Source organism: Mobula hypostoma, chromosome 9 (assembly GCF_963921235.1).
Source record: "Mobula hypostoma chromosome 9, sMobHyp1.1, whole genome shotgun sequence".
Lineage (NCBI taxonomy): Eukaryota > Metazoa > Chordata > Chondrichthyes > Myliobatiformes > Myliobatidae > Mobula > Mobula hypostoma.
This window is the reverse complement of record NC_086105.1, coordinates 3,669,568-3,813,746: the sequence shown is the minus strand read 5'-3', so window position 1 is coordinate 3,813,746 and position 144,179 is coordinate 3,669,568. Positions and strand designations below refer to the sequence as shown.

The following is a 144,179-nucleotide window of genomic DNA, read 5'->3' as shown; positions in this document are numbered from 1 at the left end:
TCACACAGAGAGTGGTGGGAGTATGGAATGAGCTGCCAGACGGGGTGGTAAATGCGGGTTCTTTTTTATCATTTACGAATAAATTGGACAGATACATGGATGGGAGGTGTATGGAGGGATATGGTCCGTGCGCAGGTCAGTGGGACTAGGCGGAAAATGGTTCAGCACAGCCAAGAAGGGCCAAAAGGCCTGTTTCTGTGCTGTAGTTTCTAAGGTTTCTATGGAACCTTTAGGAAGCAGAGATCACAATATGATTGAGTTCAACTTGAAATTTGATAGGGAGAAAGGAAAGTCTGACATAGCAGTATTTCAGTGGAGCAAAGGAAATTATAGTGACGTGAGAGAGGTGTTGGCCAAAGCAGACGGAACAGAGATGCTGGCATGGTAGAGCAGCAATGGTGTGAGTTTCTGGGAAAAAATGAGGAAGGTACAGGATAGATGTATTCCAAAAACAAAGGAATACTCAAATGGCAAAAGAGTACAACCACGGCTGACAAGGGAAGTTAAAGCTAATGTAAAAGCAAAAAAGAGGGCATATAACAAAGCAAAAAATTAGCGGGAAGATACAGGATAGGGAAGCTTTTAAAAACCTACAGAAAGCAACTGAAAGAATCATTAGGAGGGAGAAGATGAAATATGAAAGCAAGTGAGCAAACAATATCAAGATAGATAGAAAAAGCCTTTTCAAGTATATAAAAATGAAAGAGAGAGGAGAGTGGATATAGGACTGCTAGAAAATGAGGATGGAGAAATAATAATGGGGGACAAGGAGATTGCAGATGAACTAAATAAGTATTTTGCATCAGGCCTCACTGCGGAAGACACTAGCAGTGTGACAGGTGTTGAAGGCAAGTGAGTACAGTTACTATTACAAGGGAGAAGGTACTCAAAAAGCTGAAAAACCTAAAGGTATGCAAGTCACCTGGACCAGATGAATTGCACACTGGGGTTCTGAAACAGTTAGTGGTAGGCAGTGTGGAGGCATTAGAAATGGTCTGTCAAGAATCATTGGATCTGGCATGGTTCCGGAGGACTGGAAAATTGCAAATGTCACCCCACTCTTTAAGGAGGGAGGGAGGCAGCAGGAAGGAAATTATAAACCAGTTAGCCTGACCTCAGTGGTTGGGAAGATGTTGGCGTCAATTGTTAAAGGTTACGGAGTACTTGGTGTCACAGGACAACAAAGGACAAAGTCAGCATGGTTTCCTCAAGGGAAACTCTTGCCTGACGAACCTGTTGGAATTCTTCAAGGAGACTACAAGTGAGCTAGATAAAGGGGATGCAGTGGATGTTGTATACTTGGACTTTCAGAAGGCCTTTGACAAGGTGCCACAAGAGGCTGCTTACCAAGTTAAGAGCCCATGATATTACAGGAAAGTTACTGGTATGGTTAGGGCATTGGCTGATTGATAGGAGGCAGCGGGCGGGAAAAAAAGGATCCTTTTCTAGTTGGCTGCCAGTTACTAGTGGCGTTCCACAGGGGCTGGTGTTGGGACAGCTTCTTTTTATACTGTATATCAATGATTTAGATGATGAAACAATAGTAATAAATAGTAATAGAACCATAAATAGTTAAATAGTAATATGTAAATTATGCCAGTAAATTATGAAATAAGTCCAGGACCAGCCTATTGGCTCAGGGTGTCTGACCCTCCAAGGGAGGAGTTGTAAAGTTTGATGGCCACAGGCAGGAATGACTTCCTATGACACTCTGTGTTGCATCTCGGTGGAATGAGTCTCTGGCTGAATGTACTCCTGTGCCCAACCAGTACATTATGTAGTGGATGGGAGACATTGTCCAAGATGGCATGCAACTTGGACAGCATCCTCTTTTCAGACACCACCGTGAGAGAGTCCAGTTCCATCCCCACAACATCACTGGCGTAACGAATGAGTTTGTTGATTCTGTTGGTGTCTGCTGCCCTCAGCCTGCTGCCCCAGCACACAATAGCAAACATGATCGCACTGGCCACCACAGACTCGTAGAACATCCTCAGCATCATCCGGCAGATGTTAAAGGACCTCAGTCTCCTCAGGAAATAGAGACGGCTCTGACCCTTCTTGTAGACAGCCTCAGTGTTCTTTGACCAGTCCAGTTTATTGTCAATTCGTATCCCCAGGTATTTGTAATCCTCCACCATGTCCACACTGACCCCCTGGATGGAAACAGGGGTCACCGGTACCTCAGCTTTCCTCAGGTCTAGCACCAGCTCCTTAGTCTTTTTCACATTAAGCTGCAGATAATTCTGCTCACACCATGTGACAAAGTTTCCTACCATAGCCCTGTACTCAGCCTCATCTCCCTTGCTGATGCATCCAACTATGGCAGAGTCATCCGAAAACTTCTGAAGATGACAAGACTCTGTGCAGTAGTTGAAGGTACGATGATTGGTGGCGGGGCAGGTAGTGTTGAGGAAACAGGTAGGCTGCAGAAGGGCTTAGATTAGGAGAATGGGCAAGAAAGTGGCAAATGAAATACAATGTTGGAAAATGCAAGGTAATGCACTTTGCTAGTAGAAATAAATGTGCAGACTATTTTCGACAATGGAGAGAAAATCCAAAAATCTGAGATGCAAAGGGACTTGGGAGTCCTTGTGCTAAACATCCTAAAGTTTAACCTGCAGGTGGAGTCGGCAGTGAGGAAGACAACTGCACTGTTAAATTGGACAGCTATATGGACAGGAAAGGAATGGAGGGTTATGGGCTGAGTGCAGGTCAGTGGGATTAGGTGAGAGTAAGAGTTCGGCACGAACTAGAAGGGCCAAGATGGCCTGTTTCCATGCTGTAATTGTTATATGTCAGATGGTTAATGTAAGCATTTAATTCAAGAGGTCTAGAATATAAGAGCAAGGATGCGATGCTGAGGCTTTATAAGGTACTGGTGAGGCCTCACCTTGAGAACTGCTAACAGTCTTGAGTTCCTCATCTAAGAAAAGATGTGCTGGCATTGGAAAGGGTTCAGAGGAGGTTCACAATGACAACTCCGGGAATGAAAGGGTTATCATACGAGGAATGGTTGATGGTTCTGGGGTTGTACTTGCTGGAATTTAGAAGGATGAGGTGGCATCTTATTGAAACCTTTTGAATGTTAAAAGACCTAGACAGGGTAGATGTGGAAAGGATGTTTCTCATGGTGGGATAGTCTAGGAACAAGAGGGCACAGCTTCAGGAGAGAGGGGCGTCCATTTAGATCAGAGATATGACGACATTTCTTTAGTCAGAGAGTGGTGAATTTGTGGAACTTGTTACCACAGGCAGCTGTGGTGGCCAGGTTGTTGGGTGTACTTAAGGCAGAGATTGATAGGTTCTTGATTGGACACGACATCAGAGGTTACGGGGACAAACCTGTGGAGTGGAGTTGAGGAGGGGAAAATAACTATCAGCCATGATTGAATGGCAGAGCAGACTCGATGGGCCAAATGGCCTAATTCTGTTTCCATGTCTTCTGGTCTTTGAACAAATCCCTGACACCCTCACTCACAGAAAAGAATAGTAGCACCAAATCCCCAATCTCTCCTCTTACACACAAAAATTAAGAGATTACCCACCTGCCAGTCGGTCAGAAGAAATAAAACATGGAAAAACTGAAGGAAACCAATATAAGAGTACAGTCCAATAATCACATAAACCTCAGAAACATCATTTCGTCTGCATATGAAGAGAGCAGCTGCACGAACTCAGTCCTTCCATAAAAAGCGACAGCCGACACAGGGCAGAATGCGTCGACTCAGGTCGAACACGTTGATCCAGCTGCTGACAATGTCTGTTGGGAGTCATCTCTGCACGCGCCCCCCCCCCCGCCCGCATTCACCTCAATGCTTAAATGTTGCTTGCCGCTTCAAGACCCCACACCTTGTCTCTTCGTCTCTGGTCTTTTCCAGCCTGGCGGAACCATTTCTTCTGACAGGAGAAGAGGCCAAGGCAGGTTACCGGCACCTTAAAACCCATCACACTGGGGAGATGGGGCTCGTCAGTCACGGTTGGCAGTCCACCTCGGAGAAGGAAAACTCTGATCTCAAACCTCGGCTGCACTGTGCTATACCCACTCATGGGGAAGGCTTTGGGGGTAAATTCCAAGGGAAATATCTGGAGCTGGAGTCCCCAACGCAGTCCTATACTGAGTTCAACACTGACTGGCAACTCCTGCGACACCACTGGTGCCAAACTGTATCGGTCTCTGTAGTTCTGTAGGACTCACCAATGGTGTGGAGGGGGGAACTGCTACATGAGCAACAGCCTTTCCTCCATATCGTACAGCCCTGGCCTGCGTGGGACAGCTGGGACCAAGGTCCCTGGATGATGACCCAAGCTCCAGGCTGTGAATGCCAGACTCAGTGATGACGAGACCCCGAATGTCCTCGCTGGTCTGTCGGCCCAATATTCTTCCATGTCCTTGTCGATGGTCTTCAAATGTGGAGTGGAAGCTTAGATTCTGGCCTGTCATTCAGATCCCCCGCATCGCTAACCTGACCACTAACTTCCCTCTTTGTCAGCAAAACCATCCGTACAAACCTAAAAGAAATCTTAAAAAATAACTAAGTCTCCAGAGATATTATTATTCCTGTCACAGGATGATAGCAAATGGAACCTACATTCACCATTAATCGCACGCTTGGATCTATCAGTACTTTATCCTTGTTCTTGTACAGCTGAAAATGCACTTCAGGAATTAAATGCACTCAGGATGAGAGGTTTATCACGTTGGCTGAAGGGAAACAGTCTGAACATTTTAAATGATAACCTTTGTTTTTTGATGATATCCTAGCAACAGCCTCCTAACTCTACCAATCTGCACGGTTTAATTTGTGCGTGGAGGCTGATGTAAAGAGCCAATTCTACATTCAAACTGGCTTATATAACACAGTTCTATTCTTGCATTGCATTGTGGGTGCTTGCCAACCCTTCACTTTCACATTCTAAACATTCACAGAAGAAAGAACAATGCAGCTCAGTACAGGCCCTTTGGCCCACAACGTTCTGCCGACATCTTAACCTACTCAAGATCAACTTAACTATTCCTTCCTACATGGCCCTCCATTTTTCTGTCACCCATGTGACTATAACTCACCTCAACTCTGAGCTGATTCCACAACCTATGGACTCACTCAAGGACTCTGCAGCTCTGGTCCAGCTGGAATGGGCTGCCTGGGGTGGTGTCAGAGGCAGATACATTCCAGACTTTAAAGAGATGCTTAGAGCCAGCTGGTGGCACAATGACATCAACGCCGGACCTGGGAGCAGAGGTTCCCAGGTTCAAAACCAGTCGGGTCCGCTCCCGAGTACACTCTCCATCCGTGCCGGGTTGAGTGGCGAGATTGCAACTTGACCTCATAAAATAAAGGGGAAAATACTGCGATGGTGTCTGTGTGAGGAGTGGTGTGCCACACAGTCTCTCTCTCTCTTGCTCCGTGCCTTGTAAAAAGAAAAGCCATGAAATAGACATCATCACGGACGCATGCACATGCCAAAAAAATAAATAAATAAATGAGATGCTTAGATAGGCACATGAATGTGAGGAAAATGGAAGGACTTGGCCATTGAGTTGGCAGACGGAGTAGTTTAGTTGGGCATTTGATCACTAATTTAATTGGATCAGCACAACATTGGGCCTGTTCCTGTATTGTACTGTTCTACGTCCTCAGAATTCATTTTTTGCTATTTATTTATGATTATTATTAACTGTTCGTTTTGTATTTGCACAATTGGCATTCTTTTGCACAATGGTTGTTTGTAAGTCTTTGTGTCTGCGTGTTTTTTCATTGATCCGACTACTTTAGTTCCCTGTGAATGACTGCAAGGAAATGAATCTCATGGTAGTTTATGGTAACATATATGGATAATAAATTTAATTTTATCTGAGACTATCTTAAATGTCCCCAACTGCCATCCCCAGCAGTGCATTCCATGCACCCACCACTTAAAATTATGCCCCCTTTTACTGTACAATAAAACAATTGCATTCATTATGTAATGGTGCAGTAAAGTTAGTTTTTAAGAGCTAACATTTTAAGATTAGCTTTACTTGTCACATGTACATTGATATATGGGAGAGCCTGGGACCAAAGTGCATAGCCTCAGTATTCAAGGACATCCCTTTAGAATTGAGATGAGGAGGGATTTCTTCAGCTGAAGGGTGGTGAATCTGTGGAATTCATTGCCACAGACAGCTGTGGAAGCCAAGTTATTTGGTATGTTTAAAGCAGAGGTTGACAGGTTCTCGATTAGTCAAGGCATCAAAGGAAGGCAGGAGAATGGGGTTGGGAGGGATAATAAATCAGCCATGATGAAATGATGGAGCAGACTTGAAAGGCAGAATGGTCTTATTCTGCTCCTATAATGAAACATCGAAACAGACAGGGAAATCCATCATTTGTGTCAACAACCACACAGCCTGAATCTGTGCTGGGGGCAGCCCGCAAGGGTCACCATAGCTCTGGCACCAACATATCATGCCCACAACCTGCAACCTCTCACTTGTACGTCTTTGGAATGTGGGAGGAAACATCAGCACACAGAGGAACCCCACGCAGTCACGGGGAGAACAGACAGCAGCAGGAATTAAGCCTGATCACTAATCAATGGCACGGTAAAACATTACACTAACTACTATAATACTATGCTGCCCCCTTTTTAAAAAAAGCCTTGCAAACAAAGTGTAAAAGAGGTGACAGTGGATATCAGACCGCCGGAAAACAATGCTGGAAAGGTAGTAATGGGGAAAAAGGAAACAGTGGACAAATTGAAGTATTTTGCATCAGTCTTCACGGTGGAAGACACTAGCAGAATGAGGGAAGTTACCATAACTAGTGAGAAGGTTCTTGGGAAGCTAAATGTTTGCTGTTGTGTGCTGGGCAGCAGGCTGAGGGTAGCAGACACCAACAGAATCACCAAACTCATCCGTCAGGCCAGTGATGTTGTGGGGATGGAACTGGACTCTCTCACGGTGGTGTCTGAAAAGAGGATGCTGTCTAAGTTGCATGCCATCTTGGACAATGTCTCCCATCCACTACATAATGTACTGGGTGGGCACAGGAGTACATTCAGCCAGAGACTCATTCCACCGAGATGCAACACAGAGCGTCATAGGAAGTCATTCCTGCCTGTGGCCATCACACTTTACAACTCCTCCCTTGGAGGGTCAGACACCCTGAGCCAATTGGCTGGTCCTGGACTTATTTCATAATTTACTGGCATAATTTACATATTACTATTTAACTATTTATGGTTTTATTACTATTTATTATTTATGGTGCAACTGTAACAAAAACCAATTTCCCCCCGGATCAATAAAGTATGACTATGACTAAGAAACTAGTGGCACTGCCATGTCTTCCTCATAATGGCCCAGAACAGATCCTATGAAATGATAACACAGAGGAATTTAAAGTTGCTGACCCTCTCCACCTCTGATTCCCCGATGAAGACTGGCTAATGGACTTCTGTCTTCCTCTTGCTGAAGTCAATATTCAGCTCCTTGGTCTTGCTGACATTGAGTGAGAGGTTGCTGTGTGGCACCACTCAGCCAGATTTTCAATCTCCTTCCTATATGCTGATTCATCACCACCTTTGATTTGGCTCACCACAGTGGTGTGCTAGCAAACTTAAATACAAGATTGGAGCTGTGCTTAGCCACACAGTCATAAGTATAAAGCGAGGTGGAAACTGGGGCTGAGCACACAGCCTTTTGGTGCACCTGATCTGATGGAGTTTGTGGAGGAGATGTTGTTGCCAATCTGAACGGACTGGGATCTGCAACTGAGGAAATCAGAATCCAGTGGCACACAGAGGAACTGAGCCCTAGGGCTTGAAGCTTACTGATTAGTATTGAAGGAAGGATAGTATTGGAAGGAGATGCTGGCAGGGACGTCAGCAGAGCAGCAATGGCGTGTGTTTCTGGGGAAAATGAGAAAGATGCAGGACATGTGTTTTCCAAAAGTAAAGTAATACTCAAATGGCAAAATAGTACAACCATGGCTGACAAGGGAAGTCAAAGCTAATATAAAAACAAAAGAGAGGGCATACAAAGCAAAAATTGATGGGAAGATAGAGGATTGGGAATTTTTAAAAAACCTACAGAGAGCAACTAAAAGAATCATTAGAAGGGAAAAGATGAAATACGAAAGCAAGCTAGCAAATAATATCAATGTGGATAGTAAAAACTTTTTCAGGTATGTAAAAAAATAAAAGAGAGATGAGAATGGATATAGGACCACCAGAAAATGAGGCAGGAAAAATAATAACGATGGAACAAGGAGATAGCAGATGAACTAAATGAGTATTTTGCATCAGTCTTCACTGTGGAAGACACTAGCAGTGTGCCAGATGTTGTACTGTGTGAAGGAAGAGTTCCTTTTACAAGGGAGAAAGTGCTCAAAAAGCTCAAAGACCTATAAGTACGCAAGTCCCCCAGACCAGATGAAATGCACCCTAGGGTTCTGAAAGAGGTGGCGTCAGAGATTGTGGCGGCATTAGCAATGATCTTTCAAAAATCATTGGACTCGGGCATGGTGCCAGAGGACTGGAAAATTGCAAATATCACCCCACTCTTTAAGAAAGGAGGAAGGCAGCAGAAAGGAAATTATAGACCAGTTAGCCTGACCTCAGTGGTTGGAAAGATGTTAGAGTCAATTATTAAGGATGAGGTGATGGAGTACTTGGTGACACTGGACAAGACAAAGACAAAGTCAGCATGGTTTCCTTAAGGGAAAATCCTGCCTGATGAACCTGTTGGAATTCTTTGAGGAGATTACAAGTAGGATATAGGAAGGGGATGCAGTGGATGTTGTATATTTGGACTTACAGAAGGCATTTGACATGGTGCCAAACATGAGGCTGCTTACCAAGTTAAGAGCCCATGGTACTACAGGAAAGTTACTAACATGGTTAGAGCGTTGGCTGATTGGTAGGAGACAACAACTGGGAATAAAAGGATCCTTGTCTGGTTGGCTGCCAGTGACTAGTGGTGTTCCACAGGGGTCAGTGTTGGGACCACTTCTTTTTATGTTGTATATTAATGATTTAGATGATGAAATAGATGGCTTTGTAGCCAGGTTTACAGATGATATGAAGATTGGTGGAGGGGGCAGCTAGTGTTGAGGAAACAGAGGATGCAGAAGGACATAGATTAGGCGAACGAGCAAGAAAGTGGCAAGTGAAATATAATAATGCAAACACGAAGAAATCTGCAGATGCTGGAATTTCACGCAACACACACAAAAAATGCTGGTAAACACAGCAGGCCAGGCAGCATCTATAGGAAGAGGTACAGTCAACGTTTCGGGCCAAGGCCCTTCGTCAGGACTACAGTCGACGTTTCGGGGTCCTGATGAAGGGTCTTGGCCCGAAACGTCGACTGTACCTCTTCCTATAGATGCTGCCTGGCCTGCTGCGTTCACCAGCATTTTTTGAGTGAAATATAAAGTTGGAAAATGCATGTTCACGCACTTTGATAGTAGAAATAAATGTGCCGACTATTTTCTAGACGGGGAAAAATCCAAAAATCCGAGATGCAAAGGGACTTGGGAGTCCTTGCGCAGAATGCTAAAGGTTAACTTGCAGGCTAAGTCAGTGGTGAGGAGAGCAAATGCCATGTTAGCATTCATTTCAATAGGTCTAGAATACAAGAGCAGGGATGTGATGCTGAGGCACTGGTGAGGCCTCACCTTGAGTATTGTGAACAGTTTTGGGTCCCTCATCTTAGAAGAGATGTGCTGGGATTGGAGAGGGTCCAGAGGAGGTTCACAAGGATGATTCCAGGATTGAATGGGTTTTCATACGAGGAACGTTTGAGGGTTCTGGGTCTGTACTCGCTGAAATTTAGAAGGAGAAGGGGGATCTCATTTCGAAAGTTGAAAGACCTAGACAGGATAGATGTGGAAAGGATGTTTCCCATGGCGGAAGAGTCTAGGAGAGGAGGGCACAGCTTCAGTATAAAGGGGCGTCCATTCAAAACAGAGATGCTGAGAAATTTCTTTAGCCAGAGGGTGGTGAATTTGTGGAATTTGTTGCCCCGTGCAGCTGTGGAGGCCAGGTTATTCAGTGTATTTAAGGCAGAGATTGATAGGTTCTTGATTGGACGTGACATCAAAGGTTACGGGGAGAAGGCCGGGAAATGGGGTTGAGAGGAGAAAAAAAAAGGATCAGGCATGATTAAATGGCAGAGCAGACTCATTGGGCCGAATGGCCTAATTCCACTCCTATGTCTTATGGTATTAAATGTCGAGTTCTAGTCGATGAAGAGCATCCTGATGACCACAGCTCAGCATTCAATACTATCATCCCCTCAGGCTTGATAAGATTATGACAGGTATAGATAGAGTGGACAGACAGCATCTTTTTCCCAGGGTTGAAATGTCTACTATCAGAGGGCATGCATTTAAGGTGAGAAGGGGGAATTTCAAAGGGGATGTGAGGGGCAAGTTTATTTTTAAAACATAGAAAGTGGTGGGTGCCTGGAATGTGTTGCCTGGGGTGGTGGTAGAGGTAGATACATTGGACTTTTAAGAGAAGTTTAGATAGGCACATGAATGGGAAGAAAATAGAAGGACATGGACATTGTGTAAGCAGAGGGGATTAGTTTAGTTGGCCATTTGAACGTTACTTTATTTGGTTCCGTGCAATAATGTGGGCTGAAGGGCCTGGTCTGTACTGTATTGTATGCTCTAATTATACTCGGGGAATGGAGGGACTACTGAGAACTTCAAAGCCTCAAACCTCCAATAATTCACTTCTATTTAAGAATATAACCACTGCTAAGTGAGAAATCTAAATATGTGGAGTAAACCACAATGGTGTGGAAAGGGGATGTTCAATGAGTTCTGATTCCTGTGACATTTTCAACACTGCAGACTGTGTATTGCAGTGTGTTTACAGAGCAGGCACGTCCGAGGGCTGAGAGCCTCACCGTGTCCTAAAGGCTAGAGATTAGAGAGATTAGTGCCATTTGTCACATGCACATTAAAACACAGTGAAATGTGTTGCTTGTGTTAAAAGATGTGCTGGGGACATTTATAAATGACCTGGCTGAGGAAGTGGAGGGATGGGTTAGTAAATTTGCTGATGACACAAAGGTTGGGGGTGTTGTGGATAGTGTGGAGGGCTGTCAAAGGTTACAGTGGGACATTGATAGGATGCAAAACTGGGCTGAAAAGTGGCAGAATATAGCATTAATGGCAAGACTCTTGGCAGTGTGGAGGATCAGAGGGATCTTAGGGTCCGAGTCCATAGGACACTCAAAGCTGCTACGCAGATTGACTCTGTGGTTAAAAAGGCATACGGTGCACTGACCTTCAACATTATCCTAAGAGCCGAGAGGTAATGTTGCAGCTATATAGGACCCTGGTCAGACCCCACTTGGAGTACTGTGCTCAGTTCTGGTTGCCTCACTACAGGAAGGACCTGGAAACCATAGAAAGAATGCAGAGGAGATTTACAAGGATGTTGCCTGGATTGGGGAGCATGCCTTATGAGAATAGGTTGAGTTAACTCGGCCTTTTCTCCTTGGAGCGATGGAGGATGAGAGGTGACCTGATAGAGGTGTACAAGACAATGAGAGGCATTGATCGTATGGATAGTCAGAGGCTTTTTCCCAGGGCTGAAATGGCTAGCACGAGAGGGCATAATTTTAAGGTGCTTGGAAGTAGGTACAGAGGGGATGTCAAGGGTAAGTTTTTTACGCAGAGGGTGGTGAATGTGTGGAATGGGCTGCCGGCGGCGGTGGAGGCGGAAACGATAGGGTCTTTTAAGAGACTCCTGAATGGAGCTTAGAAAAATAGAGGGCTATGGTTAAGCCTAGGTAGTTCTAAGGTAAGGGCATGTTCGGCACAGCTTTGCGAGCCGAAGGGCCTGTATCGTGCTGTAGGTTTTCTATGTCAACCCGCAAGTATTACCATGCTTCCTTTGCCAATGTATAATGCCCAGAATTTACTAACACTGACCCGTATACCTTTGGGATGAGGGAGGAAACACACAGAGTCAAAGGGAGAATGTATAAACGTTGTAGAGGACGACAAGAGTTGAACACAGATCACTGATCGCGGTGCTGTAAAGTGTTACGCTTACTGCAACGCTACCCCACCAGAGATTCCCATGAACTGCCTTCATACCGTGACCACAGAGTGTACCACTAAAATCCAACATTCAAGCCCCACGTAACACAGAGGAAAGGCAACATTATCCTGAGAGTTTTATTACCACCGAGTTACCACGCTCATGGATTTCACATTCATTTATCACATGTCCATCGATACAGTAAATGAAATGCACTATTTGCGTTAACAACGAACACAACCCAACAATGTGCTGGGGACAGCCCACAAGTGTCACCAACGTAGTATGCTGACAATTCTCAGCAGAACAACACAAGCAGCAACAGAAACAGCACAAGCCCCTTTCCTCCTTTCCGCACACACAGACTCTCTCTGGTCTTCAACCTCCAGGCTTCGATCTTCGGTATTGACCAGAGGACTCAACACAGGCTCTCAAACCAGTGGGGATAACTTCACTTGGCCCAGGACCCTTCACATCATGTTCTCGATATCTATTGATTATTTATTTAGTTTTCTTTTGTTTTACTTTCTATATTTGCAGTTTGTTGCCTTTTGCACATAGGTTGTTTGTCCGTATTGCTTTGTGCAGTCTTTCATTGATTCTATTGTGTTTCTTTGTATTTACTGTGAATGCCCACAAAAAATGAATCTCAGGCTGTTTATGGTGACGTCTATGTACTTGGATCATAAATTAAGCTTGAACTCTGAATTTTCTGAACTCGTTGAAGATGGAACCCCAACCTCCAGGCCTTGAATGGACCTCTGACCCTGGAAATTGCTGAGCTGGGGAACTAGCAGCCCTTGTGCCTTCTGCCCACATGTAAATCCAAACCCAGGACTCACCACCTGGATCAGGTCCTGATGAATGGACTTGCCCCAAAATGTCAACTGTGTATTCATTTCCACAGATGCTGCCTGACTTGCTGCATTCCTCCAGCATTTTGTGTGTGCTTCTTTTTCTTCAGGTTTTATTACAGAAAATGATTTATTCAAGAATTTTTATTCACTGATTATAACACAGCAATATAGTATAGAATAATCAGGGATTCAAACTAATTGTTTCAAATTAAAATACAATTACTATCATGATTTGGGGCGGCACAGTGGGGTAGCAGTTAGTGTAACACCACCATAGCGCCCAGATTCAAATCCTGCCGCAGTCTGTAATGAGTTTCTACGTTCCCGTGACTCAGCTCCTCCCAATTTCCAAAAACATACAGGTCCGTAGGTTAATTGGTCACATGGTGTTAATTGGGCAGAGTGGGCTTATTTGGCTGGAAGGGGCTTTTTATTGTGTTGTATCTTTAAATAAAATTAAATATTTCCATCTACAACACACTGAGTCCCAAGGGCCTTTAGGCATAGGAGCAGAAATAGACTATTTGGCCCATCAAGCTGAACTATTATCCCTCACAACCCTATTCTCCTGTCTTCCCCCCATAACTTTTGATGCACTGACTAATCAATCAACCTATCAACCTCTGATTTAAATATACCCAATGACTTGGGCTCCACACATATCTGTGGCAATGAATTCCATAGATTTATTCCTCTCTGGTTAAAGAAATTCATCTTCAATTCTGTTCTGAATGGATATCCCTCTATTCTTTCAAGAACTTTCTCACTTTCAAGGACTCTTCATTTCATGTTCTTGATATTTATTATAATTAGTTTCTTTTATTGTCCCTTTTTGTTTGAAATGAAAGAGGAAATTGGTAGCTCGTGTTGGCTGCTTGTTTGTAGGGTTGTTCGCTCAGCCTGGAGGTTAGGCCATAAAGCATTTCATTATCAGTCAAGGTAACATCATTAGTGCACATCTAAGTGTTGTTTCTACTGAGTGCTCACAGTTCAACTCACTGTTCTGATTCGTTGGCTGTCGTGCTGGCTGCTAGTCTCCACTGGGTCTCAACCAACCAGATCTCCTTGGCCCGTATCCCTGTTTATTGGTCGTTGTGAGCGTTGGTTCCTTGGGTGCCCAGGGCTCACCCCTCAGCCCTGATCCCGCAGATACCTAGGTTTGTAAATTGTGTCCAGATCAATATTCTTGTTAATAGAGCCTTCTGTTGAGAAGCAAGCTTCTAAGAATTCTCTTAATTTATTGTTTTGTGTTTCTGCCAGGATTTTTGTAGTTTCTCAGACGAACTTGTGTCCTTCTTGTCCTTCACGGACTGAGACAGGTGCAGAGAATCATGTCCTCTTGCGGCTAGCTGATGTTCATGTAGTCTATGTGTATAGTTTTCTCCCCGTCTACCCTACATAATGTTTGGGCAGTCTCCACATCAGATTTGGTACATTATGTCTGTTCTCTCCATGTGGGCTTTTGGATCTTTGGGTCTCGAGAAGAACATTCTGATGATTGTGCTGGGTTTGTGTGCTACCGTTATTCTGTGTGGCTGGAGCAGTCTAGCCATCATTTTGGAAATATTTCCGTTGTTCGGTAGGGTCAGCCTCTTGCTGACTGTTCAGTAGGAGTTAAAAGGTTATTTCTCCAGACAAGACATCTTCTGGTGAAGTTTTTTGGAAGACCATTGGAATACTTTGAAAAGATGATTTCCTTCTTTCTTCTTAAGGTCCCCACTACTGCAGTGCGTTTCCACTTGATTGAATAGGTGTTCAGACACAACTTCATTTGTGGCAGTTTCGTTTCATATTTGCAGTTTGTTGTCTTTTGCTCACTGGTTATTTGCCCTGTTGGTGCAGTCTTTCATTGATTCTATTATGGTTATTGTAGTTATTGAGTATGCCCACAAGAAAATGGTGATATATATGTACTTTGATAATAAAATTTACTTTGACTCTATTTTGATTCTGTTGCCACTGGCCCTAGACTACTGGAAACATCCTCTCCACAGCCATTGTTTCTAGGCCTTTCAATATTTGAATATTTTTGTTTCTAAGTTCTATTGCAACACAGTTTGGAAGGTGACTTTCACAACAGAATAATCAGCAGACCCCACCCACCTGCTTCATGGCTTCCACCCGCTTGTTAAGAGCAGTGGTTTGCTCGATGAGGGCCTCCGCTGCATTATCGTGTTCTTTCAGGCGCTCGACCAGTGCTTTTGCATCAGCCAGAACCTTCTCTATGGTACAACTCATTTCTGCAAGAGAATAGACCGTGTTACTTTATACCTGATGATATAACTCAGAAATATCCCAAAAATAGCACATCTCCCACACAATAGATTACTGTGCTGCACTTAGCCCAACGTTCCTCTGCTGGCTTTTTGGAATTACTGAACTAGTCGTTCCTCTCTTTCCCAACAGTGTATAAATTCCTCCGTTTCTTCGGTACAAGAGAAAGGCCCATCTAGTCCATACCAAACTGTTATTTTGTCTAGTTCCATCGATTCACACCCGAATCATAGCACTCCATACCCCCCCCCCATCCATATGTCTATCCAAATTTCTCTTAAATGTTGAAATCAAACCTCCATCCATCACTTCCTCTGGTAATTCATTTGACACTCTCACCATGCTGAATGAAGAAGCTCCCCCCTCACATATTTCACCTTTTACCCTTAACCTATGGATTCTAGTTTTAGTCTCAGCCAAGTATAGTGAAACAAGCCAGTTTGCATTTACCCTATCTATACCCCTCTGTACTGTCCTCACAGAGGTGTTGTAACATCAACCAGACAGTCTATTTCTACCTTTAATATCTTTCTATTTCCCTTTCAGGGTTCTTTTGAAGACCCTGACCAGGAGTTACATGCAGGCTTCGGTTCTTTGTAGGAATGGGACCCGTTCTCAGGGTTCCATGACTGGTCGCTATTCGACATACCAAGGATTTGTATAAATCTCGATGGTGTTCGGAAGCCTAAGATCTCAGGGCTCTGGAGACGGGTGGATCAAGGGTCAGTGTCACGGCAGGAGACTCATTTGTTGTCGGAGAGGCTGGAAAATCTTTCGTTGTGGGCCCGAAGACCCGAGGTCTTTGCGATCTTCGGACACAGAGCTCGAAAAAAGCAACAATACAGACTTTTAAGATCGTAAGCCAGCGGGTTGTTGTTATGTCTCCCGCTCGCTGTGAAAATGGGGGACACCTACCCCTCCCTTGTCAGGGAGAGGGAGAATCCGCGGGTTGTCGAATTCGGATGAAATGAGAAGCTTTTGGGGTAACTTTGGTCTGTGTCTTTGCTATTGCTTAGCACACACTTGGGCTCGGTGATGGTACCGATGTGCATTTATTTTTGCTGGTGGGGGGAGGGGGGATCATTGTTTGCTGCCACTTACGCGTGGGAGGGGTGAGCTGGGGGGGGACTTTGGGGTTCACATGTCTAACTGTTGTTCATTCTTTGGGGCACTTCTCTGTTTTCATGGATGTTTCGCGACGAAAAAGCATTTCTCTGACATTAAACTTGACCTTTGACCCTTTGAACAATCAGCCAAACTCCATTCAAAAATGACATGAGTCAGGATATAGCATTCCCTAGCTCCTTGAGTTTATTGCAGACTCAATGGCATGACAGAGCGAAAAACAACAAAATAAGTGCAATCCACACAAGTAAACATACACAGATAAGTAAAAAAACTTCGTTAAGTTTCCTGTAGGTAAGTATTATAGGATTCCAATAGGTAAGTACTACAGGCAAGTAGTATGTGTAAACCATTAGCATCCAGGTTAGTAACTAATAAACTCAAGAATAACATTCTTTTTCATAAAAATCTTACTGACACCTTTAGATTAATTTCCAAACAATATGACACCAATTTACAAGCAATGCTTCTGCTGAGGAAACAACAGGATGGCTTTAGATGCTAATTTATTTAGCTCCTGACATAAACCTCTAACCTTCTGCCACCAAAATGCTTTCCTTCTTCCAGATGAGGAGGAAGATGGATAGGGTGGACCATTCACCAAAACTCACATATGTTGTGAAATTTGACTGCCCAGGAAGTGTCCTAATACAGATCTGAGACTGCTCATTTCAACATAAAAGCTGAATGTGCTTAATCACATAGAAAAACATAGATCAACTGCCTGAAGGGCAGATTGCCCTCATAGTTTTGCATACTTCTCTCAAATCTCCCCTCATTCTCCTAAACTCTAGGGAATAAAGTTCAAAGTACTTTTTTAATCAAACTACCCGTATGTTGCCATATATTACCTTGAGATTCATTTGCTTGCAGGCATTCACAGCAGCACAGAATACAATAGAATCAATGAAAAACTGCACACAAAGACTGACAAACAACCAACATGCAAATGAAGGCAAACTGTGCAGATAGATATATAAGAATGAGAATTTAAGTTGTAGAGACCTTGAAAGGGAGTCCATTTAAGTTGTGGGATCAGTTCAGTTTGATGTTGTGGTGTGCACCGAGCCTGGCAATTAGCTTGCAGACATTCCATCACCAGTCAAGGTGACATCCTCAGCGTCACTGACTTCGGAACACGAAGACCGAGAAGTGCAACACTTTAACTGGGACGCCATGGAGGTTCTGGTGCAGGCAAGAGAAATTTTAGGTGTGGTTTCTTCTGATTACTTTGCAAACATATTGAAATAGACACTATCTATGAACACCTAACAGCCGAAGAGCTGCGAGCCAATAGAATTCAAAGGCCAACTGAAAGGGGTGGCCAATTAGGTTCAAGGCAAGAGAACAGGGTGGCTATATAAATGTGAGCACTCCCAGAGAGAAACACCAACAACTGCGCATTGACAATGTCACCTTGACTGGTGATGAAACGTTAGCAAGCTAATTGCCAAGCTTGACGAATACCACAACATTAAACCTCTCAACCAGAGCTCCCAATATTCTCCACCACCCTGAATCAGTTCAGAGCTGAGCTGAGTGAAGTTCAGAAGCTTGATGGTTGTAGGGTAATAACTTTTTGAGCCTGGTGGTGTCAGACCTGAGGCTCCTGTACCTCCTTCTCTATTCAATTAAATGCTATTCAACCTTTCTCTAGAACTCAGGTCTGCAAGTCCTGACAACATTTGGTCACAGTCCATACCAAGCATGGGGCCAGTGATGGGCTCTGCCTGCTTCTATTAACAGACTGACTTTGTCAGTTGGTTTACACTACAAACAGCTGATTGAGAAATGATGGTTGAGCAACTAGACATTTGGTAAGTTCCGGAACCACAAGAAAAGCTGCAGATGCCAGAAACATCACTGAGAATCAACATAGACTGGGTGACTGTTTCGTCGAACACCTTTGCCTCATCAGCCACAAAAGGTGGGATATTTCAGTGGCCACCCATTTCAACTGAACTCCCCATCTCCATTCCGTGTCTGTCCATGGGCTCCTCTACTGCTATGATGAAGCCACTCTCAGGTTGGAGGAGTAACTCATATTCAGGATGGTGGTAGCTCAGGATGAGGTTTTTTCATGCTGCAGTGTTCATCGAGCTTGGCAATTAGCTTGCAAGTGTTTCGTCACCGGTCAAGGTGACACCCTCAGTGCGCAATTGTTTGTATTTCTCACTGGGAGTACTCATGTTTATATAGGCCCCCGTTCTCTTGCTTTGATCTTGATTGGCTGTACCTTCAGTGACCTTTGAATTCTATTGGCTCGTGTTTCTTTGGCTCTTAGGGGTGTGTAGATGGCATCTATTTCGATGTTTGTTTACAGAGTTATCAGAAGAGAACCACACCTCTAAAATTTATCATGCTCACTTTGTTTGCCTGCACCAGAGCCTCCTCAACGTCCAGTTAAAGTAGTGCCCTAGGACTTCATGTACTGAGGTTAGCGATCCTGGATACCGGATCAAGCACATTCTGGATATACTTGTCACAAGGAGGACAGGTGGTACATTAGAGACATTCATCTACCAGAAGAGTACACACACAGACCAGGTATTGAACTACCAACAGCAACCACCCAGTTTGCCACTAGAAAAGTGCATTTGCACCTTATTTAAGAGAGCACAAACACAATGTAGCACCACCGAACTTTGGGTCATGGAAGAGAAGCACTTATTCAAAGTGCTCGATTGGCACTTTACTCAATGTACAACCTTGCACTACACTAAGAACATCTCAGAAACGACAGCTCAACAGCTGAAACCTCACCACATCACAATCGCAATCCCTCTCAAAACAACTGCAACTTTAAGGAAACTTGTCTCAAGAACCAAGGAACCAGTAAAGACAATGGACAAAAGCAAAGTGGTGTACAGGATCACTTAAGAACATAAAACATAGAATAGTACAGCACATTACAGGCCCTTTGGCCCACAATGTTGTGCTGACCCTTAAACCCTGCCTCCCATATAAGCCCCCACCTTAAATTCCTCCATATACCTGTCTAGTAGTCTCTTAAACTTCACGAGTGTATCTGCCTCCACCACTGACTCAGGCAGTGCATTCCACACACCAACCACTCTCTGATTAAAAAACCTTCCTCTAATATCCCCCTTGAACTTCCCACCCTTTACCTTAAAGCCATGTCCTCTTGTATTGAGCAGTGGTGCCCTGGGGAAGAGGCGCTGGCTATCCACTCTATCTATTCCTCTTATTATCTTGTATACTTCTATCATGTCTCCTCTTATCCTCCTTCTCTCCAAAGAGTAAAGCCCTAGCTCCCTTAATCTCTGATCGTAATGCATACTCTCTAAACCAGGCAGCATCCTGGTAAATCTCCTCTGTACCCTTTCCAATGCTTCCACATCCTTCCTATTGTGAGGCGACCAGAAATGGACACAGTACTCCAAGTGTGGCCTAACCAGAGTTTTACAGAGCTGCATCATTACCTCGCGACTCTTAAACTCTATCACTCGACTTATGAAAGCTAACATCCCATTAGCTTTCTTGACTACCCTATCTACCTGTGAGGCAACTTTCAGGGATTTGTGGACATGTACCCCCAGATCCCTCTGCTCCTCCACACTACCAAGTATCCTGCCATTTACTTTGTACTCTGCCTTGGAGTTTGTCCCTCCAAACCACCTCACACTTCTCCGGGTTGAACGCCATCTGCCACTTCTCAGCCCACTTCCGCATCCTACCAATGTCTCTCTGCAATCTTCGACAATCCTCTACACTATCTACAACACCACCAACCTTTGTGTCGTCTGCAAACTTGCCCCACCCTTCTACCCCACATCCGGGTCATTAATAAAAATCACGAAAAGTAGAGGTCCCAGAACCGATCCTTGTGGGACACCACTAGTCACACCCCTTCAATGTGAATGTACTCCCTCCACCAAGACCCCCCGCTTTCTGCAGGCAAGCCAATTCTGAATCCACCTGTCCAAACTTCCCTGGATCCCATGCCTTCTGACTTTCTGAATAAGCCTACTGTGTGGAACCTTGTCAAATGTCTTATTAAAATCCATGTAGATCACATCCACTGCACTATCCTCATCTATATGCCTGGTCACCTCCTCAAAGAACTCTATCAGGCTTGTTAGACACGATCTGCCCTTCACAAAGCCATGCCGACTGTCCCTGATCAGACCATGATTCTCTAAATGCCTATAGATCCTATCTCTAAGAATCTTTTCCAACAGCTTTCCCACCACAGATGTAAGGCTCACTAGTCTATAATTATCCGGACTATCCCCACTACCTTTTTTGAACAAGGGGACAACATTCGCCTCCCTCCAATCCTCCGGTACCATTCCCGTGGACAACGAGGACATAAAGATCCTAGCCAGAGGCTCAGCAATCTCTTCCCTCGCCTCCTGGAGCAACTTGTGGAGACTGCAACAAGAACTACATTGGCCAGATAAAGATGCAAACTCTCAATTCTATAAACAAACACATTGACCTCGATCCTATTTATCAGCCAATGTGGGCAAAATTCCAGAAGTTTGCCACACAACCAATCATCAGTGAGATTTCTTCCCCACATCAAAATTGAGTTTCCATAATGACCAATCAGCTAGTTGAAAGGTAAATATAGCCAGGCATTTGAAGGACACACAATTAACAGAGCACTGATGATGTCTTCTCGTATGGTGATGAAATGTTTGCGAGTAAATAGCCAAGACTGGAGAAAAACTCAATCTAACCACCAATCACCTGAGATACCCATTTTCCAAATTATTGCCAACATCACTCACATACATTGTGAAATTTGCAGTTTTGCAGCAGCACATAAAAAATTAGTAAAGGTTATAATAAAAAATATAAGTTGTGCAAAAAGAGAGGAAAACAGTGAGATAATGTTCATGGACCATCTCTTGTTTTCAAATCCATCCATTAAAGGGAGCTGAGGGGAAGTTTTTCCACACAAAGGCAGGTGAAATAGAATCTGGTCTTATCATTGTTGTATACCATGAAATTTGTTGTTTTGTGGCAGAAGGACAGAAAAAACCCTTATAAATTAAAATATATATTAAATAATGAATACACAGTATAAAAAGTGAGCAAAATAGTGACTTGATGCTGTTGTGTCATATCATCCCGTACCTGAAAGTGATTTATGTTGTTCCGTGGAGACTGCATCAATTGCTCAGTGAAGGATTTTGGTTTAGATTGGGTCCTGGCCAAGCACTGGACTGATTTAAGGCCTGAAGTTTAAATTGTGACCACAGCCTCTGGTATGGAGGAATCTTCAGAGTAACCACGATACAGGCAGAAGGAATCAGGATCAGGTTTAATATCAAAGGCACATGTTGTCAAATTTAATGTTTTGCAGCAATAAATAAAAACAGAAATGACAGTAAGAATATATATAGCATGCAATACACACACATACATACACATATAAATAGTGCAGGGAGAGTAAAATAGTGAACAAAATAGCATTGCACTAGTCCCAGTGAGGGATTGACATGGAAGCAGGAGTCTTGACTGCTGAGATTGCTATGTAAAGGAAATCCTCCACCTACTTCAGAGAAACATTTAATCAAAGACAATAATATTCTGTTGGAATTGCAGAACCCGCTTGTCACACTAATCACTCTGGGAGTTCCATTAAGTGGGCTGCGCTTCACTATTTACATTAGATCTCAAACCAGCAGCAAGTGGTTCAGAGGCAGAGAGTTCTTTTTTAATGAAGACTGGCTATACCCCCCCCCCCCCCGCAAAGAAAGGTATTCCCCATTCACACTGTATTCTCTCTCAGCTTTGAGGGACTGGTCAAAGCCTACATTTACGATGTATATGAGGGGGCATGTTTTAAAATATTTATTGAGATATAGCATGAAATAGGCCATTCAAGCTACATCACCCAGCAATCCCAATTTAATCCAAGCTTAATCACAGGACAATTTACAATGACCAACCAGCATGTCTTTGGACTGTGGGAGGAAACCAGAGCACCCAGAGGAAACCTACGCAGTCACAAGGAGACTCAAACTCCTTACAGACAGTGAACCCGGGTCTCCTGTACTGTAACCACTAACCACTACGCTACCATGCTGCCCCAAATTTTAGGCTGACCGGAGGAAACTATGGCGGTGGGGTGGGGGGGGGGGAGAATGTTAGAGGTAGTTTTATTTTCACACAGTGGTGTAAAAAACACAATGCCGGGGTGGTGGTACAGGCAGATACATTAGGGACAATTAAGAAGCTCTTAGATAAGCACATTGATGATTAAGAAATGGAGGGAAGGGTTAAATTCAATTTGGAGTGGGTTAAATGGTTCGCTGAAGTCCTGTGTTGTACTGCTCTATGTTCTACAACCAACTAGCTAGGTTGTTAAGTCAGCTACAGCTCTGTGAAGCCAGAGTGTGCACAGCTCAGAGAGGGGAAGGATAGTAGATTTATATCCCTAAAGGAGATTAGAGACAGATGGGTTTTGTGCTTTGCTGGCTTACACAACAGCTCAGGACGAAAGACACGGAACCAACTTAGCACTGATTCTACACAGACCGCTAAACTCACAGTTTCACAAAGCTTTTGTGAAAACATTTCGCCTGCTCATTGTGCATTAACCTTGTATCCACAGTGCAGTATTCTAGACTTCTTTAATTCCCCACTCTGGACTCCCACCTCTTCTCAAACAAGAAAAAATCTGCAGATGCTGGAAATCCAAGCAACACACACAAATGCTGGAGGAACTCAGCAGGCCAGGCCAGGCCTCGCCTGCCTATCATCTACCCCAGTGCCCCTCCTCCTCATTCTCCCACGGTCCACTCTATATCAGATTCCTTCCTCTCCAACCTTAAACTTTTCCACCGCTCCCCCACATACCTGGCTTCACCTATCTACTCCTCAGTTTTTTTTCCTCTACTCCTGCCGAAGGGTCTTGGCCCAAAACGCTGACTGTGCTTTTTTCCATAGATGCTGCCTAGACTGCTGAGTTCCTCCAGCATTTTGTGTGTGTTGCTCAGATTTTGAGCATCTGCAGATTTTTTCTTAATTGTCACCTATCCCCTTCCAGCTTGTTCTCCTTCCCCTCCCCCCACCTTCTTATTCTGGCATATCCTCCCTTCTTTTCCAGTCCTGAAGAGCCTACCCAAAATGTCGACTGTTTATTCATTTTCATAGACGCTGCCTGACCTGCTGACTTCTTCCAGCATTCTGTGTGTGTTGCTTTGAAACTATGTAGTAGCAGCTGCAGCAGGAAAGGCCAGCAATTGTTCGGAGAGTCTCACTTACACTGAAAGTTGACTAAGATTAAACCACATATAGTATTAATGGTAAGACTCTTGGCAGTGTGGAGGATCAGAGGGATCTTGGGGTCCGAGTCCATAGGACGCTCAAAGTAGCTGCGCAGGTTGACTCTGTGGTTAAGAAGGCATACGGTGTATTGGCCTCCAACAATCGTGGAATTGAATTTAGGAGCCGAGAAGTAATGTTGCAGCTATATAGGACCCTGGTCAGACCCCACTTGGAGTACTGTGCTCAGTTCTGGTCGCCTCACTACAGGAAGGACGTGGAAACCATAGAAAGGATGCAGTGGAGATTTACAAGGATTTTGCCTGGATTGGGGATCATGCCTTATGAAAACAGGTTGAGTGAACTCGGCCTTTTCTCCTTGGAACGACGGAGGATCAGAGGTGACCTGATAGAGGTGTACAAGATGATGAGAGGCATTGATCGTGTGGATAGTCAGAGGCTTTTTCCCAGGGCTGAAATGGTTGCCACAAGAGGACACAGGTTTAAGGTGCTGGGGTGTAGGTACAGAGGAGATGTCAGGGGTAAGTTTTTTACTCAGAGAGTGGTGAGTGTGTGGACTGGGGGGCTGGCAATGATGGTGGAGGCGGATACAATAGGGTCTTTTAAGAGATTTTTGGATAGATACATGGAGCTTAGAAAAATAGAGGGCTATGGGTAAGCCTAGTAATTTCTAAGAAAAAAAAGAAAGTTAGAAGATGGTGGGGGGGGGAGGGGTGGAGGGAGGAAGAAACACAAGGTGGTAGGTAAAACAGGGGCCGGGAGTAAAGAACTGGCAAGTTAATTAGTGAAAGAGATACACAGCTGGAGAAGGGGGATTGTAAAAGGAGAGGACGGAAGGCCATGGAAGAAAGAAAACCAGAAGCACCATCAGAGGGAGGTAATGGGCAGGTAAGAAGGTGAGAAAGGGAAAAGGGAATGGTGAGGGGGGAGGGGGGCATTACCGGAAGTTCAAGAAATTGATGTTCATGCCATCAGGTTGGAGGCTACCCAGGCAGAATATAAGGTGTTGCTCCTCCAACCTGGTGTGGCCTCATTGCAACAGTAGAGGCGGCCATGGACAGACATATTGGAATGGTAATGGGAGGTGGAATTAAAATGGGTGGCCACTGGGAGATTCTGCTTTTTCTGGTGGACAGAGCATAGATGCTTGGCGAAGCGGTCTCTCAACCTACTTTGGGTTTCACCAATACACAGGAGGAGCACAACAGGTTCACAGGTGAAGTGTCGCCTCACCTGGAAGGACTGCTTAGGGCCCTGAACGATAGTGAGGGAGGAGGTGTAGCCCTTGTTCTACCTGCAAGGACAAATGCCAGGAGGGAGATCAGCTGGCGCCAAACTATCATACCCACAACACACTAACCCTAACCTATACGTTTTTGGAATATCGATGGAAACTGCAGCACCCGGGAGAAACCCACACAGTCATGGAGAGAATGACAAATACCTTACAGATGGTGGCGGGAATTGAACCCCAAACCAGTGATTGCATGCAGCATCAAGCGATTGCGCTAACTTTTTGGATGGTGCAGCAGACTCAAAGGACTGATTAGTCTTCTGCTTTTGAACTTGTGTAACTGCTCAGTCTTGATCAATGGCTCATGCAGTGAGATGTCAGTTTAATCAGCTTAAACTTGCCCATCATCCAATGTTGGCAACCAGACACTAGCTAACAAAATCTGGCATGTGGACAGCGTAGCAAACACACAAAATGCTGGAGGAACTCAGCACATCAGGTAGTGTTTATCAGGGGAATGGACAATCCATATTTTGGGCACAGATCTTTCATTGGGACTGGAAGTACAGAGGAGAGTTAGTTGGAATGACAAAGTGGGCGGAAGGGGTAGAAACAATGGAATGGTGGGTGATAGACAAGTGATCAATGGGGATGAAATGTGAAGCTGAGAGGTAATAGGTGGAAGTGACATAGGACTGAAGGAGGAGGAATCTGATAAAAGAGGGCAATGGACCAAAGGATAGAGGGAGGGAGATGAGGAGGGGAACTTGTGAAGAAGTGTATGAGTGATGGGCAAATCAGGAGGGTTGGGGAAAGGAAGAGGTGAGGGCTGAGGGTGGGTGGTAGGGTAGAAAGGAATGAGGAGCAGAGGGGAGAAGGGTTACCAGTAGTTAAAGAAATTGATGTTCGTACCAACAAGGCAAATTATGAAGTGTTACTCCTCCTATCTGCATCTAGCTTCCCTCGATGTGGGAATGGGAAGTGGACTTAAATGGTTCAGTGAGCAGAGAGGTGGTGTTCAATCAGGAACTGGATCTCACCAATGTAGAGGAGGCCACACCGGGTGTACCTGATGCAATAAATGACTCATGGGAAGAAATGGAAGACATGGAAGGACTGTTTAGTGCCCTGGATAGTGGTGAGAAAGGAGGTGTAGTGGCAGGCGGTAACACTTCGAATGGTTGCAGGCATAGTGCCTAGAGGAAGCATTTATCCCTGCATCCTTCCAAACCATGCTCTCTTCTCACTGTCCACATGAAGACACCTTGGTGGTGGCAGGGTATTCATTAGTCTCACAGCCTGAGGTAAGAAGCTATTACCCAGTCTGACAGTCCTAGTCCTGATGTTCCTGTACCTCCTTCCTGATGGTAAGGAGTCAAAGAGATTGTGGGACGGGTGATGAGGATCCTCAACAATGCTTTGGGCCCTTCATCTGCAACATTCCCAGTAAATGTGACAAAGAGGGGGGAGGCAGACCCTGATGAACCTCTCTGCGGAGTTTGCTATCCTTTGTAGGGTCTTTTGTCCAATGCCTTGCAGCTTCTGTACCACACAATGATGCAGCTAGACAGGACAGTCTCAGTGGTGCTCCTGGAGACAGTTGTTAGAATGGGGGCAAGCAGCCTTGCACGTCTCAATCTCCTCATAAAGTGTAGGAGGTCTTGTATCCCCACATGATTAGTGTAATTGGTTTGAATCAACTGGTTATTAAATTTACAACCAACATTTAATTTAGATTGTGGACAGCATCAAATGACCATCTCTTTGTTGCAGCAACAGAATTTTGCAAAGGAAACTAGAGCATAAATATTAGCAAATAACACAAAATGTTTCACATGGAAATGGCTTGAAGATGAGATTCAAAGTGTCTTAAAGAACATGTATAGACTGTACAATACACAATAAGGAATCTTGCCAAGAATTCTTGGCAGAATCTTTCAAATTCACAAACTCTGCCACCAAAAAAGACAAAGGCTACCACCTGCTATTTCCCCAGTGTTAAATTTAATGGCCAACTGTTTTGAACTAATTACATGTTCATTCCCTAAGGTACTGTCTGGATGCCAATGTTGAACAGTGGGCAAAGTTAAGATCATTTGCTCCTCCCTTCCACAGCTCTCAAAATACATCAGCACCACTTATTATTTTTATTTAGAGAGTAGCACAGTAAGCACCAACAACCCCATGCCGTCCAAATACACACATGACCCATTAACCTATTAACCCCCATGTCTTTGGAAACTGGGAGGAAACCAGAGCACCCGGAAGGCCGTGGGATATAGGAGCAGAATTAGGCCATTTGGCCCATCCAGTCTATTCTGCTGTATGATCATAGCCGATTTATTTTTCCTCTCAACTCCATTCTCCTGACTTCTCTCCGTAACTTTTGATACTCTGACTAATCAAAAACCTACCAACCTCTGCCTTAAATATACCCAATGACTTGGCCTCCACAGCCGTCTGTGGCGATGAATTCCAGATTCATCATCCTCTAGCTAAAGAAATTCCTCATCTCTGTTCTTTTAAACGGAGGCTACAACCTTTGGTCCTAGACTCCCCCACTATAAAAATATCCTCTCCACATCTACTCTACCTAGGCTTTTAACTATTTGATAGGTTACAATGAGATCCCCTCTGCCCCACGCATCACCAGCACCAGCTACCCGCCATTAAGGACAGATATATATATATATATATATATATATATACACACACACAGAAAAGTGCCAGTAACATCATGAAGGGTCACACCCACCCTGCTCATAGACTGTTCGTCTCACTCCTGATAGGCAGCAGGCTAAGTAGCATCCACGCCAGGACCATCAGAATCAAAAACAGTTACTTTACCCGAGCAGCAAGACCGATTAACACTTCCACCCACAACCACCACTACTTTTTCATTTCCAGTCAGTCACCCTACGCACTGACACTCTTGTGCCTAGTGTCACTTTATGGGCATAGAAGCAATCTTATATTTATTGTATATATTTAATTGTGCTTTTATCTTATTACATTTTTTGTGCTACATCAGATCTGGAGTAAGAATTATTTTGTTCTCCTTTACACGTGTGTACTGGAAATGACATTAAACAATCTTCTATCTTAATACTGTAACAGTTCACTCTGGTGCTCAATTACTTGATTTCAGCTCTCTCCCTCAGACAATATGCCTCCGTCACAGTACGTAAGCAGCACAGAAACAGGCTCTTTGGTCCATCTAGTTCATGCCAAACTGTTATTCTGCCTAGTCTCATCGACCAGCACCTGGACCATAGTCCTCCATACATCTCCCGTCCATGTACCCATCCAAATTTCTCTTAAATGTTGCAATCAAACCCACACAAAGCATTTAGGTCGATACTAAAATGTCTGAAAATGTTTTACTGGTAAGTAATCACACCAATTTTAGCAGTTTTGAGGGAGGGAATCGCATTGAAACTTATTGAATATTGAAGGACCTAGATAGAATGGATGTGGAGAGGATGGTTTCTATGGTGGAGTCTAGGACCAGAGAGCACAGCCTCAGAACAGAGATGAGGAGGAACTTCTTTTGCCAGAGGGTGGTGACTCTGGAATTCATTACCATAGACAGCCGTGGAGCCCAAGTCATTGGGTATATTTAAAGCAGAGGTTGACAGGTTCTTTATTAGTCAGGATGTCAAAGGTTATGGGCAAAAAGCATGAGAATGGGATTGAGAGGAATAATAAATCAGCCACGATGGAATCAGCAGACTAGATGGCCGAATGACCTAATTCTGCTCCCATGTCTCATGGTCAAATTTGATGAAAAGCCTCCAAAGCACTCTCAGATCAGACAACCAAAAACTTTAAGAAGAAGATTGAGTAGTAAAGTACATGGACTAGTGCAAAGGAGGAATTCACAATCAGTGAGTTCAGAGAGATCTCTGAAGATCTCTCCTGGGCCCAACATATTGAAGCAGGCAATGTGAGCAGCTATAATTCACTGGGAACTTGAGGAGATTCGATATGTCACCAATGACTCAATCAAATTTCTATACATGGTCGGGAGCACTGTAATTTATAGCAATTTCTTTATATGAATTGGACTGTACTGCTGTCACAAAACAACAAATGTCATGACATATACCAGTGACAATAAACCTGATTCTGATTCACCACAGCCCCTAGAAATGTTTATGAGTCAGGAGGTGATCTCCTGTAGCAATTCTCACAAGATAATAAACAATGCGGATGCAATTCGGTGCTCATTTTAAACCCATGCACTCTACTTCTATTTTTAAATGTTACACCAATGACAAGTAGAACAAGGGGTTTACCAATGTAGTTGTGGAGAAGGCGGCTCCAACAGAGTACACATACCAGCCATTCAGTTTTGTGGAGTCAAAGAGACCATAGACGATAAGACTATAATATATAACAGCAGAGTCCGTTTGGCCCATCGTGTCTGTTCCACCATGGCTGATCCATTTTCCCTCTCAGACCCAGTCTCCTGTCTTCACCCCTTCATGAACCTAATCCAGAATCTATACTCAAAGACTTGGCCTCCACAACCATTCGTGGTAACAAATTCCACAGATTCACCACGCTCTGGCTGAAGAAATTAGACATCTCCATTCTAAAAGGATTCCCCTCTACTCTGAGACCGCATCCTCTGGTCCTAGACACTCATGCCGTAGGAAATCCTCTCCACATCCACTCTATTGAGGCCTTTCAACACTCAATATCCCACCCCCACCCTGACTTTTCACCTCTTCTCACCTACCTATCATTTCATCCTGGGTCCCCTCCTCCTTCCCTTTCTCACAGTCCAGGCTCGAAAAAGTATGCAAACCCTTGAATTTAATAACTGGTAGAACCTCCTTTAGCACCAATAACCTCCCTCAAACTTCTCCTGTAACTGCTGATCAGGCTTGCCAATGGTGAGGAGAAACTTTAGACCATTCCTCCATACAAAACTGTTTCAGTTGATAAATATTTCTGGGATACCTTGCATGAACAGCCCTCATCAGGTCATGCCACAGCATCTCAATTGGGTTAAAGTCTGGACTCCGAGTTGGCCATTCCATAAAAAGAATTTTCTTCTTTTTAAACTATTCTGCTGTTTATTTACTCTTGTGTTTCAGATTATTGTCATCCAACTTCTTTTAAGCTTCAGGTGATGGACCGCTACCCTGACATTCTCCTGTAAAATTTCTTGACACAATTTTGAATTCATTGTTCCCTCAATGATTGCAAGCTGTCCAGGCCCTGAGACAACAAAGCAGCCCCAAATCATGATGCTCCTTCCACCATGCTTCACAGATGGGATGAGGTTTTGGTGTTGGTACCCTTTTTCTGCCAAACATAGCAGTGAGCATTTCTGCCAAACAGTTCAACTTTTGTCTCATCTGTCTATGGAACATTGTCCCAGAAGTGTTGTGGAATATTCAGGTGGTCTTTTGCCAAACTTGAGATGTGCAACACTGTATTTTTTTTTTTGGCGAGCAGTGGTTTCCTGCATGGTGACCTTCCATGAACACCATCCTTGTTTAGTGTTTTACTGATAGTGGACACATGAACAGAGACTTGAGCAAGTTCCAGAGATTTCTGCAGGTCTTTTGCTGTTACCCTTGTGTTCTTTGTCACCTCCGTCAGTATTGCACGTTGTGCTCTTGGTGTGATCTTTGCAGGATGCCCACTCCTAGGGACAGTAGCAACAGTACTGAATTTCCTCTATTTGTAGACAATTTCTCTTACTTGAACTGATGAAGACTCGGGTCATTAGAAATGCTTTTGCAGCCTTTTCCAGCTTCATGTATCTCTGCAAATTCTTCCAAGGTCCTCTAAAAGTTGTTTTGACTGAGGCATGGCACACATAAATAGATCTTTCTTGAGAAGAGCAGGCTCTGCCAGTAACCCAACTTCTGTCTGTGTTTTTTTTATATAGGGCAGGGCACCTCTACAACTCACACATCCAATCTCATCTCATTGATTGACACCTGACTCCAAATAGCTTTTGTAAAAGGTATTACCCCAAAGGTTCACATACTTCTTTGAGCACAGACTATGATGCAATATTGATGAGAAGTACAATTGTTTGTGCGTTATTAGTTCAGGCAAATTGTATCTGTCTATAACTGTGACTTAGATGAAAATCATACCACATTTTAAGAGTAATTAATGCAGAATCCAGTAGATTCCAGTTAATCAGGGAAGCCACTTATTTGGGGTAATTCTTAAAGAACAAAGCTAATTGAGAAAATCTCCTTTGTTTATTTGGGACACTATGCCACTGAATTGGGGCAGCAGGCTGTTGCCAAACAGGTTCTAACTGGCGTCAATTGCGTGTGTTGTGTTCAAAACTCAGTGATTCTTGTCACTAATAGTTGGAGAGAAATAAGCCGTAAGACAATTCAGAATTGTTTTGCTCACTGTGGTTTCAAGTATTCAGGTTCGGAGATGCCAAAAGCAGCCAGGAATGGGAAGGGGTTGAGAGGGGTAGAGGGTTGGGCAATGTCAAAGAAAGGAGGTTTGCTGAGGTGGAAGCATAAAGGAGTGAGATAAGATCATCTGGCTGAGTGGTGTCACAGCAAAACCTTTGCACTCAACGTCAGTAAGACCAAAGAATTGATTGTAGACTTCAGAGGAAGTCTAGTGAACACACACCAGTCCTCATCGAGGGATCAGCAGTGGAAAGGGTGAGCAGTTTCAAGCTCCTGGGTGTCAACGTATCAATGCAATTCAAAAGAAGGCATGACAGCGGCTATACTTCATTAGGACTTTGAGGAGCATTGTCACCAAAGACACTTGCAAATTCCTGCAGATGTACCGCGGAGAGCATTCTAACTGGCTGCATCACCACATCTAGTGTGGAGGGGGTCACTGAAAAGTTGCATACCAGCCAGCTCCATCATGGACACTAACCCCCACATCGTTGATGACACCTTCAAAAGGCGGCAGCTGTCATTCAGGACGTGCCCTTTTCTCATTGCTGCCATCAAAGAGGGACAAGAGCCTGAAGACACACACTCAACATTTCAGGAACAGCTTCTTCCCCTCCACCATCAGATTTCTGAACGGACAATGAACCCACTATTTTTTTGTTCTCTTTTTGCACCACTTACTTAACTTAATTTTCTAGATATATTAGTTATTATAATTGCAAATTACAGCTTTTTATTATGTATTGCAATGTACTGCTGCTGTAAAACAACACATTTCATGACCAATGCCAGTGATATTAAACCTGATTCTGAGGTCAGTAGAGTGGAGGACAGTTCAGAGAAATGATTTGACGGGGTGATTGGTAAGGGGAATGCAGTGGGGGAGACAGGAAGAGGGTTGTTGAAAGGGACAGGGGATGTTGGGGAAAAATTGGCTTTGTTGGGGGCAGGTGCTGGAGGGATGGGAAAGGGGTGTGGTGAGATGCCAAGAGGAGAGAACGGGGGAAAGGGGTGTTGGAGAGAGAGAAGATGGGGGTCTTCAGGGATGGGGACTCTGGACCTCGCACCAATCCCTCTCTCACTACCATGGAGACCAACAACCCTCCCACTACCCCCAAGAAATATTGCTAGACATGAACCTGTCCCCACGTTTGACCGCATGGGTTTCCACCGGGTGCTACGGTTTCCTCCCACAGTCCAAAGATGTACCAGTTGGTAGGTTAATTGGTCATTGGAAATTGTTCCCTGATTAGGCTCTGGTTAAACTGGGTGATTGCTGGGCGGCAAGGCTTGGGGGGCCAGAAGGGCCCACACTGTGCTGTATGTCAATAAACTTCTAAAAACCAGCGTGGCAGTTTAAATTAACATATTATAAAAAACAATTTCAGCTGCGCGACGACAAAGGCTACGTGCACAGGAACAGTTCAGTTAGTGCGGCCACGCACCTGCACATCTTAGCGGGATCAGTGGCAAATTTTCAGTATCTCCTCTCTCATCCGGTCCCTTCTCCCCGTGCTCCCCTCCCCATTCTCCCTTCTGTCTCCGATCTCTCCTCTCTCCACCCACTTTTCCCCTCGACCCCCAATTCCTTTTCTCTACTCTCTCCCCTCAACCAATTCCTTTCCTTCCCCACAGCCCCAGTTCCATTCCTCCTCCCTCACTCCCAACTCCCAGTTCCTTTCCTCCCCTCTCTCTTCCTACCCTCGTTTCCTTTCCTCCTCCCTCACCCCCAAACCTCGCTTCCATTCCTCCCCTCTCCCCCCTCTGACCCCCGGTTCCTTTCCTCTCCTCTCTCCCTGACCCCCAATTCCTTTCCTCCCCGCTCACCCCGAACCCAGGTTCCTCTCCTCCCCTCTTTCTCCCTGACTCCCAGTTCCTTTCCTCTCCTCTCACCCCCTGACCCCAGGTTCCTCTCCTCCCCTCTTTCTCCCTGACTCCCAGTTCCTTTCCTCCCCTCTCTCTCCCAGCCCTCGTTTTCTTTCCTCCTCCCTCACCCCCCAACCCTGCTTCCATTCCTCCCCTCTCTCTCCCCCGCCTCTGACACCCGGTTCTTTCCTGCCCTCACTCCCCGACCCCCGATTCCTTTCCTCCCCTCTCTCTCTGACTCCCAGTTCCTTTACTCCTCTCTCCCCCAGACCCCCGATTCCTTTCCTCCCCTTTCTCCCTGACCCCTGGTTCCTTTCCTCCCCTCTCTCCCCGACTCCCAGTTCCTTTTTCCCCGCTCACCCCCAACCCCAGGTTCCTTTCCTCCCCTCACCTCTGATTCAAACATAAGAACATAAGAAATAGGAGCAGAAGTAGGCCATCCGGCCCATTGAGCCTGCCCCGCCATTCAATAAAATTATGGCTGATCTGTCCGTAAGCTCAGCTCCATCTACCTGCCTTTTCCCCATAACCCTTAATTCCTTTACTATGTAAAAACCTATCTAATTGTTTCTTACATATATTTAGTGAAGAAGCCTCAACTGCTTCCCTGGCCAGAGAATTCCACAGATTCACCACTCTCTGAGAAAAACAGCTTCTCCTCATCTCCGTCCTAAATCTTTTCCCCTGAATCTTGAGTCCCCTAGTTCTAGTCTCACCTACCAATGGAAACAACTTTTCTACTTCTATCTTATCTGTCCCTCTCAAAATTTTGTATGTTTCTATAAGATCCCCTCTCATTCTTCTGAACTCCAGACAGTATAGTCCCAGGTAACTCAACCTCTCCTCATAAGTTAACCCCTTCATCTCTGGAATCAACCTGGTGAACCTCCTCTGCACTGCCTCCAAAGCCAGTATATCCTTCCTCAAGTATGGAGACCAGAACTGCACACAGTACTCCAGGTGCGGCCTCACCAGTACCCTGTACAGTTGCAGCATAACCTCCCTGCTCTTGAATTCAATCCCTCTAGCAATGAAGGCCAACATTCCGTTTGCCTTCTTAATAACCTGTTGTACCTGCAAGCCAACTTTTTGCGATTCATGCACAAACACTCCCAAGTCCCTCTGCACAACAGCATGCTACAATGTTTCACCATTTAAATAATAATCTGCTCTTCTATTATTCCTTCCAAAGTGGATGATCTTGCATTTACCAACATTGTAATCCATCTGCCAGACCTTGGCCCACTCACTTAACCTATCTATATCCTTCTGCAGACTCTTCACATCCTCCGTACAATTTGCTTTTCCACTCAGTTTAGTGTCATCAGGAAATTTTGCTATGCTACGCTCAGACCCCTCTTCCAAATCATCAATGTAAATGGTAAACAGCTGCAGGCCCAGCACCAACCCCTGCGGCATCCCACTCACCACTGACTGCCAACTGGAGAAACACCCATATATACCAGCTCTGCCTTCTATCAGTTAACCAATCCACTATCCATGCCAATACACTTCCTCCGACTCCATGCATCCGTATCTTCTCTTGTGCAGCACCTTATCGAACGCCTTCCGGAAATCCAAGTATACGACATCCACCTGTTCCCCCCTATCCTTTCCTCCCCTCTCCCCCCACCGACCCCCAGTTTCTTTCCTTTCCTCTGCCCCCCCAACCCCCGGTTCCTTTCCTCCTCCTCTCTCTCCCCCGACCCCCAGTTCTTTTCCTCCTCTCTCCCCCCAACCCCCGGTTCCTTTCCTCCTCCTCTCTCTCCTCCGACCCCTGGTTCTTTTCCTCCTCTCTCCCCTGACCCCCGGTTCTTTTCCTCCTCTCTCCCCCGACCCCTGGTTCTTTTCCTCCTCTCTCCCCCCAACCCCCGGTTCCTTTCCTCCTCCTCTCTCCTCCCCCCCCCACGACCCCTGGTTCCTTTCTTCCTCTCCCCCCTGACCCCCAGTTCCTTTCTTCCTCTCCCCCCGACCCGCACTTTCTTTCTTCCTCTCCCCCCGACTCCCAGTTCCTTTCCTCCTCCCCTCTCTCCCCCCGACCCCCGGTTCTTTTCCTCCTCCCTTCTCTCCCCCCTGACCCCTGGTCCTTTCCTCCCCTCCCTCCCCGACTCCCAGTTCCTTTCCTCCCCGCTCACTCCCTGACCCCAGATTCCTTTCCTCCCCTCTCTTTCCCCGATCCCCGGTTCCTTTCCTCCTCTCTCTCCCCCGACCCCCGGTTCTTTTCCTCCTCTCTCCCCCCCGACCCCCGGTTCTTTTCCTCCTCTCTCCCCCCCGACCCCCGGTTCTTTTCCTCCTCTCTCCCCCCCGACCCCCGGTTCTTTTCCTCCTCTCTCCCCCGATCCCTTTCCTCCCCTCTCCCCCCAGACCCCCGTTTCCTTTCCACCGCCGCTCTCACCTCATCTGACCGCCGTTGCCATGAACTTCCCGGCACTCAAAGCGCCGAACGGAACGACCGGCGCCTGCGCGCAGTGCCTGCTGGGGATTGGAGTTCAATGGGTTCGCCGCTGCGAGTGCGCGATGCTCCAGCTCCAGTGATAGGGACCTCCAGAGCAGAGGGGGCGCTGTAAGGCTGACGACCACGTTCAGTATCGTTTATTTCAGCGTGAATCCTTCTGGGGAGGCTCAGGTCCTATGTAAACCAGGCTGGGAGACCAGATGGATGTTTAATGTAACCCAGTAACATTAAAATGGGAATGGAACTCACATTCCTGGAGTGCGGATCTACTAATCTGACCACTGAATTAACCTTAGTCCGATCACAGGACAAATTACAACGACCAATCGGTAGTTAGTACCAGTATGTACGATTTTAGAATGTGGGAGGAAACCAGAGTACCTGGACGGGACGAAATCTACGTGATCATGGGGAGAACGTACAAACTTCTTACAGATGGCATCGGAATTGAACTCTGAACTCTGACGCCCTGCTCTGTCATAGTTCACACCAACCATTACGCTCCTATGGCACCCACAATATGTGTTACTATGGATTTCCAGCATCTGCTGAATCTCTTGTATTTAAAATATCCTCGTCATCTTATCAAGCTGTGCTGCCACCTTCAGGGCTTGTAAGACTTGTGTACCAAGGACCTTCAGCACCACATAACGACTAATCTTTCATTGTGCATTAAATCCTCCCAATGTGTACTGTTTCTCACTCATCAGAATTAAATTCCATCTGTCACTGCTCTGCCCACCTTAACACTGATCATTTATCCATCTATCTATCTGTCTGTTTAACTATCTATCTGTCTGTCTATCTGTATCTATCCATCTATCTGTCTATATCTATCAGTCTATCTATATGTATCTCTCTGCTTGTCTGTCTATCTATGTATACCTATTTGTTTACTTATCTATCTATTTACCTGACCCCCATTTCCTTTCCTCCTCTCTCTCTCCCCCGACCCCTGGTTCCTATCATCCCCTCACTCTCTCCCAGACCCCCAGTTCCTTTCCTCCTCTTTCTCTCTCTTCCCCCCCCCAACTCCCACTTCCTTTCCTCCTCTCTCCCCCACCGACCCCCGGTTCCTTTCCTTTCCTCCCCTGTCTCTCCCCATGATTCCCAGTTCCTTTCCTCCCCACTCTCCCCCGACCCCCAGTTCCTTTCTTCCTCTTCCCCTTGACCCCTGGTTCCTTTCCTCCCCTCTCTCTCCCTGACCCGCTTCCTTTCCTCCTCTCTCTATCAGAATCAGAATGAGAATCAGGTTTAATATCACTGACATACGCCATGAAATTTGTTCTTTCACAACAGCACTACAATGCAATACATCATTTAAAAACTATAGATTGGGATAAGAAAGATATACAGTGCATTCCGGTTAATTGGGCCAACAGTTAATCAGGACATCTTATTTGGGACAACTCTTAAGGAACAAAAATTAATTGAGAAAATAGCTGGGATTCCCCCATTTATTTGGGACACTATGCTGCTTAACTGGGACAGCTGACTGTTGCCAAACAGTTTCTATCCAGTGTCAGTCACATGAACTTGTGTGGTCATTAGAAACTACACCATGCTCAAAGCAAACAGTTTTTAAATAGCGTCAGTCGTATGTATTTGTATTCAAAAAGCAGTGATTTTTGTCACTGATAGTTGGTGAGAAATAAGCAGTAAGATAATTTGCTCACTGTGAGTTCAAGTTTTCAGGCTTGGAGATGCCAGAAATGGCCAGGAGTGAAAATTGGTGACTTCACTACTTCAACACATTAGTAACTATGAGGAATTTGAAGGTATCGATAATCATCTTGAATGTTATAATGAATATGAAGATTTGAAGGATGCAATTGTTGAGAGCATTGTATGAAGGCAGTCCATTATCCGCACGGGTGTCTGCGCTAATTTTGCATCCTGTGGAAGAGTCTCAGCCTGAAACATCGACTGTGCTCTTTGCCATAGAAGCTGCCTGGCCTGTCGAGTTCCTCCAGCCCTTTGTGTGTGTTACTCGGATTTCCAGCATCTGCATTAATTTTGTTCAGTTACAGTCAATTAAAAAGCATGGTTGTCCGTCATTTCCAACAATGACAGTGAAACTATGAGGGAGAATTGACAATGTGGAAAAGCCACTGCAGGGGAGCCGTTCTATTCTCTTAACGTTGACAGTCCGTGTAAGGGAAATCATCACAAACTGGGTTCTCCTTGGCTGCAGCAGATGACCATAACTTCTCCTGTGCCTTGTCGTGCCTTTGTTCTGCTTGAACTGCTTTTTTTGGATGTTAGATTTTGCTGGCGATCTCATCTATCCAGTCTGCCATTGTTGGCTTTGCATGCTAGGACAGTCATATCCCTATCTCAGTGGGGTATGGGGCCCATTGGCTACCCTCACCTGGTTTAACCCGCCTGTTCAAAGTGTTGTTCCGGGGTGTGGCTGCTGTCACATGCAAACGGCTACTTGGAGCCACAGGTGAGAACCGAGTGTCCGGTGGGGACCCAGGGTGAGTGAGTCACCCTGGAATGGACAGGGAAAGCCCCTTCACCAGTGGTGCTGGACACCCCATACACAGCAGCGTACACAGGATGAATTCCTCCATCAATAAATTATAGGAACGAATACACAGTTTTATAGTGCTGTAATAGCATTTGTATAGTTCCAGTTGCTCTCTATTTCATTTAAGTACATAATTTGTTACTCAGTTAAATAGTAGTTTGTCTTTTTTAACCATTGTCATGAAACGTCAGCCAATTGGGCCAAAATGTACTGGTTCTGATGTATCCCAATTAACCGCAAACCACTATATACAGTAAATATAAAAATTAAATTAAATAATAGTGCAAAAAGAAAAACATCAAACTGAGATACTGCTCATGAGTTCACTGTATCTCCAGTAATCTGATGGCAGTGGGGAAGAAGCTGTTCCTAAAATGTTTTATTTATTTACGGTATTTATCTATCTATCTCTCTCTACCAATCTATCTCTTATTAAAATCTTTATTTTATTTTAAAATTATTATCCTGTATCCCATTGCTGCCCTTCTGTAGAAGGAGTGGCACAATAAGATAGTGCTTCACAGTGCCAGCAACCCAGGTTCAATTCCCACTGCTGTCTATAAGGAGTATGTATGTTCTTCCAGCAACTGTATGGCTTCCCTCCCAAAGTCCGTAGACAGACATCTTGGGTTAGTAAGTTGTGGACACGCTATGTTGACACTGAAAGCATAGTGACACTTGCTGGCAGCCCCAAGCACATCCCACAGATAGACTTTTCCTTGGGATTTGCTCCCGAAGCCTTCCCCGTGAGTGGGTATAGTCGTAAGTCAGCAGAGGCTTGAGCTCAGAGTTTTCCTGCTCTTAGATGAGCTACCAACCACGGTTGACGAGTCCCATTTGTTCCTTTTCCTGTCAGTAGAAACAGTTCTGCCGGGTTTAGTTGTCAGGGGCTATTTGAGACGCATGTCGTTGGGATCATTTAGTCATAGTCATAGTCATACTTTATTGATCCGGGGGGAAATTGGTTTTCATTACAGTTGCACCATAAATAATTAATAGTAATAAAACCATAAATAATTAAATAGTAATATGTAAATTATTCCAGGAAATAAGTCCAGGACCAGTCTATTGGCTCAGGGTGTCTGACCCTCCAAGGGAGGAGTTGTAAAGTTTGATGGCCATAGGCAGGAATGACTTCCTATGACGCTCTGTGTTGCATCTCGGTGGAATGAGTCTCTGGCTGAATGTACTCCTGTGCCCACCCAGTACATTATGTAGAGGATGGGAGACATTGACCAAGATGGCATGCAACTTGGACAGCATCCTCTTTTCAGACACCACCGTCAGAGAGTCCAGATCCATCCCCACAACATCACTGGCCTTACGAATGAGTTTGTTGATTCTGTTGGTGTCTGCTACCCTCAACCTGCTGCCCCAGCACACAACAGCAAACATGATAGCACTGGCCACCACAGACTCGTAGAACATCCTCAGCATCGTCCGGCAGATGTTAAAGGACCTCAGTCTCCTCAGGAAATAGAGACGGCTCTGACCCTTCTTGTAGACAGCCTCAGTGTTCTTTGACCAGTCCAGTTTATTGTCAATTCGTACCCCCAGGTATTTGTAATCCTCCACCATGTCCACACTGACCCCACTGGATGGAAACAGGGGTCACCGGTACCTTAGCTCTCCTCAGGTCTACCACCAGCTTCTTAGTCTTTTTCACATTAACTGCAGATAATTCTGCTCACACCATGTGACAAAGTTTCCTACCGTAGCCCTGTACTCAGCCTCATCTCCCTTGCTGATGCATCCAACTATGGCAGGGTCATCAGAAAACTTCTGAAGGTGACAAGATGGGTAGTGGGAGCTCATTCTCACTACAGCCCCGTTATGACAACTTTAAGAGAAAAGACCCCATCTGTGCTGCTCATGGTCATTGCTCCGTCTAAGGTGTGTGCCTGTGTGCGTGCACTCACCTTAGCTACTAGTGCACAGAAGGTTGTCACCCCCTACCTCATTGGCATGTTGAGTATATTTCACGATCGTACACAATCACATTTCCTTTTCCAGTTTCTGATGCAGACAGTGTTGACAAAGTGGAGTCTGCGATAATTTGTCTGCAGATTTTAGAACTGGCCTATTTATATAGTTTTTATTGACTAAATTATTTAGTCAATTTGTCGAATTCTAAAGAGGCAAAGGGCGTGAAGTGTGAAGGAATTGCTAATTCGTTTAAAGCGGTATGGCTTATTATCCTTAGAACAGCTTCAGGTTTACTTCCGCTTGAATACTCAGAGCGCGCATGTTGTTGTCACTGGGCAAAGATTTGACAGCACGAGGTTTTTGTGCACACTGGTCATTACAAATTACAGGGAAGAGTGCTCATCATTCTGTACAGCTGAATTAAGGTCACCCCTCACCATCTAGGGAATAAAGCTCTAACTTGTCTCACCTTTTCCCGTAGCACAGCCCCTCAACTCCTTCCAGCATCCTTGTAAATCTTTTCTGCACACTCCGCGAGTCCACTGGGGAAGTCCTAGCCCCAGTGCCGTCAAATCCACCAGTGTGCCGGAGGCTGGAGGCCAAAGACGGCCTGCCTGGGGGTGAATGACTGTATGTGTGTGGGTGGGTAGGTGGGTGAGTGGGAGGAAAGGGGCTTGTTTCGCTGTTGTTGTTTTGTTACTTGTGTTCTATATTGTTCGGCCAAGCATTGTGGGGACGCTATGTTGGCGCTGAAATGTGTGGCGACGCCTGCAGGCTTCCCCCAGCACATCATTAGACTGTGTTGACTGTTAACGCAAACAACACATTTCACTGTAAGTTTTGATGTTACGTGATAAATAAATGCATCTGAATCACTTCCCAGTTTAGTAACACTGCTGAGACGTGGGCCAAATGCAGGAAGATGGGACTATCTCACATAGGCATCCTGGTCAGCATGAGATGGGTCAAAAGTTCCCAGGTTGTATAACTCTATGACCCTATGGTAACACTGGCGTGTTGAACAGTCACTTGTGGCATTCGGGCTGTGACATCATGTCTATTTACAAATGGCGAGACTTCAAAGTCAAAATATATTTATTATCAAAGTACATATATGTCACCATTAACAACTCTGAGATTAATTTTACTTACAGGCAATTACAAGAAAATAAAGATATACAATAGATATTTTGAATTGAATTGACTTTATTACTTACATCCTTCATATACATGAGAAGTGAAAATCTTTACATTACGTCTCCATCTAAATGTGCAATGTACAATTTATAGTAATTTGTAATAAATAGTACATAGAACAAGACAGTATAACATAGAAATACAATTGTATCAGCGTGAGTTAATCAGTCTGATGGCCTGGTGGAAGAAGCTGTCCCGGAGCCTGTTGGTCTGGTTTTTATGCTGCTGTACCATTTCCCAGATGGTAGCAGCTGGAATAGATTGTGGTTGGGGTGACTCGGGTCTCCAATGATCCTTCAGGCCCCTCTTACACTCCTGTCTTTGTAAATGTCCTGAATAGTGGGAAGTTCACAACTACAGATGCACTGGGCTGTCCACACCACTCTGTGCAGAGCCCTGCGATTGAGGGAAGTACAGTTCCCATACCAGGCAGTGATGCAGCCAGTCAGGATGCTCTCAGTTGTGCCCCTGTAGAAAGTTCTTAGGATCTGGGGGCCCATACCAAACTTCCTCAACCGTCTGAGGTGAAAGACGCTGTTGTACACACAGCTGGTGTGTACAGACCACGTGAGATCCTCGGTGATGTGTATGCTGAGGAACTTAAAGCTGTTCACTCTCTCAACCCCAGATCCATTGATGTCAGTAGGGATTAGCCCATCTCCATTCCTCCTGTCATCCACAACCAGCTCCTTTGTTTTTGCGAAGTTGAGGGAGAGGTTGTTTTCTTCACACCACTGTGTCGAGGTGATGACTTCTTCTTTGTAGGCTGCCTCATTATTATTTGAGATTAGGCCAATCAGTGTAATGTCGTCAGCAAATTTAATTAGCAAATTAGAGCTGTGGGTGATGACACAGTCATGGGTATACAGAGTGTAAAGGAGGGGCTTAGTACACAGCCCTGAGGAGCACCTGTGTTGAGAGTCAGAGGGGTGGAGGTGAAGGAGCCCACTCTTGCCACCTGCCGGTGATCTGACAGGAAATCCAGGATCCAGCTGCACAAGGCAGGGGGAAGGCCGAGGTCTTTGAGTTTCTTGTTGAGCCTGGATGGAATTATGGTGTTGAATGCTGAACTGCAGTCCAAGAACAGCATTCTCACATAAGTACCTTTCTTCGCCAGATGCGTAAGGACGGTGTCTATTGCGTCATCTGTCGATCGGATGTGTCGGTCGGTGATTTGTAGGGATCCAGTGTGGGTGGCAGCAAGCTGCAGATGTAGTCTTGACCAGCCTCTCAAAGCATTTGATTATTATTGAGGTGAGTGCGACAGGACACCAGTCGTTCAGATATGTTACCTTGGTCTTTTTAGGTACCGGAACAATGGTGGATATTTTGAAGCAGGAGGGCTCTACAAATTATACTCAAACGAAGTCTGACAAACAACTAATGCACAGAAGAAGAAAGTCATGCAATTACAGTAATATATGAAGAATGTTGAGAAGATGAGTTGTAGAGTCCTTGAAAGTGAGTCTATAGGTCGTGCAATCCATTCAGAGTTGAGGTGAGTGAAGTTATCCATTCTGGCTCAGGAGCCTGATGGTTGTAGGGTAATAACTGTTCCTGAGCTGATAGTGTGGAACCTAAGGCTCCTCGACCTCCTGCCTGATAGTCAAAGTGGGATAAGAGCATGCCCTGAGTGGAGGAGGTCCTTGATGATGTGCTCAATAGTGAGGAGGGATTTGCCTGTGGTGGACTGGGCTGTATCCATCACCTTTTGTAAAAAATGTATTTAATTTATGTTTTTCGAGTAAATGTTACTCATCTGATGTCATGTGCTGTCAGCCTTGCTCCTGCTGACACCTCCCAACCTGAACACGCCGACATCTGTCAGCCTCCACCCAGCTGACAGGATTCACCTGCCACTCATTCCAGACTTGTCACCGGCAGCCTATTTAACCCCGGTTCTCACCCACAGACCCTGTTCACTCATCGAACAAAGTGACCACAACCAGTTGCTCCGAACTTTCCCTCTCACTGCCTAAAGTTTAACTTGTTGCCTGTTGTGTTGAGTTTCTCTTCTCCCTTGTTTTGTGGCCCCTTGTGGCTTGGTATTTTGTTGTTTATTGTTAAGGTTATCATTTATCGCTGAATCATTTCCTCTGCTCTGCTTTTGGGTCAAGCCTCCTCTACATTCCCTGACAGATGCACCACAGCAGAAATATACTTGTACATAAGGCAGTAAACTCAATTTGAGATTTGATATACTGGTGTAAAGAGCACTGTCATCAGAAGAGGGCACCAGACAGGAGAGGAGGCGGACTGACCCAGAGAAGTTCGGCCTATCCACCAGGGTGGTTCCCAGTGGAAGTCCATTGGCAAGGATGCTCTCCCCTTGCACATTGGGACCTGGGTGCAGTGTGCCGTGTAGAGCAGTGCCCTATAACAAGCTTTTAAGTTTGTCCACGGATCTCCCAGCTACTGTCACTCTGCGGGCTGGAGGAGACCATATACCATATCTATGTGGAGTGTATGAGGCTGCAACCCCTGTTTGAATTCATGAGGTGGGCTACTCCTCACCTTCTGGCTGCATTCAAGAACAGTGTATTGAGGATGTTACCATAACGAACCTCATCTGGCTGAGGGCAAATCAGACGCTATGGTTTACTGCAGAGGTCAGTGCCAGGCGGCGGGATTGTGATGCTGTCTTTGGATCAGAGGATGCAACAACTCTCAGGGAAGCAGGAATTGTGCTTTACAGCTCCATCAAGGAGGTAAAATGGGAGGATTCTCAGAGAATTTACAGTCACTTCTGCGATACCAGAGGCACAAAGCGCATGTGGCAGGGAATTCAGAGGATTACAGACTACAGGTCTACCCTGCGCGTCAGTAACCAAGTCGCCTCACTCCCCGACAGGCTGACTGTCTTTTGTGCCTGGTTTGGTGCGCAGAACAAAGTGCTGGTGAGGAAGGTACCCCTCTCCCCTGGGGAGCAGACACTCCGTCTGGCTGAAGCTGAGCTGAGGAAAACCCTGGTCAGAGTCAACCCACACAAAGCTGTGGGCTCGATAACATACCAGGTGGGTTCTAAAGACTGCGCAGCCCAGCTGACGGAAGTGATGACAGAAATACGTAACATCTCTCTGGAACAATCCACTGTCCCCTCGGATTTCAAAGCAGCAACATCATTCCAGTGCCATAGAAGACGACAGTAACCTGCCTAAATGACTATCGTCCAGTAGCATTAACATCAAATGCTTTGAGCAGCTGGTCATGGAGCACATTAAAGCCTTTCTCCCGGTTACACTGGACCCTTTCCAGTTCGCTTATCACTCAAATTGATCCACTGATGATACAATAGCCTCTGCCCTGCACTCTGTCCTGTCCCCCGTGGAAAATGGGGTCTCATATGCCAGACTGCTGTTCATAGACTTCAGTTCAGCGTTCAACACCATCATACCCCAGAAACTGGTGGGAAACTGTCCTCGCTGGTCTCAACACCTCCCTCTACAATTGGATACTGGACTTCTTCACAGTAAGGCCACAGTCAGTCCGTGTGGGCAGCAACATCTCTGGCCCCATTATGCTGAGCACCGGCACTCCCCAAGGCTGTGTGTTCAGCCCACTGCTGTTCACACTGGCGAAGCGTGACTGTATCACAGGATCCCGCTCAAACCGTGTCATCGAGCTTGTGGATGACGCAACAGTGGTTGGCCTTATCAAGAATGATGACAAGACGGAGCATGGAGGGAAAGTGGAGCGGCTGGTGGATTGGTGTGAGAAAACAACCTAAGCCTGATTGTGGAGAAGACAAATGAAATCATTGTGGACTCAGGACGGGTCAGACAAACCGTCCCCTCTGCAAGTACGTGGCTCCTCGTAGAGAGAGTTAAGTGCACCAAGTTCCTGGGAGTTTACATCATGAATGACTTCGACTGGTCCCTTAATATCACCTCCCTGAACAAGAAGGCACAAAAATGCCTTCACTTCCTAAGAAGATTGAGGCGTGCAAGGCTCTGTTCTCCTATATTACCTGTGTTTTATGGGAGCACCATTGACAGCATCCTGACAAGTTGCATCTCCATCTAGTATGGGAGTAGTCGAGCAGAAGTCCCTACCAAGGACCGAGAACAGCTGAGAGGATCATGGGGGTCTCCCCAAAATCCATGGGGGTCATTTATCAGGAGTGCTGTGTACACAGGGCCCTTAGTATTATTAAGGATCCCACCCATCCATCCAGCATCCTCTTCGACTTTCTACCATCAGGCAGGAGACTACAATGCATAAAGACAAGACCGGTCAGGATGAGAAACAGTTTCTTCGTCAGACATGATTTTCCTTTCACAAATCCATGCTGACTTTGTCTGAGGATTTCACCGCTTTCCAAATGTGCTGTTATCACATCTTTGATAACTGACTCTAGCAGTTTCCCCACCACCGATGTTAGGCTAACCGGTCTATAATTCCCTGGTTTCTCTCTCTCTCCTTTTTTAAAAAGTGGGGTTACATTAGCCACCCTCCAATCCTCAAGAACTAGTCTAGAATCTAAAGAGTTTTGAAAAATTATCACTAATGCATCCACTATTTCTTGGGCCACTTCCTTAAGCACTCTGGGATGCAGACCATCTGGCCCTGGGGATTTATCCACCTTTAATCCCTTCAATTTACCTAACACCACTTCCCTACTAACATGTATTTCCCTCAGTTCCTCCATCTCACTGGACCCTCTGTCCCCTACTATTTCTGGAAGATTATTTATGTCCTCCTTAGAGAAGAGAGAACCAAAGTAATTATTCAATTGGTCTGCCATGTCCTTGCTCCCCATAATCAATTCACCTGTTTCTGTCTGTAGGGGACCTACATTTGTCTTAACCAATCTTTTTCTTTTCACATATCTATAAAAGCTTTTACAGTCAGTTTTTATGTTCTCTGCCAATTTTCTCTCATAATCTTTTTTCCCCTTCCTAATTAAGCCCTTTGTCCTCCTCTGCTGGACTCTGAATTTCTCCCAGTCCTCAGGTGAGCCACTTTTTCTGGCTAATTTGTATGCTTCTTCTTTGGAATTGATACTATCCCTAATTTCCCTTGTCAGCCACGGGTGCACTACCTTCCTTGATTTATTCTTTTGCCAAACTGGGATGAACAATTGTTGTAGTTCATTCATGCGATCTTTAAATGCTTGCCATTGCATATCCACCGTCAACACTTTAAGTGTCATTTGCCAGTCTATCTTAGCTAACTCACGTCTCATACCTTCAAAGTTACCCTTCTTTAAGTTCAGAACCCTTGTTTCTGAATTAACTATGTCACTCTCCATCTTAATGAAAAATTCCACCATATTATGGTCACTCTTACCCAAGGGGCCTCTCACGACAAGATTGCTAATTAACCCTTCCTCATTGCTCAAAACCCAGTCTAGAATAGCCTGCTCTCTAGTTGGTTCCTCGACATGTTGGTTCAAAAAACCATCCCGCATAGATTCCAAGAAATCCTCTTCCTCAGCACCTTTACCAATTTGGTTCACCCATATATGTAAATTGAAGTCACCCATTATAACTGCTGTTCCTTTATTGCACGCATTTCTAATTTCCTGTTTAATACCATCCCCAACCTCACTACTATTGTTAGGTGGCCTGTACACAACTCCCACCAGCGTTTTCTGCCCCTTAGTGTTATGCAGCTCTACCCATATCAATTCCACATCCTCCCGGCTAATGTCCTTCCTTTCTATTGCGTTAATCTCCTCTCTAACCAGCAGTGCTACCCCACCTCCTTTCCTTTCATGTCTATCCCTCCTGAATATTGAATATCCCTGAATGTTGAGCTCCCATCCTTGGTCATCCTGGAGCCATGTCTCTGTGATCCCAACTATATCATATTCGTTAATAACAATCTGCACTTTTAATTCATCCACCTTGTTACGAATGCTCCTTGCATTGACACACAAAGCCTTCAGGCTCGCTTTTACAACTTTCTTAGCCCTTATACGATAATGTTGAAAAGTGGCCCTTTTTGATTTTTGCCCTGGATTTGCCAGCCTCCCCCCCATCTCCCCTTCCCCCTTTCCCCACCTCCCCCACTCCCCCTCCATTCTCCCCCTCCTTCTCCCTCCCCCTCTCCCCCTTCTCTCTCTCCCCTGCCCCTCCCTTTCCCTCTACCCCTCCCTCCCCTCTCCCCTCTCCCTCCCCTCCTCCTTACAGGATAACCAAAGAGATAGAGGATGGAGCTAAAATCAAGTCAAATTCAATGTCTTTTAACTATTTGCATGTATATAATACATGTAACCAAGTAATGTATATAAAAATGAGATAACCTTTCTCTGAACCAGGGTGTAAATCACAGTAGTACACATAACACACAATAACTTATGAAGCTAAGGATAAACTCTGGAGATGAATCACATATAAATAATAAACTAAAGTGCATTAATATTATATATTGTAAGGCACGGAACAAATTAACCGGTGACACTTCAAATACGATTCACCAGGGAGTTCAGAATTTAATGTGGATAAATGTGAGGTTATCCACTTTGGTGGCAAAAACAGGAAAACAGATTATTATCTGAATGGTGGCCAATTAGGAAAAGGGGAGGTGCAACGAGACCTGGGTGTCATTATACACCAGTCATTGAAAGTGGGCATGCAGGTACAGCAGGCGGTGAAAAAGGCGAATGGTATGCTGGCATTTATAGCAAGAGGATTCGAGTACAGGAGCAGGGAGGTACTACTGCAGTTGTACAAGGCCTTGGTGAGACCACACCTGGAGTATTGTGTGCAGTTTTGGTCCCCTAATCTGAGGAAAGACATCCTTGCCATAGAAGGAGTACCAAGAAGGTTCACCAGATTGATTCCTGGGATGGCAGGACTTTCATATGATGAAAGACTGGATGAACTAGGCTTGTACTCATTGGAATTTAGAAGATTGAGGGGGAATCTTATTGAAATGTATAAAATCCTAAAGGGATTGGACAGGCTAGATGCAGGAAGATTGTTCCCGATGTTGGGGAAGTCCAGGATATGTCCTAGTTAACCCAGTGATCTTGGAAGTCACCTGTCCTCCAATGTTGACCTCAATGACGAGATCCAATATCGTCTTAAATGCGCTGGAACAGCTTTTGGACATCTCCGAGCGAGAGTCTTTCATGATCGTGACATCCGAACAGACACCAAAATGTTAGTGTGCAAAGCAGTGGTAATCCCAACGCTCCTGTATGCATCAGAAACCTGGACAACATACCGACGACATCTGAAGGCACTTGAAATGTTCCATCAACGCTGTCTTTGAAACATCTTAAATATCAGCTGGGAAGATAGCAGAACCAATGTCAGTGTGCTAAATGAAGCAAAAACAATAAGCATTGAAGTCTATGTCATCAAGAACCAACTAAGATGGAGCGGTCATGTTGTTTGGATGAAAGACGAACGTCTGCCGAAACAAATCTTCTACTCCCAGCTTAAGAAGGCAAACGTAAAAGAGGTGGACAACAGAAGAGATTCAAAGACGTCTTAAAAGCCAACATGAAGAAATGTAACATTGACATCAACAATTGGGAAACCAATGCCAAGGACAGGAAACTCTGGCAAGCCATCATCCGAGAAGGAACAGCAACTTTCAAAGCCGACAGATGTGCAGAATTAGAAGAAAAGAGAAGAAAATGGAAAGAGGCAGCAACAACCAAAGCCCGATCTGCCATCTGGAACTACCTGTCCTGAATGCGGAAGAACTTTCAAAGCCAAGATTGGACACATAAGCCACTTGAGAGCCCATAAGTAGATCAACGGAACGAAGACCATCATCCTCGAACTCGAGGGATAGCCATGATCATGAGCTAACCTGCTCCTGGGCTGGCTATAACAGCTATCCATGGGTCCTGGAGATGGACAACGGAGGGTTCATCCAGGCTGACTGACTGGCAATGTACAGGGCGCAGGTAGTTGTAGGAAAATAATACCTGGCATCCATGGGCAGCATAGAGGTGTCTCAGAATTGTTGGACACCGTGAGTGTAACAAGGGGTGGTTCCCAAGCTGAGTAGAACTGGGGTAGTTATCTTTAACCCACAGACAATCAGGAAAGACATACACCAGGTGGACCCAGGTGTAGAGGAGACTAAAGACGAGGATGAAGAATGAAGAGTCTTTACTTGTGGATTGGTTTGTAGAGAACTCGAGAACCAGCACTCATACAGAGTAGGTAAACTCAAGACTGGTCAAAGGCCAACTAAACAGAGGGAACTTAAAAAGAGAAACAATTCAGAGTCACAGGTGCACTGTAACTAAAACAAAATACTGATGAAAATAATCAATTAATAATCAGGGGAGGAGGAATATTGGAACCTGAAGGACTCCATCCCCTCCTGGTGCTCAGACCAAAGTATGACAGCAGGGATAAGTGCCACCATCGATAAGGATGGAAATGTGTTAGCTTAGTCTGTGTTAGTCATGATTTTGTCACAATGGGGGGGCATTGGGAGCAAGGGTGGACCCAAATGCAAGACACATCTTGTGAGGTTAATTAAATTGAGTTTATTGTCTGATACCAGGAGAGTAAAACAGAAGCAGGAATAGTGAACTGGACAAGGACTCTGGACTATGACTAGGGTGGGTCTAGGGGTCTGGGCTAGGACTCGGAATTGGATCCCAGAACTAGCGGCCACATGAAGAGGCTACGGTATGGACTCCGAGCCAGAGACTGGACAAGGACCCAGTACCTGGGTCTTGCCCTGGGCTTGGACCCCAGAACCAGCCATGGACATGACATGGGCTAGGGAGAGGAGGAGCATGGAAAAACAGAGTCTCGGTCTCGGGAGAGCAGGTACATGGAACCATGGACTCACACACAGAACAGAGAGCCGGGACCCCTCCTTGGGTACAGGACATAGGGCCGGGACTCACACACAGAACAGAGAGCCAGGACCCCTCCTTGGGTACAGGACATAGGGCCGGGACTCATGTCCCCCCGCAGGGCAACGGCAAGATGGCCTGACTTACCCCACGGAAGTGAGGACAAGACACGACAAGACATGACCCCCCATGGGGCAACGGCAAGATGGCTAGACTTACTCCACGGAGGTGAGGACAAGACAAGACCAACATGAAAGAACACCAGACAGTACCTATCTAGCTCCGGCGATAGAATAGACCAAGGTGCAGGCGAGGGCTGCAGACGAGGGCTAAAGGTGAAAGGGGCAGAGAAGGGATTCAGACAGGGGGGTAGGACAGGAATCACAGACCGCCAGGGCCAGGACTTGACTCGGTACTTGGATGCCACCAGGGCCAGGACTTGACTCAGAACTTGGGTGCTGCCAGGGCCAGGAATTGACTCGGTACTTGGATGCCACCAGGACCGGGAATTGGCTTGGAACTTGGATGCCACCAGGACCGGGACTTGACTCAGAACTTGGATGCTGCCAGGGCCAGGACTTTGACTTGGTACTTGAATGCCCCCGGAGCCAGGACTTGACTTGGAGTATCCAGGTAGTGGCGAGCTCTCGACTCGGCCCGGGAACAGTAGACAGTGGTTCTTGATTCCCTCCGGTGGGTTAACTGACGGACGCACCTCAGTGAGGAAACTTTGCAGGCTCGCTTTGGCGAGGTAACTTGACAGGGGTGCTCCGGTGAGGAAAGGCGAATTACCGGCACTCGCTTCGGGTGGAGACTAGGCTTGCTCCGGCCAGATGACACTGGCACGCCGTACCTTGGTGACTTTGCAGACGCTCTCACGCAGAACGGCTGAAAGCCGGAGACTATAAACTACCGGTTCAGCCGAGAGTAAATTGCCTCTAATCACCAAGGCCGAGGGACACAGGAAACAGGGAACCAAAGGGAAACAGGGAGTCAATGGTCCGGATCGTAACATAAACAAAGTAAATTTAAAGAGACCCCAATCCGGACTATGACAGATTTGTTTTTGTTTGTAATGTGATTGTACAATAGTACTGTAGTGGTTTGAATTTATAATAAATGTATTTTTAAAAAAAATCTGGTCCTGAAGAACATCCGAGAGACAAGAGGCGAGATGCTCTGGAGCATCACACAAAGTGCCAGAGGAACTTAGCGAGCAGGCAGCATCTGTGGAGGCAAATGGACAGCTGAACGGTCTCAGCCCAAAAAAAATTGACTGTTCATTTCCCTCCACAGATGCTGGCCGACCTGCTGAGTGTCAAGAAGCATAGAGTATCAGAGACCATTCAGCGATGAAAGATAACTTTAATAGTAGACTTTAATAAGCCACAAGAGGGCACAAAACAAGAGAGAACAGAAACTAAACACAACAGACAACAAGGTCAACTTTAGGCAGGGAGAGGGAAAGTTCGGAGCAACTGATTGAGTCTGGCTGGTTCAATGAGTGAACAAGGACAGTGGATGAGAATGGGTTTAAATAGGCTGCAGGTGATGAGTCTGGAATGAGCGGCTGGTGAATCCTATCAGCTAGGTGGAGACTGAGATGTCGGTATGTGCATATTGGGAGGTATCAGCAGGAACAGACTGGGACATGTCAGCAGGAGCAGATTGAGAGGTGTCTGCATGTGCAGATTGGGAGCCGTCTGCATGTGCAGATTGGGAGGTGTCTGCATGTGCAGACTGGGTAATGTCTGCATGTGCAGATTGGGAGGTGTCTGCATGTGCAGACTGGGTAATGTCTGTATGTGCAGATTGGGAGCCGTCTGCATGTGCAGATTGGGAGGTGTCTGCATGTGCAGACTGGGAGGTGTCAGCGGAAGCAGATTGGGAGGTGTCTGCATGTGCAGATTGGGAGGTGTCTGCATGTGCAGACTGGGTAATGTCTGTATGTGCAGATTAAGAGGTGTCTGCGGGAGCAGATAGGGAGGTGTCAGCGGGAGCAGATTGGGAGGTGTCTGCATGTGCAGATTGGGAGGTGTCAGCATGTGTAGATTGGGAGGTGTCAGCATGTGCAGATTGGGAGGTGTCAGCGGGAGCAGATTGGGAGGTGTCTGTATGTGCAGATTGGGAGGTGTGGGAGGTGTCAGCGGGAGCAGATTGGGAGGTGTCTGCATGTGCAGACTGGGAGGTGTCTGCGGGAGCAGTCTGGGAGGTGTCTGTATGTGCAGATTGGGAGGTGTCTGCATGTGCAGACTGGGAGGTGTCAGCGGGAGCAGTCTGGGAGGTGTCAGCGGGAGCAGATTGGGAGGTGTCTGCATGTGCAGTCTGGGAGGTGTCTGTATGTGCAGATTGGGAGGTGTCTGCATGTGCAGACTGGGAGGTGTCAGCGGGAGCAGATTGGGAGGTGTCTGCAGGTGCAGACTGGATTGTATCAACGGGAGCTGGCCTGACACTAAGCGTTGTGTGTTGGTTCCAAACACAATTACCGGTAGTGCTTCAACAGTTTCATTACCGAACTAATTTCCGAGATGTCTCCTAACCATCACACCTTGTAATTTTGCGGGGGCGGGAATTGCCGTTTGTTGATTTGGATCGAGAGGGGAAAATGTTTTTTTCTTGACAAAAATCTGATTCAATGTCTATGAAAGAATCGAACGCAGAAAGAGAATGTCTTCGCTCTGTGTGGTATGGAACTCTTGTATCTCAGTTCCACATCTTGGGGAATTATTCACACACACTCAGAAACTAATAAGACTCGCATTATTAAATGATTCCGCCATCTAGACTACCGCTAAGAGATGTTACCCGAATCAACGTGCGAATTTTAAAAATACGTATTCGTTTAAATAAACTGTCCGAAGTCATAATTATAACGTATAGTTTCAGTACATATTGGAGTTCCTGCTTGAGCTCTCAGGTCCTCTTCCGCTGGTCTCTTAAATTTAAACAATCTTCCTCAAAAGAGAATGAGGGGCGGCATTGCAGTGTAGTTGTTGGCCTAACGCTTTACAGTACAGGAGAGGGGGTTCAATTCCCGTCGCTGTAAGGATTTTGTACATTCTCCCCGTGATGGCGTGGGTTTCCTCTGGGTGCTCCGGTTTCCTCCCAAAGTCCAAAGGCGTACCGGTTGGTAGGTTAATTGGTCATTGTAAACTGTCCTGCGGTTAGGCTAGTTGCTGGGCGGCACAGCTCGAAGGGCCGGAAAGGCCTGTCCGCTCTATATCTTAATAAATAAATAACTGGCAGATCTGCTGTTTCAACTACACTCCTAAACTGTGGAATTCAATACCTAAAATCATAAAAGATACAGACTCACTTGACACTTTTAAACACCAGCTCAGAACCTACTGATTTAACTTTGCTTTTAACTAACATCTCTTTGTCATTTATTTTCACGTTTGCACTTTATCCCAATGTAAAGACAATTATCTCGTTTGTATGAAACTGGTTTGTATAAAGTGCTCTATAAGTGAGTTATTATTTTAATATATTTTTTCTCAGGTCAAGCTGATAAAACCTGAGATTAGGGCACAGCCAAGCACACCCATTTCTCAAATGTTAGGAACTTCCAGACTGTTCTAGTGGTGTTTAGTATTGTGGCTTTCTGGAGATTTACATAAATATTGCTGTGTAGGCCTAATTGTTTAATGCTTTTGTGTAGTGAGTTCGGGATGACATCGGTTATAGATTAACGTTGTTGTTGTTGATGTTGTTGGTGTTATTACATTGACACGGCGCAGCCGAGGGAAGTGATGGGGCGGGATGGCTGATAGGACTCGGCTGCGAAATAATTTATTGTCGGGAGGAGTGTCTGGGTGTGTCTGAGAGACCGATGAGATGTTCTATCAATACTTGGTCTTAAAAGATTCATGCACGTTCCACTTCAGGGCTGTGGGATTTCACAACGCGTTTCCATTCTGGGTGTCAGTTACACGGACACCAGAGATACAAGCCAGGGTTGCTATCACACCGGACCCGCCTCAATGAGAAGAGCTGCATCACCGTCAATTTTTAATGAAGGTCCCGTCCACCTCCGCTCTCCCGCATCTTGCGTTCTAACAAGGATTTAGGAGGTAGACAAGATCTCCGGCGGTGAAGTTCTTCTGAACCACTTGGCTTATTTTTTTTTTGTAGAGGCGGTGGGAGGGCTTTGGCGATCTGCTAATTCTCTTTGCTCAGTCTCTCCCCGGAGAGTCTCAACAGTCCACACAGCCGTTTGCTGTAGAAACTGTAACTTTGTCTGGATTCCCACTGTAAACTTCCCAAAGCAACTGGTTGGACAGGGAAAGAGAGAGGAAGAGAGGGACGGATAGACGGAGAGGGGGAGGGAGAGAGAGAGAGGGAGAGACTGAGGGGGGAGAGAGAGAGCGAGAGAGAGAGAGGGGGGACTATCTCACTGAGAACAGTATTCACACAGCAGCTCTAACAAAAGGACCATGGACAGCGCCTTTGTCGAGCATCACTACTAGTGGAGGATAAGAGGAGAGGCTCCTTCCGCGTCAAGCAGCAACGATGTCGTTCGATGGATTTGCAACTCTCAAGGAGAAAGTCAAGTACACGGTGGGAGATTCCTTGGGCCATCTCCGAAGGTACTGAGAGAGAGAGAGTTTAAAACTAAGTTTATAATGTTGCAACTGTTATAAATCCCGCAGATCCATATCGTCCGGTCATAATTCGCGTTTTATTTATTTGAACAACGCCTTTCTTTAGACAGATGATCTTCACAGAAGTTTGTACAATTGCATCGGTGTGATCATAAAACGAACAGACATTCGTAGGAGCAGAATTAAACCGTTTAGTTAATCGAGGCTGTTCGGCTAATTTACTATCCTTCTCAATCCCATTCTCCGGCCCTCTCCCCGTAACCTTTGATACCCTGACTAATCAATAACCTATCAATCTGCGCTTTAAATACACCCAATGACTTGGTCTGATCTCCACGATTGTCTGTGACAAATAATTCCACAGAATCAACACCCTCTGGCTAAATAAACTCCTCCTCATCTCTGTTCTAAAGGCTCGTCCCTCTATTTTGAGGCTGTGCCCTCTAGTCCTGGACTCTCCCACTATAGGAAACATCCTCTCCACATCCACTGTATCTCTGTCCTGCAATATTTGATAGGTTTCAATGAGATCCCCTCTCATTCTTCTAAATTCCAGCCAGTACAGGCTCTGAGCTGTCAAACGTCCCTCATACATTTACCCTTTCATTCCCAGAATCATCATCTTGGTAGAAATCTGTACAAACGAACCGGTGTGTTCACGGTCCCACTGCAAGCGTACATAAACACCAAGACAAAAAGGTAGAAAATGACCCCGGGCACTGCACAAGTTCTCCTACATTTTAACTGATTTATTCACGTGTTTTACCTCAAAAGACAAATATTAATCCTACTCTATTTCTGCTTAAAATAAAAATGATCTAATCTGTAGTCGTTTCCTGTAAAGGAAATGCTTGTAATTGAATGCATTTGAAGTCTAAGCATTTAACCTAGACCATAAAACCATTAGACACGGGAGTAGAATAAGACCATTCGGCACATCTAGTCTAATCCGCCATTCCATCATGGCTGATTTATTATCCCTCTCAACCCCATTCTCCTGTTTCCCTGTGACCTTTGATACCCTTACTAATCAAGAACCTGTCAACCTCCACTTTAAATATCCCCAAAAACTCGGCCTCCTCCTCATCTCTGTTCTAAATGGATGTCCCTCTAAGGCTGTGCCTTCCGGTCCTAGACTCTCCCAATCAACACCAAGAATAATCAAAAATCTATCAACCTCCACTTTAAGTGCACCTAATGACTTGGACAGTCAAAGTTTCAGTTCAAGACCCATCATCTGGACTAAGAGATGGTTGAGTAAGACCCAGTATTAAACCTGGACTAGATTTTATTTTTAAATTAACAGATAATTTAACCAGATAGTTCATCCTTTGAATTTTTGAATGGGCACTGAACCCAAGTACACTACCTCACTTTTTTTTCTTTTTCTTTGCTGTCTGATTGCACTATTCATTGAATTTAATTATAGGATCACAGAAAGGTACAGCACAGAAACAGGCTCTTCAATGCATCTAGTCCATGCCGAACCATTTAAACTGCTGACTCCCAATGACCTGCACCTGGACCCTAGCCCTTCATAGCCCTACCATCCATGTACCTATCCAAACTTCTCTTAAATGTTGAAATCGAGCTTGCATGCACCACTTGTGCTTTGTAGCTCATTCCACACTCTCACTACCCTCTGAGTGAAGAAGTTTCTCCTCATGTTCCCTTTAAACTTTTCACCTTCACACTTAACCCATGATCTATATACTAATATATAATCAACTTTAATAAACAGTGCAAAAAAGAGAACAATGATTGTAGTTAGTAGTTTTTTTTATTATTATGTATTGCAATGTACTGCTGCCACAAAGACAACAAATTTTATGACAAATGCCAGTGGTATTAAACCTGATTCTGATATTACTTACAGGCTGCTGACATGTGTGAGTAGAAGTGTTTGAATGCAAGTTTATAATTAGATCAATACTAACTGAATAGATTTAGAGTGACAGGGTTATAAAACAGGTAAACAGGCCCTTCAGTCCATCTCACCCATTCTGACCAAAGGTCATCCTGTTTGTCCACGTTGGTCCATATCCCTCTAAATTTTTCCTATTCCATGTACCTGTCCAATTGTCTTTTAAATGTTGTTACTTGTGACAAAAGGTCCTTTTTTGTGCTATAGTTTTCTGTGACTCTATGACTCTCTGGCTTTTAAAGTTCTTGTCCTTGTTTTTATTAAACTCATCCATGATTTCTGTCCCTCCTTTTCTGAAATCTCCTCCACCCTACTAAGCTTTCATGAACTCTGAGTTCCCCCAATTCCAATCTCTGATCATTTCTGAACTAAACCAGTGGTGACTTTGCCCTCAGCTGGCTTCAGTCTGTAACATCTCCCCCAGCACTCTCTTCCTTTGAGATTCTCCAGCTTGCTGCCAAGTTGGAGCATTCTGTGAAGCTCCTTGGGACATCTCTCCAGCAGCAGCATGTGAAGTTGCTGTTACTGTATTAATGATATTTGGAGTTGGATATTTAAAATGAAATTGATATGCCAATTTGTCCAGTTGAAATAAAGTTGCAGCAGTTCTCCAATGCCATCCAAACCCTGGAGTGTCTTATGCTCCTGAAACCTGCACCTACTGGTGCTATTTATAATTCATAAGTGTTCAGGATGGGTTTCTTAAGGTTGTCATAGCTGGGCAGGTTATTTAATTAACTATTAAATAATCCCAATGGCACACATCTCAAGTAGCCTCTGACAAACAGGCACGAGTCTTCAGGTGTGGCTTAGCTACTAAGCCTGGTGAAACCATTGCTGCTGACAGAAGAAGACCATAAGACCGTAAAACACAGGAGGGATTAGGCCTTTTGGCCCATCAAGTCTGCTCTGCCATTCAATCAAGTCTGATCCTTTTATTCCCTCCTCAGCCCCACTCCCCGGCCTTCTCCCCATAACCTTTGATGCCATGTCCAATCAAGAACCTATCAATCTGTACCTTAAATACGCCCAATGACCTGGTCTCCACAGCTACATGTGGCAACGAATTCCACAAATTCACCACCTTCTGGCTAAAGAGATGTCTCTGCATCTGTTTTAAATCAACATCCTAAGGCTGTGCCCTCTTGTCCTAGACTCTCCCACCATGGGAAACATCCTTTCCACATCTACTCTGTCTAGGCCTTTCAATATTTGAAAGGTTTCGATGAGATCCCTCCTCATCCTCCTAAATTCCAACAAGTATAGACCCAGAGTCATCAAACGTTCCTTATATGATCACCCTTTCATTCCCAGAATCGTCCTTGTGTACCTCTCTGAATTCTCTCCAATGCCAGAACATCTTTTCTTAGATGAGGAGCCCAAAACAGTTTACAATAGTCAAGGTGAGGCCTCACCAATGCCTTATAAAGCCTCAGCATCACATCCCTGCTCTTGTATTCTGGACCTCTTGAAATAAATGCTAACATGGCATTTGCCTTCCTCACCACCGACTCTACCTGCAAGTTAACCTTCAGGGTGTTCTGTACAAGGACTCCGAAGTCCCTTTGCCTCTCAGATTTTTGGATTTTCTCCCCATTTAGAAAATAGTCTGCACATTTATTTCTTCTACCAGAGCGCATGACCATGCATTTCCCAACACTGTATTTCATTTGCCATTTTCTTCCCCATTCTCCTAATCTGTCAAGTCCTTCTGCAGCCTACCTGCATCTGTAAAGGTGGGTTACTGGCACTTTAAAACCAGTCATTTCAGGCAGAAGGGGCTTATCAGTTGTGGTTGGCAGCTCATCTGGGAGAAGGAAAACTCTCATCTCAAATACCTAGTACCTTGCAGCTACACTCATGGCGAAGGCTTCGGGAGTAAACCCCATGGGAAAAATCCGGAGCTGGAGTCCCTACATTGAACTGAACACTGACTGGCAACTCCTGCAATGCCGCTGGTGCCAAACTGTTTCGGTTTCTGCTGTTCGTTTGGATTCAGCAGCTGTATGGAGAGTGTGAGCCTGCTACGGGGCAACAGCTTGCTCTGCATATTGTGCTGCCCTGGCTTGTGTATCGACTGCGTGGACAGTAAGGACACAACATCGGTGGTCAACCCTGTTTAGGACGGTTGTTATATCCCATCCCATGGGAACCCCAGTTGTTTCCTTGCAGCAGTGTCTGTTCAGGTCTCAGAGCCAGCAGTTCCAAACCATGTAAATGACACCCCTGGATCAGAACAGTCAGTATAGCCCCCCACCCCCCTGTCAACACCTAGTGACAACACAGACACAGGAGACCACAGGTGCCGACATCTGGAGCAGAAAAGACAAACTGCTGGAGGAACTTGGAACAGCTGGACTATAGAGGTGTACAAGATGGAGGTATAGAAGACAGTTACCAGGATGCTGCCTGGATTAGAGGGCATGAGCTATTATGAGAGGCTGGACAAACTTGGGTTGTTTTCTCTGGAGTGGCGGAGGCTGGGGGGTAGCTGATGGAGGTTTACAAGATTATGAGGGGTATAGATATAACAGTATCTTCTCCGCAGGCTTGAGATGTCTAATACCGGAGGGTATCTTTTGAAGGTGAGGGCGGTAATTTTAAAGGAGATATGAGAGGCAGGTTTTTTCTTACATATAGAACATAGAACATAGAATAGTACAGCACAGTACAGGCTCTTCGGCCCACAATGTTGTGCTGACCCTCAAACCCTCCCATATAAGCCCCCCATCTTAAATTCCTCCATATACCTGTCTAGTAGTCTCTTAAACTTCACTGGTGTATCTGCCTCCACCACTGACTCAGGCTGTGCATTCCACGCACCAACCACTCTCTGAGTAAAAAACCTTCCTCTAATATCCCCCTTGAACTTCCCACCCCTTACCTTAAAGCCATGTCCTCTTGTATTGAGCAGTGGTGCCCTGGGGAAGAGGCGCTGGCTATCCACTCTATCTATTCCTCTTATTATCTTGTACACCTCTATCATGTCTCCTCTCATCCTCCTTCTCTCCAAAGAGTAAAGCCCTAGCTCCCTTAATCTCTGATCATACGGAGACTCGTGGGTATCTGGGATGGTGGTAAAGGCAGATACAGTAGGGGTTTTTAGGAGCCATTTAAACAAACACCTGAATGTGAGGAAAATGGAAGGAGATGGACATTGTGTAGGCAGAAGGAATTAGCTCAGTTAGCCATTTGATTATTAACTTAATTGGTCCAGCACAACAGCCAAAGGGCCCTTTCCTGTGCTGTACTGTGCCCTATGTTCTATTTTCCTAAGATGATAAGAGGCATCGATCGAGCAGACAGAGTGGAAATGGCTAATATGAGAGGGCATAATATAAAGTTGATTGCAGGGAAGTTTCGGGGGGGATGTCAGGTGTAGGTATTTCACTGAGAGTGGAATGAACTGCCAGGGCTGCTGGTGGTAGATTCATTTCAGAGACTCTTAGATAAACACATGGATGATAGAAAATTGGAGGGCCATGTGTGAGGGTAGGATTAGATTAACCCTAGAGTAGTTTAAAAGGTGGGCATAACATTGTGGGCTGAAGTGCTGTAACGTTCTATGTTCTATGAAAGTGTTTGGAAACAGAATTAATAGTTGTCTATAATAGTTGGATGATATAATTGTAGATGAAGGAAAGGATGAGGAACTAATTGGAAGAGGGCCAGTCTGAATGTTATACTCTCTCAGCTCTTCCACTCTGTTAAGAATCTCACAATTCTCTCCTTCCCCTTGCCTCTTGTATTTGTAGACATAGAGTCATAGAATGCTACAGCACAGAAACAGGTCCTTTGGTCCATCTAGTCCATGCTGAACTGTTTTCCTGGCTACTCCCATCAGTCCGCACCTGGACCATAGCCCTCCAAACTCCTCCCATCCATGTACCTAATGAAACTTCTCGTAAATGTTGAAATCAAATCACATCCACCGCTTCCACTGGCAGCTCATTCAACCCTTTCACCACCCTCTGAGTGAAGAAGTTCCCCCTCATGTTCCCCTTATACATTTCACCTTTCACTTGTGACCAGTAGATGTAGTCTCATCCAATCTCAGTGGAAAAAGCTGTTTGCATTTACCCTACGTATACTCCTCATAATTTTGTATACCTCTGTCAAATCTCCTCGCAATCTTCTACACCCCGGGGAATAAAGTTCTAACCGATTCAACCTTTCCCTATATTATAAGTCCCAAGATCTGCAACATCCTTGTAAATTTTCTCTGCACTTTTTCAATCTTATTTACATCTTTCCTGTAGGTAGGTGACCAAAACTACACACAATACCCCAAATTAGGCCTCACCAATGTCTTATACAACTTCAACATAACATCCCGTCTCCTGTATTCAATACTTTGGATTATGAAGGACAATGTTCCTTTGCAGTTAAAGGGCTCTCTTCTAGGGGTCCTAGTCAAGATGTCATATGTCAAAGTTCTGGAATTACTGAAGTAACAACTGAAATTCCATTAGGATTTTCGAAAGGACAGGTGCTTGTGAAGTATGGAGGAACAAGAAAGGAAATGGGATTCATTTCAAAGAGCCGGTATGACCACGATGCTGTGTGACCTTCTTCTGTGCTGTCAGATAATAGTTGAGTGGAATGAGTCCAATTGGGATCGGCAGTTGTAGAAAGTCCCTCTGTGCTTGTCTTACTGTCCATACTGGTGGGGATATGGAATGAGCTTTCAGAAGAGGTGTTTGAGGTGTGTGCAGCTACAAATGCTTAGTGGTTAGCATTGCACTATTACAGCGCCAGTGACCCTGGTTCAATTCCACCGCTGTCTGTAAGGAATATATACATTCTCCCTGTGACTGTGTGAGTTTCCTCCGGGTGCTCCGATTTCCTCCCACATTCCAAATGTACGGATTAGTAAGCTAATTTGTCACATGGGTGTAATAGCACTGGGCGGGCTTGTTTTATTTCTAAATAACTAAAATAGAAGACAGTTTGGACAGGTACATGGAAAGGAATGGTTTAGAGGCATGTTGGCAGATTTGGGCCCTTTAGGGTGTGCTGTCTGGCATTGGAGAGGGTCCAGAGGAGATTCACCAGAATGTTCCCGGGAATGAAAGAATGAAAGGGTTAACATGCGAGGAGTGTTTGATGTCTCTGGGCTTGTTCTTGCCGGAGCTTAGAAGAATGAGGGGGGATCTCATCGAAACCTATCGAATATTGGAAGGCCTAGATAGAGTGGATGTTTCCTATAGTGGCCTAGTCTAGCACCAGAGGCACAGATAGAGTAGATGTGGGGAAGATGTTTCTTATCGTGGGGAGTTCAGGACCAGAGGGCACAGTTTCAGAATAGATGGGCATCCAGTTAGATGGGGAGAAATGTCTTTAGCTAGAGGGTGATGAATATGTGGAATTCATTACCACAGATGGATGTGGAGGCCAAGTCATTGGATATATTTAAAGTGGAGGTTGATAGATTCTTGATTAGTAAAGGCATCAAAGGTTGTGGGAGAGGGCAGAAGAATGGAGTTGAGAGGGATAATAAATTAGTATTGATGGAATGGTGGAGCAGACTCAATGGGCTGAATGGACTAATTCTTCTCCTATGTCTAATGGTTTTATATGGGCCAAAAAGTGACAAACAAGGCTTGTTCAAGTAGAAAACCTGATCAGCATGGACGAGATGGACAAAAGGGCTATAGACATCAGAGATATTGTAGATGTTGGAAATCCAGAGCAACGCACACAAAATGCTGGAGGAACTCAGCAGGTCAGGCAGCATCTATAAACCGTTGATGTTTCAGGCCCAGACCCTTCTTCAGGACTGGAAAGGAAGGGGGAAGATGCCAGAATAAGAAGGTGGGTGGAGGGGAAAGGAGGACAAACACGAAGCCAGGTGGGTGAGGGAGTGGGGATGAAGTAAGAAGCTGGGAGGTGATATGTGGCAAACGTAAAGGGCTGAAGAAGGAACCCGATAGGAGAGGAGAGTGGACAATGGAAGAAAGGGAAGGAGGAGAGGCACCAAGGAAAGGTGACAGGTAGGTGGGGGTAAAAGGGCAGGTAAGAGAAGGACCAGAGTGGGGAATTGAAGAAGAGGGAAGGGGGAGGGAGAAGGTTACTAGAAGTTGGACTTATACTGCAGCTTCAATAACTTCTGCAGCAAGTCCCAGAGCTCTACATAATCAATTGATTAGTTCTGTTTTGGAACTGTGGTTGATGACAGAAAGTGGGAATGTGTCAGGTGACTTTCACTCATGTACAAGTGGTAAAAGCCATCACTGGCTATTGTTAATGTGCTTTCATAAATGCCCACTGATTTGTGACAGCACCACCAATGGAAAGAGTTGACTCTACTTAAGCCCAGAAGACCATTCAGCCCATCCAACCTGCTCTGCCATTCCATCAAAGCTGATTTAATTTCCCTCTCAACCACATTCTCCTACTTTCTCCCCATTTTCTTTGTTACCCCGACTAGTCAGAAACCCATCAACTTCTGCTTTAAATTTATTCAATGATTTGGCTGCCACAGCCATCGAAGGCAATGAATTCCACAGAGCGGGGTTACCATCCTATGGGTCCATGGCATAAAAAAAGGCTGGGATCCCTCACCATGGATTCACCATTTTCTGTCTAAAGAAATTCCTTCTCATTTCTACTATAAAAGAACTTCCTTGTATTCTGGGGCTGTGCCCTCTGACCCTAGACTCCCCCACTAGAAGAAACATCCTCTTCTCATCCACCTTATCTACGTCTTTTAATATTTGATAGATTTCAATGAGGTCTCTGCTCATTCTTCTAAACTCCAGTGAGTACCCTCTATGCCTTTTCTTATCTTAAATTCCTTCAGCAGGTTCCCTCACCAACTTCCCCTATTCCAAGGCAAACATTCCCAGTTACTCTATTCCATCCACAGAACTAAAGTCCCTCAAACCTGGAATCACTTCAGTAAATTATTTCTGCAACCTTTCCAAAATTTTACATCCTTCTTAAACTGTGGTGGCCAGAATTGGATCTAATACTCCAGATGTGACTGAACCATTTGGCGTATTGGGTGCAGTTTTGCTCACCTACAGAGAGCAAAGATATCAATAAGATTGAAAGAATGTACAGGAAATTTACAAGGATGCTGCCAGCACCTGAGGAGCTGAGTTATAGGGAAAGGTTGAACAGGTTTGGACTTTACTCCCTGGAGTGGAGGAGAATGAAGGGAGATTGGATGCAGGTATACAAAATTATGAGGGATATAGATAGGGTAAATGCAAGCAGGCTTTTTCCACTGAGGTTGGGTAAGACCAGAACTAGAAGCCACGGGTTAAAGGTGAAAGGTGAAATGTTTCAGGGCAACAGGAGGGGGAATGTTTTTGCTCAGAGGGTAGTGAGAACGTGGAATGAGCTGCCAGCAGAAGTGGTGGTTGCTGGTTTGATTTCAACATTTAAGGGAGGTTTGATTAGGTACACGGATGGGAGGGATATGGAGGGCTATGGTCCCAGGTGTGAGAGTGAGAATAACAGTTTGGCATGGATTAGGTGGGCTGAGGGGCCTATTTCTGTGCTGTAGTGCATTAGGGTTTCTTAAAGGATATTCAAGACTTCATTGCTCTTCTATAAAGCCCAGGATCTGCTACTTACTTCTAACGACTTTCTCCATCTGCCCCACCCCTTTTAAAGTACTGCAGACACATGCCCATAGATCTTTCTGTTCTATTACCCATCATTGACCCTCACCATCCGGGACATGTCCCCTTCCCATTATTACCATCATGGAGGAGGTACAGGAGCCTGAAGACGCATTTCAGGGACAGCTTCTTCCCCTCCACCGTCAGATTTCTGAACGGTCCATGAACACATGAACATTACCTTACTATTCCTCGTTCACACCACTCATTTGCTTTTGGAACTTAACAGTAATTTTTTGTCTTGTACTACTGCTACCAAACAACAAATGCCATAACAGTGATGATAAACCTGATTTTGTTGCCATTACAGGAATCTGCCTTCTGGTTTATATCGCCTTCTTCATGCGTCTGACCGGAATGCACACTCAGTGACTACCATTTCATGTCACCTGGTGACATCTGCCTCCTGTCCGCCCATCTCACCAGCCTGTCTAAGTCTCCTTCGAATATCGGACCATCCTCCTCACCTTCTGTCAGACCTCTACACCCAAGCTCTAATCAATAACACAAAGCTTGAGGGTGGTAACTACTCTCTGCTTCCTGACAGTTCATCAATTTTCCTTCTATGTCATTATAAGTTTCATAAAACCATAAGACAAAGGAGCAGAATTAGGCCATTCAGCCCATCGAATCTGCTCTGCCATGGCTGATTTATTATCCCTCTCAACCCCATTCTCCTGCCTTCTCCCCATAACCCTTGACACTGTGACTAATCAAGAACCTATCAGCCTCCAATTTAAGTATATCCAATGACTCGGCCTCCACAGTTGTCCGTGGCAATGAATTCCACAGATTCACCACCCTCTGGCTAAAGAAATTCCTTCTCATCTCTGACCTAAAGGGACATTCTTCAATTCTGAGGCTCACATGCTGGAAACATCCACTCTATCTAGGTCTTTCAATATTTGATAGATTTCAATGAGATCCCTCTCCCCTCATTCTAAACTCCAGCAGCTACAGGCTCGGAGCCATCAAAAAGATGACATATGTTAACCCTTTCATTCCTGGAATCATTCTTGTCAACCTGCTCTGAATGCCCTCCAATGCCATCACATCCTTTCTTAGGTAAGGGGCCCAAAACTGCTCACAGTACTCAGTGCTGTCTGACCTGTGCCTTATACCTTTTACCTCGGTGTCTTTACTGCTGATTTTCCTGGAACTCAGTTAGGTATGAACTCTCCTAGGTGAGCTGCCAAGTACGGCTGACGAGCCTCATCTGTCTGGATTGAAGACTCCGAGAACATAGAACATTGGACATAGATCACAGGGCACAGGGCACAGAAGACAGAAGAGAGAACATAGTAGAGTATCAGATGGGTCCTCCAGCCACAATGTGTTGATTCATATAAACCTACTCCACAACATCGACTGTTGATTTCCTGCCATGGATGCTGCCTGATCTGCTGAGTTCCTCCAGCAGTTTGTGGATTCCCAGCATCTGCAGAATCTCTTGTTTCTGAGAGTCTATATATGTGTCCACTCCAGACTGTGTCATAGAAACATAGAAACATAGAAAACCTACGTCACAATACAGGCCCTTCGGCCCACAAAGTTGTTCCGAACATGACCCTACCTTAGAAATTACTAGGCTTACCTATAACCTCTGATTATCCACATGATCAATGCCTCTCATCATCTTATACACCTCTATCAGGTCACCTCTCATCCTCCGTCGTTCCAAGGAGTAAAGGCCGAGTTCACTCAACCTGTTTTCATAAGGCATGCTCCCCAATCCAGGCAACATCCTTGTAGATCTCCTCTGCACCCTTTCTATGGTTTCCACGTCCTTCCTGTAGTGAGGCGACCAGAACTGAGCACAGTACTCCAAGTGGGGTCTGACCAGGGTCCTATACAGCTGCAACATTACCTCTCGGCTCCTAAACTCAATCCCACAATTGATGAAGGCCAGTACACCGTATGCCGCCTTAACCACAGAGTCAATCTGCGCAGCTGCTTTGAGCCCTGAATCTCTCTTGAGAAACAGATTGTGTGCATTTACTCTCTCTATGCCCTTCAGGATTTTATACACCTCCGCAAGGTGCTCCTTAAAGCGTCCCAACCTGCTCACCCTCTCTCCATGATTTCAGACCATAAGATATTTAGCCGGCTGATGTTGCAGTGGCATCAGCACCGGACTCCCAAATTCAAACTCGGGCAGTCCCTTGCACGCTTCTCTTCCGTGCTGGGTTGAGCATCAAGCCAGCAACTTGGCCTTGTAAAAACCTGATAAATGCTAAAGAAATGGTAAGGTTGCCGTCCGATGCACCACAAGGCATGGAAAGGAATAACAGCTATAAGACATAGGAGCAGAATTGGGCCATTCAGTCCATCCAGTCAGATCTACCATTCCATCCTGGCTGATTTACTATCACTCTCAACCCCATTCTCCTGCCTTCTCCCTGTAACCTTTCACACCCTGACTCTCCTAAACAAATTCCTCCACATCTCTGTTCTATTGGACGTCTGTCTATTCTGTGGCTATGCCCTGTTGCTCTGGACTACCTCACTATAGGAAACATTTTCTCCACATCCACTCTATCTAGGCCTTTCAATATTTGGTAGTTTCAATGAGATGCTCCCTCAAATCCTGACAACATCTTAATATATCTTTGTACCTGCCTCAACCACTTCGTTCCACACACTGGCCACCCTCTGGGTGACAAAGTTGTCCTCAAATAATGTTGATCTTTATTGCTGGTGGATCAAAGTTTAAGAGTAGAGAGGTCCTACTGCAATAACACAGAGCTCTGGTCAGATTACAGTGGAATATTGTGTACTGGACTGGTCTCCCCACCTGCATAAGGATATACTTGGAGCAGAGAGGGGATACAGCAAAGGTTCACCCCACTGATTCCTGTATTTGCCCTCTGAGGAGAGCTTCAGCAGATTGGCCAAAGAGTCTCTTGAATTTAGAGGAATGAAAACTAGAAATGTAAGTGGCTTGACAGGAGAGATGGACCAAGGATTGGGGTTTTCACAATCAGACACCACAAAGATAAAGAGCAACACACACAAAATGCTGGAGGAACTCAGCAGGTTGGGCAGCATCTATGGAGAGGAATAGAGTGATGTTTCACATTGAGTCCCTTCATCTGGACTGGAAAGGAAGGGAGAGGAAGATAAAGGGATGGTGATTTGGAACTGAGATAAAAAGAGGATCCTTCACCCTGGGGTGGTAAATTTCTGGAATTCTGCACCCAAGAAGATTGGGGAGTCTCTGAGTCTGAGCATCGTAGGGCTCATTGGGCTGGAAGAGTTTGTTATCGTGCTGTATCTCTAAATAAAAATCCTCCACCATTTTGTGTGTGTTGCTGCTGATTCCGGCCTCCTGTACCTCGAGATTTCATGTAACATTGTACTGTAATTGAGGGTACGATGCTTCACACACAGACTGATGCCGATATTGTAATCCCTCAAGGGTCGTAGACGGCACCAACGTGGAGGAGGAGGAGGAGATGGAGCTGAACGAGGACGGTCAGCCGGTGAAGGCGGGTGCATTGAAGCGTCAGCCACTGTGTGATTGCGATTGCTTTGGAATGCCCAAGCGTTACATCATTGCCATCATGAGCGGGCTGGGTTTCTGCATCTCCTTCGGCATCAGATGCAACCTGGGTGTGGCGATCGTGGAAATGGTCAACAACAACACCGTCTACATGAACGGCAAAGCAGAGATCGAGGTGGGTGCCACATTTCTGGGCAAGGGTTGCCAACCAAAGGGGAAAGGGGGTAAAAAGAGATATGAAATCCACAGTTACATCAGCGTGGATATCTTCACTCATCTCAATGCTGAATTACTCTCTCCTCACGACTACCATCAGGAAGGAGGTAGAGGAGCCTCTGATCCCAGACCACCAGGTTCAGGAACAGTTATTACCCTTCAATTATCAGGCTCCTGAACCAGTGGGATAACTTCACTCACCTCAACACTGAACTGATTCCACAACCTACACACTCACTTTCAAGGACTCTATACCTCATGTTGTCAGTATTATTTATTTACTTATTTTTATTTGAATGGTTTGTCCTCTTTTGCACATTAGCTGTTGGTCTTTGCTATGTCTAGCTTTTCATAAATTCTATTATATTTCTGTATTTTCCTGTAAATGTAAGAAAATGAATCTCCAGGTACAATGTGGTTACATACACTCAGTGGTGTCTTTATTAGGCACGCCTGTACACCTGTTCGTTAATACGCATATCTAATCAGCCAATCGTGTGGCAGCAACTCAATGCATAAAAGCATGCAGACATGGTCAAGAGGTTCAGTTGTTGTTCAGACCAAACATCAGAATGTGAGTGTATGGTTGGAGCCTAGGAAGTACTGTCTAAGCAGGTGGTGGAGACAGTGACCTCAGAACACTTGAGAAGCATGCATACAGGCACTTGAATCACCAAGGCACACAGGGCTGGGGTCTTAACACACTTTTCGTCCCTCTTCCCTCCGGGAGAAGGTTCAGGAGCTTGAAGACTCGTACGGCCAGATTTGGGAACAGCTTCTTTCCAACTGTGATAAGACTGCTGAACGGATCCTGACCCGGATCTGGGCCGTACCCTCCAAATATCCGGACCTGCCTCTCGGTTTTTTTGCACTACTTTTCTTCCCATTTTTCTATTTTCTATTTATGATTTATAATTTAAATTTTTAATGTTTACTAATTTTAACTATCGTTAGTATTTTTAACATTTAATATTTGTAATCCAGGGAGTGTGAAGCGCAGAATCAAATATCACTGTGATGATTGTACATTCTAGTAACAATTGTTTGGCGACAATAAAGTATAAAGTATAAGGTATAAGTATAAAGTATAATGTGGGTAAGTGGGAGCAGTGTAGTTAGGTACGATGGCTGGTATAGACGTGTTGGACCCAAAGACCAGTTTTCATGCTATACAAGTTTATGATATTTTCAAAAAGACTCGTGTGACTTTTGATGCTTTTAAGGCCATGTTGAATAGACACAGGGTGGAAAGAATAAGAGGTGACGTTGATAGGGTGGAAGCTCCAGGGACTTTGTAAACACGAGCACACAGTGTTCAAGTTAACATATAAGGGGTGTTTGTCGGCTCTGGGCCTGTCCTCGCTGGGGTTTAGAAAAATGAGGGTTACTCTCATTGAAATATTGAAAGGTCTAGATAGAGTTGATGTGGAGAGGATGATTCCTATAGCGGGGAAAGTCTAGGACCCCAGGGGACAGCCTTGAAATAGAGTGATGTCCATTTACAACAGAGACGAGGAGGAATTTCTTTAGTTTGAGAATAGTGAATCTGTGGAATTCATTGTCACAGACAGCTGTGGTGGCCAAGTCATTGAGTATATTTAAAGCAGAGATTGATAGTTCTTGATTAGTCAGGGTGTCAAAGATTATGGACAGAAATAGGGTTGGGAAGGATATCAAATTAGCCATGATGGAATGCTGGAGCAGACTCGGTTGGCCGAGTGGCCTAATTATGCATCTCTGTCTTGTGGTAGGGTTCCCAACCTGCAGTCCATGGACCCCTTGCTTAATGGTATTACTTTGTGAGATAAAAGAAGTTGGGAACCCCGTCTTATAGCCTTAAGTTGAATAGTCTATTTATACTGGGATGTTACGTGGTCTGCTGGACACTTAAGAAGTAGCTGGACAATACTTGAATCGCCAAGGTAAAAGGAGGATGTGGATGAAGTGCTGGAAAATAGGATCAGTGCAGATTGCATTTTGAGGTTAGCATAGATGCTGTGGGACGAAGGGCCTGTTTTGTGCTGAATGCCTGTATGACTCTGTGAATTTTCAGAGTGTCAGGAAATCCCCAATAGTATCCTCACCCCCGCACCGCAAGGCCATCAGTGGTGTGACGAGTGAGCAAAGAATGAAGTCAAAGTTTAGTTTATTGTGATCTCCCCAATGCCCGTCTGCACAGGTGCAATGAAAAGCTTACCTGTAGCAGCATCACAGGCACTCAACATTTCCAAGAAGAATAGAAACAAAAATTATACAAGAAAGCACACAATTTGAACAAAAAAACTGCGAAGTCCATTGCAGTACAAAGTGGCCACAGGACTTCTATACTGAGGTATTGATGAGGGTTGTGCTGGTTCAAGAACTGAATGATTGACAGCCAGTAATTGTTCCTGAACCTGGTGGCATGTGGCTTCAGGCTTCTGTACCTCCTGCGTGATGGTGGTTGTGAGAAGATGGCAAGGCCTGAGTGGTGGGGATCTTTGGTGAGGAATCTTGAGGCAGTGCCTCCTGTAGATACTACTGATGGTGAGGAGAAATATGTCTGTGATGTGTTGGGCAGAGTCCATTACTATCTGCAGTGTCAAATTATTTTAGCTGTTCAGGTCTCAGTTTTGAAATAAATCCTGCAGACTTTTATTTTGTTAGTGTTACTGCCTTTAATTTTGATATTCAGTTGGACTATGTCAGGAGGGCAGCCATTTTGTCTTTCGGTAGAGTTTCTCGCTCAGATTAAAGTACATGTACACAATCCTCTTTGTTTACACCATTGAAATCATCATCTTTTTACTCTTACTCAATAGTATGTGTGAGTCCTTTCATTATTCCTATCTCCTCTGTCTCCGGCACTCTCTACAGTAAATAGGGGTGCTACATATTGTTTATTTATTTACTTTATTGAGATACAAGGTGGAACAGTCTCTTCCGGCCCTTCGAGCCACATCACTCAGCAATCCCCAAATTAACTCGAGCCTGATCACAGGACAATTTACAATGACAATTTAACCTACCAACATGAATATCTTTGGAATGTGAAAGGAAACCAGAGCACCCGGAGGAAACCCATGCAGTCATGGGGAGAATGTACAAATTCCTTACAGGCAGTGGAGGGAATCGAACCCGGGTCACTGGTACTGTAAAGCGTTGTGCTAACCACTACACTACCGTGTGATGGGAATCGAACCCGGGTCACTGGTACTGTAAACCGTTGTGCTAACCACTACACTACCGTGTGATGGGAATTGAACCCGGGTCACTGGTACTGTAAACCGTTGTGCTAACCACTACACTACCGTGTGATGGGAATTGAACCCGGGTCACTGGTACTGTAAACCGTTGTGCTAACCACTACACTACCGTGCTGCCCTATTTTTAGGAAGATCTTTCTGGAAAAGTCTCACCATAGAGGCCTCACTCATCTGGCTTGAGTACACCTCGCCAGGGTCACCCCAGCCCATCTCATCTGCAGTAAGCAGAGGTGTCTCTGACTGCTTCACTTCAAAGATCTCACTTGACCATTACTGCCCCAGGCTATTCTTGCCTGGACGTTGTCTTCAAACCTTGCCTTACCACAGCCTCCACACCATCGTACCAAATACAAATACAAATACGATTTCCCAGGTGGACGTAACTTTCCCTGGGTATATTTGTGCTTCTGCACACTTCAACATTCATTTCCACACAGCTCTATCTCCCTCGTTTCCACCCTCTTTGGGAATTTCTTCTTCACGCCCCCCTCTTAGTTCTGAAGTCATGCATCTAGATGTCTGAGATGGGGGTCAAATCCAGAACCTTATGGTGGCTGAGTGTCACAAGTCACGTAATTCTACAGATGCACGGTAGAGAGCATCCTAACAAACTGCATCACTGCATGGCACGGAAACTGCAGTGTGGCAGACGGGAAGGCTCTAGAACGGGTAGTCAAAACTGCCCAACCCATCACCAGCACCAACCTAGCCACCATTAAAGAAAGGTGCTGGAGAAAGCAGCCAGTAACATCATGAAGGATCCCACCTACTCTGCTCATGGACTGTGTGTCCCACTCCCATCCGGGAGGAGGCTACATAACATCCACATCAGGGCCACCAGACTCAAAACCAGTTACTTTGCTGATCAACACCTCCACCCACTAACCCACCCCTCCACACCCCAGCCACAACTACTATATCATTTCCTGTCAGTCACCTTATGTACAGACACTCCTGCGCCTAGCATTACTTTATGGACATACAATCAACGTATATAAGCTATCTCATGTATTTATATTATTGTGTTCTTTATCTTACTGTGTTTTTTGTGCTGTATTGGATCTGGAGTAACAATTATTTAATTCCCCTTTACACTTGTGTTCTTGAAGTAACATTAGTTACAGCTATTGTAACATTCCATCTACAGAAATTGTGCCGTGCAGGTAAGCAGTGAAGTGCAGGGTCACGACAAGGCAGATTGTTAGGTCAAGAGTCCATCTTAATGTACTAGAGAGCCATTGAATAATCTTATAACAGTGGGGTAGAAGCTGTCCTTGAGCCTCGTGGGACGTGCTTTCAGGCTTTTGCCTCTTCTGCCTGAAGGGAGAATGTCTGGGGTGGGTGGGGTCTGTGGTTACGCTGGCTGTTTTACTGAGGCAGAGAGAAGTGTAGACAGAGTCCATGGAGGGGAGGCTAGTTTCCATGATGTGCTGAGCTGTGTCCACGACGCCTTGCAGCACTGTCCCCTCTGAGCTGTGTGGGTGTGCAGCCATGCAGTTACTGAAATGCTCCCGTGCACATAGCCTTTGTTGCCTTTTTACATAATGTTAATATAATTGTGAAATACCCTGTAATTAAATATGTGTTAACGAATATATTCTATAATTTTTCTAAATAATTAAGCTTTACTTTGAAACACTTTAGACCTTCAATGTACTTACATTGCCAGTGTTTAAGTTACAGCACTGTTACAAATTGTAATAACAAACAGAATGGAAGTCGGTAGCTCATTGTTAACAAACTGCCAATCCACTGAATGCTGACCAAAAACTACTCAACTACTATTACGAGCTACACTGTGGGTGTTACACAGCAATACTGAGATTTCAAATTGGTCATTTCTGAAAGTTAAGACTGGTTCAATTAAGACGCTCACTGATATGTTGAACTATGTGCTTAGAAATGAAGAATTTGAAGAACTAACAATTCCTGTTAACATTGTTGGAACATTTCAAACTTCTAGTGCTGATTGCAAACATGGATTCAGTCTTATGAATTCAATAAAATGTAAATCCAGAAACAGACTAGAGGTGGAACATTTGGATGTTCCAGTGAGGATTAAGACATATCTTCATCTGGATGTGAAATTAGTCTGGACAGTGCTTATAAACAATGCATTTGTAATAAAGACAGAAGAGAAAAAAATTACAAAATGTGAAAGATTTTCTTTGTCATACTAGCTTTCATTATATCCTCCAAAAAAAATCAATCAAAGGTATGCAATTTTTCAATTTTTAGTATGCTTGTTACAAAAGATAAACATTTAAAGAGTTCATGCTGTGTAAACATTTCCTGCTCAGAGCAATATTTGCTCCACAGCTGTAAAAAAATGTAGTGGGAACATTGCCTGCAGTTTGTTGTGGTCAAGGGCAGAGCAGTTGTCGTCAGGGTCCATAAGGCCAGAAGCATAGGAGCAAAATTAGGCCAATCGGACTATTGGCTCTGCTGTGCTCCACATTTGATTAGGGCTGATTTATTATCCCTCTCAACCCCATTCTCCTGCCTTCTCCCCGTAACCTTTGACAACCTTACTAATCAAGAACCCATCAATGCCCACTTTAAATAAACCCAATGACCTGGCCTCCACAGCCGTCTGTGGCAATGAATTCCACAGATTCACCCCCCCCCCTTCGGACAATGAAACTCCTCCTCATCAGTCGTATCGAATTTCTGTGGCTTCCTGAAGAGGTGCAGGTGCTGATGAGGTTTCTTGGCTGTGGCGTTCACGTGGTTGGAGCAGGACAGGCTGTCGGGTGATATCCACCATGAGAAACTTGAAACTCTCAGCCCTCCTGACCTCAGCGCCATTAATATAGAGACGAGCACGTGAAATGCCCCCCTTCCTAAAGTTAATGACCAGCTCTTCAAACATTGAGGGAAAGGTTGTTACTAGGCTCTCTATTTCCTTCCTGTACTCTGACTCACCGATTGTCTCCCTCCACATCAAAGGACCCATGTTCTCCTGACTTTGACTCCCACTGGCCACTGGACCTTGTCTTTCGCACATTGGTCGTACTCCCAAGTTGGTGCAGTCTTACATTGGCTTTGTCATAGTCATAGTCATACTTTATTGATCCCGGGGGAAATTGGTTAAATATTCTGTGGATTTATTGAGTATACTTGCAAGAAAACGAATCTCAGGGTTCTATATGGTGACATATATGTACCATGATAATAAATTTACTTTGAACTTTGAAGAACAAACAGTCAGATAGCTTGCTTGTAATCCAGGAACTTCCGTCTCTAATGGCACTGTGGGACCACTGTCCCTACTTGGGAATTTTTCAGCTGCTGAAGCCATAGAGAGTGCGGCCCTGGCGTTTCAGAGCATACACCACATCCATGGCAGTGACCGTCTTGCGCTTGGCGTGTTCACTGTAGGTGACTGCATCCCGGATCACATTCTCCAGGAAAACCTTCAGCACCCCGCGGGTCTCCTCGTAGATCAGACCCGAGATCCGCTTGACGCCGCCACGGCGAGCCAGACGGCGGATGGCCGGTTTGGTGATGCCCTGGATGTTATCACGGAGCACTTTACAGTACCGCTTGGCTCCGCCTTTGCCCAGCCCTTTGCCTCCTTTCCCTCTGCCAGACATGATGCTGCTTCACTCAGGTCGCGGTTCCCTACTTGGACAGCAGCAGTTTCATTCCCTACCCTGGTAGCTGTCTCTCTTCCCCATCACCTGCCCATGGTGTCACTCCTCCTTCTCTTCCTTCCATGATTCACTCTACTCTCCTATCAGATGCCTTCTTCTTCAGCCCTTTCCCACCTATCACCTCCCAGCTTCTTACTTCGTCCCTCCTCCCCCGCCACCTGGCTTCACCTTTCACCTTCTAGCTGGTACTACTCCCCCTCCCCCCACCTTTTTACTCTGGCTTCTTCCCCCTTCCTTTCCAGTCCTGGTGAAGGGTCTCAGCCCCTCCGTCGATGCCGCCGGGCCTGTTGAGTTCCTGTTTTGTGTGGGTGTTGCAGTGGTACAAGGTGCTAGCCCTCGCCATGTTCCCCAGGGCAAGTAGGGATGTACAAGGAGAGCTGGCCTGCCTCCTCAGAGTGAATTGAAAAAAAATACATTAAACTGTTTTGACAGCTTGTTGCTGAAATGCATCTGAGAGCGCACCTAATTTAGCTTGTTTGGGAAGTGATTCATGTAATCTAATTTGTAGAATGTAATAGAGGTTTCAGAATGGACGCTTTGTGATCCATCAGGCGCGGCACCTGGTGGTAATATCTCATGATGAGCTAATGGCATCAGAGAGAAAGCCCCTGGTGTCTGAGTCATGTGCATGGGAGACACACCGGTGAGGGGGTTGCAGAAATCTGGAGCAGTTGTGCTAATAGATGTCACTGAAGTTTTAATTCAGCCTCAGTGAGATCAACTGAGATGGAAATCAGGACCAGGCTTGTTATCATGGACGTGTTATGAAGTTTGTTTTGCAGATGCGCACAGTACAATATATAAAAATTACTATAAATTACAAAACGTTTTTTATAAAGTAGTTAAAAAGAGAGCAAGGCAGTAAGTAACACACACAAAGTGCAAAATGAACTCGGCAGGTCAGTCAGCATCTATAATCAACGATTTGGGACGAGACCCTTCTCTTCCCTCTTCCATCCCGTTATTGGTGTTGGCCCAAAACGCCAACAGTTTATTCCTCTCCATAGACGTTGCCTGACCTGCTGAATTCCTGCAGGACTTCATGCGAGTTGCTCAGCGCTTCCAGCATCTTCAGAACCTCTTGTGTAAAAAATGAGACGGTGGTTTTGGGTTCATGGAACATTCAGCAGGCTGGCACAGTTCATTTCCACTGCTGTGTGTAAGGAGTTTGTAACCTCTCCCCATGGCCATGGAGGTTTCCTCAGGGTGCTCCAGTTTCCTCCCACAGTCCAAAGACAAACGAGTTAGTAGGTTAATGGGTTACATGGGTGAAATTGGGCAGTGCGGGCTCTGTGAGTGGGAAGGGTCTGTTACTATTCTGTACCTCTAAATAAATAAACGTGATGGTGGAGGGGAAGAAGCTGTCCCTAAAACATTGAGTGTTCAAGTTCAGGTTTATTGTCATTCAACTGTACACAAGAATACAGACAAACAAAACAATGTGCCCCCAGACCGAGATGCACAGCATAGTATGTATAACTCACACACAATTGTCATTCAACTGTACATGAGGACACAGGCAAAGATAAAAAGGTGCCCCCAGAGGAAGGTGCACAGCACACACACAACACATGAAGTAATATTATCACAATTAACAAATAATAAGATGTATATATAACACAAGTTAAGAAATAAACTGAATAACACTACTGGCTTTTCATAAGTGATGAGAGTTGGGTGTTGGCAGGGAGTTCAGTGGTCTTCTGGCCTGGGGGAAGAAGCTGTTTCCCAACCTAACAGTTCTTGTCCTAATGCTGTGGTATTTCCTGCCTGCTGGTGGGAGTGGAAGGGTCAGAGAAACTGTGGGGTGGATGGGAGGGATCCTTCACAATGCTAAGGGCCCTGCATATGTGGTGCTCCTGATAAGTACCTACGATGGGTGAAAGAGAGACCTCTCAGTAGTGAGTGTCTTCATGTTACTGTTTCTCTTCCCTGAGGAGAAGAGGGCATGTCCTGAGGGGAGGGGGCAAGGGTCCTTTATACTGGACTCATGATGTTCCAAATTATAATTAGAAATAGAAAATAAATAAGTATAGCAAAGAGAGATCAGACTAGTGAGGTGGTATTCATGGGTTCATTGTCCATTCAGAAATCTGATGGCAGAGGGGAAAAACTGTTCCTGAAATGCTGAGTGTGTGTCTTCAGGCTCCCGTGCCTCCTCCCTGATGGTAGCCATGAGAAGAGGGGTGGTGAGAGTCCTTCATACCGGATGCTGACGCCTTGACGCACCAGCTTTTAGAGAATGTTAGAGAATGCCCATTGGGAGCTGTGTGGAAACAGAGGCCGGCGTGGGTTTTGACGAGGCTGCATGGACCAATAGTCAATGATCAAATGATGTGGAATAATATGGTGAGAAGATTTAACCAGGACATTGTCAGCATTCATTTCCAGAGGACTAGAATACAAAACCAAGAATGGAATGTTGAGGCTTTATAGGGCATTGGTTAGACCACACTTGGAATATTGTGAGCAGTTTTGGCCCCTTAACCTAAGAAAGATTGTGCCAGCATTGGAGAGGGTTCACAGGAGGTTCATGAGAATAATCCTGGGAATGTAAGGTTTAATGTATGAGGAACATTTGAGGTCTCTGGGCCTGTATTTAGAGGAATGGGGGAGGGAAGTGGATCTCTTTGAAACCTCTTGAATATTGAAATTCTAGACTGAGTGGATGTGGAGACTATGTTTCCCATAGTGAGTGAGTCTAAGGCCAGAGGGTACAGCCTCAGATAGACGGACATCCATTTAGTACAGAGATGAGGAGGGATTTCTTTAGTCAGAGGATAGCGAATCTGTGGAATTCATTGCCACAGGTGGCTGTGGAGGCAAGTCATTGGGTATATTTAAAGTGGGGGTTGATAGGGTCTTGATTAGTCAGGGCGGCAAAGGTTACGGGGTGAAGGCAGGAGAATGGGGTTGAGAGAGATCATAAATCAGCCACGATGGAATGACAGAGCAGATTCAATGGGCTGAATGCCCTAAGTCTGCTCCTGTGTCTAACGGTCTAATTGCTGGGACACCCATCTCTTTCTTTGCCTATTTCTCTTTCCAGAAACCTCAGTTCAACTGGAACCCAGAGATTGTGGGTCTAATTCACGGCTCCTTCTTCTGGGGTTACATCGTAACTCAGATCCCCGGTGGATTCATCGCCAACAGCTTCGCCGCAAACAGGTAAGAGCGCTGTGATAGAGCTGACCTGCTTCAAGCAGCCGCAGTGGGCTCTTTCAGCAATGTGGAGAGAATACTGGAGCACGTGAAATCCAACCCCATTGCTACGGCTTCTAAATAAAGGTAGTGACATAACTTAAAGAGATCAGCTGGGGTGGGACATCTGGGTCTTCGTGCCTGCTCTCCCAGTCGGTAAGTATGGTTCCAGTTCCAGGTGAGACACAGTGGCGTAGTGGTTAGCACAACGCTTGACAGCATTAGCGCTCAGCGATCAGAGTTCAATTCCCACTGCTGTCTGTAAGGAGATTGTACAATCTTCCTGTGACTGCGTGAAATTCCTCCCACATTCCAAACGTACCGTAAGGGTTAGGGTTAGGAGGTTGCGGGTTTGCTGTGTCGGTGCCAGAAGCATGGTGGTACTTGTGGGCTGCCCCCAGCACGTTCTCTGACCGCGTTGGTCGTTAACGCAAATGATGCATTTCACTGTAAACTTCAGAATCAGAATCAGGTTTAATATCACCGGCATATGTCGTGAAATTTGTTGTTTTGTGGCGGCAGTACATTGCAATACATAATAATAAAGCTGTAAATTATAGTAAGAAATATATAAAAAATTAAATTAAATAGTAGTGCAAAAAGAAAAAAAGCTAGTGAGGTGGTGTACTTCGGTTCATTGTCTATTCAAAAATATGATGGCAAAGAGGAAGAAGCTGTTCCTGAATCGCTGAGTGTGAGCCTTCAGGCTCCAGTACCTCCTCCCTGATGGTAACGATGAGGAGAGAGCCTGTCCTGGGTGTTGGGGGTCCTTAATGATTGATGCTGCCTTTTTGAAGCATCGTCTTTTGAAGATGTCCTCGATGGAGGGAAGGCTGGTGCCTGAATATATGTGACTAATAAAGCTAATCTTTATCTTTTCTATCTATTGATAATAATGCCAATCTTTACGTCCTTTGCAAATTTTGCTAAACCTACCTCTTACATTCACTTAATATATATTATATTATGTATGTATATAATATATATATGTACACACACACATATATATGTATAAAATATAAATTATTAATGTACATAACAATCAGTAAAGGACACAATTCACTGAATATTTCATGTGACATATGAAGCTAACCCTTATCTCTCATTTATTTATTGAGATAAAGCATGGGACAGCCCTTCTTGCCCTTTGAGCTATGCTTCCCGGCAACGTCCGATTTAATCCTAGCCTAACTGCAGGAGAATTGGCAAACTCCGATTAACCTACCACTCGGTATGTCTCTGAACCGTGGGAGGAAACAGAAGCGGCCATGGAGTGAACGTACAAACTCCCCCCAGGCCGCGGTGGGAATTGAACCAGGACCCTGTGCTGTAAAGTGCTGTGCTAACAACCACGCTACAATGCTGCCCCATTTTGCACTAAACCCAAATCCCATGATGTACTTGGTTTATTATTTCACATGTACCAAATACAGTGAACAACGTTGTATCCTGTCTCACAAACAGAAGTTCAACAGGGCGGTGTGATAGAAAGAAGACAGAATATAATTTTCTAGTTATAGAGGAAGCAGTGCGGACGGACAAATCAGGTCTCTAGCTTGGTAGAGAACAATAGACATGTTTCTCTCTCCAGGTAGAGAATCAGAATCCAAAGGCTCTCCAGACTCTGGGTGAAGAGATTTGTTGTCAGTATGGTGACCATACATCTACTGGCTTTACTGATGTTCTTCAGTGAAGGAAATCTGCAATCTTTGTCTCGCTTGACCTATAAGGAACCTCAGAGAGCTGTGGGCACAGCTCAGCACATCATGAAAACCACCCTCCCCCCCACGGACTCTGTCACCCTCCTCACTGCCTCAGTAAACCAGCCAGCATAATCAAAGACCTCACACAACACGGACAGTCTCTCTTCTCCCCTCTTCCATCAGGCAGAAGATCCCAAAGCTTGAAAGCTCATACCGCTGGGGTTAAGGACAGAAGCTACCCCACCATAATCAGACTGTTGAGCCATCCCCTAGAACATCAAGATGCACTCTTGACTTCCCAGTCTACTTCGTTATAGCCTTGCACTTTATCGTCTGCCTGCACTGAGCTTTCTCCGTAAATGTTACACTTTATTCTGCCCTCTGTTATTGTTTCCCCCCTGTTCTACTTCAATGCTCTGTGTAATGATCTGATCTGTGGTACAGGGACATTTTCTGGTATCACAGCATACATTTCACACCATGGCCCACTCTCAAACTCTTTGTGAATTTACCTCCCGATTGGCCCCCAGTGCTTTTAACCTTTCAGTGTCTATTTGTCAGATGTTTCCGATAGTGGAGGAATCTGGGACCAGAGGATGTCAGGACGGATAGGTGTCCCTTTAGAACAGAGAAGAGGAATTTCTTTAGCCAGAGGGTGGTGAATCTGTGGAATTCATTGCCACAGACGGCTGTGGAGGCCAAGTCATTGGGTGTATTTAAGCGGAGGTTGATAAGTTCTTGATTAGTCAGGGCATCAAAAGTTACAGGGAGAAGGCAGGAGAATGGGATGAGAGGGGTTGTAAACAAACACCTTTTAACTCTACTCCTCAGCTTTTTTACTCCAGCCCTGCTGAAGGGTCTTGGTCTGAAACGTCGACTGTACTCTTTTCCATAGATGCTGCCTGGCCTGCTGAGTTCTTCCAGCATTTTGTGCGTGTGAAGAGGGATTATAAATCAGCCATAATTGCATGGCGGGGCAGAATCGATGGGTTGAATGGCCTAATTCTGCTCCTATGTCTTGTGGTATTATGTATGGATAGTATGTGTAAGAAAGTTTTTCCTTTTACCCCAGATTCAGATTTATTGAACACATGTACATTGAAACACACAATGTAATATGTTGATTGCATTAACAATAACACAACCTCAGGATGTTCTGGAACGATATATCAGTACATATGAAAACAATAATCCAATTTTCCAGTGGAAGCCCAGGCCACGCCAACGTGACTGACTCTGACGTTCACTCTGAAATGGCTCAGTTTCACCAAACCAGTCCATCCCCCTAACCCGGTGCTGTAGGAATATTTGCCATGCCACGGTGACGGTTCTAGGAGGCAGTACCACCCTCTTCTTAGGAACACTTAAAGGTTCACAATAAATACCAAAGGCCAGATAATTCCAGAGATTGTCAACCTTCTGCAGAAGAAATTCCTTCCATCGCTTTTGCAAACGAGCACAGTGTTATTCTGAAACAACGGCCCCAGTTGTAAATGCATCCACTAAATGAGGCATATGACCACAGGACACAGGAGCACTGTTAAGTTGTTCGGCCCATCGAGTCTGCTCTGCTGTTCCATCATGGCTGATTTATTATCCCTCTCAACCCCATTCTCCTGCCTTCTCCCCATAACCTTTGATGCCTTGACTATTCAAGAACCTATTAACCTCCGCTTTAAATGTACACAATGACTTGGCCTCCACAGCCTTCTATGGTGATGAGTTCCACAGATTCCCCACCCTTTAGCTCATTCCTCCTCATTTCTGTTCGAAAGGGATATCCCTCTATTCTGAGGCTGCGCCGTCTGGTCCTAGACTTCCCCACAACAGGAAACGTCCTCTCCACGTCCACTCTAACTCAGCCTTTCAATATTCAGTCCAATTTCCACCGCATGTTCTGCATTTGTCTGCATGTTCTCCCCATGGCTGACCGGGTTTCCTCCAGGTGCTCCGATTTCCTCCCACTTTCTGAAGATGAATGGCTTAGGGTTAGTAACCTGTGGGCTTGCTATATTGGTGATGGAAGTGGGACAACACTTGCAGGCTGCACTCAGAACATCCTCACTGATTCAATGTGATGCGTTTCAATGTACGTGTGACAAATAAAGCTGGTCGTTACAAATGTTTGGAAAGAAATAGAAATAGATGGATCGAGAGAGAGGGAGAAAGATGGAGATTACAAAAGGCAGAGAAAAATAGATACAAGATTCAGAAGAGGGAGGGAGAGACGGGATCGGGGTAGAGTGAAGAGGGGAGAACTTTGCTTTAAGATTAATGGCTCCGTTCAGACATACGGAGTTTATCAAAGTCAAAGAATTGATTGCCACTGAGGAATTTCTCACCAGAAGAGACAGCATTTAATTAAGTACTATGTTGGGCAGTCTAACCCCAAAATCAGCTGGATGAACAACCTGTCCTTTGGCACTGTCAGTTAAGGGATGACTTTTGGTCCCAGGTCTATTAATGTCTGCAGGGAGAGAAGATCGGCCTTCGCTTTAAGCCTATAATCAATGCCAGTGAGAATGCGCCGCCCCCTCGATATCACACTGAACCATCAGCCGAGATTATTAGCTGACGTTTCTGTAATGGAGCTGTTGGAATGGAAATGTCACCTCTCTTGACACATCTCAGTTTGAGGAAAATGCGATAAACACGGGCTTGCAAATTTAAATGAGGATGTGATTGTTCCCACTCCTTGGGTACGGAACAGATCTTGAAACTCCCATTGTCTGAGAGAGACGTCACTTTTCTCCAACCTTGTAAAGAGCAGCGAAACCTTTCTTTTCTACCACGACAACCTGATGTGTGTCTGCACTGGGCTGGCAGCTATTAGCCCTGGGTTTGGTGATTTCTTTTATATTACTTTGTGACTGTCCCTAATTGATTTTGTACTGTGGGCAGGTGAGGATCGATTTAGTATAGATAGATATTACAGTATACACTTAGTGGCAACCTTATTAGGCATCTCTTCTATCTAATAAAGTGGCCACTGTTTGTATTTCTGTATGTTCATGGTCTTCTGCCGCTGTAGTCCACCCACTTCACGGTTCAACGTCTTGTACATTCAGAGATGCTCTTCTGCACACCACTGTTGTAACTCATGGTTATTTGAGTTACTGTCACCTTCCTGTCAGCTTGAACCAGTCTATTCACTCCCGTCTGACCTCTCTCATCAACAAGGTGTGTTTGCCCACAAAACTAGATATTTTTTGTATCTCTCACCATTCACTGTAAACTCCAGAGACCGTTATGTGTGAAAGTCACTTAGATCACATTTCTACCCCATTCTGATGTTTGGTCTGAACAACACTGAACCTCTTGACCATGTCTGCATGCTTTCTGCATTGAGTTGCTGTCACACGATTGGCTGACAAGATATTTGTATTAACGGTCAGGTGTACAGGTGAACCTAATAAAGTGGCCACTGAAGGTAGACAGGTAATGGAATCAGATACCAGCACAGTGTGTAAGGGGCATTTAGACAGACACTGGAATGGCAGAGAAGAGTACCGTGCTAGTGCCGGACAAATGGGATCAGTGTACATGGGCAATAGAGTCACCAGAAACATGATGGGCTGAGTGGCCTGCTTCTGTGCTGATGTCTCTCAAGTTCAAATTTAATTGTCACTCAACCACACTCATGAATACTCACACATGAAACAGTGTCCTCTTGGGCTAGGGTGCAAAACACAGTACTGACAGTCACACACAGCACGAGGCACATATCACACATATAGTTACAATAATAGTAAAACATACAGTTGCAAAAAAAAAGAGAAATAAAAATTAATATAACCAAAGTCCCTGAGTGTCATGGGCTGTAGACTGATGGTGTATTGGATGTTGTCCTGGAGCCAGGTTTCTGTAAGAACAAGCCCATAGCAGTTTCTCATCACGCACTAGTGCAACCACAGACAAACACAACCCAGCCAGTCTTTACCGAGCGAATACTGGAGGGCAGCATTGATGGGAGGGACCAGCGTCCATCCCATCCTCCAGTGTCTCCTCTCCTGAGTGGCTGCACCAGGCAACCCTGCAGTGTCTCCTCTCCTGAGTGGCTGCCCCATCCCACCCTGCAGTGTCTACTCTCCTGAGTGGCTGCCCCATCCCACCCTGCAGTGTCTCCTCTCCTGAGTGGCTGCCCCATCCCACCCTGCAGTGTCTCCTCTCCTGGGTGGCTGCACCAGGCAACCCTGTGGCACGAGGGCCTGGTCCGCATGGCAACCAAGCCCGCGCAGCTCACCGCCGCTGGTCTCGCCGATGAACCAGTGATCACTGGGTCAAAGTCTCAGCCAGATCTGGAAGAGATGGCAGGATTTTTCTCTCCAAGGGAAGTTAATGAGCCAGACATGACTTTTCAAAGTGCACCCCAGAAGCAGAATTAGAATCAGGTTTATTATCACCGACATATGTCATGAAATGTGTTGCTTTGTGGCAGCAGTGCCGTATAATACAAAAACATTGCTATAAGTAACAAAAATAAACAGCGCAAAAGAGGGTTAGTGAGGCAGTGACCATGGGTTCACAGACCCTTCAGAAATCTGGTCTGGTGGTGGAGGGGAAGAAGCTGTTCCTGAATTATTGAGTGTGGGCTGTCAGGCTCCCATACCTCCTCCCTGTGGAAGTAACAAGAAGAGGGCATGTCCTGAGGAGAAGGGTCCTTAGTGATGTTTGACACCTTCTTGAACTGCATCTTGAAGATGTCCTCGCTGGCAGGGAGGGTTGTGTCTCTGATCGAGCAGGCTGAGTTTACAACCCTCTACAGGCTGACTCTACAACCCTCTACAGGCTGACTCTACAACTCTCTACAGGCTGACTCTACAGCCCTCTACAGGCTGAGTGTACAACCCTCTACTGGCTGAGTTTACAGCCCTCTACAGCTTCCTGTGATCCTGTACATTGGAGCCTCCATAACCAGATAGTGAAGCAACCAGTCAGAATACTCTGCACCGAACACCTATAGAAACCTGCAAGAGGCTACGCTGACCCTCTGAATTTTCACAAATCCCTAAGGAAGTTGTAAACGGATGCTGACGAGCTGCCTTTGTGCTTGCCTCAGGGCACTGGGGCCAGGATGGATCCGCTGAGAACGATATGCCAGAAACTTGGAGGAACGAGCCACCTTTGTGATTGCCTGATTGTGTTGGGCCCAGGATGGCAATACACACAAAGCGGAACTCAGCAGGTCAGACAGCATCCATGGAAATGAAATGATGTCAAAGACTCAACGCTTTGGGCCGAAAGATTCAATTGAGACCCTTCATCAGATCCGCTAAGACACTGATGCTCAATAAACTGGAGGTAATTTCATTGTAAGCATCACAAAGATGAGTGTGTTTACTGCAGATTCATTTAGACAGGAGATAAGATGAGATAAAGCTTTATTTAGCCCAAAGGAGATTATTGTTGCAAGGTTACTCAGTCAAAAATATATACTTTAAAATATAAAATGTAACCGTTGAGGTACAGAAGAAAATGCAATCTGTGCATTAAAAAGAAATAGTGCAAAATGCAGATGTGCAATGAAATCAAATAGTTATATACTTTATGAGGAGGAGTTGCAGTCTTATAGCCGCAGGGAGAAAGGATCTTCTGTGGGGTTCAGTGGTGGAGTCAGTCTGTTACCAAAGGTGCTCCTCTGTTTGTCCAGTATGTCATGGAGGGGGTGAGAGGGATTGTCCATATTGCTCCGTAGCCTTTGCAGCATCCTCCTCTCAGACACGACCGCCAAGGGATGCAGTTCCACCCCTAGAAAAGAACCAGCCTTCCTGACGAGCTTATCGATCTCCTCAGCATCGCTGCTCTCACCCTGCTGTCCCAGCAGACTGCAGCGTAGAATAGAATGCTGGCCGCCTCTGAGACGTAGAATATCCTCAGCATAGTACTGCAGACGTTGAATGACGAGAGCCTCCTCAGGAAGCACAGTCAGCTCTGGCCCTTCTTGCACAGAGAGCCCCTGTATTTTCAGTCTAGTCCAGTTTATTGTCCAGGTGATATTTAGTTAACAGCCTTTACATTGCCCAGCCACTGCTCTGGCATTCAGGTTGTCTTTCCAGCTCGGTGACGTGTCGCCCAGACCTGCTCCAGAACCACTCCGCTGTTGAAATGTAACCCCAGGTCCTGTGCAATCGGACGCCCTGCTGTCCGGTCTGTGGGCGGCGTGATAACGTAGCGGTTAGTGTAATGCTTCACGGCGCCAGCGGCTGGGGCACAATTCCTGACACGTAGAATAGACGTAGACCGTTCTTGCTGTGACTGTGTGGGTTTCCTCTGGGTGCTCTGGTTTCCTCGCACTTCACAAGGACACACGGGTTAGTAAGTTGTAGGCATCCAGTGCTGAGCCCAACATATTGGTGCAATTACAAAGAAGGCACGACAGCAGCGATATTTCATTGGGAGTTTGAGGAGATTTAGCAGTCTGCAAAGCCTCTCACAATTTTCTACAGATGTACCATTCTAACAGGCTGCATCGCCACTTGCTACCTATCCTGCACAGGATCAGAAAAAGCTGCAGGAAGTTGCAAACGCACACTCGCCTTCCCAGCATCAAGGACATCTTCAAAAGGCAGCATCCATCACTAAGGACCCCCATCACCCAGAACGTGCCCTCTTCTTGTTGCTGCCATCAGGGAGGAGGCTCAGGAGCCTGAAGACACAGACTCAACATTTCAGGAACAGCTTCTTCCCCTCTGCTATCAGATTTCTGAATGGTCAATCACTTCAAGCCATGTACACGACCTCACTATTTTTTTTTGCTTTCTTATTCATTACTTATTTAAATAAATATGTTTCTTATTGTAATTTATAGTGTATTATGTATTGAAATGTACTGCTACTGCAAAACAACACATTTCATGACACACGATGGTGATATTAAACCTGATTCTGATTCTGACCAGAAGCGTGGCGACACTTGAAAAGACTTTTAAAGAAAGTTTATCACATATACATCAAAGCATCAAAACGTACAGTGAAATGTATCATTTTGTGTCACTGACCAAACACAGTCCGAGGATGTGCTGGGGGCTGCCCACAGGTGTCACCGTGCTTCCAGCACCAACACAACTTAGCAACCCTAATCAGTACATCTTTGAAATGTGGGAGGAAACCAGAGCACCCAGAGAAAATCCACACATTCATGGAAGGAACGTACAAACTCCTTCCAGACAATGGCAGGAATTGAACCATGATCGACGATCATTGGCACAGTAAAACAATTGTGCTCATCACTACACTACCGTGCTGCCCTAAGTTGCGGGCTGCCCCCAGTTCATCCTTGGATTGTGTTGGTCGTTGGCACAAAGCCATGCATTTTACTGTGTGCTTCGATGTTTTGACAAACATGTGACAAATAGAACTAATCTTTCTTTGAAGAAACGTAATGCCTCATTTCGTACACTCCATGAGAGGAGATGACCGTGTTTTGTCCTTTCCCTTGTCAGACAATATCCCCCTTGTAAGGTGAGCCAGGAGCTGCGAGGGCTGTTAATTATTAACCCACCTTCTTCCCTGGGCAATGGTGACGGATATTAAACTGCTGTTCAGGGAAACTTTGAATTAAAAGAGAGGGTTGTATGAAATTATGGCTGGAGGGTACTCACAGGGGGGAGGGCAGATTTTATGATCACAAATGTCTGGAATATATCTGTTAAAGAGGCAGATAAAATCAAGTGAAACATATAATTAGAGCATGATACACTTTGGCAAGAGATCGGTGTCCATCGGAAAATCAATCTCTGAATAATTAGCAGCTGTTGGAATGGAGGGAAACGTATTGTATGGAACAGCATCAAGCCCTTTGATCGCTCTTGTCTCCATCTCAGGAGACAGATTATCCATTGGCATTTACTGCACACCCGCGAGGTAATGTTGCATCTCTGTAAATCTCTGGTTAGACTGCTGAAAGTTATCCTGCCATCAGTCACACTTTCTGCCTCAATAAACAATAGACAATAGGTACAGGAGTAGGCCATTCAGCCCTTCGAGCCAGCACCGCCATTCACTGTGACCATGGCTGATTATCCACAATCAGTACCCCGTTCCTGCCTTCTTCCCATATCCCTTGACTCCATTATCTTTAAGAGCTCTATCTAACTCTTTCTTGAAAGCATCCAGAGAATTGGACTCCACAGCCTTCTGGGGCAGAACATTCCATATATCCACCACTCTCTGGGTGAAAAAGTTTTTCCTCAACTCCGTTCTAAATGGCTTACCCCTTATTCTTAAACTGTGGCCTCTGGTTCTGGACTCCCCCAACATCGGGAACATGTTTCCTGCCTCCAGCATGTCCAATCCCTTAATAATCTTATATGTTTCAATCAGATCCCCTCTCATCCTTCTAAATTCCAGTGTATGCAACCCCAGTCGCTCCAATCTTTCAACATGACAGTCCCGCCATCCCGGGAATTAACCTCGTGAACCTACGCTGCACTCTCTCAATAGCAAGAATGTCCTTCCTCAAATTTGAAGACCAAAACTGCACACAATACTCCAAATGTGGTCTCACCAGAGCCCTGTACAGCTGCAGAAGGACCTCTTTGCTCTTATACTCAATTCCCCTTGTTATGAAGGCCAGCATACCATTAGCTTTCTTCACTGCCTGCTGTACCTGCATGCTTGCTTTCAGTGACTGATGTACAAGGACACCTAGATCTCGTTGTCCTTCCTCTTTTCCTAACTTGACACCATTCAGATAGTAATCTGCCTTCCTGTTCTTGCCACCAAAGTGGATAATCTCACATTTATCCACATTAAACTGCATCTGCCATGCATCCGCCCACTCACCTAGCCTGTTCAAGTCACCCAGCATTCTCATAACATCCTCCTCACATTTCACACTGCCACCCAGCTTTGTGTCATCGGCAAATTTGCTAATGTTACTTTTAATCCCTTCATCTAAATCATTAATGTATATTGTAAATAGCTGTGGTCCCAGCACCGAGCCTTGCGGTATCCCACTAGTCACTGCCTGCCATCCTGAAAAGGACTCGTTAATCGCTACTCTTTGTTTCCTGTCTGCCAACCAATTTTCTATCCATGTCAGTACCCTACCCCCAATACCATGTGCTCTAATTTTGCCCACTAATCTCTTATGTGGGACTTTATCAAAGGCTTTCTGAAAGTCCAGGTACACTACATCCACTGGCTCTCCCTTGTCCATTTTCATAATTGTATCCTCAAAAAATTCCAGAAGATTTGTCAAGCATGAGTTCCCCTTCGTAAATCCATGCTGACTCGGACCGATCCTGTTACTGCTATCCAGATGTGTCGTAATTTCATCTTTTATAATTGACTCCAGCATCTTCCCCACCACTGATGTCAGGCTAACTGGTCTATAATTCCCTGTTTTCTCTCTCCCTCCTTTCTTAAAAATTGGGATAACATTAGCTACCCTCCAGTCCTCAGGAACTGATCCTGAATCTATAGAACATTGGAAAATGATTACCAATGCATCCACGATTTCTAGAGCCACCTCCTTAAGTACCCTGGAATGCAGACCATCAGGTCCTGGGGATTTATTAGCCTTCAGTCCCATCAGTCTATCCAACACCATTTTCTGCCGAATGTGAATTTCCTTCAGTTCCTCCATTACCCTAGGTCCTCTGGCTGCTATTACATCTGGGAGATTGTTTGTGTCTTCCCTAGTGAAGACAGATCCAAAGTACCTGTTCAACTTGTCTGCCAATTCTTTGTTCCCCATAATAAATTCACCCGTTTCTGTCTTCGAGGGCCCAATTTTGGTCTTAACTAATTTTTTCCTCTTCACATACCTAAAGAAATTTTTACTATCCTCCTTTATATTTTTGGTTAGCTTACCTTTGTACCTCATCTTTTCCCCCCACATTGCCTTTTTAGTGACCTTCTGCTGCTCTTTAAAAGTCTCCCAATCCTCTGGCTTCCCACTCATACTTGCTATGTTATACTTCCTCTCTTTTATTTTTATACTGTCCCCGACTTCCCTTGTCATCCACGGCCTCCCCTTACTCCCCTTGTGCATGGGCCATCCGTATCCCCCTGGTCAATTCATCCCTCCCACTCCTCGAGTGCCTTCACCTCCACCTCCTTGTTCACCATCTGTGGCTCTAAATACCCCTCCCAGGCGTGGCAGCAATTCACCAGCACCTCCTCCAACCTGCCCTGTTGTGTCTGATGCTCCCCCCATGGCCTCGACGTCGGTGGCCGTGCACAGCTTCACCGAACACACCCACTCCATCTGGAACTCCTGGCTGTCAGCCTCTATTTCCCCTCTCTGTTCCCCCACCGGTCTGTCTGTCCTCAGACTCCTCCACTCCCAGGGTGAGGCCAAGTGCAAACAGAGGCACTGCGCCTCACACTGTCTACATGAATACTGAATCCTCTAATGTTAAATAACCTGTTCACACTCTGTCCCTCCATCTTCCTGATCTACCAGCTCCTGCTAGACCCCCTGCTCCCACCACCCTGTCTACAACATGGTGGTTGCTTGTCATGTCCGACAACGACAGGAGACCTGTGCAGGAGAGTTTTTCAAATGGAAAAGCTATTGCACTGGGGCAGTTCCTCTCTCTCGATATCAGAAGTCTGGGTCCAGTGGTACGAGTAGTCGTCACAAACTGGTTACAGTGGATGACCATGACGTCTTCTGGGCCTTGTCAAACTCTCCATGCAGCATTGCAGAACTGTCTTCCTGGCCATTGGATCTCACCGTAGATCTCCCCCCCCCCCCCAGTCCACCAGAGGTAACTTCAGATGCTAGGACAGGCATGTCCCTATCTCACCGAGGTACGAGGCCTGCCTGCCGGAGTGGTGGCCTCTGTCACATGCAGACAGCTACTTAGAGCCACGGGTGAGAGCTGAGTGTCCGGTGAAAAATCTGCCAAGATCAGTCCTGGTCATGGAAAGACCCTGATTCCCTATGTCATACAACATAACACATAATGAAGAAATGAAATGTGTTTGTTAAGACATTGTGGGCTGAATGACTTGTTCCAGAAATGAATTGACAATCTGCTATGACCAATTGACCAATTAGTTTTTGGACTGTGGGAGGAAATGCACGCAGTCACGTGAAGGAACGTACCAGCTTACAGAGGATTTCGGAATTGATCTCCAGGCTTTGACGTTGAGCTGTAACAGCGTCACGTTAACCGCTGTGTTACAGTGGCACCCTTCTTGAACTTTTTGGGGAGCATTCCCAAGATTTTCACAGATCTCCATATGAAGATGAGGTTCCCAGTGTTGTCCCTGGATGGGATGGGTCTGATCTGGTTCTGACACCCCCCCATCACTCCTCTCCCAGCCCCACCACGGGGCAGGATTTCTCCCAATTTCAGAATCTAAATAAACATCTTAATACCTTCAACCAGGTCATTGCGTGGGAACTGCTCCCAGAGAGTGCAGAATTTTAGGGGGTGGGAAGGAGGTAAGACCACTGGGGGGGGGGAGGGGGTTGTAGATTTTTGGAAGATTTCCCTACCCAATTGTAATCCAAGGACAGTACCTTCCATTGTGTCCACTAGGTGGCACAGTGGAGTCAGTCTGGAACCTCCCTGGGCCATAAGACACATGGAGCAGAGTTAGGCCATTTGGAACAGACCCAGAGCTGTCAAACATTCTTCGTATGATAACCCTTTCATTCCTGGAATCATCCTTGTGAACCTCCTCTGAACCCTCTCCAATACCAGCACATCTTTTCTTAGATGAAGAGCCCAAAACTGTTCACAATACTCAAGGTGAGGCCTCACCAGGACCTTATAAAACCTCAGCTTTGCAGCCCTGCTCTTGCATTCAAGGCCTCTTAAAATGAATGCTAACATTGCATTTGCCTACCTCACTACCGACTCAACCTGCAAGTTAACCCTTAAGGTGTTCTGCACAAGGACTCCCAAATCCCTTTGCATCACAGATTTCTGGATTTTCTCCCCAATTAGAGAATAGTTTGCACATTTGTTTCTTCTACCAAAGTACTTGACCATGCATTTTCCAACATTGTATTTCATTTGCCACTTTCTTGCCCATTCTCCAAATCTGTCTAAGTCCTTCTGCATCCTACCTGTTTCCTCAACACTACCTGCCCCTCCACCGATCTTCATATCATCTGCAAACTTGGCAACAACGCCATCTGTTTCATCATCTAAACCATTGATATACAGTATAAAAAGAAGCTGTCCCAACACTGACCGCTGTGGAACACCACTAGTCACTGGCAGCCAACCAGAAAAGGCTCTTTTTATTCCCACCTGTTGCCTCCTACCAATCAGCCAATGCGTTAACCTGTGCCAGTAACTTTCCTGTAATACCATGGGCTCTTATCTTGGAAAGCAGCCTCATGTGTGGCACCTTGTCAAAGGCTTTCTGAAAGTCCAAATACACCACATCCACTGCATTCCCTTTATCTATCCAAAAGTCCCCTCAAAGAATTCCAACAGGTTCGTCAGCCAAGATTTTCCCTTAAGGAGACCATGCTGACTTTGTCCTATCTTGTCCTGTGCCACCAAGTACTTCATCACCTCATCCTTAACAATTGACTCCAACATCTTCTCAACCGCCGAGATCAGGCTAACTGGTCTATAATTCACTTTGTGTAATATCAGGAAGCACTTGTCAAATCCCAAGTAATTCATGCCCAAAAAATCCATTCCCAGATAATTGTGGACTTTGAAACTCAACCCATGGACTATGCGGAGCACATTTGATGGGTCATATGGCTTAATTCAGCTCCTATGTCTTACTCATATCCACCTACAAGTTTGCAGATGATACCACTATAGTGAGTCCTATCTCAGACAACGATGAGTTGGTGTCAAGGAAGGAGATAGAGAGTTTAGTAACAGGGTGTCATGACAACAACCTTTTCCTCAATGTCTGGAAGACAAAAGAGCTGGTCACTGACTTCAGGAAGGTGTGTGTATCTGTGTGAGTGTATGTATGGGTGTGTGTGTGTGTGTGTGTGTGTGTGTGTGTGGGGGGGGGGTGGAGTAAGGATGGTGCACTCGATCCTGTCTACATCAACAGTGTTGAGTTTGAGAAGGTTGAGAGCTTCAAGTTCCTTGGAGCGAACATCACCAAGAGCTGATCCAACCGCATAGACACCATGGCCAAGAAAGCTCACCAACACCTCTACCTCCTCAGGAGACTATAGAATTCCTCATGTCCCTGTCGAGCGTTACCGCTCGAAGCACCATAGAAAACATTCTGTGTGGATGCACCACGGCTTGGTACAATACCGGCTCTATATGTGAGCACGAGAAACTGCAGAATGTTGTGGACACAGCTCAGCACATCCCAGGAACCGGCCTCCCCTCCATGAACTCTGTCTACACCTCTCACTTCCTCAGTAAAGTTGGCAGCATAATCAGAGACACCACCCACCCCGGGCATTCTCTCTTCTCCCCCCCTCCCATCAGGCAGAAGATACAAAAGCCTGAAATCACGCACCACCAGGCTCAGGAACAGCCTCTATCCCACGATGAGACTGTTGAATGGTCCCCTTGTATGAGAGGATGGATACCTGACCTCACACTCTACCTCATTATGATCTTGGACCTTATTGTCCACCTGCCCAGCACTTTCTGTGTAGCTGTTACACTTCGTTCTGCATACAGTTACTGTTTTCCCTTGTATCAGTTCAGTGCACCGTGTAATGATCTGATCTGCATGAACAGTACACAAGACAAGATTTTCACTGTATCTTGTTCATGTGGCAATAATAAACCTGTTTAAAGATTAGCTTTATTTCTCACATCTATGTCGAAAGATCGAAACAGTCAGTGAAATGCATCATTTGTGTCAATAACACAGTCCGAGGTTGTGTTGGAGGCAGCCGGCAAGTGTCATCACGTTTCTGGCGCCAAAGTAATATGACCACAATTAACTCTAACTCCATAAGACATAGGAACAGAATTAGGCCATTCAGCCCATCGAGTCTGCTCAGCCATTCTATCATAGCTGATTCTGGATCCCACTCAACCCCATACACCTGCCTTCTCACCTACATCCTTCAATCCATCAGGAAACGATCAACTTCCACCTCAAATATACCCACAGACTGGGCCTCCACCGTAGTCTGTGGTAGAGCATTTCACAGATTCACTATTCTTTGGCTAAAAAAATCCCTCCTTACCTCTGTTCTAAAGGGTCGGCCCTCCAATTCTGAGGCAGTGCCCTCTAGTTCTGGATACCCTCACCAGAGCAAATACCTGTCTCCACATCCACCCTGTCTAGTCCTTTCAACATCCAGTGGGTTTCAGTGAGATCTCCCTGCATTCTTCTACATTCCAGTGAGTACAGGCACAAAGCTGCCAAATGCTCCTCATATGTTTTTGGGCTGTGTGAGGAAACCAGAGCATTTGGAGGAGCAGTCATGGGGACAGATACAAACTCCTTACAGACAGCAGTCATGGGGACAAATACAAACTCCTTACAGACAGCAGTCATGGGGACAAATACAAACTCCTTACAGACAGCAGTGGGAGCTGAACCCCTGTTAGCAATGTCGGGTACTGTAAAGTGTAACCACTCTGCTTCAGCAATATAGCAACAGCAATTCTAGTCGTCTTCCTCTTCTAAAGCCCATCACCCCTGCTGGGGCACAGGCCGCTGACAGCAGCTCGTCAGAGTACTCTGTCCTGGGCCTGTCTTTTGTGTGGCCCACTGTCCTGTCCCAGTGAGGAGGTCTCTGGAGCTCTGTTCTAGGATGGAGTTGCTAGCCCCGTGCCCAGCCCTTCGCCTGGATCGGCTGTGGTGCTGAACTGGCTCCGTGACTGTGGGCTCCCTGTCAGGACCCTACAGTTCATCTTCTGTCTGGTACCTGTTTACCTTGCAGGATTTGTTCTTTTCTTGCACACTGGTTGTTTGACGGTCTCTGCTGTGTGTGGGGGGGGGGTTTAATGGGTTCTGTGGTGTCTCTGTGCTTTGTGGCTGCCACAAGGCGATGAGTCTCAAGGTTTCATATGGTATAAATAGGTTGATAGTAAATGCATGTTGAACTTTGAACTTTTTGCAGCTGGGCTTGAGACGGTCCATGGCAGATGTCAATTCTAACAGCAATACCAGTGAACTGCTCAGTGATGGTTTGTCAGGTCCAGATGATCACAGACCTGGTGTCCAGAGCTGGTCCACCCAACTGTGTGGAGTAAACGGTTCCCCACCTTCAGTGCCTGCCGGAAGCTCTGAAGTGCTTCGGCCCCTGCTCCAAATACTCCAGCTGTGCAGTCTGTCTCTGGCTGCGATCTGACCTCTTACAAACTGGGCAAATGCAAAAGAAAAATAAATAATAATAATAATGATACATAAGGAAAGGATAATTGGCGAGAACATGAGATGAAAGTGAGTGCACTTTGAACATTGAACATGGTCAGCTGGCGGAATGGAGAAACAGGACTGGGTTATTCACAGCGGCCATCGCCTTTTCAAGACAGAACCTCCCCTTTGAGATGTCCTTGCAAACCTCGTCCATCTGTGTCTCTCCTCCTTCCCCAGCCCCTGTGCTGTGGTGCCTATGAGACCAGTACAGAACTCAGCCTGTTGGTACACAAAGGATTGTTATACAAGGACAAATTAAGCCAGTTGGATTTTGCATTCAATAGATGTTAGAGGATGGAGGGGGAGGGATCCAATTGTTAAATATTGAAGATGAAAGAGCACAAGGTTTCAAGAACATAGAACACTAAGCACAGTACAGGCTATCCAGTCCACAATGTTGTGCTGATCTTTTAACTTCCTCCAAGATCAATCTAATCCTTCCCTCCCACATAGCCCTCCACTTTTCCATCATCCATGTTCCTATTTAAGAGGATTCCTGGATGCCCCTAATGTATCTACATCTACTACCCTTGGCAGTGCATTTCCTGCACTCACCACTCTCTGTGTAAAAATCCTACCTCTGACATTCTCCTTATACTCTCCCCAAATCAATTCTGCCCTGGAATCTGGTGGTCCGCTCTGATGTCTTTTATCATCTTGTATACCTCTAGATAACTAAGTTCCCTTCTTCCAAGTGAATGTTGTGGTGTAGACAACCTTGTAACTGTCACTGTGTGGATCACCATGGGAACGCCACAATGTAGGTAACCATATGAATGTCATACTGTCAACCACAATGAGATGTCACAGTGTGGGTCCTGGTGTAGGTCACCGTGTGCATAAGACCAACAGACAAAAGAGTAGAATTAGGCCATTTGGCCCATCGAGCCTGCTCTGCCATTTCATCATGGCTGATTTATTGTCCCTCGTATGAATAATAATTTAATGTCATATTGTAGGTCACCATGGGAATGTCACAGTGTAGGTCACCACCTGAATGTCACACTGTAGGTCACCATGGGAATGTTACATTGGAGGTCAATATGAGAACATCATACAGTAGGTCACTATGGGAAGATCATGGTGTAGATCACAACAGGAATGAATTAGGAAACAATGTTTTTATGAAGGACTACAGCTTTGTAAAACTCCAGTTTGGCCACACCTGGAGTATCATGTACAATTTGGTTTGCGAGGATGATGCCTGGTTTAGAGGGCATGTGTTATAACGAGAGGTTGGAAAAACTTGGGTTGTTTCTTTGGAACGGTGGAAGCTGCGGGGAGATCTGACAGTGGTTTATAAGATTATGAGAGGTACAGACAGAGTAGACAGGAGTATCTGTCTCCCAGGGTTGAAATATCTGATACCAGAGGGCATGCATTTATGGTGGGGGGGGGGAGGGTAATGTCATGGGAGATGTGAGGGGCAAGTTTTTTTACCCAGAGAGTGGTGGGTGTGTGGAATGTGCTACCAGGGCTGGTGGTGGAGGCAAATACATTAGAGACTTTTAAGAGATAGGCACATGAATGAGAGGAAAATGGAAAGATATGGACCTATTGGGTGAGGCCTTTCATTGATTCTATTGTGTTTCTCATATTTACTGTAAATGCCAACAAGTAAATGAACCTCAGGGTTGTATATGATGAGATATATATAGTTTGATGATAAACTTACTTTGAACTTTGTGAAGGCAGAGGGGATTAATTTAGTTGACCACTTGATTACTAATTTAATTGGATCAGCAGAACACTGTGGGCCGAAGGGCCTGTTCCTGTACTATACTGTTCTATGTTATATGTAACCACTGAAATAACTGAAAAGATCTTCTCTCCCTGATACCCACTCTTCTAACACATTTTGTGCTTTTCTCCTAGGGTGTTTGGAATCGCAATATTTTTGACCTCAACACTCAACATGCTCATCCCATCAGCAGCCCGGACCCACTTTGGCTGTGTTCTCTTTGTCAGAATCCTTCAAGGACTGGTTGAGGTAGGGTGTGAGATCTGCCTTACTGGTGGGGTAAACCCTTGCGGAAGTCCGATGCACTGGCCGTGTAGCTCACTCAGACCAATCCACCATTCAACAATGAACAGAGAGCCTGCTGGCATCTGTGGAGGAGAAATCAGTTAATGTTTTGAGTCAGGGATGCAAGAGGGGCAGAGTGGAGGGGTAACGGGTTACAGTGCAAGACAGAAGACCTACGGTATGTCGAGTCTAAGTTAGAATGGTGCTGATGAGTGGTGACCCTTTGTGCGCAGCTCCCATGGGAGTAATCAAATATTCCCATTTTTGGGAATCCGCAGTCACAGCCGTGGGTACTTCAGTAAGCACCATTGTTTTAAGACTACACTTTTTTAAAACTTTTTTTTGCATAACGTATTTAATTGACTTTATATATAACAGGAATGGAAAATGGTGAAGGGTGGGGGGAGGTGGTTTGCAATTACCGGAAGTTTGATAAATCTGGTTGGAGGCTAGCCAGGTGGAATATAAGGTGTGCCATCAGGTTGACATACAAGATGTTACTAATAGGGTGTTTTTGCCTAAAGAACTGATGCTCACTAGATTTATTTTTTGTGTTTTTTTTTACACCATTGTTTCTAAACTCTTGAAACTAGTATGCATGAAAATTCCAGGAGATCAGCATCTGAGATACTGAACCACCCTGTATGGCTTCAAAAATCACTCGATGATCAAAGTCACTTAGATCACATTTCCTCCCCTTCCTGATATTTGGTCTGAACTGCTGAACCTTTTGGCCATGTCTGCACGCTGTGCTGTACAGACTGGCTGAGCAGATATTTGCATTAGTGAGCAGGTGTACAGGCGTAGCTAATAAAGTGGACACTGAGTGCAAGTCAGTGATGATAAATCTAATTCTGCCAAATGAGTGATAGAGCTGTGTTCCTGATGAAGGAAGGTGCAGTTAATCTCCTGATGTGCAGGTTTAAGGAGCACTGGTTAACTAATTAAATTAGTCATATTCCATATCAAACTCACAGTTCAATCATTGAAAATTAAAAGGCAGTTTAGATTCTCTTTAAAGTGTCTGCAGTGTTAAGCAATGATAAAACTGATCGTATTCTTGCCAAAGGCACTAAAGGCCTCTTGTCTGATTGAGTGATGTTCATTATCTTCTCTGCTGTTATCAGCAGTTACTGTAAAACTGGGGTGAGATGATTCAGGCAATTGGATGTAATAAAGTGATAATCTGTTGGATAACTGAACATCGTCGGGCTTCTTCAGGGGAGTGTGCCTACAATGTCAGGCACATCAGGAAGAGAATGAGGGATGACCTGGGTCCATTCCTGAAGTAGGGTACTGTAGGACTGCAGAGATCGCCCAACTCCCCAGGGAGTGGTCTGGTCTTAGCTGGGGCCTTGGACAGTTTGCTTTTAGAGTTTTGGGTTCCTGATCTAAGGAAAGATGTGTTGGCAATGGAGAGAGTCCAGAGGAGGTTCACGAGAATGGTTCCTGGAGTGAAAGGATTAACACATTAGGAGTGTTAGTAGCCGCTGGGCCTGTATTTGCTGGAGTTTAGAAGAATGAGTGGGGGTGGGGCAGAGGTTGGAATCTCATTCAAACCTAATGAATATTGAAAAGCCTAGACAGAGTGGATGTGGAGAGGATGTTTCCTATAGTGTGGAAATCTAGGACCCAAGGGTGCAGACTCAGAATACAAGGATGTGTCACAAGGAGGTGGCTGGGAACGGACCCAAGTTAAAGACACAGACACTGAAGTACTAGGGTCAGGACTAAGACACAGGGTGAGAGCAAGGACATGGACACAAAAACTGGGATCCCGAACAGGACTGGACAAGAGAGCTAGGAGCCCGGGCTTGGACTCCGAGCCAGAGACTGGACAAGGACCCAGCACCTGGGTCTTGCCTCTGGCTTGGACCCCAGACTAGGCAAGGACAAGGCTTGGCTGGCAGGACGAGGCTGGAGTCTTCAGGCTTGAGGCTAGAGACTAGAGGGGAGGCTTGGCAGGAGGCAGGAGGCTAGAGACTTGAATCTCCTCCTGGGCAGGGCGCAGATCTCCACCCGACGGAGGCAAGGGACAGAACCAACCGCAGGGTAATGACAAGACAGCCTGACTTACCCAACAGAGGCTAGGGACAGGAAGGGACAGAACCAACCACAGGGTAATGGCAAGACAGCCTGACTTACCTGGCGGAGGCAAGGGACAGGAAGGGAGCTAGGTACGGGGTGGCTCCAGGACAAGACTGCAGGCGAGACGAGGCAAGAGTTACCAGCAAGACAAGGCAAGGCTTCAGGCAATGCAAGGCAAAACGAGAACTTCAGGCAAGGCAAGAGTTACTGGCAAAACAAGGTAAGGCTTCAGGCAAGGGAACAGAAGGCAGAGGAAGGGATACAAGGAGTAAGGACAAGAACAATCCAGCAGCCATGCCCTCGTCTCTGGAGGTATTTATGCAGCCAGCTCCAATGAGAATCAGCTGCCTCAATTAGCTCAACAAGAACAGAAACAGGGTAGACAGGAAAACCTGGAGCAAGGGTCGATGGACCAGACTGTGAACCGGAATACGGACTTCACGGACCGGACCACAACAGGATGTCCATTTAGAACAGAGATGAGGAGAAATTCCTTTCAGTAGAGGGTGGTGAATCTGTGGAATTCATTGTCACAGATGGTTGTGGAGGCTGCCCACTCAATCTATGCCTCTTATCTTGCACACCTTTATCAAGTCACTTCTCATCGTCTTTCTCTCCAAAGAGATCAGCTCTAGCTCACTCAACCTAACCTCATAAGACATGCTCTCTAATTCAGGCAGCATCCTGGCAAATTTCCTCTGCACCCTCTCTAAAGCTTCCACATCCGTCCTATAATGAGGCGACCAGAACTGGGCACAATACACAAGTGTGGTCTAAGCAGGGTTTTGTAGAGCTGCAATATTACCTCGTAGTTCTTGAACTCATTCCCTGAGTAATGAAGGCTAACATACCATATGCCTTCTTAATCACCTTATCAACTTGCATGGCAACTTTGAGGGATCTGTGGACATGGACCCCAAATCCCTCTGTTCCTACACACTGCTTGAATCCTACCAATAACCCTATGTTCTGCCTTCAAGAATATCATTGCCAGAACTATTCTCAAAGCCTAGGATGTTATACCACGGTTCTGAATGCAGCAACTCACCATTTGCTGGATGAACTCAGCTGCTCGAGAGGTGACTGGAGTTGGGGGTGGGGGTGGAATTGTTCACGTTTTGGGTTAGAACCCTGATCCTGGGTTTCAAATAAAAACTTGCCCAGTGCTGACGCAGGGTCTCGACCCCAGAGAGTTTTTCTCTCCCACACCGATTCTGCTCGACCCACTGTTTCTCCAGCAGATTGTGTGTGTTGCTCTGGATTCGGTCACTGGCAACGTCAGTCAGAACTGGGTTCAATATCAATGTTTGTTGTTTTGTGCCAGTAGAGCATCGCCATGTGAGGCTCCATTGGTCATGGTCCACCATGGACATCATGTCCTGGCTGTCTATATAACACACAAGCCAGGGCAGTGCGATATGGAGAGCAGGCAATTGCCCATGCAGTAGGCTCCCTCTCTTCACACTGATGAGTCCAAAGGAACAGCACTGACCGATACAGTTTGGCATCCGCAGTGTCACAGGAGTTGCCAGCCAGTGTTGAACTGCATGTAGAACTGCCTCAGGGACTCCAGCTCCAGAACTTTCCCTGGAGTTTACTGAGTCTAGCACAAGGCAGTGGAGGCTTGAGATCAGAGTTTTCCTTCCCCATCTCCTAGATGAGCTGCCAACCACGGCTGACGAGCCCCATCTGTCTGAAGCGACTGGTTTTAATGCAGCAGTAACCTGCCTTTGTCCCTTCTCCTGTCAGTAGAAATGTTTCCACCGGGTTTAGTAGCTAAGCCACATGTGAAGACCGGGAGCTGGACATGCATGCCATTGGGAGTATTTAATTGGTAGCAGGAGTTTGTCTCTACATCGCTTCACCCCAGCAATGACAACCTCAGGAACATTACAATACAAAATACTAAAGCTATAAGTTACAGTAAGAATTATACAGCTAATATTAAATTGAATACAGAGTGCAAAAAGAGAGGAAAAAAGTAGTAAGTTAGTGCTATGGATTCATTGCCCGTTCAGAAATTGGATAGGAAAAAGGAAGAAGCTATTCCTGAATCATTGAGTGCATGTCTTGAGGTTCCTGTACCTCTTCTCTGATGGTAGGAATGAGAAGAGGGCATGTCCTGGGTGGTGGGGTCCTTCTTGATGCATCGCCTTTGGAAAATATGATGGTGGGGAGAGTAGCCCCCATGATGGAGCTGGCTGCGTTTACAACCCTCTGCAGCTTTTTTCCCTCGAGTCTGCTGATGTTTGTAACTTCCTTGCCAAGGGTACATCGGGGCCAGGGATGGCATAGCGGTACTGTTTGTTTTGATTACAACTGTGCGTCGGTTCTTAATGTTTGTTGCTGTTTTTACAGGGAGTTACCTACCCAGCATGTCATGGACTGTGGAGCATGTGGGCCCCGCCTTTGGAGAGAAGCCGGCTGGCCACCATCTCTTTCTGTGGTCAGTGTCTCCTTTGTTAGTTCCTCCCCAGGCAGTGATGGGCTTAGCAGCTGGACATTAGGGGGGACTCTACCCTTTGGAAGAGTCTAAAATCACAAGAGAATCTGCAGATGCTGAAATTCCAGAGGAACATACACAAAATGTTGGAGGAACTCAGCAGGTCAGGCAGCATCTGTGGAAGGGGGTAAACAGTCAATGCCTCAGGCTGAGACCCTTCATCAGGAATGGAAAGGAAAGGGGAAGAAGCCAGAATAAGGTGGTGGGGGGAGGGGGAGGGGGAAGGAGGAGGACGTTAGAACATGATAGGACAGACCAGGTAAGTGATAGAAAAGGCAGGAACAGATGGAATCTGACCTACGAAGGAGAATAAAGGGTCAACATTTTGGGCCGAGACTCTTCAGCAGGACCAGAAAGGAAGGGGGAAGATGCTGGAATAAGAAGGTGAGAGGAGGGGAAGGAAGACAAGCTAGAAGGAATCTTTTAGCTTGTACTGCTTCCAGCATCTTCCCCCTTCCTTTCCCATCCTGATAAAGGCTCTCATCCTGAAAAGTTGACTTTATTCATTTGCACGGATGCTGCCCGACCTGCTGAGTTCCTCCAACGTTTTGTGTTTGTTGCTCTGGAAAACTCTTTCAGGTTTTGGACACCGTGGTGTTGGTTCCCAACGCGGATCGGGGTTACCTCCTCCTGGGGAAAGTGAACCAAGAGACTCTGAGAGTTTGCTGCAGGAGAGAGTCTTGGTTCCAAAGCCAAGCTGCTCAGGTGCTGGTTAATGCAGAAGGAGTGGAGGTGTGGTGTTGGGAAAGGTCACCGAGAAAAGGTCTTTCTTTATCCAATAATCCAGCCTTTTCTTTCTTATTCTCCACTTCCACTTTCTTATTCACCGCATTCCTTCCCCAACTACACTTTACTGTGAACCTCCTCCACCTGATAAACTGACCACTGAGTGTATATTCCTGCTCATCTGCTGCTAGACACCATCCACATCAAGCTTTGATGTGTTGTGGATTCAGAGATGATCTTCTGCACACCGTTGTTGTAACACATGGTTATTTGAGTTACTGTTGCCTCCCCGACAGCTTCAACCTGTCTGACTATCCTTCTCTGAACTCCCTCATTAATAAGGTGTTTCCACCCACAGAACTGCCACTCACTGGATGCTTTTTGTTTCTTGCACCATTCTCTGTAAACTTTAGAGACTGTTGTGTGTGAAAATCCCAGGAGATTAGCAGTTTCTGAGATACTCAAACCACCCTGTCTGGCACCAACAACCATTCCACAGTCAACCTCACTTAGATCACATTTACTCCCCAATCTGATGTTTGGTCTGAACAATAACTGAACCTCCTGACCATGTCTGCATGCTTTTATGTATTGAGTTGCTGCCACATGATCGGCTGATTGGACGAGCAGATGTACACATGTAAAGTGTGTGTTATATTTTATTTCCATATTTGAGGGCGGGTGCCTGGATGTGCTCTAATCAGTGGTGGTGGTGGCACATGTGCTAGAGGCATTTCCATCTACCTTCTCCGTCGGGAAGATGATGGAGAAAGACCCACATAGACATGGTTGGTGCTTTTTAAGCCAAACTGGAGCTGCTGCTCACTCGAGTAGGTTAAGGGACTCGGACAGTCTGCACTCCATGGCACAAAATCTCTGGGAAACAACTGCTGTGGCTACAAACCACCAGGAAATAACTAGCCAGATAATAATGCTATTGCAACAAAGTGCCAATCTGAAGAAAGCACAGTAGTGCCTCTACTTTATTAGAAGTTTGCGAAGATTTGACATGCCATCTAAAACTTTCATAAACTTCTATAGATGTGTGGTGGAGACTATATTGATGGGTTGCATCATGGCCTGGTGTGGAAATATCAATTCCCTTGAATGGGAATGCCTACAAAAGTAGTAGATACAGCCCAATCCATCACAGGTAAAGCCCTCCCCACCATTGAGCACATTTACATGTCACAGGAGAGCAGCATCCATCATCGAGGGTCCCCACCATCCAGACCATGCTCTCTTCTCACTGCTGCCATCAGGAAGGAGGTACAGGAGCCTCAGGACCCACCCCACCAGGTTCAGGAGCAGTTATTCCTCTCAACCATCAGGCTCCTGCAGTAAATAGGTTAACTTCACTCACCCCAACACTGAACTGTTCCTACAACCTATGGACTCACTTTCAAAGGCTCTTCATCTCATGTTCTCAATATTTATTTATTTATTATTTCGCTTGTGTTCTGTTATTTCTGTGCACTTACTGTGAATGCCCGCAAAAATGAATCTCATAGTTGTATAGGGTGAAATATGCATATATACTTAGATAACAAATTTACTTTGAAGTTTGATGCTATCACCACAGCCAGTTCTCTGCAGCAATCTCTGACAACAGAACATAGCTGCACTGTTCATTTCCACCCTGTTCTCGACTGGCAGACATGAGGTAAATGTTTGCCTGGTAAACGGTATCTGATGGTAGGGCCGCCTGTTGCTATGGAGACTTATTAATATCGCTCCAAAACGGAAGCTTTTAATACAACCATTGCACATCTAACAATGGGTGAGTTCCAATTTAATCAGCAGTCAGCAATGAGACTCCTATGATGTTACAGAGAGATGAAATTTAAAGGTTTAATATTTTCTTTCACAATGCTGAGAGAACTTTGTCCTATCTGTTGTACACCTGAGTTGAAACAAACCCCTCCTGCCCCAGTTTCAAATTCCTGGGTGTCAACATCTCTGAAGATCTATCCTGGGCCCAACACACCGGTACAAATACAAAGAAGATACAACAACGGCTATATGTCATTGCGAGTCCGAGGAGACTTGGTATGTCCCCAAAGACCCCAGCAGATTTCTGCAGATGTACCATGGAGAGAATTCTAACTGGTTGCATCACTGTCTGGTACGGTGGGGTCACTGCACAGGATCGGAAAAAGCTGCAGAAAGTTGTAAACTCAGCCAGCTCCATCATGAGCACCAGCCTCCCCAGCATCGAAGTCATCTTCATCAGGCGATAGCTCAAGAAGGTGGCATCCATCGTTAAGGGCCCCCACATGACCCCCTCTCATTGCCACCATGGAGGAGAAGGTACAGGATCCATAAGACACTCGATCTTTTAGCAACAGCTTCTTCCTCTCTGCCATCAGATTTCGGAACAGACTGTGAACCCATGAACACAACTTCATTATTCTTGCTTTCTTTTTGCAAGAATATCTTCATATCTATTTCTGACTGTAATTTATAGTATATTTTAGGCATTGCACTGTACTGCTGCCACAAAGCAACGAATTTCACATCGTATGTCAGTGATGATTCTGCTACGATCCAGCTGAGATGTAGGGATGTGTGGTAATGGAGGGAGTTGGTTTGATGTGAAGGTTCAGACAAGACACCAATGAATGGTGGTACAGGACTGAAAGGTCTTGACCTTTGACCTTCTCTTAGACAGCATTAGAAAAGGGTTTTTCTCTATGGAGCGAAGGGGATGGGGGGGTGACCTGATAGACATGTACAAGTTGATATATAGATAGAGTGGGACAGCCAGAGCCTTTTACCTGCGGCAGAAATGGCTAATACAAGGGGGCATAATTATCAGTGTCCAATGGCTAATACAAGGGGGATTGAAAAGAGGCATAATTTTAAGGTGAATGGAGGAAAGTATGGGGGGTGTTGCCCATGTAAGTTCTTTACACAGGGTGGTGTGTGAATGTAATGCCCTGCTAGGAGTAGTGGTAGAGGTAGATACATTAGGGGCATTTAAGAGACTCTTAGATAGCTACATGGATGAAAAAATGAAGGGCTATTTACTATTATTTATATATCTCATTTAGAGATACAGCGTGGAACAGGCCCCTCAGCCCAACAAGCAGACCACCCAGAAACCCATCAACTTAACCCTAGCCTAATCACAGGACAATTTATAATGACCCATTAACCTACTAGCCTGTACACTTTTGGACTGTGGGAGGAAGCTGGAGCACCCAGAGGAAACCCATGCGGTCATGGGGAGAACGTACAAACTCCTTACAGACAGTACCGGAATTAAACTCCAAACTCCAGGACACCCCGACATGTAATGGTGCTGTGCTAACCTCTATGTTACCATGGTGGTCCCGTGGCTATGTGGGAGGGCAGGGTTTGTTTGATCTTGGATGAGGTTAATAGGTCAGCACAACAGTGTGGGCTGAAACACCTGTATATTGTGCTGTAGTATTCTATTGTATGCTCCATGTGCAACTTCCCAACTCTCTCCACAGAGCTCTGCAATTCCCTTTCATGATCTGTAGTTACTCGTTTTATCCCAGCTCTTCGTTTTTAAACAACAGTGTACCATTTAGAGTCTTGTATTCTTCAGGTACCACTATACATCAATATTGTAAGATTGCACAGAAGGCACCTCCCATTCTCCACCCAGCTAACAAGAGTCACCTGTCACTCACTTCCACCTCATCACCTGCAGCCTATTTAAACCCAGCTCTCAGCCACAGACCTTTGTTCACTCATTGAACCAGCCAGCCTCAACTAGTTGCTCCTGGACTTTGGTTACCTTGTTGCTTGTTGGGTTAAGATTCTGTTCTTTCTTGTTTTGTGGCCCTTCATGGCGTGTTCTTTTGCAGTTTATTAGTAAAATATCATCCACTGCTAAATCATCTCCACTGCTCTGCTTTTGGGGCAAATGTCCTCTACATTTCTTGACAAATATCCCTTGAGATTTTTTTTGTATGCTAGGAGCACCATGATTGTTGATGTCATTAGTGAGGAGAAAGGACGCGTTTTCACTGGCAGGGATGTGGGGTATAACTTTGGTAGGGATCTGTGTATCTGGGGCTGTTTTCCTTAGCACAGACAGAGTGAAAAGAAGATTTAGTGGAGATATTCCAGGAACGAAAGTGTTAGTGTATGAGGAGAATTTGATGACTCTGGGATTGTACCCACTGGAGTTTAGAAGAATAAGGGGGGACCTTCTTGAAACCTATTGAATATGGAAAGGCCTAGATAGAGTGGGTGTGGAGGGAATGCTTCCTACAGTATAGTGGGGGAGTCTAGGAGCTGAGAGCACAGCCTCAGAATAGAGAGATGTCCATTTAGAACTGAGATGAGGAGGACTTCCTAGACTCCCCCACTACAAGAATCATCCTTTCCACATCTACTCTACCTAGGCCTTTCAGTATTTCTTTGTGATGTCCTGATGAAGGGCCTTGGCCTGAAACGTCATCTGTACTCTTTTTCCCAAGATGCTGCCTGGCCTGCTGAGTTCCTCCAGCATTCTGTGTGTTTTGCTTGGACTTCCAGCATCTACAGATTTTCTCCTCTTTCAATATTCAATAGGTTTCACAGAGATCCGCCCCTCATCATTCTAAACTCCAGCGAGTACAGGCCTAGAACCATTAAATGCTCCTTATACATTAACCTTTTCATGAGGGGTATCTTCTTCACTCAGAGAGTGGTGAGAGTGTGGAGCAAGTCTTCAGCAGAAGTGTTGGACGCAGGTTCGATTTCAACATTTAAGAGAAGTTTGGATAAGTACATGGATGGGAGGGGTACGGAGGGATATGGTCTAACTGTGGGTCAATGGCACTGGACAGAAGGACAGAAGGCATGGACTAGATGGGCCAAAGGGCCTACTTCTTTGCTGTAGTGCTCTATGACTCGATGACTGTGAGTAGTGCCAGTAAATGCGATTTGTGTAAATGGATACTGGATCAAAGATCAACTTTATTCACCATATACATTTACAGGTATCAGGAACTTGCTGTGGTGTGTTGGGGAGGGTGTGACATGCAACAATACCCAACAATTATAAAGAGTAAAGAATTATATAAAATAAAGTCAGAATTATGGATATTGATTAAAATGTGCATAAATGTATAAATATCAGCATGTGTTTGCAATGTAAACAGCATTATAAGACATGGTTTGAAGTGGTGTACGGTGATGGGGATAATAGATGGTTGGCATAGATAGGATTGCCTGTGCTTTATTGCTAGATGACTCAGTAACTCTGTTCTATCAGAGCAGTGCTCAGGAAGTGGCGGAAGAAGTATGTATTTATCTATCTTTCTATCTCCTCATTTATCTCTCTCTTCCTCTCTCCCTCCCCCCCCCTCTATCTGCCTTCCTATTCGTCTGTATCTGTCTCTCTCTGTCTTTCTATCAATCTATCTATGTATCTTTCTATTCAGGCTAAGAGAGACGTTAATCTAGTCAATTTATGGATGGGGTGAGAATGTTCCCCTCTCCCGCTGTCCATCCACTTTCAGAATCAATCGACCCATGTGGTACGGTGGCTTCACACTGTTCCTGTTTGGGTAATCGGTTGTGGGATAACGATGATTTCCCACTGATCCTGCTGAGGTAATTGATTGTGAGATACAGTGATTTCCCACAGATCCTGTTTGGGTAATTGATTACGCGCTATGGTTATTTCTCCACGGACCTGGGCCTTGCTCTCACCCTTTCCTATGTGTTTTCCTCAGGATCCTACGCGGGGGCTGTCGTGGCAATGCCTCTGGCTGGGTTGCTGGTCCAATACAAAGGCTGGTCTTCTGTTTTCTATGTTTACGGTGAGTCCCGGGAGAATCCAGCGGCTGCTAGTTCTGAAGCGTTTGCAAATCGATTTGAATGTTTCAGTTCAATTTCAATGATAAGAGAAGTTCGGATAGGTACGTGGATGGGAGGGGTGTGGAGGGTTTTGGTCAAGTGTGGGTCAATGGCACTGGTCAGAAGGCATGCACTAGATGGGCCAAAGGACCATTTCTGTGCTGTAGTGCTCTATGCAGGTCAATACAACTAGCCAGAATAATAGCTTGGCACACACTAGATGGGTCGAAGGGCCTGTTTCTGTGCTGTAGTGTCCTATGACTTTGGGTCTAAGTCCTTGTTGCTGAGAGCAGTTACCTTTGTATAGGGCTGGCAGAGTGGGAAAATTCATATTACTATCCTTGAAATTAATCTCTCTATCGATCTACCTATCTACGCCAGTCTATCTTCCTATTTTCCTTTCCCTCTATCTGCCTGTCTGTCTGTTGTAGACCATTCGTCAATGGAACTAGTTTAGGAAATTCTCTACACAATTTGTAATTAATCGACGTTCACACTTTATTGTCTCTGCACAACAACAACAGAGCTGTGTTGACCCTGGACCAATAACTTAGGACATGAATTCTACAGTTCCCTCTGTACCAATGCTCACTCAGACCACTTCACGGAAACAGGGGAACTCCGTTGGCTATATGATCGATCCTTTCTTCTCCCAGCCCGGCATGGGGCTTCTTCCTCGTGGTGTGATTCTCTGGAGTTATCACTGATAGCACAAATGAAGTGTCCACTTTTTATATTCGTTCATCATTTCAGATGTAGTCACTGGATGCACATCACCTGGTTGGCCCTTAACACCTTTTTATTGGCTCTGGTTCAGGGCTACAACACATTGTTCTATGGTTTCTACTCCCCCACCCTCACGTCTTTGTTTCTTTCAACTATACTGATCCTGACAAGCCAAACTAGGTGACTCAGACACACAGCCTAATGAAATTACAGATTGCTTCAATTTGGCACTTTGCATAATAAAGGGCTAAAGGACGGTCTCTGGTTTAGCAGGTCATTTGCTCCACATTCAGTTGCTCTGATTAGATGATCCCAGTTCAGTTCAGACTCCACAAGGTGGATGAGTGGGGTGTAGGGGGAATGGCAATGACAGTCTCACAAAATGGGCATCTCCATCCCAACCTACTTGACCCATACAATTTCAGCATTTTCTTCCATATTTCAAATCCGCCATGGCCAACACTGTCTGTCTGTCTGACCTAGAAGGGAAATGCTTTCAGTGGTGTCCCCCAAAATCAGAAACCCTTGAGGAGGTCATAGTTTTGTGGGGTGTTGTTGGAATGGGTAACCACAATGAATTTTGTAGATTTCAAAGCCATTTTCCCACTCTGACAGCCATGAAGCTGGGTCAGGTCCTTGTCAGTTGTCAAAGCCATGCTGTAAGGTTGACTGGATGCCACCGTTGAAACATTCCCTGTGAGATGACAGAGGTCCCTGTGGGATGACAGAGGTCCCTGTGGAAGGTCAAACAGGAATGTTCCACACCAGCAATTTCAGACTCTTATATAACCCCAAGGGCTGTCGTCCTCTTTAGCCACTGTCCTGATGGAAATAAAAAGTCAGTCCCTCACTGGGTCTAAAGCCCAAAACTCCTTCCTCAATAATACCTTCACCAGAAAAACTGCAGTAATTTATATAGTTCGAAAAACCACTAACTTCTGAAGAACCATGTTAACATTATGGCCAAGAAAGCTCAACAGTGACTCTACTTCCTCAGAAGGCTGAGGGAATTTGGCACATTGACTTCGACTCTCACCAATTCTTGTTCATGTCCTATAGAAAGCATTCTGTCCAGGTACATCACAGCTTGGTATGGCAACTGCTCTGCACGTGACCACAGGAAACTACAGAGAGTTGTGGACACACCTCAGCACATCTCGGCAACCAGCCTCCCCTCCAAGGGATCAGTCTACACTTCTCACTTCCTCAGTAAAGCAGCCAACATAATCAAAGATGTCACCACTCTGGATGTTCTCTCTTATCTCCCTCCCATCAGGCAGAAGCTTCAGCCACTCGAAAGGTGGAAATTTTAGTTGCTGTGTAAGCAACTTTTGAAGAGACAGTTGGTAACTTTTTGGTTATGAGTAAAATTGTAGGCTGTTGTAGTCTGGCGTACTGACCTCTACCTTGCTGAGGCCCAGCGACAACTTGCGGATACCTCCTCTTATTTACCCCTCGATCATGACCCCACTAAGGAGCACCAGGCCATTGTCTCCCACACCATCACCAACCTTATCCGCTCAGGGGATCTCCCATCCACTGCTACCAACCTTATAGTTCCCACACCTCGCACTTCCCGTTTCTACCTCCTACCCAAGATCCACAAACCTGCCTGCCCATTGTCTCAGCTTGCTCCTGCCCCATCGAACTTGTTTCTGCATACCTCGACACGGTTTTATCCCCCCTTGTTCAATCCCTTCTCACCTATGTTCATGACACTTCTCACACTCTGAATCTTTTCAATGATGTTAAGTTCCCTGGCTCCCACTGCTTTATTTTCACCATGGATGTCCGGTCCCTATATACTTCCATCCCCCACCAGGAAGGTCTCAAAGCTCTACGCTTCTTTTTGGGTTCCAGACCTAACCAGTTCCCCTCTACCACCTCTCTCCTCCGTCTAGCGGAATTAGTCCTTACTCTTAACAATTTTTCCTTTGGCTCCTCCCACTTCCTCCAAACTAAAGGTGTAGCTATGGGCACCCATATGGGTCCTAGCTATGCCTGCCTTTTTGTTGGCTTTGTGGAACAATCTATGTTACCAACCTATTCTGGTATCTGTCCCCCACTTTTCCTTCGCTACATCGACGACTGCATTGGCGCTGCTTCCTGCACGCTTGCTGAGCTCGTTGACTTCATTAACTTTGCCTCCAACTTTCACCCCCCCCTCAAGTTTATCTGGTCCATTTCCGACACCTCTCTCTCCTTCCTTGATCTTTCTGTCTCTGTCTCTGGAGACAGCTTATCTACTGATGTCTACTATAAGCCTACTGACTCTCACAGCTACCTGGACTATTCCTCTTCCCACCCTGTCTCTTGCAAAAATACCATCCCTTCTTGCAATTCCTCTGTCTCTGCCTCATCTGCTCTCAGGATGAGGCTTTTCATTCCAGGATGAAGAAGATGTCTTCCTTTTTTAAAGAAAGGGGCTTCCCTTCCTCCACTATCAAATCTGCTCTCAAACGCATCTCCCCCATTTCACGCACATCTGCTCTCACCTCATCCTCCCGCCACCCCACTAGGAATAAGGTTCCCCTGGTCCTCACCTACCACCCCACCAGCCTCCGGGTCCAACATATAATTCTCCGTTACTTCCGCCACCTCCAACGGGATCCCACCACTAAGCACATCTTTCCCTCCCCACCTTTCTCTGCTTTCTGCAGGGATCGCTCCCTACACAACTCCCTTGTCCATTCGTGCCCCCCATCCCTCCCCACTGATCACCCTCCTGGCACTTATCCGTGTAAGCGGAACAAGTGCTACACATGCCCTTACACTTCCTCCCTTACCACCTTTCAGGGCCCCAGACAGTCCTTCCAGGTGAGGTGACACTTCACCTGTGAGTCGGCTGGGGTGATATACTGCGTCCGGTGCTCCCAATGTGGCCTTTTATATATTGGCGAGACCCGACGCAGACTGGGAGACCGCTTTGCTGAACACCTACGCTCTGTCTGCCAGAGAAAGTAGGATCTCCCAGTGGCCACACATTTTAATTCCACGTTCCATTCCCATTCTGATATGTCTATCCCGGCCTCCTCTACTGTAAAGATGAAGCCACACTCAGGTTGGAGGAACAACACCTTATATTCCGTCTGGGTAGCCTCCAACCTGATGGCATGAACATTGACTTCTCTAACTTCAGTTAATGCCCCACCCCCCCTTCACACTCCATCCTTTATCTATCTACCTATCCATCTATCTATCTATCTATTTATTTATTTATCTATCTATCTATTATTTAATTTTTCTTTTATTTCTCTCTCTTTTTTCTCTCTTTTTTCTCCTTCTGTCCCTCTCACTATAACTCCTTGCCTGCTCTCCACCCTCCAGGCTCCCCTCCCTCCTCCTCTCTCTCCCTAGGCTTCCTGTCCCATGATTCTCTCCCTTCTCCAGCCTCGTATCCCTTTTGCCAATCAACTTTCCAGCTCTTAGATCCACCCTCCCCCTCCTCCTATCATTTTGGATCTCCCACTTTCAAATCTCTTACTATCTCTTCTTTCAGTTAGTCCTGACGAAGGGTCCCGGCCTAAAATGTCGACTGTATCTCTTCCTATAGATGCTGCCTGGCCTGCTGCATTCACCAGCATTTTTTGTATGTGTTGCTTGAATTTCCAGCATCTGCAGATTTCCTCGTGTCTGCATTGTAGGATATTGAAACTATTTTTTTTCTCCATATAATTACATGTCATTCACTTGGTATCACTTTATTGGAGATATTTCCCTTATACTAACTCAGTGCACTGTTGTCATGAAATGATCTGTATGGATGGTAGGCAGGACAAAGTTCTTCACACTACACGTGACATTAATAAACCAGTTTTATCTTTTCCCATTTTCCAGGTATGTTTGGGATGATCTGGTACATATTTTGGCTGCTCCTCGCCTACCAGAGTCCGGCAAAGCATCCGACTATAACCAGTGAAGAGAGAACATACATTGAGAGCAGTATTGGGGAGAGGGCGTCTCTCATCAATACCAGCCAGGTCAGACTGCAGCAAGCACCTACCTGTAGGAAAGATGCCGATAAGATTGAAAGAGTACAGAGAAAATTTACAAGGATGTTGCTGGGACTTGAGGACCTGAGTTATAAGGAAAGATTGCATTAGTTAGGTCTTTATTCTTTGGAGTGTAGAAGGTTGAAGGGGGACTTGATAGAGGTATTTAAAATTATGAGGGGGACAGATAGAGTTGATGTGAATAGGCTTTTTCCATTGAGAATGGGGGAGATTCAAACAAGGGGACATGAGTTGAGAGTTAGGGGGCAAAAGTTTAGGGGTAACATGAGGGGGAACTTCTTTACTCAGAGAATGGTAGCTGTGTGGAATGAGCTTCCAGCAGAAGTGGTTGAGGCAGGTTTGATGTTGTCATTTAAAGTTAAACTGGACAGCTATATAGACAGGAAGGGAATGGAGGGTTATGGGCTGAGTGCAGGTCAGTGGGACTCGGTGAGAGTAAGAGTTCGGCACGGACTAGAAGGGCCCAGATGGCCTGTTTCCGTGCTGTAGTTGTTATATGGTTATATAGTTAAATTAGGACTTTATCTCCTGGAGCTTAGGGGAATGAGGGGAGATTTGTTAGAGGTTTACAAAATTATGAGGGGTATAGATAGGGTAAATGCAAGCAGCCTTTTTCCACTGACGTTTGGTGAGACTAGAACTTGAGGTCATGGGTTGAGGGTGAAAGGTGAAATATTTAAGGAGAACCTGAGGGAGATCATATTCACTCAGAGGGTGGTGTTAGTGTGCAATGAGCTACCAGTGGAAGTCGTGGATGTGGGGTTAAATGCAACATTTCAGTGAAGTTTTGGTAGATACGTGGGAGGGGTATAGAGTGAGTAATACGTACTTTGTCACATCCACCTATCAACCCCTACCCCTCCGCAGGCTTCTCACTTCATTCCCATTCACCCGCTCCCTTACTGGTCCATCATTCCCCCTTCTACAGGATTCACCTATCTTCTGTAGCTCCTTCTCCACTGCTTCCCTCCACATTTTTTACACTGGATATCCTCCCTCTTTCTTCCCCAGTTCTGATGAAGGTTCTGGACCTGACACATTGACTATCCATTTCCCAGATACTGTCTGACCTGTTAAGTTCCTCCATCACTTTGTGTTACTAAAGAATTCAGAGAACCCCCTTTTCCCAGAGAGGTAACAATATGGAGGCCAGTCCCATGGTGGATAGTTGAAGGGTCATGAGCTGACATTCATATTTTCCAATCACATAGAGAGAGGTTACTTGGCCCATCAAATCCATGCTAGTAACCAGCACAATCCGATCAATTGCATTCTCCAACAGTAAGCAAACAGACCTCCCAAGGCTCCCATTTTGGGACCTGGGTGGAAAGCAGAGCAGCCAAGAGGAATTCAAGTGGCTCACAGGGAGAGCATGCAGACTCCACTTAGACAGCACCAGAGGTCCGCATCTGGAGCTTTGATACAGAGATTCTACCTGCAGTGCCACTGGTCACACGAGAGGGAAAAGACATAGGAGTAGAGTTAGGCCATTTGGGCCATCGAGTCTGCTCCTCTAGTCCATAATGGCTGATTTATTATCCTTCTCAACCCCATTTTCATGCCTTCTCCCCGTAACCTTTGAAATCCTGACTAATCAAGAACCTATCAATCTCTGCTTTAAATATACCCAATGACTTGGTCTCCACAGTCATCTGGGGCAATCATTCCATAGATTCATCACACTTTGGCTAAATAAATTCCTCCTCAACTCTATTCTAAAGGGACGACCTTGTATTCTAACCCTGTGCCCTCTGGCCCTAGATTCCCCCGCTATAGGTGGTATCTTTTCCACATCCACTCTGTCTAGATCTGCTATAGGAGGTATCCTCTCCACATCCACTCTGTCTAGACCTTTATATATTCAGTAGGCTTCACTGTCACTGCTTATTCTTCTAAACTCCAGCAAGTACAGGCTCAGTGTCATCAAACGCACCTCGTACGTTAAAACTTTCATTACTGGGATCATTCTTGTGAACCTCCTCTGGACCCTCTCCAATGCCAGAACATCTTCTCTTAGATAAGGGATCCAGAACTGCTCACAATACTCCAAGTGTGGCCTGACCAATGCCTTAGAAAGCCTCAGCATTACATCCTTGCTTTTGTATTCTAATCTCCTTGAAATGAATGCTAATATCGCATTTGCCTTCCTCACCACTGACTCAGCCTGCAAGTTAACCTTTACAGAATCATGCACAAGGACTCCCAAGTCCCATTCAACCTCCTGTTTCTGAGTTTGCTCCCATTTCAAAGTTCAAAACAAATTTATTATCTAAGTATGTACATATATGTCACCCTATACAACCCTGAAATTTCTTTTCTTGTGGGCATTCACAATAAGTGCAAGAAACACAACAGAATCAATGAAAGACCACACCCAACAGGACGAACTGCAACCAATGTGAAAAATAAACAACCAAAAGAAATAACAATAATAATAAAATAAATAAATAAGCAAGTCAGTGAGGGGGAGAGTCCAGTTCCCCCCTCCGGTTCAAGAGGCTGGTGGTTGAGGGGTAATAACTGTTCCTGAACTTGGGGGTGTGGGTCTTGAGTCTTCTGTACCTTTTTCCTGATGGCAACAGTAAGAGGAGGGCATGGCCTGGATGGTGGGTGTCCCTGATGATGGATATTGATTTCCTGTGACATCGCTCCGTATCGACGTGCTTAATGGTGGGGGGTGGGGTGGGCTTTACCGGTGATGGACTGGGCCATATGCATTACTTTATGTAGGCTTTTCTGTACAAATGGCAATGGTGTTTCCATACCAGGCCATGATGCAACCAGTCAATATACTCTCCACCACACATCTACAGAGGCTTGTCAAAATTTTAGATGACATGCTGAACCTTTGCAAAGGACTGAGAAAATAGAGGCGCTGTCACGGTTTCTTTGTAATGACACTTGTGTGCTGGGCCCAGAACAGATCCTCTGGAAAGATAACACCAAGGAAATTAAAGTTGCTGACCTCTCCACCTCTGATCCCCCCCCCCCCCCGTTCATGAATCTCTGGTTTCCTTCTCCTGAAGTCAATAATCAACTCGTTGGTCCTGCTGACATCGAGTGAGAGGTTGTTGCTGTGGCACCACTTGGTCAGATTTTCAATCTCCCTCCTGTATGCTGATTCATCAGCACCTTTGATTTGGCCCACAACAGTGGGGTTGTCAGCAAATTTGAATATGGCATTGGAGCTGTGGTTAGCCACACAGTCCTAAGTATAAAGCAAGTAGAGCAGGGGTTAACCGCATGGCCTTGTGGTGTACCTGTGCTGATGGAGATTGTAGAGGAGATGATGTTTCCAATCCAAACTATTGGGGTGTGCAAATGAGGAAATCCAGGATCTAATTGCACAAGGGGGCATTGAGGCTGAAGTCTTGAAGCTTATTAGTAAGTTTTGAGGGGATAATAGTATTGATAGGGTCATAAAGAGACCTTTTGGTACGTTGGCCTTTATTAATCAAAGTATTGAGTATAAGAGCCTGGAATGTTATGATGAGGTTGTATAAGGCATTGGTGAGGCTGAATCTGGAGTATTGTGTTCAGTTTTGGTCACCAAGTTACAGGAAGGATATAAATAAGGTTGAAAGAGTGCAGAGAAGGTTTACAAGGATGTTGCCGGGACTTGAGAAACTCAGTTACAGAGAAAGGTTGAATAGGTTAGGACTTTATTCCCTGGAGCGTAGAAGAATGAGGGGAGATTTGATAGAGGTATATAAAATTATGATGGGTATAGATAGAGTGAATACAAGCAGGCTTTTTCCACTGAGGTAAGGGGAGAAAAAAACCAGAGGACATGGGTTAAGGGTGAGGGGGGAAAAGTTTAAAGGGAACATTAGTGGGGGGCTTCTTCACACAGAGAGTGGTGGGAGTGTGGAATGAGCTGCCAGACGAGGTGGTAAATGCGGGTTCTTTTTTATCATTTAAGAATAAATTGGACAGATACATGGATGGGAGGTGTATGGAGGGATATGGTCCGTGTGCAGGTCAGTGGGACTAGGCAGAAAATGGTTCGGCACAGCCAAGAAGGGCCAAAAGGCCTGTTTCTGTGCTGTAGTTTTTCTATGGTTTCTATGAATGCTGAGCTGTGGTCAATGAAGAGCATCATGATGTATGCATCTCCGCTGTCCAGATGTTCCAGGACTGTTTACTGCCATGGATAGAAGACTGGCTGATTGGCAAGAGGGAAAGAATGGGAATAAAGGGGGCCTTTTCTGGTTGGCTGCCTTTTTCTAGTGGAGTCCCATAGGGGTCAGTGTTGTAAGCAGTTCTTTTCACGTTCTATGTCAATGTCGGAATTGACGGCTTTGTGGAGAGGCAGGTAGTGTTCAGGAAGCAGGGAGTGTGCAGAAGGACTGGGACAGATTGGGAGAATAGACACAGAATGGCAGATGGAATATAATGTATCGAACGGTATGTTCATGCACTACGGTAGAAAGAAATAAAGGTGTAACTTTCTAAACGGAAAGAAAATTCAAAAGTCAGTGGTGCAAAGGGATTTGGTAGTTCTTGTGCAGGATTCCCAGAAGGTTGTGACGATGGTACCTGTGTCTGACCCCCACACAGAAGTTCAGGACACCGTGGCTGAACTTCTTCACCTCCATGCCAGTGTACGCTATCATCGTGGCCAATTTCTGCCGCAGTTGGACCTTCTACCTGTTGCTCATCAGCCAGCCTGCCTACTTTGAGGAAGTCTTCGGCTTTCCCATCAGCAAGGTAAGCTAACAAAAATCCCTCACTCTCCCTCCTTTGGATTTACTCTGTGGGATATGGTCTCAAAGTTCAAAAGTAAACTCATTATCAAAGTACACGTCACCACATAGAGCCTTGAGATTAATTTTCTTGTAGGCATTGACAGTAATAAAAGAAACACAATACAATCAATGGAAAATTGCACAAAGCAAGACACGCAAACTACCACTGTGCAAAAGGCAACAAACTGCAACTACAAAAGAGATAAAAAAAAAACAAATAAATAAATAAGCAATAGATATCTAGAACACGAGAAAATGTGTCCTGAGGCTCCTGTACCTCCTTCCTGATCAAGTTCAAGTTTAATTGTCATTCAACCACACATGAATGCAGCCAAACAAAAATGTGTTACTCTGAGGCCAAGGTGAAAAACACAGTATCAACAGAACAAGACACATACTGTAAAGCAGACATACTGTAAGACAGCAGTAAATTACAGTCACACAAAAATAAGTATATAGTCCAAGCCCCAGAGTCCATGAATGTTGCAGCAGTCTGCAGTCAAACACCACACCTTGTCTTCTGCCGAGCGAAGACTGGAGGGCAGCACCAGTGACACCAATATGGATACTCCTCCACACCCCTCCCGCACCGACTCTGACGCCTCTCTCCCGGGTGGCTGCAAACAGGCATCTTGTGGCAGGGTCTCACGTGTTGCCTGGACCACACTGCTTGATCTTACACCATCAGCCCTGGTCCCAGGGACACACAGCGAAGACCTTGAGAGTCGTATTCAGAGTCAAAGGGGTCAACCGTTGACACTCAGCAATAGTGATCCCAGCTTGGGCAATGAAGTTCCATACTGGCTCCTATCAGGATGTCTACCTTTTGGAATTATATTTCTGTCATGCCTTCTCCGACTTCGGAACACTTCGAACATTAGCAGCCAAAACTGTCATTTCTCATGATCTCTTCTCTCTTTTAGTTTCTGTTCTGCTTTTTCCATCAATGTCTCGCTTCTTTTCTCCTCATCTCCCCCTCCCTTTCCCTCCTTATTGTTTTTCCCTTTCTCCATTTCTTTGTCTCTCTCTGTAACCCCTATTGCTGTCTCACTCACACACAGTTTCTTTATCTGTTGGTCCATTTCTCTCTCGCCATCCTTCCCCCTCTCCCTCTCCTTCCCCCGCTTCCTTTCCCTTCCCTTCTCCCCTCTCCCTCCACCCTCCCCCTCCTTCCCCCTCCGACACCCTTCCCCCTCCCCCCCTCCTGCCCCTTCCTCCTCCTTCCCCCTCCCTACCCTGCTCCTTCCCCCCTCCTCCCTCCCTCCCTCCCCCACATTTCAATTAACGAAACAATTGTTACACTGGATCTGATGCAGTACAAAAATCACAAAAGACAGTGAACACAATAACTAAAAAAACAATAAATATAATTACATTGGATAGTTTATATACATAGATTGATTGTATGCGGTGGTAGGCTGACAGGATATAATAGAGAAGTGGTGGGTTCGGGAGCAGAGGTGATGACCAGCCTTACTGCTTGGGGGAAGAAATAGTTTTTGAGTCTGGTGGTCCTGGCATGGTGGGGTGGGATTTTTCACAGAGTCACTGGCCCTCTTCCAGCACCTTTCTGTACATACGCCCTTGATGGTGGGCAGGCAGGTGCTTGTCTGTGAACAGAAAGAGTGGGTTAGAATTCTGGCCAAAGATTCATCTGGAATATTATATCCAATGACAGGTAAAGTTAAATTAATAAAAGCATTGAACTCATCTGGTATCTGATCGGAAGAGGACCCAATAACACCACAGAAATCTGTTTCATTAAAAACCCTTCATTATTCTAACTTCCCGTCACACTGGGCCGGTACAGTTCCAAGCGATAATATTATCACACACATGACAGGATGACTGTGAGAGATGTAATTAAACAGAAAGCCCAGGACTATGGAAAGAGCAGCCTTAAACACCCAGCATAACAATAAACAATAGGCAATGAAATATCAATCACGGAGAGGGAAAATATGACGAGATATCTCGCCTGGCAGCAGGTTAATGAATTAATGCGGGGGCTGTGTGAGTGAATAGAGGGGAGGAAAGGAAGGAGAATATTCTTGCTGGGTCATTTATAAGGCATTAGTCGGACCACATTAGGAGTATTGTGAGCAGTCTTGGTGCCTCTTATCTCAGAAAGGACGTTCTGGCATCGCAGAGTATCCAGGGGAGGTTACAAGAACGATCCGGGGAATAACATTGTTCATGCTTGAGGTGTGTTTGATGGCTCTGAGCCTGTACTCGCTGAAGTTTAGAAGAATGAGGGGAGAATCTGACTGAAACCTGTCAAATATTGAAAGGTCAAATTGGAGAATGTTTTCTATAGTGAGAGTGTCTATGACCAGAGGACACAGTCTCAGAATAGAGAGGCATCCATTTCAAGCAGAGATGAGGATTTTTTAGGCAGAGGACAGTGAATCTGTGAAATTCATTGCCAAGTCATTGGGTATATTTAAAGAGGAGGATGATACGTCCTTGATTAGTCAGGGTGTCAAAGATTACAGGGAGAAGGCAGAGGAATGGCGTTGAGAGGAATAATAAATTGGCCATGATGGAATGGCAGAGCAGAGTTGATGGGCTGAATGGCCTAATTATTCTCCTATGTCTCATGGTCTCATAAAGGAGCATTCTGGCCTTTTTTTTGGAGAGCTGCCTTTAAAGTGATTGAAGTTGTTTCCTTTAATGGGTGAAGGATTATAAAGAGAGAAGTCTTCAGTAGTCACGAAGGGTTTTGACGGATTACGTGAGGTGAAGCTTTTCCAGTGCGGTAGAGTTAGATATAAAGACACAGTCAAGGGGATCGGGCAGCAAACAATAGAGAAGTAGGAGTAGAATTTCTCTGTATCAAGTTGTGTGATCCGCCATACACTTTCTGAGAGAGTGGTGTGAGCAAACTCAACAGGAACTTATTATCATTATTGTCACATGTACCAAGGTATGTGAAAATCTTTGTTTTGCATGGCTTCCACACAGATCAGATCATTACACAGTGCATTGAGGGAAAGCAAGCTAAAGCAATAACAGAATGCAGAATAAAGTGTAACAGCTACAGAGGAAGTGTAGAGCACGCACACTCTAAGGTGCAAGGCCTTAGCGAGATAGATTGTGAGGTCAACAGTCCATCTCATTGTGCTGAGAAACCATTCGATAGTCTTATAACAATGGGGTAGATTTGTTCTTGCAGGTAACGAGCTTGCATGTTTTTGAGTATGTCTGCAGCAGGTAGGCTCGTTGATTGTCTTGGCTGCTTTACCTAGACAGGGAGAAGTGTAGACAGAGTCCATGGAGGAGAGACTGTTTCCTGTGATGTGCTGAGCTGTGTCCACAACTCTGCAGTTTCAAGGCAGAGCGGTTGATGTACCAAGCCGTGATGCATCTGGATGTGAAGCTCTCTGTGGTGCATCAATAAAAATTGATGAGCGATAAAGGGGGAGTTAGAGGTGTTGGTGAGCTTTCTTGGCCATGGTGTCTATGCGGTTGGATCAGCTCTTAGTGATGTTCACTCCAAAGAACTTGAAGCTCTCAACCTTCTCAAACTCAATACCATTGAAGTAGACAGAAAAATGTGCACCATCCACACTTCTTGAAGTCAGTGTCTATTGTTTTATTGGCATTGAGGGAAAGGTTGTTATGGTACCATGTCACTGAGCTCACTACCTTTTTCCTGATCAAATCTTCGTAAGGGAGAAAACTGGAGCACATCTGAAAGGGTTAAATTGAGAACTCTTTCAAAGAACTGGCAAAAAATGATCTCCTGGAGGAACTTGACATGCCAGGCAGCATCGGTGGAGGGAAATGGAGTGTGACGTGGATGAACACCCTTCATCGTGACCAGAACAATTGATACAGTCGACGTTTCAGCCTTGACCTTTCATCAGCTCTGGAAAAGAAAGGTGAAGAAACTTCTTCAGGGTAGATGGGACCATTACTGCCTGACCAGCTGACATGAGAGGCTGCAGATGCTGGAACCTGAAGGAATACCCAATCTGCTGGAGGTTATTTAGTGGATCGAGCAGCGTCTGCGTAGGAAAGAAATTATCAACGTTCCAGGCAAAACTCCTAACCAGAACTGAGGACAATTTACTTCCTCTCACCAATGTTGTTTGACACTCTGAGCTCCTCTAGCAGATTGTGTGTGTCGCTCTGGGTTAGTACAGTACATGAATAAGAGGGGTTCTGAGGGCTCTCAGCCAAACGTAGGGAGATGGGGCGAGCTCGTTGGGCAACGCAGTTGAGCTGAAGGATCTGTTTCTATGCTGTAAGACTCTGTAACCAGGAATCAGTTACTGCTGTTTGTCTGTCTGTCTATCTATCCATCCATCCATTTATCTGATTCTGAGGTACAGCACGGTAACAGGCCCTTCTGGCCCAGTGAGCCTGCGCTGCCCAATTACACCCATCATCATCATTACGCGCCGTGTTGTATGGCGTGGGTGATCATGGTCTATCCATCACCATGACCATGATTGTTCTTGACAATTTTTTCTACGGAAGTGGTTTGCCATTGCCTTCCTCTGGGCGGTGTCTTTACAAGATGGTGACCCCAGCCATTATCAAAACTCTTCAGAGATTGTCCGCCTGGTGTCAGTGGTCGCATAACCAGGACTTGTGATCTGCACCAGCTGCTCATTCGACCATCCGTCAGCTGCTCCTATAGCTTCTCGTGACCCTGTCTGGTGGCGGGTGGGGGGTTGCTAAGCAGGTGCTTCAGGCTAGCGAAGGAAAGGAGCACCTTGCACCACCTTTGGTCAAGATGTATCTCCACCCTGCCATGCACAAATTACAGCCGTGTGAACAATTAACATACTAACTCATACATTTTTGTAATGTGGGAGGAAACTGGATAGCCAAGAAAAATGCCATGAGGTCATGGGGCGAATGTACAAACTCCTTACAGACAGAGGTGGGATTTGAACCTGGGTTGCTGGTGTTGTGATAGCATTATACTAACTACTACAATACAGTGCGCTCCCCCCCTAAGTTAGTGGGAGAGAGTTCCAAACCTCTGCCGTGTTCTGCATGTTAACAGCAAATAATGGACACAAAAGATTCCACAGATTGGAATTGGTAAATTGGTTTATTATTGTCAGATGTACCGAGATACAGTGAAAACTTGTCTTGCATGCTGTTCGTACAGATCAGATCATCACACAGTGTATTGAGGTAGAACAATGTAAAACAGTAACAGAATGCAGAATAAAGTGTAACAGAAAGTGTAATACAGGCAGACAATAAAGTGCAAGAGGTAGATTGTGAGATCAAGAGACCATTGCATTGTACAAGAGTTCTCTTCAAAGTTCAAAGTAAACTTATTATCAAAGTACATATATGTCACCATGTATAACCCTGAGGTTCATTTTCTTGTAGGCATAATAGAATAATAACCATAATAGAATCAATAAAAATGCACTAACTTGAGTACTAATCAGTGTGCAAAAATAACTGAAAATAGTAATAATAATAAGCAGTAAGCAATAAATATCGAAAACATGAGATGAAGAGTCCTTAAGAGCGAGTCCATAGGTTGTGGGAACAGCTCAGTGATGGAATGAGTGAAGTTGAGTGAAGTTATCCCCTCTGGTTCAAGAGCCTGACCATTGAAGGGCAATACCTGTTCCTGCACCTGGTGGTGTGGGTCTATAACAGTGGGATAGAAGCTGTTTTTGAGCCTGGTGGTACGAGCTTTCAGGTTTTTGAATGTTCTACCTGATGGGAGAGTGGAGAAGAGAGAATGTCCGGGGTGGACATCTTCATTCATTCCTGATGAGAGGTCTCCCAAATGTCGACTGTTTATCCCCATCCATCAAAGCTGCCTGACCTGCTGAGTTCCTGCAGTGCTGTGTGTGTGTGTTTGCTAACGGCACCCAAGTTCTAGAAACAATTCCATTGATCTTCAATACCCTTTGATCAGATCTCCCCTCTGAGTTCCAGGGAATTTCAGGCAATACCTCATAGTTTGACCCTTGAAATCAGGTAATATTGAAATCAATAGGTTCTGTGATAGATAAGATGGACTGAGAACCTCTCTGATTCCATTAAAACACAGGACTGATTAGTTTTTTTTGTGACTGTAGGTGCTATTGTAGGTATATGTGTTCTGTGTGACGGTGCAGTGCTTTGCACCTTGGCCCTGAAAGAATACTGTTGCATTTACCTGTATACCCATCTGTGGTTGAATGACGATTGAACTTAAACCTTTAAAGATTTGAGGAGTGATACAACAGTTTGCCTAACTGTTGCCATTAACAATGTAAACCCACGTGCAAGCACTTGCTGAATAAGTGATTGGTCAGTGCCTGTGAGAGGATGTTGGATGGTTTTCCGGCAGGTGGGAATGCTGTCAGCAGTGCCGCACATGGTGATGACCATTGTTGTTCCGATCGGAGGGCAGATCGCTGACTTCCTGAGGAGCCGGAACATCTTGTCCACAACGTCCGTCCGGAAGATCATGAATTGTGGAGGTAAGAGGGAAGTCAGATTCCCAGGCTTTTCCGTAGGATTGCCACCCCATCCTAGACCATAGAGCACAGAGCACGGGATAGAGAGCACAGTTCAAAGTAAATCTATTATCAAAGTACATACAGTATAAGTCACCGTATTCAATCCAGAGGTTCATTTTCTTGCAGGCATTCACAGGAAATACAAAGAAACACACACAATAGAAAGAATGAAAAACCACGTACAGCAAAGGTGGGCAAACAACCAATGTGCAAAAAGCAACAAACCATGCAAATACAAAGGAAAAAAAACTAAATAATAATAAGTAGATAATGAATAAATATCGACAACATGGAACAGTATAGTATAGCATAGTACAGGCCCTTCAGCCCACAATGCTGTGCCAACCTTTTAACCCACTTAAAGATCAATTTAACCCTTTCCTCCCACATTGCCTTCCATTTTTCTTTCATCCATGTGTCTAAGAGTCTCTTATGCCTCAGCTGCCATCCCTGGAAGCACGTTCCACACACCCACCACTCTCTGTGTAAACAAACTACCCCCCCCCTACATATTCCTCCAATCACCTTAACATTATGCCCTCTCATATCAGAAACATAGAAAACCTACAGCACAATACAGGCCCTTTGGCCCACAATGCTGTGTCAAACCTGTCAGGTTTCATTGCGCATGTGGTAAATAATTGAATTTGAAATCTGAATTTTCCACCCAAGAGATCCGTGGAGACTCAGATGTTGAGTGCATTCAAGATGGGTGTTGGAAAAATTTTTAAACATTAAGGAAATCATAAGTTAGGAAGTTAGAACATTAGAACTTTAGAAAGTTTTTGACAAGAACACGTCATTTGGTCCAACAAAGCTTGCCAAATTCTTATTCATAGAGTGTGTTGAAATAACTATCGAGCTTAGACTTGAAAGTCTCTAAAGTATAACCCTCACCTACAAAATTACGTAGTTTGTTCCATGTGTCCACAACTCAGTGTAAAGAAATGCTTCCTGATGTTAGTCTGAAATCTCCCTTTAACCAGTCTGTATCCATGGCCCTGTGTCCTTGTTGATGGGTTAATTTTTAAGTAGCAGCTGGCATCCACCCCTAATGATTTTGAACACTTCTACCATGTCTCCTCTCATTCTAATCTACTTCGGCTAACAAGAATTCTTTTAATCTTTTGTCATGGCTCATACCCTGCAGACCTGGAATGAATCTAGTTTCTCCACTTTCTCCAGTGCATTCACATCCCGCTCAAACTATGGAGACCAAAACTGTACACAGTACTCGAGGTGTGGCCTCACAAGTGCGTTATACAGCTTAAGGAGAACGTCTCCTGACCTGAACTCCACTGAACGCATTCTATAGCCCAACGTGTTTAGCACAGCATTGTGGGCCAAAGAACCTGCATTGTCCTGTAGGTCTTCATGTTTCTATGTGTTTTAACATTCTATTAGACTTCCTAATCACTGTTGTGCATTGTCTAGATGCTGATAGTGAAGAGTCTACCAGGACAGCCAAATCTTCTCATAGAGTGCGCTTTCTAACTCAAGACCCCCCCCCCCCATTGTACATTTATATCTAATATTTCTACTTCCTATATGTTTACTTATGTTAAACTTCATCTGCCATTTACTTGGCCACATCTGGATTTTGTTCAGCTGTAACTGTATTGATTCTGCTGCCTGAATGTTATTGGCTCATCCCCCTAATTTTGTGTCATTGGCAAACTTTTCTAGTTATTTGTTGTGCTTATCCAAGTCATTAATGTAAATTAAAAACAGCAGAGGCCCCAAAACTGATCCCTGTGGAGCCCCACTTTTAATATCTTCTAGATGTGAAAAAGCTGCTCTCACCATAACTTGTTTTCTTTTTTTTTTGTGGTAATTCTGCACTCATTCGCACATCTTACTCTGAATCTCTACCTCCTGTAATTTGATTATTAATCTCTTGTGGGGTACCTTGTCAAAAGGCTTCTGAAAGTCCATGTAAATGATACCAGCTGCTCTATTGTTATCATAAATTTTAGTTGTCTCTTCATAGAACTCCATTATATAAGTAAAACATGATTTCACCTGTCTGAACCCATGATGGCTTTCTGCTAACATGCCTGTTCTTATCAGCTGATCCCACCTCATTCTTTATGAATGTTTCCATTATCTTACCTACGATACACATTAAGCTTACTGGTCTATAGTTACCAGGGTCAGTGCAGTCACCCTTCTTATATACTGGGACAACATTAGCCCATTTCCAGTCCTTTGGGATTTCACTCGTTTTCAATGACTTTTGAAAATACATGTTAGGGGGTTGTTTATATAATCACAAACATCTTTAAGTACCCTTGGATATATGTTGTCTGGCCCTGGAAATTTATTAACTTCCAGCCTTTTCAGCAGAACCTCACTTTCTACAATCTCTAAGTCACTTAAAACTACCTTATTTTTCTCTACACTTATGGGCATATTGCTAACATTTTCGCAGGAGGATACTAACAAAATATGAGTTAAGAGTATCCATTATGTCCTTCTCTGCATAAGTTATCACCCTACTATTATTTCTAATTAACTTCTTCCTTGACTTTTCTTTTACTACTAAAGTATTGAAAAACTCTCTTAGGGTCAATCTTGGCATTATCAGCAATATCCTTCCCAACCTTCCTTTTGGCAATCTGAATTTCCCTCTTGACTAGCTCTCATATTTTCATATGCCCTGTAGTTAATATCATTACTATTTTCCTCTATTCCTTATATAGCTGTCTTTAATAACTTTCAACATGTATCTTTATTCATCCATTTAGTTGATCTATTGTTTTTATTGTTTCTCCCGACCTTGGGTATGAACATTTCCTGCACTTTGTATACTACCTCTTCAAATGATCGCATTCTTCCTCAGCTGACTCAATCTCAAGCAGTTCCTTCCAGCTTACCTTCTGAAGTCCTTGCCATATCTGCACAAATGTTACTTTTCTGAAATTCAATTTAATGACTTTGGTTTTTTTCTGATGTGGCGTAGTGGCATCAGCGCCGGACTTCGGCACGGAAGGTCCCGAGTTCGAATCCAGCCGGCTCCCCTGCACGCTTTCCATCCGTGCTGGGTTATGAGCTGGTGATCTCTTTGGAAGCTCACCCAGCAGAAGGCAATGGCAAACCACTGTAGCAACTTGCCTCGTACGCGGTTCCCCACGACGTCAGAGAGGCATAGAGGGAAATCATCCGCTAACCGAAGAAACTCCGGATGCCACGTAACTTTCCTTTCCTTTACTCTCCCAAAAAACTTCAAGACTAACAATGTTACGAGCATTTGTTCCTGAAGGCTCAACAACTTCCGTACTCAAAATTCTATCCTGATTGTTACAGAATAACAAATCTAGACAGGCCTCCCCTCCCATTGGTGCATCAACATACTCAGTTAAAAAAAAACAATTTAAAGGCATCCGTTAGTCTTGCGAGACCATGGATCTGTGCCTGGAAAGTCTTCACTCTCCAGGGTGCAGGCCTGGGCAAGGTTGTATGGAAGACCAGCAGTTGCCCATGCTGCAAGTATCCCCTCTCCACGAGACCGATGTTGTCCAAGGGAAGGGCATTAGGACCCATACAGTTTGGCACCAGTGTTGTCGCAGAGCAATGTGTGATTAAGTGCCTTGCTTAAAGACACAACACGCTGCCTTGGCTGGGGCTCGAACTCACGATCTTCAGATCGCTAGTCGAATGCCTTAAGCACTTGGCCACATGCCCATAAAAAAAATTACTGTATTCAATAACTTAATGAATTCACTTTCCTTCTTTCAGTTAGTCCTGACGAAGGGACTCGGCCCAAAACATCGACTGTACCTCTTCCTAGAGATGCTGCCTGGCCTGCTGCGTTCACCAGCAACTTTGATGTGTGTTGCTTCACTTTCCTGTAGTCCATTCTCTTTCTCAATATTTGGGAAATTAAAATCACTCGTTACTATAACATCATCCTGAGAACTTGCTTTTCTAATATTCTGATAGAGTTGTTTATTAAAATCACTGTCAGCATTAGGGGGTCTAATGTTACTCCTTTATCCTTATAGCTTTCGATTCTCACCCAGATATCTTCACTAAGTCTCGATTCATCTCCTGTTAGAAGCAACCTCATGTTTAAATTCTCTCTTTTGTACATAGGACTCCTCCACCTTTACTATCTTGCTTATCTTTCTAGGTAAAGCATATCTTTTAATACTATATTCATCACCATCCAAGTTAATTCAGGAGAGTGGCTCTGAGATGAAAGATTAAACCATAGTCTTATTGTACATTGAGGCTAGATCAAGGAATGGCCTACTTCTGATTCGGTTTTTAACTCAAGGCCCTGGGTTTAATCCTCTCATCAAGAGGTACTATTTTCTTCATACCTGCCCACTGACACCTACAGAGTCACCTATCTGACCCCGTGACCTCAGTCATCTGACCCTTCCCTTCCACCAACCAAGCTCCTGCAGATGTTGGGGCAGCTGTGAAGCTTTTGTGTAACTCTCTCCCTGATGGTTTGCCCGCCGGGACTCTCTCCAGTGCTTGTAACAATTGGTGAGACAGGGAACTTGTCGAGTCTTCTAACGAGACAATGACCACATCCACTTCTCCATGGCAACCACTGGCAGTGTGAAGCTGAGAGAGCTGACCTTTACATCATTGTGTCCCTTTATCCTGTTCTCATCCCTGCTGAAAATATAGATAGGCTTTATTTGTCACATGTGCATCGAAATATCAAACCATACACTCAGTAGTCACTTTATTAGGTATCTCCTGTATTAGTGAGTGTCTGTTCGTGGTCTTCTGCTGCTGTAGCCTGTCCACTTCAAGCTTCGACATGTTGTGCATTCAGAGATGCTCTTCTACCTACCGATGCTCACCACTAAAACCCAGGCGAGAAGACTGCAACTAGCGGGGCACTGTCTACGCCACTCCGAGCTACCTGCCAGCCTAGTCATCATATGGGAGCCCAAGCACTGGAGGATGAACCCTGGGCGCCCTCCCAAGACTATGGTCAACATGCTCCTAGAAGACAGCGGTGTGGCTAATGTAGATGAACTGAACACACTGATGAGGGAGAGGGAGAAGTGGAGGGTCCGTCATCGTGCCCGACGCCGGCCCCCTCGGCCTGAGTCGATGCAGTAGTAGTAGTAGTAGTAGATGCTCTTCTGCACACCACTGTTGTAACGCGTGATTATTTGAGCTTGAACTAGTCTGGCCGTTCTTCTCTGACCCCTCTCTCATTAACAATGTATTTTCACACACAGATTGCTGCTCACCGGATGGTTTTAGTTTTCACACCACTCTCTGTAAACTCTAGAGACTCTTTTGAGCAAACGTCCCAAGGGATTGCCAGTTTGTGAGATACTCAAGCCATGCTGCCTGGCACCATTCCTTGGCCAAAGTCACTTGGATCACATTCCTTCCCATGCTGATATTTGATCTGAACAACAACAGAACCTCTCGTATATCTGACATACTTTTTATTCATTAAGTTGATTGGCTGAGTAGAAATTTGCAATAATGAACAGTGTACATGTGTACCTAATAGAGTGGCCAGTGTATATAGGCGATGGTATGAAAATACAAGCAGGCACAGGAAGATCTTGCCCCAGTCTCCGCTGGATGATGTTGACAGGGTGCTTAAGGTGTATGGGATGTTAGCCTTCATTAGTCGGAGGAATGAGTTCAACAGCCGTGAGGTAATGTTGCAGCTCTGTGAGACCCTGCTTAGACCACATTCGGAGTATTGTGTTCAGTTCTGTTTGTCTCATTACAAGGAGGATGTGGAAGCTTTAGAGAGGGTGCAGAGGAGATTTACCAGGATGCTGCCTGGATTAGAGAGCATGTTTTCTGAGGATAGGTTGAGTGAGCCCGGGCTTTTCTCTTTGAAGTGAAGGAGGATGAGACATGACTTGATAGAGGTGTACAAGATGATGAGAGGCACAGATACAGTGGGCAGTCAGAGACTTTTTCCCAGGGTGGAAACGGCTCATACAAGGTGATTCGAGGGAAGTATGGGGGGAAATTAGAGGTAGGTTTTTCACACAGAGAGTGGTGGGTGTGTGGAATGCCAGGGACGATGGTAGAGGCAGATATATCAGGGACATTCAAGAGACCCCTAGACTGATGATAGAAAACTGGATGGCTATGTGGGAGGGGAGGGTTAGGTTGATCTTGGAGCAGGGTGAGTGGTTGGCACAACACTGTGGGCTGAACGGCCTGTACTGGCTGTGCTGTTCTATGCTCTATGTTCTGCGTCAGTGGTAATAAACCAGATTTGGATTCGGATTCACATGGCTAACGTAATGTTTTCTCTGCTCCAGGTTTTGGCATGGAAGCCACCCTACTACTGATTGTCGGTTACTCCCAAACCAGAGAGGTTGCAATTTCGTTCCTGGTGCTTGCTGTTGGATTCAGTGGATTTGCAATTTCAGGTTAGTTGCTTCAGGTTCCAATGGTCTCCCCCTAAACCAAGTCAAGTGAGATTATTGCCATATGCACAGCTATGGTGAGGGACAGGGACTGGGAGAAACTTACAGCGGTATCACAGGCATGTCAGTATGGACCACACACACAACAGAAATGGCCATACAGTGAAACAGTACATTCTGCAAAAAGCAAGACCCTAGAGCAAATGAAAACAAAGGGGTTTCGAAATTTTACAAAGCTGGCTTGTTTATTTTATTTTATTGTATAGATTTATTCATTGGTTGATTGATTTAAGTATTTATTTAATTATTTTTCTAGCTATCTAAAACACAAGAGATTCTGCAGATGCTGGGGTCAAAGCAACACTCATAACACGCTGGAGGAACTCAGCAGGTCGGGCAGCATCCGTGGAAACGATCAGTCGACGTTTCGGGCCGGAACCCTTCGACAGGACTGTAGTGGGAGGGGGCAGAGGCCCTATAAAGAAGGTGGGAAGGAGAAGGCTGGTAGGTTCCAGGTGAAAAACCAGTAAGGGGAAAGATAAAGGGGTGGAGGAGGGGAAGCAGGGAGGTGATAGGCAGGAAAGGTGAAGAAAGAATAGGGGAAAACACAATGGGTAGTAGAAGGAGGCGGAACCATGAGGGAGGTGATAGGCAGCTGGGGGAGGGGGCAGAGTGACATAGGGATAGAGGAAGGGAGGGGGAGGGAATTACCGGAAGTTGGAGAATTCTATGTTCATTCCAAGGGGCTGGAGACTACCCAGACGGTATATGAGGTGTTGCTCCTCCAACCTGAGTTTAGCCTCATCATGGCAGTAGAGGAAGCCATGTATGGACATAGCAGAGTTGAAGTGGGTGGCTACTGGGAGATCCTGTCTGTTTTGGCGGATGGAGCGGAGGTGCTCAACGAAGCGGTCCCGCAACCTGCGTCGGGTTTCACCGATGTAGAGGAGGCCGCACCGGGAGCACCGGATGCAATAGATGATCCTCCCCACGGATCTCCCACCTGACACTTATCCCTGTAAGCGCAAGTGCTACACCTGTCCCTACACCTCCTCTCTTGCCACCATTCAGGGCCCCAAACAGTCCTTCCAGGTGAGGCAACACTTCACTTGTGAGTCTGTTGGGGTCATCTATTGCATCCGGTGCTCCCGATGCGGCCTCCTCTAGATCGGTGAAACCCGACGCAGATTGGGGGACCGCTTCGTCGAGCACCTCCGCTCCGTCCGCCAAAACAGACAGGATCTCCTAGTAGCCACCCACTTCAACTCTGCTTCCCACTCCCATTCAGATATGTCCATACATGGCCTCCTCTACTGCCATGATGAGGCTAAACTCAGGTTGGAGGAGCAACACCTCATATACCATCTAGGTAGTCTCCAGCCCCTTGGAATGAACATAGAATTCTCCAACTTCCGGTAATTCCTTCCCCCTCCCTTCCCCTATCCCTATGTCACTCTGCCCCCTCTCCCAGCTGCCTATCACCTTTCTCATGGTTCCGCCTCCTTCTACTACCCATTGTGTTTTCCCCTATTCCTTCTTCACCTTTCCTGCCTATCACATCCCTGCCTCCCCTCCCCCACCCCTTTATCTTTCCCCTTACTGGTTTTTCACCTGGAACCTACCAGCCTTCTCCTTCCCACCTTCTTTATAGGGCCTCTGCCCTTTCCCTCTACAGTCCTGACGAAGGGTTCCGGCCCGAAATGTCGACTGATCGTTTCCACAGATGCTGCCCGACCTGCTGAGTTCCTCCAGCGTGTTGTGAGTGTTGCAATGAACAGTCAACGTTTTGGTCTGAGGCCATCAGGACTAGATATCTATCTTTATATTTATTTATTTAGAGATCCACACAGTACCAGGCCCTTCTGGCCCAACGAGTCCGTGCTTCTCAATTACACACATGACCAATTAACCTACTAACCCGTATGTCTTTGGACTGTGGGAGGAAACTGGGGCACCCAGAGGAAACGCACATGGTCATGGGAAGAACTGAACGCAGGTGACCAGAGCTGTGATACGCTGCACTAACCGCTGCAATACCGTGTCACCCCTTTTTCGCTCGAGCAGCAGAGACTGAAGGGAGACCTGATAGAGATTTGTAAAATTATTAGAGGCATAGAGTGGACAGACAGTATCATGTTCCCATGGTTAAAATGTCTAATATCAGAGGACGTGAATTTAAAGTGAGGGGGGAAAGATGGAAAGAGACGTGCAGGGCTGGATTTTCTACACGGAGTGTGGTGGTAGCAGATATGACAGTGGTGTTCAAGACGCTCATGGACAGGCAAATAATTAAGCAAAGAATGGAGGGATATGGACCATGTGCAGGTAGAAGAGATTAGTTTGATTAATTTCTATTAGCTTAATCAGTTCAGCATGACATTATGGGCCGAATGGCCTGTTCCTGTGCTGTACTATTCTACGTTCTAAAGACACAATCTGACACAAGTCCATGGTAGTGCAAGAGGTGGTTCGTAGTGTCCTGCTGTTGCTGAGATAGGTGTAGGGTCTTGCAGTTTGGTTCAAGAACCTGACGGTTGTAGGATAAATCAATGCAGCGAGTTACTATCCTTAACTTGGTGCACATCTCCCTTTGCAAACCTCTTCCTGGTCCCCATCAGTAGTTCAGCTCGGGTGTGTTATCCAGTTCTCTTGTGAGGGAAGAATTACTTGCTTTAGGAAGGGTGGAACAGAGGCCGATCAAACTCTCAAAACTAATTTGCAATTTATTTCCCCGGGATTGTAATGCTAATGCTTTATGAGGTGTTGGTCAGACTGCACCTGGAGTATCGGGAGCAGTTTTGGGTCCCTTATCTAAGAAAGGATCAGTTGCTTTGTAGAGGGTCGAGAAGAGATTCACGAGGACAATCCCAGGACTGAAAGGCCTAATGTATGAGGAGTAGTTGATGGCTCTGGGACTGTAGTCATTGGATTTTAGAAGAATGAGAGGAGATCTCATTGAAACCAATCAAATGTTGAAAAGCTTAGACAGAGTGGATGTGGAGAGAATGTTTCCTCTAGTGTGGGAGTCAAAGACCAGAGGGCACAGCCCCAGAATAGAAGGGTGTCCCTTTAGAGCAGAGAAGAGGAGGAATTTCTTCAGCCAACAGTGGGGAATCTGTGGAATTCATTAACCCACACGGCTGTGGAGGCCAAGTCATCGGGTATATTTAACGCGGAGGTTGAGAGGTTCTTGATTAGCCAGGGTATCAAAGGTTATGGGGAGAAGGCAGGAGAATGAGGTTGAGAGGGAAATAGACTGGCCATGATGGAATGGTGGAGCAGATTCGATGGGCTGAGTAGCTTAATTCTGCTCCGATGTCTCATGGTCTTATACACAGTCAGTCTTTTTCCAAGGGTGGACATATCAGAGGTATAGCTTTAAGGTGAGAGAGGGAAAGTTTAAAAGAAGGTTTTACGCAGGGTGTGGCAGGTGCCTGCGACACACTGACGAGGGTGGTGATAGAGTCAGATACATTAGAGACACTCTTAGATAGGCACATAGATAATAGATGTACAATGGAAGGGCTAGATTTGTTTTGGAGTGGGTTAAGGGTCTGGCAGCACTATGTAGGTTGAAGCCTGTACTGTGCTGGAATAGACCATAAGACATAGGAACAGATTTAGGTCATTTCATCACAGCTGATCAAATACCCCTCTCAACCCCATTTTCTTGCCTTCTTCCCATATCTTTTGATGCCTTGACTAATCAAGAAACTATCAACCTCTGCCTTAAATATACCTAATGACTTGACCTCTACATCTGCCTATGGCACTGAATTCTACAGATTCACCACTCTGCGGCTAAAGAAATTCCAGCTCATCTCTGTTGTAAAGGAATATGCTTCTGTGCTGAGGCTGTCCATTGCTCCAAGACTCCCCCACCCCAGGAAACATCCTCTTCACATCCACTCTATCTAGGCCTTACAATATTCGATAGGTTTCAATTAGATCTCCCCCTCATTCTTCTAAACCCTTGTGAGTACAGGCACAGAGCCATCTAATGTGCCTCATAGTTAACTCATTCATTACTGGGATAATTGCTGTGAACCTCCTCTGGTCCCTCTCCAACGCCAGCACATCCTTTCTTAGATAAGGGGCCCAAAACTGCTCACAGTACTCTGAGTGTGGTCTGACCAACGCCTTATAAAACCTTATAAAACATAATGTTTGATGTTCTATGTTCTCTGCCAAAGGCAGTAGGCTAAACCTTGAGTACCATCTTTAGGTTACAGTGGAAGGTTTGCAAGTTCCAGACCTCCTCATTGGGATAATCTGCTTTTGTTGTTGACCTCAGGATTCAACGTAAACCACCTGGACATTGCTCCTCGCTATGCCAGCATTCTAATGGGAATATCAAACGGCGTGGGAACCCTGTCAGGAATGATCTGCCCGCTGATTGTTGGAGCAATGACAATACACAAGGTACAATCAAACTCATCATCAACTACCTTCACCTGGACACCAACATGTTCAGAAGAGAGGACCAGAGAGCATAGCCTCAGAATAGGACACCTCTTTGGAACAGAGATGAGGAGGAATTTCTTTAGCCAGAGAGTGGTGAATCTGTGAAATTCATTGCCACAGATGGACGTGCAAGTCAAGTCAATGAGTATATTTAAAGCAGAGGTTGATAGGTTCTTGATTAGTAAGGGTGTTAAAGGTTATGGAGAAAAGGGAGGACAATGGGGTTGGGAGGGGGAGGGGTTGATAGATCAGCCATGGAGGAGCAGACTTTTCTGTTCCTATGTCCTATTGTCTTATGGTTCAAAGGTCCAAAGGTTCATTTTTTAATCAAAATATGTGTGCAGTATACAACTCTGAGATTTGTCTTCTCGAAAATGCCATGAAACAATGAAAAACCGTGGAAGGCATTCAAAGAAAAACACCAAAAACACATCTCGCAAAAGCCCCCTCCATCACACATAAAAACTAACAGATCGAGCCAACCGACAACAAGAACATCAAACCCCAAATCCAACCCCCTCCCACACAAAAAACTAACAGATTGAAACAACTGACAACAGAAGATCAAACCTCAAATCTAAACCCCCTCCCTCACACAAAAAACTAATAGATCAAGCCAACTGACAACAGAAGATCAAACTCCAAGTCCAACCTCTCCCTCACACAAAAAACTAACAGATCGAGCCAACCGACAACAGAGATCAAACTCCAAATCCAACCCCCTCCCTCACACAAAAAACTAACAGATCGAGCCAACTGACAACAGATGGTCAAACCTCAAATGCAACCTTTCCCTCACAAAAAAACCTAACAGATCGAGCCAACTGACAACAGAAGATCAAACCTCAAATCCAAAACCCCTCCTCACACAAAAAACTAACAGATCAAGCCAACTGACAACAGAAGATCAAACCTCAAATCCAAAACTCCTCCTCACACAAAAAACTAACAGATCGGGCCAACTGACAACAGAACATCAAACCCCAAATCCAAACCCTGGATTGGAGAAAGGCAAACATCACTCCTCTCTTTAAGAAGGGTCCAACCACCAACCCAGCAAATTATCGTACTATTTCTTTAACAGGCACTTGCTGTAAACTCTTGGAGCATATAATTGACAGCAATCTGATGAGGTATTTTAGCAAACACAATATTCTTGCTGACAACCAAAATGCTTTTAGGAAGCATAGATCATGCGAGTCTCAGCTTATCCTGACAATTAATGACCTGGCCAAGAATTTTGATAACAATGTCACTGATGATTTAGTAGTGCTCGACTTCTCCAAAGTATTTGGTGTTATTCCCCACCAAAGATTACTTAGGAAGCTCAACTTCTACGGTGTTTGCTCCAATACTAAAAGATGGATTTCCAGTTTCTTGACAAAACGTCTTCAGCGTGTGTACGTGAATGGAAAATGTTCTAAATGGCGTCCATTGTTAAGTGGTACACCCCAGGGCACAGTGCTGGGCCCACATTTGTTTTTACTTTATATTAATGACATCCATGAAAAAGTCACAAGCACCACCAGACTTTTTGCTGATGATTGTTTGATATACCGGCCAATTAAGCCAACTGATGATGAAGATGCTCTCCAAAAAGATCTTGATAGTATGGTTGAGTGGTCTCAACAATGGGGCATGCAGTTCAATCCTCCCAAATGTGAAACCATGCATGTCTGCAGGAAGAGAAAACCAGGTAAAACATCATATAAAATCCTAGGTGTCACCCTTGAAGAAACCAAACATATCGAGTATCTTGGTATCAAAATCCAGAATGATCTGCGCTGGAATAGTCATACGCATCATGCAACAGCAGTCCTAAATTTTTTGAGATGCATTTTCATCATTGTTCAGCTTCAGTTAAGGAGAAGTTGTACCTCACCATTGTTAGGCCACATTTGGAATATGCAGTTGCTGCATGGGACCCATACACAAACAAAAACACTACTTCCATGGAGCGAGTCCAAAGACTGGCTGACCAATTTGTCACAAATACCTAGTAGAGAGAAGCGAGTGTTACTCAACTTTTAAATTCATTAAAGTGGAACTCTCTCCAAGATAGATGTGAAGCACACCGCCTGACCTGTTTTTACAAAATGTTAAATGGTCAGCTCAGCATAGACTACCAATCCCACATCAAACCCAAACCTATTAGGAGCAGACAAGGGCACTCAACTCAATTTGAAATACTGACTACCAAGTCAGATGTGTACAGCAATTCATCACACAATCCCCCACACAATTAAAGAATGGAATAATCTTCATCCATCCACGGTCACACAACCAAACCCAATTAAATTTAAGGCAGCTTTTCTGCTTCAAAAATCTCCTTCTTAAGCCCACCCTCCGCCACCTCCAATTTAAATTCCATGCAGAATATTTTGGAGGATCAAGAACCAAGAACCAAAACACCCCCTCCCTCACACAAAAAACTAACAGACCGAGCCAACTGACAACAGAAGGTCAAACCTCAAATCCAACCCCCTCCCTCACACAAAAAACTAACAGATTGAGCCAACCAGCAACAAGAACATCAAACCCCAAACCCCAAATGAAATCAAACCCAAGCCCGTTAAAGAAGATAGAAAAAATGATTCATTAGGGACTGCTGTAGGAGTGAGGGAGTTCTGTAACATGGTGAAAAAGCCAAGGTTTTTGAGAGAGAAGGTTAAGGGAGAGATGTTCAGGGATTTTGATGGAGTGGATGGCTGAGAGGGTGGGAACCAATGGAAACAAATATGAAGCCATAGCAACCAAGGAAGATCAGAAGGGATAGGTTCACCAGCTGGGTTGTAGAGTTAGGAAAACATTGCCTGAATGTGGACTGCGGTGCAGCCAAGAGTGACGAGCAAAGGAGAAATTACATCTCTGCCTAAAAATGAGGAAGTTTGCTGATCTGGAGAGGAGATTCAAAAAATATTGCAGATTAAATCTGATAGAAGGGCCTCCATAAATTAGAGTACAGGAGTCGGGTTGTAATGTTGAAGATGTGTAAGATGTTGGCGAGGCCTAATTTGGAGCATTGTGTACATTTCTGTTCACCTACCTACAGAAAAAAAATGCCAATAAGATTGAAAGAGTGCAGAGAAAATTTGCAAAAATGTTGCCAGGACTTGAGGACACGTTTTAGGGAAAGTTTACATATATTAGGACTTTATTCCCTGGAGCATAGGGAATGAGGGAAGATTTGACAGTGGCACACAAAATTATGAGGGTATAGATAGGGTAAATGCGAGCAGGCTTTTTCCACTGAGGTTGGGTGGGACTACAACTAGAGGTCATGGGTTAAGGGTGAAAGGTGAAATGTTTAAGGGGAACATGAGGGGGAACAACTTCACTCAGAGGGTGGTGAGAGTGTGGAGTGAGCTGCCAGTAGAAGTGGTGGATGCAGGTTAGATTAAAAAATTTAAGAGAAATTTGGATAGGTAATGGATGGGAGGGGTTTGGAGGACATTGACTAGGTGCAGGTCAGTAGGATTAGGCAGAATAATAGTATGGCACAGACTAAGTGGGCCGAAGAGCCTGTTTCTGTGCTGGAGTATTCTGCTTGCCTTGCATTAACTTCCATCTGCCATTTTGAGCCTGTTTTCCCAGCCGATATAAATCCCACTGCAAGCTTTGATAGTCTTCTTCACTGTCCACTACGCCCCAAATCAAATTTGTTGATCCAATGATCATCCTGGTCATTGGTAAGGATGCAAAACAACAGCGGACCCAGCACTGATCTGTGCAACATTCCACTAGTCACAGGCCTCCAGTCAGTGAGGCAACCATCTACACCCACTGCCTAGTTTCTCCCATGAAGCCAATGTCTAATCCAATTTTCTACCTCATCCTGAACGCAGAGCGACTGAACCATCTTCACCAGGCTCTCATGCATGACCTTGTCGAATGCCCTGCTAAGGTCCACGTAGACAACATCCACTGCCTTGTCTTCGTCCACTTTCCTGGTAACTTCCTTGAAAAACTCTATAAGATTGGTTAGTTATGACCTACCATGTATGAAGCCATGTTGACTATCCCTAATCAGTGCCTGTCTATCCAATTACGTATATATCCGGTCCCTTAGAATACCTTCTAATAACTTTCCCACTCCTGATATCAGGCTCACCGGCCTATAATTTCCTGGCTTATTCTTAAAGACTTTCTTAAACAACAGAACAACAGTAGCTACCCTCCAATCCTCCAGCACCTCACCCATTGCTAAGGATTTTTAAAATATAACTGCTAGGGCCCTTATAATTTCTGCACTTGTCTCCCACAGGGTCCGGGGGAACACATTGACAGACCTTAGGGATTTATCCACTCTGATTTGCCTCAGGACAACAAACACCTCCTCCTGTATAACCTGTAAAGAGTCCATGAAGTTGTTGCCGCTTTGCCTCACTTCTATAGACTCTGTCTCCATCTCTCGAGTAAATACAGATGCAAAGAATCCATTTACGATTTCCACCATCTCACAAGAACACAAAAGAACACAAGATATAGGAGCAGGAGTAGGCCATCCGGCCCATCGAGCCTGCCCCACCATTCAGTAAGATCATGGCTGATCTGTCCGTAAACTCAGCTCCATCTACCTGCCTTTTCCCGATAATCCTTAATTCCCTTACTATGCAAAAATCTATCTAACTGTTTCTTAAATATATTTAGTGAAGAAGCCTCAACTGCTTCCCTGGGCAGAGAATTCCACAGATTCACCACTCTCTGGGAAAAACAGTTTCTCCTCGTTTCTGTCCTAAATCTTCTCCCCTGAATCTGTCCCCTAGTTCTAGTCTCACCTACCAATGGAAACAACTTTCCTACTTCTATCTTATCTATCCCTTTCAAAATCTTGTATGTTTCTATAAGATCCCCTCTCATTTTTCTGAACTTCAGAGAGTATAGTCCCAGGTAACTCAATCTCTCCTCATAGGTTAACCCCTTCACCCCTGGAATCAACCTGGTGAACCTCCTCTGCACTGCCTCCAAAGCCAGTATATCCTTCCTCAAGTATGGAGACCAGAACTGCACACAGTACTCCAGCTGCGGCCTCACCAGTACCCTGTATAGTTGGAGCATAACCTCCCTGCTCTTGAATTCAATCCCTCCAGCAATGAAGGCCAACATTCCGTTTGCCTTCTTAATAACCTGTTGTACCTGCAAGCCAACTTTTTGCGATTCATGAACAAGCATTCCTAAGTCCCTCTGCACAACAGCATGCTGCAATCTTTCACCATTTAAATAATAATCTGCTCTTCTATTATTCCTACCAAAGTGGATGATCTCGCATTTACCAACATTGTATTCCATCTGCCAGACCTTGGCCCACTCACTTAACCTATCTATATCCCTCTGCAGACTCTCCATATCCTCTGGATAATTTGCTTTTCCACTCAGTCTAATGTCATCGGCAAATTTTGCTACGCTACACTCAGTTCCCTCTTCCAAATCATCAATGTAAATGGCAAACAGCTGTGGGCCCAGCACCGACCCCTGTGGCACCCCACTCACCACAGACTGCCAACCGGAGAAACACCTATTTATACCAACTCTCTGCCTTCTATCAGTTAACCAATCCACTATCCATGCCAATACACTTCCTCCGACTCCATGCATCCGTATCTTATTCATAAGTCTCTTGTGCGGCGCCTTCTGGAAATCCAAGTATACGACATCCACCTGTTCCCCTCTATCCACTGCACTCATTATGTCCTCAAAGAACTCCAGTAAGTTTGTCAAACAGGACCTGCCCTTTCTGAATCCATGCTGCGTCTGTCTAATGGAACCACTCCTTTCTAAACGTGTTGCTATTTCTTCCTTAATGTCAGCTTCAAACATTTTCCCGACTACAGATGTTGAGCTAACTGGCCTATGGTTGCCTGTCTTTTGCCTACATCCTTTTTTAAAAAGTGGCGTGACATTTGCTGTCTTCCAATCTGCCAGGACCTGCCCAGAGTCTAGAGAGTTTTGATAAATGATTACCAACACGTCTACTATAACCTCCGCCAGTTCCCTCAGCACCCTGGGGTGCATCCCATCAGGACCAGGGGACTTATCTACCTTCAGGCCCTCTAGTTTACTCATCACTATCTCTTTAGTGACAGTGATTTTATCGAGGTCCTCACCTCCCATTTCGTCCATAACATCCTTCTTTGGCATATTAGACCGTGATGACCGACACAAAATAGTTGTTCAAAGCCTCGGCCATTTCCTTATCACCCAATATCAATTTCCCCTTCTCATCTTCCAAGGGACCTATATTGACTTTAGCCACTCTCTTCCGCTTTATATATTTATAAAAACTTTTGCTATCTGTTTTTATATTTTGTGCTAATTTACTTTCATACTCTTATCTTCCCTTTCCTTATTTCTTGTTTAGTTGTTCTTTGTTGCTTTTTAAAGTTTTCCCAATCCTCCAGTCTCCCACTACTCTTTGTGACTTTGTACACACGAGCTTTTAATTTGATACTACCTTTCATTTCCTTAGTTTTCCAAGGTTGACTCTCCCCACACTTACTGTCCTTACTTTTGACTGGAATATACTTTTCTTGAGCACTGTGAAAAATCTCTTTGAAAGTATTCCACTGTTCCTCAACTGTCCTACCAAATAGCCTGTGCTCCCAATCCACACTAGTCATCTCCTCCCTCATCCTGTTGTAGTCTCCCTTATTCAAGCATAATACACTAGTTTTAGATCTAACTATTTCATCCTCCATCTGAATGCGAAATTCGATCATACTATGATCACTCTTTTCAAGAGGATTCCTGACTACAAGATCGTTAATCTTACCTGTCTCATTGCACAGGACTAGATCTAAGATAGCATTTTCCCTTGTAGGTTCACTAACATGCTGCTCAAGAAAGCCATCACGAATGCATCAAGACTTCCTTGACCAACCTGATTCACCCAATCTATGTGGAAGTTAAAATCCCCCATGACAACTGCTGTTCCGTTCTTACAAGCCCCAGTTATTTCTTGGTTAATCGCCTCTGCCACTGCAATATTTTTATTAGGTGGCCTAAAGACAACTCCCACCAGTGATTTTTTCCCTTTACTATTCTTAATCTCTACCCAGATGGACTCAACGTTCTGCTCCATAGATCTTATATCATCTCACAATCGCCCTGATCTCATCCCTAATCAAAAGCGCCACTCGACCTCTTCTGCCTTCCTGCCTATCTTTCCGTATTACCTGATACCCTTGGATATTTAATTCCCAGTCGTCTCCACCTTGCAACCAGGTTTCTGTAACGGCCACTAAATCATGTGCCTTGGTACTGATCTGTGCCACAGGTTCACTAACCTTGTTTCTAATACCACAGGCGTTTAGATAAAGTGCCCATACACTCATTGTCCTTTTGGAATCTAGTGACCTATGCGATTTTTGCTTTTTACTTTTATGCACTCTACTCATACTTTTTTCTTCATTAACTCTCGCTTTGGTCTCTGCATCACTTCCCTCTTCTCTTCTGTGTGGGTTCCCATCCCCCTGCCATATTAGCTTAAAGCCTCCTCAACAGCACTAGCAAACAATCTCCCTAGGACATCGAGCCCGGCCCTGCCCAGATGTAGACCATCCGGACGGTACTGATCCCACCTCCCCCAGAAGCGGTTCCAATGCCCCAATAATCTGAAACCCTCCCTCCTGCCCCACCGCTCAAGCAACATATTCATTCCAGCTATCCTGCTATTCCAACTCTGGCTAGCACGTGGCACCGGTAATAATCCTGAGATGATTACCTTTGAGGTCCTACTCTTTAATTTATCTCCTAGCTCCCTAAATTCAGTTTATAGGACCTCATCCCACATTCCTCCTATATCGTTAGTACCTACATGCACCACGACAGTTGGCTGCTCACCCTCCCCTTTCAGAATGCCCTGCAGCCTCTCCGAGACATCTCTGACCCTTGCACCGGGGAGGCCACACACCATGCGTGAGACCTTGGGATTCCCCTTCACCTTGTCTGCTTGAGCAACCTCATGCCTTCTTTCAACCTTCCTGACTTCTCTCTCAAGTGTTCTCTTGCATTTCCTATTCACCTCCAGTACCTCATTTTTAATCTATGCCCTAGGAGAAAGACAGTGACCCTTTGCCTTGTTGATGCCCACTCTGTAAACCTCCTCTCAGCATCTTTGCTTTAACAGCTTGTTTTGCTGTTGTTGCTTTGCTGATTGTTGTGTTCCGTGTTGTTCTGCTGAACGTGGTGATTACGCTATGCTGCACTGGGATGGGTGGCGGTACTGTTCTTGCACATTTCTAGGTGTGCTGGTTGTTAATGCAGATGACGGGTTTCATAGTCCGTTTCGATGTACACCTGATAAATAAATCTGAATGTGAAATCTGGCATGGACTTGATGGGCCGAAGGGCCTCATTCTCAGCTGTATAACTTTAGCAGAAAATCTGCTCGGTCACAGGGACCAGATGCAAACTGCACACATTCAGCACTGGAAGTTGTGATTGTACCTGGGTTTCTGGCACTGTTCACCATGACACAGTGGCTCTCCCCTCTCCCTCCCCAATTTCCCTTGGGATTAATAAAGTCTGTCTATCTATCTCTCCATCTCTCCCTGCCCCTGTCCCTGATGTCTTTAGCGCTGAGACTCAGCTTTCTTGGTTCATTGTGTGTCCCCAGACTCGGCAGGAGTGGCAGAACGTATTTCTGATTGCCTCAGTCGTCCATTTCAGCGGCGTGATCTTCTACGGGGTCTTTGCCTCGGGGGAGAAGCAGGATTGGGCAGACCCTGAAGAGACGCAGGAGGACAAGTGTGGGATTATAGATCAGGACGAGCTGGCAGAGGAGACGGAACTCAATGACAGCACCTTCATTGGCGCAAAGAAGAAGACCTCTTACGGCGCGACCAGCCAAGTCAACGGCTCCCGGAGGGAGGACTGGAGGAGGAAGCGGGCTGGAGCACAGGAGGAGCCCGAGGAGGAACCCAGCAGCTACCACCGTGAGAATGGCAACTCTCGACACGTGCCACAGTGAGATCATGGAAGCTGCTTGCACTCTGTGACAGCTTGACTAAGTATCAAAGTTCAAGGAGAAACTGTTTTATTGAGTTATAAACATCATATTTAACAACTTCATAAAAACTATTGGACTTTTTGGGATTCCATTTGTAGAAACGGCAATCCCTCAATCTGTACAAATGGTTATTGACGGCTATAAATGCTCTAAAATATTTCGGTCCATGAAATTCTATTGCCTTGATGTCACATTATACAAACAGGCCTGTGTAGGTGTACTGTACACACGAGTCTCTCTCTTTACTAATACGTTTGTAGGA

General features: G+C 45.3%; 3 protein-coding genes across 7 annotated transcripts in view; 1 reads left to right on the top strand and 2 right to left on the bottom strand.

Annotated features, from left to right (window-relative positions):
* The window catches only part of fgfr1op2 (FGFR1 oncogene partner 2), a 66,938-nt gene extending 31,392 nt beyond the window's left edge, over positions 1-35,546 (bottom strand). Inside the window, exons 1-3 of one of the 5 annotated variants that reach the window (XM_063057610.1) lie at positions 35,467-35,481; positions 21,411-21,553; positions 15,009-15,145 (exon numbers count right to left, since the gene is read on the bottom strand). In XM_063057610.1, coding sequence (XP_062913680.1) covers positions 15,009-15,143 — 135 coding nt within the window. In that variant the 5' untranslated portion in view covers positions 15,144-15,145; positions 21,411-21,553; positions 35,467-35,481. Of the gene's footprint in view, positions 1-11,286; positions 11,379-15,008; positions 15,146-21,410; positions 21,554-32,650; positions 32,675-34,499; positions 34,596-35,466 lie in introns of those variants that run through there. The other 4 variants (XM_063057609.1, XM_063057608.1, XM_063057611.1 and 1 more) reach the window with 4 other exon arrangements.
* Positions 35,547-51,544: 15,998 nt separating this feature from the next.
* LOC134352217 (uncharacterized) lies at positions 51,545-52,279 on the bottom strand. The gene has a single exon (XM_063059511.1). It carries the CDS (start codon positions 52,277-52,279, stop codon positions 51,545-51,547), a length of 735 nt encoding a protein of 244 aa, XP_062915581.1.
* A 2,194-nt stretch (positions 52,280-54,473) lies between these two features.
* Positions 54,474-143,900, top strand: slc17a8 (solute carrier family 17 member 8). The gene is made up of 12 exons (XM_063057602.1): positions 54,474-54,550; positions 67,539-67,797; positions 77,789-77,907; positions 96,801-96,915; positions 101,398-101,485; positions 107,968-108,054; positions 112,655-112,797; positions 117,391-117,540; positions 123,898-124,030; positions 130,339-130,449; positions 134,741-134,868; positions 143,525-143,900. Exons 1-12 carry the CDS (start codon positions 54,474-54,476, stop codon positions 143,876-143,878), a joined length of 1,764 nt encoding a protein of 587 aa, XP_062913672.1. The 3' UTR covers positions 143,879-143,900.
* The last annotated feature ends 279 nt before the right edge of the window (positions 143,901-144,179 follow it).

Coding starts and splice junctions, on each gene's coding strand:
- LOC134352217 (XM_063059511.1), bottom strand. CDS start 52,279: ATGCAGACACCTCCCAATCTGCTCCCGCTGACACCTCCCAGACTGCTC.
- slc17a8 (XM_063057602.1), top strand. CDS start 54,474: ATGTCGTTCGATGGATTTGCAACTCTCAAGGAGAAAGTCAAGTACACG. Junction 96,916..101,397: donor TCCTTCAAGGACTGGTTGAG/GTAGGGTGTGAG, acceptor CTGTTTTTACAG/GGAGTTACCTACCCAGCATG. Junction 117,541..123,897: donor TCGGCTTTCCCATCAGCAAG/GTAAGCTAACAA, acceptor GTTTTCCGGCAG/GTGGGAATGCTGTCAGCAGT.